This window comes from Vipera ursinii (genome assembly GCF_947247035.1).
Source record: "Vipera ursinii genome assembly, chromosome: Z".
Taxonomy (NCBI): Eukaryota; Metazoa; Chordata; class Lepidosauria; order Squamata; family Viperidae; genus Vipera; species Vipera ursinii.
This window is the reverse complement of record NC_139517.1, coordinates 98,310,012-98,454,190: the sequence shown is the minus strand read 5'-3', so window position 1 is coordinate 98,454,190 and position 144,179 is coordinate 98,310,012. Positions and strand designations below refer to the sequence as shown.

The window sequence follows — 144,179 nt, the reverse complement described above, 5'->3', positions numbered from 1 at the left end:
CCAGCTATCGGCAGAAGACAATGTCTGAAAAGAATGTTAAACTACTGAGAGTGACTTGGGAACCTACATTTGTCATGTTTTATATATGCCAACATGAAATTAACATTGGAACTGTTATTTTCTGAGGAACTGCAGCTTGTCCATTTTTTTAACTAGACACACAATTATTGTTCTAGGAGTACATGTTAATTAATATAGTGTAGTACTGTGAATCCTTGGTGATCTCTGAGTTTGGTTTTTTGCTTGTAGACATTTCAATACCATACAAGATATTCAGAGCACTCCACAGTCCTACATAACACTCTTTTCTATTGATGATGTTGTATTTGTATACTTTGTTGTTGTTAGTTGCGAAGTCATGTCCGACCCATCGCGACCCTATGGACAACGTTCCTCCAGGCCTTCCTGTCCTCTACCATCTTCTGGAGTCCATTTAAGCTCACGCCTACTGCTTCAGTAACTCCATCCAGCCACCTCATTCTCTGTCGTCCCCTTCTTCTCTTGCCCTCAATCTTTCCCAGCATTAGGCTCTTCTCCAGTGAGTCCTTCCTTCTCATTAGGTGGCCAAAGTATTTGAGTTTCAACTTCAGGATCTTAGTTTAGTTTAGTTTTAGTTTTATTTTATTTGTATACCACCCTTCTCCTGAAGGACTCAGGGCGGTGAACAGGGCATACATAAAAATACAGGATACAAAAATTAAAAAGAATTAAATAGTAGCCCAGCTAAAACAGTTGATAACAATATAAAAATCCCCATTAAAACCCCAACATATCCCCATCAGGCCAGGCCGGCTTGTTCAAAAAGATGGGTCTTCAGACCGCGTCGGAAGGAGCGAAGGTCAGGTGCCATCCGGAGCTCGACCGGCAGCTGATTCCATAAAGCCGGAGCGCCCACAGAGAAGGCCCTCCCCCTGGGGGCCACCAGCCGACATTCTCTGACCGGAGGCACCCTGGCCTTCTAAAGAGCAGTCATGATTAACTGCCATATGCCACAGCTTTAAAAGTAAAGTGCCATTCACATCAAACTCTTATTCTAGCAATTAGGTGAATACAGTCACTGTTTTTTTGTTTTGTTTTCTAATTTTTTAAACTTCCTGTTCTAGTTTAGATCCCTGAAATTCCTTGGAGTTCTCTCATTCAAGCCAGCTTAGCTATTTCAAAGTCAGTTTGCCTTCTGCTATGACACATCAGTACATATCATCCGGGAGAATCGGAAGAAGAATTTGAAAAAAAAGTCATTGAAACTAGAGAAGCATAAAAGTCCCAGTAAATAAATAAAAATAAAACAAGTAGGTGCTCTATTCTTTTCTTTTTAGAGGAAACACATGCCATAAAGCACAGTATTGTAATTGCCAGAGAACAGGAAGAAACATAAACTGCCCTTGAGTTCGTTCATTCATTCTGTCTGTCTGTCTGTCTGTCTGTCTGGCCAAGGGCATGGTCATCATAACTTTTTATTTTAAAACAGATTTTAAAATGGATTCTTTTATAATGAAAAGATGTGTTTAATAGGTTGGGCTTTGCACATTTTTAATCAATATATAAATATTGTATAAATCAAATCAAGTCAGATTTAGACTCTTATACCTTTTACCCATCTTTCGTATGCTAGTCTATGATCATATTTAAAAAAATGATTTGATGAGAAAATTTGTACAATCTGTGTGTGTGTTGAAGTGTAACTAGCAACTATCCATTTTCCAGTGATTCTATATTTAATTACTGCATTCCATATTGAATAATTCAGTCTTGAAGAAGACATTTAACTGTTTCTGGAAATATCTTATTCATCTTGAATTCTGTAAGAGTGAACTTGAAGTTATTTTAGTCAGCCTTACTGGTTTATTAAGCCATTTTATACAATCAATTTGATTCATTCCGTTTTTTCATTTCATTTTTTATGAAAATTTATATTATCAATTATGCATTCTACAAAACCAGTATAATGTACAGATATAAAACTTCACATCAACCAGGATTCTTAAATAACTATTGATATTGCCTTTTTCATTACAAAAAAATTCCCACTTTTATATCTTCATCTAGTAAAAGTTTTAAACAGAAAGGATAATCAAATAATAATTTTAACTTACTCTGTCTCCTTTTAATCCTGGTGTTCCACATTCTCCTCTGTCACCCTGAAAAAAATATTGTCTATTTCAATTATTTCATTCATTTGTGGATCTGAAATACAAATGCCAAATTGTCATGAAACTAATCATGATATACACACACACACATATACATACACACATACATATATATACTTATACATATACATATACATACAAACACACACATATGTATATATACACAGACATATATAGACACATGTATATGTTTGTGTGTGTATATATATACACATGTATACATAAGGTAAAGGTAAAGGTTCCCCTGCACATGCGTGCTAGTCGTTTCCAACTGTAGGGGAAGGTGCTCATCTCCGTTTCAAAGCCAAAGAGCCAGCACTTGTCCGAGGACGTCTCCGTGGTAATGTGGCCAGCATGACTAGACGCCAAAGGCGCACAGAACACTGTTACCTTCCCACCATAGTGGTCCCTATTTTTCTACTTGCATTTTTACGTGTTTTGAACTGCTATTCGAACTGTTCGAATAACAGGCACTCACTCAGCACTCAGGATTCGACTTGCCAAACTGCCAACCTTCTGATCGACAAGCTCAGTGTCCTAACCCACTGAGCCATCGCGTCCCTTTTATGGACACATACACACACACGTATATATACATATACGTGTGTGTGTGTGTGTGTGTGTGTCTGTGTGTGTGTCTGTGTCTGTGTCTGTGTGTGTTTATGTAAGACAGATATAAATAATTCAATTTAATCATTACAGGAAACTCAAGAGAAAAAAATATTTAGTCTGAATCTAAATCTTGATCCAGAAAGACAAATAATTATGCTGTCCATTTTGATTATCTTTAAAAATACACAAACTCATGTTTAATTTTAAGTACTGCATTTCTGAATATGTAATAACAGTGTGTATGAATTGTGAGAATAAGATTTTTTTAGCCAGTTTACCTTTTCCCCCTTATATCCAGGATTTCCCTGTTACAAAATAAAATTAAAAATTACTTTATTCATCAAGGATACTTTATTAGAAATTTCAATAATGTAATAATATAATAACTAGGTTGAGCATTTTGGAGAAAAAAATTGCCAAGCTTTAAAGGGAAGAAAATAAGATTTATACACTTTTACACATACAGCTTTTATATGTAAATATCCCTAATCATTTCAATTTACATTTATATGCAAGAAAATAAAAGAACACTCTTTATTGCCTGACTTAATAAGTGAGTGCTTCATTATCCTCCTTATACCTGACAGATGTGTTATATCAACTTTCTAGACGTGTCCTCTAGATGTGTAGATTTCCTGCATGTGAATTCTGAAAATATCAAACTGCATACTTTGGAGAGTATAATTGCATAATTTGTTCCTAATAGTGAGGACAATTAACCAATGGAAAAACTTGCCTTCAGAAATCGAGGGAGCTCCATCACTGGAGGTTTTTAAGAAGAGAGTGGACCGTCACTTTTCTGAGATGGTATAGATTCTCCTGCTTAAGCAGGGAGCTGGACTAGAAGACCTCCAAGGTCCCTTCCACCTGTATTCTATTCTTCTTCTGCTTACCTGGGATTCCTCTAGGCAAGTAAAAGAAATAGAATATCTCTTCTTTCAAAAACCACCTTGTGATACCAGAGCAATGAACTAATGACGTCAGATAACAAGCTGGCAGAGAAGATACTAATCAGAAACATCTTTTTCAAGAACTGACAGTTCATTACATCAATGGGCTTTTAGCTAAATGGTCATTGTAACAATCCATATACCTCTGAACCTTTTTCACCAGGTTCTCCTTTCTCAGCCTCGCCCTGAAAAGAAAGGTAGAAACTAATTAAAAATTGTCTTTGTATTTGGAAAAATTATTGCCTTGCATATGCAACATTTAACCAAGTATAGAATCTAAATTGATTATGATTTCATTTAAATATGTTGACCCAAGATCCAGACATGTGTACCAATCACTGCACAATGGAATGATAACAAGTACATCTTTCCCACACTCATGTTTATATTTTCTGACTAATGAGGAATCCTTCATTAAAAAAAATATGTTCTGAGCGTTCCCTTAAGAGCCATTTAGTTGGCCATACTGATCTTGTTTTCTTCTTAGAATGTCCAACTTTGAAGATGAATTTGATTCTAGCAAATATCAAGCAAGAATTGTCAAGGGACCAGATTTTTTTTTTTGAATTCAGAACAGTGGAACCCTAATTCTGATGTAAACCAAGACCCAATAAACATTGAATTGGCTCCTAATCATGGAAGAAGAAATATTTTAGGAAAATTGTAATAGTTGATGTATCCGATGAATAAAAAGCATCATAACACAGATTTGAAATAAACATCCAAAGAATTACATGGGATGTAGGACTGATGTGTAACTTCTCAACAAAAAATATGCATTTTTAAGAAATTTCATTTCGGATTTACCTTTTGCCCCTTAGGTCCTTGTTCACCTTTATCCCCTCTTCCTCCATGGCCACCCTTAAGAAACAAAGAAACTATATACATTATAAACTGAGTATATATTCAATGCAATTTAAAGTATGTCTGACTGTCAAAATGACCAGTGATTAAAGAAATCAACCAAAATTATGTAGAATAGACACATCATAGACACTTTTTTTAAGTGGTTGGATAACAATCACTAACATTTGTCCAACAAAATCTCAAGACAGATAATAGCTAAACAGGATGCCAAAGGTTAAAATCCAAGCACAGTTATAATGTTATGAAATAACTGCCTCTATAATCTTAAGATTTGCAGTTGAAGCTCTTTAGAATATGCTACTGCTTGTGGAGATCCATATATTAAACTTGTTGGGGAAATCTTCATCTTTGTTTATCACGAATTCACTCAGGAATTATGTTTACCTGTTGCTGTCTCACTGTCTTCAGAATGAGTGTCATGATCTTGAACTGTGCCTTTGGAATCATTTTGAGTGATGATTTATGGTGCAGAATGAATGAGCCAAAAAATGTTGGTTCTTTTCATTTGGGGGATGATGATGAAAAAAAAATGGGCTTCATTCTTTGTAGACAATTAAGACATTGATTAAACTTTTAAATCATGTCCTCCTGTTTGGACTGTGGCTCTTCACAAAGTATGCAAAACATGGTTTGGCCCTTAACCCAACAGAAGTTGCATACTCCTACTTTAAAGGTTGAAACCAATATAAACAGCGGTCTGAAAGCAACTGATAACTAGTTGACTACTAGAGTTGTTATTACCACTATTACTAATAAGCAATTATTAGTAATATTTGAAAACATTTAAAATTATTATACATATCACTATAATTTGGTTACAATGAAAAATGTGACTTATTCATTTGTACTAATAGCATGAAAGTTTTAGCTTTGTTTATTTACTATTAATTTTAATTGTTGCAGAATTTCTACTAAACTGTTCAAAGAAGACTACAGTTTGTCTGAACCAAAATCCAAAAACAAAATTTGGGTGTATGCTACAGAGTAAATAGGGCAGTAGTGTATCTCACCCCTTTCTCCCTTTTTCCTTTGCACAGTTTTTGCACCAGCTCAACCATACTTTTTACCTGTTTTTTCCTTTTCCTATGTCCCTTAAGATACTGCTGCCAAGGGCTAATATCCTGATTTTTCACAAAATAATCTCCAGAGTACCCATGTTCTAGTAAGTGTCCAGACTGAACACTCATGCTTAAATGTATACATAAATTACCCAAAACTGGCTCTTCTGTACAGTGTTTATATGTCAATCATGAGCTTAACAATGCCCATGTGTAATAGTAAAACTTTTGTTCGGAAGCTTTTCCTTCCTTTCCATTTAATTATATCTGATTCTCAGAGATTGCCTGGACAAATCCCTGCAGTCTTCTTGCCGATTTTTTTCAGAAGTGGCTTGTCATTGCCTTCTTCCTGAGGCTGAGAGAAAGTGACTGTCCAATGTCACCCAGTTGGCTTTGTGCCTAGGGCAAAATCAGAACTCACAATATCCCAGTTTGTAACCTGATGTCTTCACCACTCCACCAAACTAGCTCTCTTAAAAGTTTTACACAACTGAAATTTAAATCTATCTTCTGGAGAGATTTTATGTTTTCTTCTTTGTTGATTTTTCCTTTCTTACCTGTTTTCAAATATCAATATATTATCCTTAAAGCTTTTTGAGATTATAATTTACTCTCATGAACTATAAGTAGAAAAAACCTCACAGTTCTTACTATGGTATATACTTACAGGTGGTCCTGGGGATCCTTGCTCTCCTTTCTGACATTCACACCTCTTTCCACACTAGAAGTTTTAGGAGACATTGAAAAATAAATAAATTGGTATTGGAAATTAAGAAGACAATTTGAAATTATCAAATCTAAATTCACTTAGGAAACAATCCTGCACAAATAGGTTTACAGATATTACTTATATACTTTTATTCAAAACAATCTTTATTTATTTACTCAACATTATGGTAAACTCATAGCATGTGACGCTGGAGAGCATCCAGACAACACTTAAAGCAATGTCCAATTGTTAAAAATTTTTAAAAAATAAAGGCAAGACTGTGGGCAAAGAACATCTAGATACAATATAACCATCAGCCTCCTCATGGATGCCCAAGATTGCTGAAAGAACCACTTTTCAAGGCCTTCCAAAATACTAACAAAAATGGGGCTAACCTTGCCTTGGGAGAACAATGTTCCAAAGTTTGGGAGTCACAACAGAAAAGGCACACCATCTGGGCCCCATCAGATGAAATTCTTTAGGAGACAAGACTCACAATATGCTTCTCCTATACGACCCGATGGGACAAGATGTGACTGGCAAGAGGCAATCCTTCAAAAAGTCTGGCCATGTAGATTTTTAAAGCTTAAAGCCAGCATCTTGAATTGTACCTGGAAGCAGATCAACAGCCAGTGCAGGTCACAGAATAGAGATGTAGCCTGTGCCATCTTATGGGCACATAAAACTGTTCATGGAGCTGCATTTTGCACCCAGTTGAAGCTTTTGGATAGTCTTCAAGGGAAACCTCATGCATTATAGTAATCCACTCCATGTTAAAAACAAACTGTGGGAAGTAGTGTTGAAGAACCAGAAGAGCCAGAATCAACCATGATGCTATCATTGGAATAGTCCCAGGTGCTCCTGCCTATACATCTGGAGGTTGGAAGGAGAGGCTAAACCCCTCTTTAGCTTCAGATAATATGTAGTGCTAGGATTTAGGTAGATAAATTCTTGCTACAAATTATGATCAAGGTATTCTAACTAATCCATAATTTAATAATTTAATGTTATACTCTTGGATTAAACCCACGTTCTAGCTATATCATGGTTTAGTCATAGTTTGTTGTATAGGCTACATCTACCTGCATTTATTCAAGGAAGAAAGACATAAATCATAGTTAACAACCTTAATGGCTGGGTTTACATATTATACACAAAATGGTTTAACAGAGGACGTAAATTGACCTTTTTGTAGGTATCAGTAGAAGTCACAACAGTGTGATATGTGCAATGATGTCATATTTCACTTAAGTCTTCTTACTGATGCTCATCATGTCCTTTCAAATACAAACCCAGTATATCAACTATCTTGCAGCTGAAATCCTAGCTTCACTAAAGAAAAAGTGACTTGATTCTGCAGCTAACATATTATATTTAGTTTGCCTTTCAACCTATTGTACAAGCAGCAGGATCATAAACAAGAAACAGCTGTACATTCCTGAACTAGTGAATTATTCATAACACAGAAGTTATTTTTTTACTTTGTAGAGCTTTATTTGTGGGATTCAAGCTTCTGAGAACTGTTCATTTCTCCCACTCATGCATTCACTCTTTTGGTTCAAAGCTCAGATTACCACCTCAAAGAGAAATTTGCTTGAAAAATTTAGAAATGCTCAATTTCTTCAAAGATGCATTGCATCATGGTTTCAGTTGATCAACTCTTCTCAAATGAATAAAGATAATTTTAAACAGGAGGAAGGTGCTGGAAAATATATTTTTACTTGTATGATATTTCTAGATAGGAAAATGTACACATTATACCAAAATGGAAATCTACTGCATGTTCATAAAACTTTTCCAACTTACCCTCTCTTCAAATAAAGTGGCCTAAAAATTAGAAGAAATAATAGATTAGCTTAACATGTATTTCATTCATTGATTGCACTTTTGCCATGAGTATTTAAAATCAGATAAATAAGCTAATTGAAATATAATAAACATTAAGATAATAAAAGACAGTAAAAGACAAGATAAAGGAAAAAGGATAATAATAACAATAATTTATTCAACCTTTATACTGCCTGACTTTCAATTATACCGGGGAGCATTTTTTTCTAAATCATCCTATTTTCTTTTACCATCTCTGTTTCAATCACCAGCTCCTATTCCTTATTTTAGCTGCTCCTGCCATTCTAAGTTTCCATGCAGATAGAATCATGCACTCATTTATTTTAATTTATTTCAATTTACTTTAATTTATTTTAATTTATGGGAATGTTGTAGATGAATTTCATTACATTGAAACAGGAGTTTAGCAAACAGGAACCAAGATGCTATAAAGGACAGGTAATATATATGCACACAAGACCAACAAGTCCTAGGCTGCATTAAGAGAGTGACAGAATCAAGATCACAGGAAGTGTTAATACCACTGTTAATGCTTTGGTAAGACCATACTTGGAATATTGCCTAGGGGACTGGAAGCTAAAACTTACGAAGAACAGTTGCAGGAATTGGGTATGTCTAGTTTAATGAAAGGAAGGACTAGGGTTGATATGATAGCAGTGTTCCAATATCTCAGGGGCTGCCACAAAGAAGAGGAGGTCAACTTATTCTCCAAAGCACAAGGCAGGACAAGAAGCAATGGATGTAAACTAATCAGAGAACCAAACTAGAACTAAGGAGAAATTTCCTAATAGTAAGAACAATTAATCAAAGGAATGACTTGCCACCAATAGCTGTGGATATTCCAAAATTGGAAGTTTTAAAGAAGAAATTGGATAACCATTTGTCTGAAATGATATAGGGTTTTCTGCTTGAGCAGAAGGTTCAACTAGTACAGGGCTTTTCAACTGGTGGTACGCGTACCACCTGTGGTACATTAGCATGTGGTAAGTGGTAAGCGGCCCTGCCCAGCCAAGTGTAGTGGGGGAGGAAATGAGCCAGCGCAGCGCAGGACTTACTGCGAGAGAGTCCTCCAGAGCTGCAGAGTGGCTGGGGTGAGGCAAAGGCCCCAGGATTGGCACTTCCAGCTCACCCAGAAGAGAAAGGAGAAGGAGGGGGGCAGAGACAGGAGAGACTATAAAAGGAGGCAGTTTGGGCGGGAGAGGGAGAGGGAGAAAAAAGAAGCAGTCTTGGGAGGAGGCAGAGTCAGCTCTAGCTGCACCAAAGGGAAAGGAAGAGTTTGGGGGGGGCAGAGATCAAGCAGGCCGACCATGAGCTGATCTACAACTTCTGTGGCAGCCATCTGTGCTGGCAGCAACAAACAGGCAAGAAACACAGCAGGGGAGGGGTTGCCCTCCACAAGGAATGAAGAAAGGCAAGGAGGAAGGGAGACGGAGAGTGGAAGGATTCTTATGTGCTTTTGTGACTTTGAAGTTCTGGGATTTGTGTTCTTAAGGAGTATTTGGCAATTTCTATTTGGCTGATGGCTGATGTCTTGTGTTAGATTCTATTGCTCTGCTATTGTTAACTGTAAGTTTTGCTGCAAGAGATTTTGAAGTATTTTTCTCCTGAATGGATTTTGTCTGTAGCATTCCTATACTTATGAATGGAGCCATTTGGGGAGGCTACCTTAGCTGGCAGCCAGTACTTACTAATTTTTTTTTCTTCCTGCCAGCTCTTTAACTTTCCTTTCTAAAAGGTAAAGGTTCCCCTGCACATGTGTGTTAGTCATTTCCAACTCTAGGGGCCGGTGCTCATCTCCGTTTCAAAGCCGAAGAGCCAGTGCTTGTCCAAGGACGTCTCCGTGGTCATGTGGCCGGCATGACTAGACGCCAAAGGCGCACAGAACGCTGTTACCTTCCCACCGTAGTGGTCCCTATTTTTCTACTTGCATTTTTACATGCTTTCAAACTGCTAGGTTGGCAGAAGCTGGGACAAGTAACAGGCGCTTACTCTGTTACGCAGCACTTGGGATTCGACCCGCCAAACTGCCAACCTTCTGATCGACAAGCTAAGGGGAATGTGCCTTTTTAAGCTGGTTCACTCAGCAGTGTGTCTTTTCTATTTCTGGAGGCTTTTCCTTGTTTGATAAATAAATGGAAGAGAGAAAATATAGGGTGTGTGTGTGTCAAATTCTTCCTTCAGAAGGAGATGGGAATGAGAAAGGAGGCATGGAAGGAAGGAGGGAGGGAAGTCCCGCCTTAGCACTTGGCCACCAGCAGCCCTGCCATTGTCTTTGTTTGTCAAAAGGTTGCAAAAGGGGATCACATGACCCTGGGACACTGAGATCATCATAAATATGAATCAGTTGCCAAGCATCCAAATATAAATCACATGACCCTCAGTATGCTCCAATGGTCATAAGTGTGAAAAATGGTCGTAAGTCATTTCAGTGCAATTGCAACTTTGAACAGGGGTTTTTTTGGTCATCAAGTTTTTGACACCTTGCTAGATGGTACTCGAATATTGCCATATCCTAAAAGTGGTACAATCGGTGAAAAGGTTGAAAAGCCCTGAACTAGAAGACCTCCGAGGTCCTTTCTGTTATTCTGTTACTCCATTATTATGTCTGAATGCTAGTCTATTCAGGAAAAATTATCATTTAACAAATGATCTAATGCAAAAGTGGCTCTTTCACCAATTATAATGATACTGGTGCCGTATTAACTTCAAAGGCCTGATTAACATTTCTTTTCATGGCAACATAACAAACAAACAAAAGCTTGGAAAACATCTACAAGTTTTACACTGAGCTCATATTATCATACAGTATTTAAAGAGCCTTGGTGGAGCAGTGGGCTAATGCCTCCTTAAGTAACACCAGCTGCCTGCAATTAGTGCAGGTTCGCATCCCACCAGGCTCAAGGTTGACTCAGCCTTCCATCCTTCCGAGGTAGGTAAAATGAGGACCCAGATTGTTGGGGGCAATAAGCTGACTTTGTAATAATGCCGCTTGGGGGGGAGGGGTGAAAGCCCTAATAAGCAGGCATAGACATAGAATGAAGGCTATTGCTAAGCACATTGGTTTGTGCTTAAATTGTAAGCCGCCCTGAGTCTTCGGAGAAGGGCGGGATATAAATGGGATTAAAAAAAAATTGCAATGTATGAAGAAAAGTTGACTACAGCAAAAAATAGGCAGGTAACTATACTAAACAGTGGCACAGATTTATTTTATTCACTTAAAAAGATTTCAGCCTTACCAACAAAATCTCATGAATATTTGTTTAATAGAATGAACTGATGTGATTGTATAGTTACTATATAATTGATTTCATGTAATTTTATTTATTTATTTTTTACTTTGGACTTACTGTTTATTTTCTAATTTTGTTTTTATTTTTCTAATAGGATTTAAGAGTTCAAAATAAAGCACCATGTAAGTTTTATCTAAGGATCCCTGGGATTCAGATTCTTCCCACTTTTCTGCTGTCTAATTGACTGGGAATAGTGAGGAACAGTCCCTGTCATTTTTTTTAAAAGAGAAATAAGCAATCTGTTGAGGAAATAATGGAATAATGTATATAAGTACTATATGTAATGTAATGTAGGTTGTTACTTACTCATATATCTATTGCTTGAAATTCTTTCTATATCAGAAACATTTAATGATGCAGGAAACAATTTATAATAAGTGGTTAATAAGTGATTATACATGCAAACAAACTAAAACAAGTTAAGTCATATGTGCTGATCTTTTCAGGTCCTGATTCTGGGGGGGAAAAACCTTAAATGTTGAAAACTAAAATATTTTTTAAAATAGCAATAGCAATTCCTCCCCTCACAGAGCTGAATTGATGGGAAAGGCTGCACCTGGTTAAAAAATATCTTTTATTTTTTTCCAGTCTTTGATGTTTCTAGATATTCAAGGACAAGTACATCAACTGATGTCATTTTGTTATTTTTCATGACAGTTCTTGCTTTTTAAGTCTTGCTGGTAGATTGAGCAGCTTCTAATAGTCCCGAGTAATGCTATTATGAACTTTGATATGTCTAGTCCTTCTTTCTGATCTACTTGTATCCTGTTTGTTTTTTGTATTATGTTTATGCAAGATATTCTGAAGAACCTGCCATACAAAATTGCTCTCTCTCTGCTTGTTTATTCCATGAAGCAAGTACACTGCTATTGTATTTAATTTTATAATTTCTAATTTTATGATTAGATTTACAAATCACCATGTACACCATTATTTAATATATTAAATAAGACATCGTGACTGGGTTTCATAAGATGCTAATTCAGTGCTAAGTAAACCACACTGTGGCTTAGAATGTTACTCTAAGTGCTAAATATTAATGTAATTCAGTGGCTGGGTTCAACAATACACTAATCTCTATATCTGGGTTTTAAAAACATAATTGCTACATTTCCTAACTTTCCAAATAATACATTATATTATGCTTATGCTGATTATACTCTGGATCACAGAACTTCTCAGATAATGGATGGATTTGCTGAGTCACTACCTGACTACCTTAATTTAGCTTAGATTGTTATGTAAACCCAGACTGCATTAAAAACTGAACTCAGCACATGCTAGTATGTTTCTACCAAAGAATCAGCTTTTGGAAAATTTCAAGAAATTTGAAAGGGTGTATTAATGTGTATTTTGCTGAAAACATGTTAACTCCTGAACAGACTAAATTTTCACAGCATGTTAGACTAAAAAATGATTGGGTAGCGTGTGGATCAGTGGGTTTACACAATGAATGTGCTGCATTAAGCCGTAATGTGATTTGTCTGTGGTTATGAGTAAATCAGCTAATAAGGATTTATTCAATAAATCTTGGTTAAAAAATCCTAATTTGTGATGTGTGACAATATTCAGTGTTCCTTTAGCTTTTTAAAACATGCTGTAGAAAGTGAAAACCTCATTATCAGATGCGGTCAGTCTTGTAAGGTAATCCAGGCAAGAAGCACACCCAGAAGGACTAGCTCTACTTTATTATAAGTTTACAATAGAGGGGCAAGTGCCAGTTTGCCACCTTAAATATATTTGCAAACCAAAAAGAAATACCTGTTTGGCAGCTAGGAGTGTGGTGGCAAGTGTTGGAGCTGGCACTGCCTATGAAGACATTGGATGGCTTGACAAAAGTCTAAGTGGCAGCATATTCTTTCTAACAGTGGTGACATTTGATAGTGGTGAACTATTTTTCAAAAAAATGCCAATGGGCTGCATAAGCCTGCTAAATGGATCATATGTTGTATCGCCCTAGTTTAGACCATACCTATAGTTTGTATATGTCTTTGACGATGGGCCTGAAAGTGTGCCCAAAGCTGAATCAAAGAAAAATACTACCCACAACACTGCTCGCTCTATTTACAATACTCAACATTTGGGATATTTTTCTGCTGGCAGTTTAAAGCATGGGTGTCATAAAATATAACTATAATGTTGGTCTTCCATTCTGCCCATACTCTGAGACTGCCTTCTTTTTCATTCTGCTGAAGCATATTTTCTTCCTACTCTGACATTCCCTTGATCTTGAAATGTATCAAAGTTTGAGGTAGGTCAACTATTAAAGAAGTATCGACTGGAAGTTTCTCATGTCCACCAACAAGTAGACATTGGTAAGGTGTCATCATCAAGTTACTGCAGAATGTCTGATGGTTGTGACACTGCAAGGCTGGGTGGGGAGCGGAGAGGGGGGCAGGAGAGGGCTGGGAATGAGGGGCAGCAGATTAAAGACAGTTCTATAACTTTCATATAGAACTCTCTGAGGTCTAAACAAGCAAACAAGCATTTCAATAATGATTGGTGGTCATGTTAGAATAAGAAAGACAATAGATATGAGTTAGATTGTTATCCTGCCTTTCTAACAAAGAAAAATAATACTCAAAGTGGCTAACAAACAAGAATAAGTTAGAAAATTTTTAATAAAACAATTAAATAATGGTATTTTATTATGATTAGTTAAGTAATTGAATTCTTAAAGTTAAACCATTTAAACTAAGTAATTTAAACAATTAAAAACTAAATTAGAATAATATAATAATTTGCATGTGCAAAAGTTATAAAATAGTAAGTAATAACTCTCACCAGTAAAAAAAACTTAAATGCAAGGTTGAAAAGGTGCTGCTTAGGACTATTTCAGAAAATAGTCCATCCTTATATTTTACATTTTTTAAAACTGAGATTAATGTATAACTGCAATAGTTTGCATCATTTTCTCTTAATTTTGTCTTCCATATGAGTTACAATTTGAATTATTCTGGGACTCCTTGTCCACCACATCTATATCATGTTGGCAAATGCCATAGTATAAGTTTATTTGCCCAATCCTAAAATCATGTGCTCCCTATTTTGAGGCCTTGAAACTTCAACAATAATTAAAATGAATTAAACTTTAAAAATATAACTTACCAACTGGTTCCTTATTTTATCTGAAAGGCTGGGCTCATTCAAAATGAAAACAGATTTCCCTGGAGAATCACCAGCTATCAAATGCAGCTTCGTTTTATTGACATCATTAGACAAACCAATGGTAATGAAAGATATTCCAAGAGCTCTGGCCTTTTCTGATATGTCTTGAACGTTGGGATTTTTGGGATGATCAATACCATCTGTCATTAGCAAAACCACTTTGATGCTTGTTTTATGACCTTCTGCTTTGAGTAGCTGAGTTGCATTAGAAATAGCATAGTAGGAATAAGTGCCATGCCCAATGTAGCTCATTTCATTGACTTTTTGCTTAAAAATCTGCAAGTTTCTCCACGCTGAAAAAGGACAGTCAATTCTGACAGAACTACTGAACTGCATGATGGCCAGTCTGATGTCATACCTGTGGGCACGGGTGGGCTTCATGAGGAAGATTTTATCACTTAAGAGGATAGCAAACTCTTTCTGCTTATCAAATAATATACCCTTTGCACTTTCAGAACTATCCAGAACAAAGATGATGTCAATAAAACAGACAGAATCTAAAAAAGGACAAGATTAAAAATGACATATTGAGAAAAGTCATATACTAAAAAAAAGTAGGCAAGGCAGCATTGTGATCCATGTACAAAAGGAATGGGCTGATTTCATAATTTTGATTCCTCATTCCATGGACATCACTATCAAGGCAACCAAGGGGAAACTTCAAAGGATATTGATGTACAACAGGATTTTTATACCTCTATATTACCAATTGTTTTACATGTAAGAATGGACAACTTGTGAAACCAAAGAATTTCTACCCCAGGCCCTCAGCTAAAAGTGGTACAAATTGGAACAATAAAACATCAGTAAAATTGTCCATGGAGATTCTCAATCATCTAGGTCATGGTTGCCCCAAAGGAGCTTTTTTTCCAAAAGGCAACTCTTTTTTTCTTTGAAAACATTCTCCTTCTCATCCAATACGTTTCTTCAGTTCTAACTGACTGGAGGGGAGTAGAAGGATGTGTATACTTTGCAGTCATCCAGTCATTAGCACTCAGAGTTGTTGAGGCCACTTGGGGATTTATCTGTATCCTCAGAGTCACCTGAATCAGAGTGCAAATGAGTGTGGATCTTCTTAAGAACGAAGGAAGAAGATTCCACACCATTTGTATTCTGATTCAGAGTGTTAATCCCTTCAGATAGTTAGAACTGAAGAAGCTTCTTGGATGAGAAGTAAAATGTTTTCAAAGGGAAAAAAACCCAATAATGTCTAGTTGCCTTTTGAAAAAAGCATCTTTGGACATCAGTGAAATTCTTACCCTTCCATTATACATCAAATCTTCTAGGCCTAAACATGGTTTGCTATCTGAAGAATATTAAATAGCATGCCAATAAGATAATGTAGCTTCAGTCATGTAGAAGCTAATCAGTTATACTAACTGCACTGATGTAAAGAGTGAGGTTTATGTTTCAACTTCTTTCTCACATAACAGAATAACTGTGAGTAAATGCACAGAACAAGGGAGGTTTTACAACATAACATTCCTTTTTGCTTTGGTACAGGATACATCTCTTCTTAAGCATGAAACAAAATACAAATCACTCCTTGAAAAGTCTCATTAAGCATCACTCAATATCCTGGAGTGCTGAAAGGACCTTGGGAATAGCTTATCCCAATATTCCCTTGCTGAATGCAAAATCTGAAATATCAGATACATCATTCCTAACAATTCATGCCCAGTTTATATGTATACAGTATAATTCCTTCTGAAATAGTCTCACTGTTGAATATTCATCATTTTTAAGATGATTTGCTTAGAGCTGTTTCACAATTCTAGTTGTACAACTCTGATTTACAGAATTGCAGAACAGAATGGATATTTACACCACAAATTCAAAATGATAATGTCCTACACTAGAGAGAAAGAGCACCAAGGAGATAATAGTTGTACCATTTAAATATTTATCTCATAGGTAGCCTTCAATGAATATAAATAATTCAAAATTGTAGGCAGGGGGGACTTCTATTCTACAATTCTTTTATATTATTCCCTCCCCCCTTTATTAAGATGTTACTAGATCAACACCTCAATATAATCCAGTGGCAATGACAGTCATGTTTATCAAAAGATATGATTACTGAACCAGCTGAATATCTCTCAAACTATTCTGAAAATATGGTTGAGGGGCCTATATGTTTTTCAATGCATATTCCATGCATCATGTCTGCCATTAGAAAGAGATGCACATTCAAAAGAGAATAACAATGTCCTTTGTAATCCACTGAGAATAGATTACATATAGAATTCCATGAGATTTATGAAGATACAAAATGCTGGTAGAGAGATATACGGTATCACTCTCTCTTCAGAATCTTTTCATGCAACCTATAGCACTTCCTTTTTTATTTATAATGCTTATATCAAATTCTAGGAATTTACCCTGAAGATTGTCTTTTCTTGCTAGAGGACTTAACCTTTGTCCCTTCCTTCTGTTTTGTCCATATACTACATTGTTTGTTGCAATGGCCAAAACCAAAAGGTAAAGGACGGAGTGTTTTTTCCACATAGTGACTTGTATTCAAAATCCAATGACTGCTTACTGCTCCTGCTAATAAAAAAAAAAGCCATTAACTTTTCATCATGTTAATAAGCCCAAAATACTGACTTGTATGGAACATTGTTAAATGATTATAAACATCTACAACCTTGTAATTAAATTGCAGTATTTCATTATTTAAATTAAACTGTCTCATCTTCCTATTACTACTGGTATTAGGCCTGGAAAAAGCTGTATCTAAATTCTTTTTATTGACTTCATTTTAAAATCTATTTCATTTTTCTATTGTAAGCTTTCATAAAACATAAAAAACAAGGAAAAACTATTCTAAATAAATAAAGAGAAAATATTTATGCATTTTTTCCTTCAAGCTGATATACCAGATTTCTCAAATCATACATTTTGCAAGTTTCACAAATCTTGCTTATTTCTTATACTTTTTAAAGGATAGATATTTTATGCTTTTCTGTCTCAAGATAATGGGATAAACATGGCTTGCATTAGGTAATATAATTATAAAAATTAGCATCATCCTCTTTTTTAATTTAGTCAGTTAGCATCTTTCTTTTAGATGTGCAAAAGAATTGCTGAAATGACTCTTATTTCTGTTATTTATCTTGGGGAAAAAATCAGACCAGTTTTCTCTAAAAAAAAGATTGCTTGTGTAATTCTGTTCCAAAACTGCATTTTTAGCAGACAGTCATTTCAATCAGAATTCATGTGCAGCATTTAATTCTATTTAGAAAGAAAACTATTTTACATTCATTAGAAAATATCTACAATATAGAACCTAATACAAAGTAGATTTAAAAACTACTAATTTTGCAGGACTGCAGAAATTTATACAGCTTACTGTCTGCCTTCAATGGGGCTTACATGCAGAAAACTCAATATTGGTCTTAAATGCTTTACTCAGAGTATCTCTACTAAATTCAATATTAACTTGTGATACCAACATAACATTTTCAATCCTATGATTCACTGATAATGCCAAAATGAATTTTATATAATATTGTGAAACTGTATCCTCCAACAGAAAATAATGCATTATTTTTTACTGGTACTATACTTATATCGCTAATTTCAACAACTGTTAAAATTCAGTTGATCATTGATCATATCTTATTAAAATTAAAAATGTTATGCTTCGGATTTGCATTTATTTTGCTAAGATAAATTATTTTTATCATCACCATCATCATCACCATCATCATATCATCATCATCTTACCTTTCTTTAGAAAGCACTGAAGCTCAAACTGGAGAGTAAATAATTTTTAAATAAATATGATCTTGAAAATTCATTCTGGGGATAGGGGATTAGTTTTCTTTCCTAAACAATTGCGATGTTCTGGAATAACTAATTAATCCAGATGCAAATAATAGTACCTTGCATCTGGAACTTGATCCTTGACTCATGTTTCATTGCTCCAAGCTGAATGCAGAATGGTTAGGCATTTGGCCAGATCTTCAATCTGGGTGCACATACTAAAAATGTTAAAGGAGCAGCTTTTCTGAGAGTTTGCTTTACAAGTGGCTTGTTCATTATTATACAGTTTTTATTTTTTTATTTTTAACAGCAGTCGCAATATTTAATTACCCAAAATGGTGTATAAACCCAGCAAAAAAGAAAAGAGAAATAGAAGAAAGATGGAATTGAAAAACAAAAAAGCTATACATAGGAAGTTATCATAGCATCAGATGAAGTATTTATATAAATCATGGTAAGTTGCAATTTTATTACGGTATCAAGGCTTATTAAATAATCCAGTTAGCTAGATTCACATATTGTACTGAACATCAAATAAGTAAAACACATTATTCTTGCATCATATAAAATATATACCAATATCAATTAAAAATAAACTAAAATGGTACTGTAAATCATAAGACTCACAAAATAAAATTTGAAAAATAAAAATATTTTAGACCTTAAACCTTAAATTTCTCTTAAGGTGATCTGAGAGAAGGGCACATGCCACGGAAAACAGTCCTGTAGATTAGTGGTCTCCAAAGTGAGGTATTTGCCTTACTGTGTAGTCAAGACAATCCATGCAGATAGCAAGAAAATATTGAAATATTGTTCATTCAGCTTTATGTAATTATCTGTGAAAATAACTTAAGAGACAGGAAGAAAAAAAATTATAGCCTAGACCAGAGGTAGGCAACCTTGGCTCTTTTATGACTCGTGGACAGACCAGAGGTAGGCAACCTTGGCTCTTTTATGACTCGTGGACTTCAACTCTCAGAATTCCCAAGCCAGCCATAAAAGAGCCAAGGTTGCCTATCCCTGCCCTAGACAATGGTCAGACAAGAGATTTCTAGACTTACATAAGAATTCTGATCATGGTTCCTCCCTAATTCTCTTCACAGTAAAGGTGAGGAAGGGGAGAAGTACTTTCAGACTTGAACGATTCTGTTACTATAATAGAATGTTTTGGGCTTGTCTCAAAGGAATAACCAATTACCAATTCAAGTAGGAGACCCTATACCATTCCAGACAAAGAGTTGCCCACTCTCTTTTTTAAAGCCTTCAGTGATGAAGCACCCACAACTTCTGAAGGCAAGCCATTCCACTGGTTGTTTTCACTCTTAGAAAATTTCTCCTTAGTTCTAGATTGCTTCTCTCCTTTATTAGTTTACAACCATTGCTTCTTGTCTTCCCTTCTGATGCTTTGGAAAATAGGTTAATTCTCATCTTCTTTGTGGAACCCTCAAATATTGGAACACTTTTATCTTGTCACTCCTAGTCCTTTATAGTAGACCAATTCCTGCAACCATTCTTCATACGTTTTAGTCTCCAGCCCCCTAATCATCTTTGTTGCTCTTCTCTGCACTTTTTCAGAATCTCTGAATCTTTTTTATATAATGTTGATCAAAACTGGATACAGTATTCCAGTCTTACTAAGGCATTATAAAGCAGTACTAACAATTCATGTGATCTTGATTCTATCCCTCTGTTAATGCAGCCTAGGATTGCATTGGCTTTTTTGATGGCTGAAGCACACTGCTGGCTCATATTTAAATGATTGTTCACTAGGACTCCAAGATCCCTCTAGCAGTTAGTTATTGAGCCACATTTCAGCTAATCTGTATCTGTACATTTAATTTTCTTTCCTAAGTGTGAAACCTCATTTTTCTCTATGCTGAATTTCATTTTGTTATATAGGGTCCAGTGTTCAGGTCTGTTGAAAACACTCTGGATTTGATGACTCCACGGAATATCCTTGGAAGGACTATGTCTTATTGTTGGGGACAGAAATACTACCTAAGTATTCAGGTTTTGAAATATCAGCAACCATTTGCACCTTGTACTAATTCTTAAGTTTTCAACAGTTCTGTTTTTATTCTTTTTTTGTTCTGTTCTAAAGTAAGATTAAAAGGGACGTGGTGGCTCAGTGGGTTAGGACGCTGAGCTTGTCGATCAGAAGGTCGGCAGTTTGGTGGGTTGAATCCCAAGTGCCGCATAACAGAGTGAGCACCTGTTACTTGTCCCAGCTTCTGCCAACCTAGCAGTTCGAAAGCACGTAAAAATGCAAGTACAAAAAATAGGGACCACTACGGTGGGAAGGTAACAGCGCTCCGTGCGACTTTGGCATCTAGTCATGCTGACCACATGACCACAGAGACATCCTCGGACAAGTGCTGGCTCTTCGGCTTTGAAACGGAGATGAGCACTGGCCCCTAGAGTTGGAAATGACTAGCACGCATGTGTGGGGGAACCTTTACCTTTACCTTTAAAGTAAGATTATCCTTTTCCCCCCAAATCCCAAATATTTTTTTAAGAAAAAAAGACCCTTTTGGTAAATACTCTGGTTGTCTGGTTCCAGTTTTTGCTTTTAAGAAATAGAAAACAAAGTAAATTTAATCTTGATCTCGACATATCCTTTTTGATGGCTGGGTTCACTTTGTTGGAATTCCATTCATGGTTGTCTTTATGTCCCCCAGTTGCCATCCAGACCATTACATGAGTTCAATGTTTTAATTTGGCATGTCTTCAAAAAATTGTCATTATTTCATCTCCAGCCCACAAGTGAGCCAAGTTAAAGTTTTCAGCTATACCAATTTTAAAATACAGTTTTTATTTATTTAATTTGAGAGCTATTCCACATGGGGCTCAATTTCTATCTGTCCTGTTTGCCGTCGTTTGCTTCCTAGAGACTAAAATGGACGTTCTGAAACTTGAGCTGGCCATGGAGGTGGTGGCCCTTTCAGAGCTGTATGCAACAAAATTTCATTTTGATGTATGCTGATTGGTGTACATTCAAAGTGACAATAAAGGGGGAGATCCTTCTCTGTGGGCACCCCAGAACTATGGAATCAGATGAAGCATGCTAGATTGTGTCAACAACAAAAAATGCATAAGATAATAATTTTTATAATTTTTTTATAATTTATTAATATTTCTATACCGCCCTTCTCCCGAAGGACTCAGGGCGGTGAACAGGGCAAGAATAAAAAACACAGAATTACAAAAGTTAAAAAATGATTAAATACATGCCCACTAAGAAAAACAATTAATACATAATAAAACCCCAATAAAATACAGTAAAAACCCCACCAATCCCCCATCAGGCCAGGCCGGCTTGTTCGAACAAGTATGTTTTTAGCTCGTGGCAAAAGGAGCGAAGATCGGGCGCCGTCCGGAGCTCAACCGGTAACTGATTCCATAGTTCTGGGGTGCCCACAGAGAAGGATCTCCCCCTTTATTGTCACTTTGTCACAATGTGGGAGAGGAACTGGTACACCCAAGAAGCTCACTGTAAGCAATATTCATTGTGCTTTGCAGGAAGGTTTATCAGATTTCTTCAACAGCAACTCTAGCATTGGGACATGTTATATGAAGATAGCATTGAAAACCACTGTTCCTCTTCACGTACATTATCTTCAATTTATACATCTGAAGGAACAGGATAGGACATGTGGAGAGGCAAAGGCCACCAGCTATTTGCTCAACCCAGTACTTCCTGGCTGATTAAATTGTGCTGGAACCCACTGTTATGGTAAATGATGAAACAAGTAAGGGATCTGCTGTCATATGCCTAATGGAGATAATTATAAAATGAATAGAAAAAGCTTCCTGGGCCCAGATACTTTCCCTGGATGTCAAAAACTAAATGAAGAGAGTGAAATTTTCCTGGATATCCCAGCAGCTTTTGATACTACCAACTTCTGGCCTGGCTGGTGTTGAGGCATTATTTCATAGTAATTGCTGTACTTTGCTGAAAGTAATTGCTTTCTGTCAGGACACATTCAGAAGACAGTGTCAACAGACTGCTATCTGACATCTAGACCATTGACCTGCGATGTTCCACAAGTTTCCATCTAATCCTCTCTCTAAGCTTTATCCTATATTCCTATTTATAGCAGTAATAGAAATGAAATGACATAGCTATAAAGGTAAAGGTAAAGTTTCCCCTGCACACGCATGCTAGTCATTTCCAACTCTAGGGGCCGGTGCTCATCTCCGTTTCAAAGCCAAAGAGCCAGCGCTTGTCCGAGGACGTCTCCGTGGTCATGTGGCCGGCATGACTAGACGCCAAAGGCACATGGAACGCTGTTACCTTCCCACCGGAGTGGTCCCTATTTTTCTACTTGCATTTTTACGTGCTTTCGAACTGCTAGGTTGGCAGAAGCTGGGACGAGTAACAGGTGCTCACTCTGTTACGTGGCACTCAGGATTTGACCCGCCAAACTGCCGACCTTCTGATCGACAAGCTCAGCGTCCTAACCGAGCCACCACATCTCTTGACATAGCTATATATATATGCATATGTAGAGGATAAATAAAGGTTCCTAACAGGACATAATTGTCTATGTGGCATAATTTAATGAGTAATTTAACATGTAAACTATTAAACAATTTTGGGTCTGACTATTTGGGAAACTACTTCTCCTATTATTTTGACTTCTAAACCTGTTCACCTACAATTCTGTTACCAAGGGTTAAAATAGTAGAAAAAAACAAACATGCAAATCCAAACAAGACAACCATGCTGAACAAGAAAAATAGAACCAGGTCTACTATACCTTACCAGTGACCAAGATTATAGACTTGCCTGGTTATTTAAAATAATAGATGTTCATTTAAAGAGCCCCCCACTATTTAGTTTACCTATATGGTATTGGGAGCCTCCTGTGACTCTCAGGTTCTAAAATATATTCCTTAAAGTATGTCCCCCCCCCAATTTCCAATAAGCATTTTAACAGCAATAGGGCAATTTTTTTTATGTGTGCAGCCTTATAAACCAGATAGCCAAAGAGAAGCAAGACTTTGATTGGGGTGGTTGTATTGCCATTTTTATTTTTGACATTTGTCCCCATGCTCTCCTCCCCCAGCTACAACACATAATCATCATTTTTTTATTATAAACTGGTAAAAGGATGTAGCATTTTACAATTCCTTGGTTTGCCCACCTGGGCATTTTGAAGCTCAACTTCCATTTGTAAAAACCAGCTACATACTTTTCCTACTTTGGAAGGTGATGCAAGTCCCAAAGCCAGACTTCTGCAATGTCTCTTCATCTTAATACTGTATAATATGAAGTCCCTAGAGATCTGTGAGAAAACAATTATTTTTTCTAAAATTCAGAAAATGAATTTTAATAATTGTTTTGAGGCATCAAGCACTCAGTATCTTTGTAATAATTGGCCATGCAGTAAATTTGTAACTTTGTACTTTATTGACGTTTCTAAGGTATTATATTAGATCGTACCAGGACTGAATATGTGGATAGTGTCCTTAAATTTTCAACTATATGAATTGAGCTCCATCTTGTGGGTTTCAGTGGCAACTAATTTAATTCAGGAACTATTAAATAGCCACCGTGGTTTACAATAAAATTTAGTAATTCTTATAACTTTTCTTCCTATATTAGTATATAGAAAGAAATCGAAAAATTATTCCCAGATTTGATTTCCAACCTCAAAACAATGACTAAGATCCAAGTTTACTTCAATCTCATTTATTCAGTAACTGAGCACAGAACAGCAATTACCAAAATATTGTTAGTTACTAAATTATTCTGGACATGTTCAATAAATCCATAAATTTAATTTTTAATTACAGATCCAATTCCTTCTCAAAATATTATTTATAGAAATCCTGTTATGAACTAATATATGAAAGCTGTAGGTTGAATTTAAAAATACACAATTTTCTACAACTGCTTACCTGAGTCTCACACCAACAGGATCGTCTCACCCCATCTGTGAAGGCAAAGGAGGCATGCTGCAGACCCCATTGCTCGAGGAAATTGGCTGAAAAGGTCTGGGAAAAGAGTCTTTTCTACTATAGGTCCTGCTGTTCGGAACATCTTGCCCCTAGGGAGAGATCTGCTCCTACAGTCCTGGACTTCCAGAAAAGATTGAAGACCTGGTTCTGATGGTTTGGGACTGCAACGGGGAATATCACATTGGAGGTGTTGATGGACCAATAGAAGATCCCATCACACACCCCCACCCAGAATCCTGCTCCCTCCTTCACATCTTTAATTATAATTGTTTTTTATTTTAGGATTATATATTTTTAATAGTTTTATTTCTTTAAATGTTGTAATTCACCCAAAGTTCCTTTTAGCAGGATGGCCAGCAACCATATTTAATAAATTTTAAAAAACTAATTTTGTGAATGCTTAAACTAAAACAATGAGTTGGTTTTTATTCAGAAATGCAAATATAATTCTGTATGGAGGAAGGCATTATAAGAGGAAAGTCAAGTTATCTATGACAGCCAAAAACCAGGAGCACCTGTTCATACTATGTAACAAATTTGATTAGAAAGTATAAACTTGTGTGAATGGTGAAAAGAGAAGCTTCATCAACTAATTTATAGAATGGAATGTTGTAACTTTTGCTAATTTAATAAGAAAATCATCCTGTTCCTTTGCTGCTGCAGCAAGACTTCTAGGTAATAATGGCAGGAAAAAAAACCCCAACAAGATTTAAAGGCCACAGCGCAATGCTTACTTATGATTACAAAAGGTGGCAGCATAAAAAATTATTTTCAAATTGCACAAAAATAAAATTTTGTTTTAGCTACAGTAACTTAACAGAATAAGGAGAGAAGTATTATCAATTAAAGCCTTAAAGCAAGGGAGCCTTGTTTACTTTATATATTTTTCTCATTTTATATATCCATTAAAGATGAATAGGATTTAGACAAGCACATTTCAAGAATATCCAGGGAGGCGTGTAGTGTATGGGCAGATTTTGCACTTTATATCTGGAGTCCATTAACACTGAGTTTGCTAATTATCTAGGTTGTCAAAATGTGGAGGACCACTAATGTTTGTCCAGCTTTCTGTACCGCAGATATAAGTTTTGCCCTTCTAAAAGTTTTTTTCGACTTTCTGAAGTTTCCTGGTGGTCTCCTGTTCAGCAACTCAGCCAAATCCATCCAGGCTGCGTCACGACAGATGGACGCATAAACATAATTGGTGGCTTGCCCGTCAGCCGGCCCAGGCTTTCAGCGCTCTTCTTCCTCAGTGGCAGAAAGACACGCTGCTTAGCTCCGCCTGGAAAAAGTCTTCGAGTCAACTGCCAGTCAACCCGACCGGAGATGCCCACAAAGTGAGCCTAGCAACATTCGCAGAAAACCCGCAATTCGGAAGCCGGGGCCGCCAAAAACAATTCATGGGAAGTAGCATTCCTGATAAACTTTCATAAAACCACCCCCTTCCTTCTCGGAAGCATTTGCTCTTCATGCCGGAAGTAGAAACTTCTCTGAAGGCGGAAGTCCGAATTTTTGTGGAGGAGCTGCTTTCATGTTTTCAAAGGTGTTTTCCCACCACCACCACCATCTCGTCTTAATCTGCGTAATTCCGGCGGCCTCGGGGAGGTGGGAGTCGCGGAGCCCTGCCCTGCCAAGAAGTTTCTCTCCAATTTTCACTTCGCGGTGGCAGCAATCAGAGCCGCTGATTTTACTGAGGTCTGGAGCGCAGAGTGTTCAATAGATTGTCGCCGATCTCGAGTATCAGCAGATATTTTTCCCCCTTCAGACCTGATTTTAGGAAAAAATGCGGGCACGGAACTTAGAGCTCTCCGTCACGGTAATTAGACTTTTTAACATTACGATAGAATTTCGTGAGGCCGAGACTGCAGCGTACGTTAACATTACTAACTAAGGTCCTTGTAAGTCCTGTGGTGTTTTTTTTTCCGTAATGTTGCAATCGTTAATGATCACTGTGATGCTCGTAGTTCAGACGTTCAAATCTTATAGTAAACGTGGCTTGGTGGATAGTGGACCTTTTCTCTCAAATTTGTCACCTCTTTGCTTAATTGAATTCAGAGTACTTGGGAATTGCTAACTTGCTGCGTTTAATCTGCAAAAAAACAAACAAAAATAAACCCCAACAATGAAGGTAGTATGAAGTATGAGATAGTCTAGATATTGCTTAACTTCAATTCCCAGAAATGATTAAGAACTTTCATATATAATATTTATCTGGTTTAGAAAGTAAATGCTTCATACTGTGCTTTCTTGACTCTGTATATAAGAATCGATCCTACCTTTTGTACTGTATAATCCAGTAAGAAAAATCAACAAAGCAAGCAAAAGGATTATAGGTAGTCCTCAATTTACAATCATTTATTTGCAACTATTTGAAGTTACAGTGGCACTGAAAAAAGTGACTTATGATCGTTTTTCACACTTACGACCATTGCAGCATCCCCATGGTCATATGATCAAAATTCAGCCTCTTGGCAACTGACTCATATTTGACGGTTGCAGTGTCCTGGGGTCATGTGAGAAAGTTTGGGGTCAATTGTGGTCGCAAGACTGGAAAGAAGGTTTAACACAAAAAAAAAACCTATTGATTTATTTCATTAAATTCATTATAGTTACCACTCTTAACAAACTGGGTAGCTTACAAAATCTAATATAAGATAATTAAAAACATAGAGAAAGCAACTCAAGCTAAAAACATATATTAAAACACAGTATGGCAGCTGCCCTCTCTCCTCTTCCCCCAACAAATTAACCCCAGGCCTGGGACTAAAGTCAGATTTTAAATGCTTTTCAAAACCCTAGGTGCCACCTGAATTTCTGAATGAGGAATGGTATTGCTGAATTAGTAAACCATTTGAAATTTTTGGTTGTGTAATTGGGAACAAGAAACTTGAAGGTACTTTGCAGTGCTCATTTGGAATGATGTAAATGTAAATGATGTAAATTTGATAATATGACATTGATTATTATTTTTTCTTTTTACAAAAAGGGGTCCATATGAGTGAACTCAGCTCTAGTTTCCCAACAACGTTTTAAGCTGCCTGATTCAATTTGGAGGAACAGATATGAGTGGCTCCAAACCTGATATTCTGTGGGCTCCACACCATGTCGATAGATTTGTTTTATGTGACTCAGAACTCAGTCTTTATCGTATTGAATCTGCAGTAAGTTCAGAACTCAAAGCAGGATCACTGCGTTTATCTGAAGAAACTGCAGCTACTCTTTTGTCCATTAATTCAGAGACTCCATATTTAAAATGTGTGGCTTGGTATCCAAAATATGATCCTGAATGTCTACTGGCAGTTGGCCAAGCTAATGGTCGAGTTGTCTTGACTAGCCTTGGCCAAGACCACAATTCAAAATGTAAAGATTTGATAGGAAAAGAATTTGTTCCAAAGCATGCTCGACAGTGTAACACCTTGGCATGGAATCCATTAGACAGTAACTGGCTTGCTGCTGGCTTGGATAAACATCGAGCTGATTTTTCAGTATTGATCTGGGATATAAGTAGTAAATACACTCCAGAAATTTCAATTGCCACTGAGAAATTAAGGCTTTCAAGTGATATTGAATCAGGATTAGTTGTAACAAAATCACTGTATGAATTAGGTCAGAATGATGCTTGTCTTTCTCTTTGTTGGCTTCCACGAGATCAGAAACTTCTTTTAGCTGGAATGCACCGAAACCTGGCTATTTTTGACCTTAGAAACACAAGCCAAAAAATGTTTGTGAATACCAAGGCTGTTCAGGGTGTTACTGTTGATCCATACTTCCATGATCGTGTGGCTTCCTTCTATGAAGGGCAGGTTGCCATATGGGACCTTAGAAAATTTGAGAAACCTGTACTAACCCTGACAGAACAACCAAAACCATTAATAAAAGCAGCATGGTGTCCTACAAGAACTGGGTTATTAGCTACTTTAACCAGAGATAGTAACATCATCAAGCTGTACGATATGCAGCACACTCCCACACCTATAGGGGATGAAACGGAACCTACAATAATTGAAAGAAGTGTTCAGCCTTGCGAGCACTATATTGCTTCCTTTGCATGGCATCCATCAAGTCAAAATCGAATGGTCGTTGTGGCTTCTAACAGGACTATGTCAGATTTTACTGTGTTTGAAAGAATATCTCTGGCATGGAGTCCAGTTACTTCTTTAATGTGGGCTTGTGGAAGACATTTGTATGAATGCACAGAAGAAACTAGATCTTTTGAAAAAGACATAGCCACCAAAATGCGCCTCAGGGCTTTATCCAGATATGGCCTAGATACAGAACAGGTCTGGAGAAACCATATTCTTGCAGGAAATGAAGATCCACAACTGAAGTCACTTTGGTACACTCTGCACTATATCCTTAAAATAGTATTTGCCACACAGGATGACTGATTCCTTCCATTCCAGGGCCTTTTTGAAACATGGATTTGTGCAGAATATATTTGGGGTGGTCCCTTTTTTCAGATTAACATAAGGAGACATTTGGGCCCTGGCATTATGCATCATTATATAAAACAGTACTAATGGCTTTCAGAAAGCTATACCTTTGTTACTTAATGTGTCTAAAGAAATCTACATTTTTGTAGATTTAAGACTGAAAAGAAAGATAATCTCTGAGTTTCTTTATCAAACTTGATAACACATGTCTGTTATAACCACTTTCTGCTATTATATAGTTATTAGCTATTAGTTATTCAGAGGATTACACTAAGCGTATAAATAATTTTGGAGGGGGTGTTTGCACAATTCCTTGGATCAAAGAAACCAAATCAAAGTTGGTTTCTTTATGATACCACCTCTAATTCATTAGCAAATTAGGAAATATTAATTAATAAATACAATATTGTTTTTGCCTCACACATCATCTTATTAAGTTATTTCCTATACTGGAAAATACTTATGAAGCAATATGCTGATGATATGGATCAAAAATTCACAGGAAACAAAGGATCTTTGGTTTATGCAGGCATCAAATCTATAGTGAAAACTTCTATGGGTAAGTTCATTTTGCATATTTCATTATTTGATAACATATTAAATAATTTAAAAGTGAATGTCTTTTAAGCTTTCATGGTCTACCCAGTATTACAGATTCATCTATTGACAACTTCTTAAAGAAACTAATTTTTTTTCCATGGACCTGCATGGTGTGCCATTTGATTCATGGTAAAGTAACATTTGATTTAGAGAGGTGGCAGTAGGTGCAACATTATGCAGTCAACACTTTTCTCTTTGAAACCAATACATTGCATTGTCCTAGTTAATAGCATGATTGAATGCTAATAACAATGTTAAACAATAATAATGATAAAACAATGCTTAAGGATTGTTGCAATACCTATATTATAATGATACATTTAACATGATACATTCAGATATTAAGAAGTTGTGTTTATTGTGTCTAATGTCAATCCATAATTCCTTTTCAGGAACAACAGAGAACTTGAGGCACAGCCGAAGTGGATCTGATAGACATGCAGATATTATTCAGTATATGAGTGAGGAAAGATCACTGGCTTTGCAGCTTTGTGGATGGGTAAAGAAGGGGGCAGATCTGGATGTGGAACCCTTTCTGTGCTCTCTGGAGCAAGAAGGAGACTGGGAGCGAGCTGCTGCTGTAGCATTATTTAATTTGGACATCCGACGAGCAATACAGATAATGAACAAAGGAGCATCTTCTGGCAAAGGTGTGTTATGATGTACTACCACTTATACAGCATTTGTTCATGCTGAATATTATTTATATGTTTATCTGTTAATCAGACTGCTTTAAGCATTGTTAAATCCAAAGATACAAAAATACCTTTTTCTGATTCAAGGACTGCTTTATAGAATGACATATAAGAAAACTGGGACCTAGTTTATACTTATATTTGTAGAATATATGAAATTTCATTTGCTACCAAACTGTTTAGTCCCTTAGCTTGCACAAAAATCTGTGGGATTGTGGTTAATGACTTTTAATTTCTCCTGGTTATTCTTTAGATTCAAGCTTGTAGAAACAGTTGGACCATAACTTCGTCATTTAATTTAATTAATTTAATTTAATAATATTTCTATACCGCCCTTCTCCCAAAGGACTCAGGGCGGTGAACAGGGCAAGAATAAAAAATACAGGATTACAAAAGTTTAAAAATTGATTAAATACATGCCCATATACTAAAAATACATCTTAAAACCCCAATAAAATGACAGTAACAACCCCCCCAGCCCCCTCATCAGGCCAGGCCAGCTTGTTCAAAAAAGTATGTTTTTAGCTCGCGGCGAAAGGAGCGAAGATCGGGCGCCGTCCAGAGCTCAACCGGTAGCTGATTCCATAGCTCCGGGGCGCCCACAGAGAAGGATCTCCCCCTGGGGGCCACCAGTCGACATTCTCTGACCGGTGGCACCCTGAGGAGGCCCTCTCTGTGGGAACGCACAGGGCGGAGGGAAGTTGATGCCGGCAGCAGCATTTATCTAATGGTATATGAAAATTAGAATTCAAGTATCTTGAACAAGAGCTGTGTGGTGACCTAGTGGTGACCTAGTGGTGAAGATGCTCACCTCCCATTTCGAAGGTAGAGAGTTCAGTTCTAGGTAGCAGCAGATGTTTCTTTCCTAGGATGCAAAGAAAAAATATGCTGTGAACAAGAAAGGCATCCAGCTCAGCTCCTTCCAGTCATGGCCTTAGATAGTTCACTTGAGTTGATTGGTACCCAACTCAGTGGATTGGTTCAGAGTAATTTTACAGAATCAGCAGGGCCAAGTGTTGAGAAATTGTAAAATATACATATCTAAAAATTAATTGAATTCAAGTATTATTGCAAGTTTATTGAACCCTCAAAGAATGTGTAATAAAGAATGGATGTTTGCTTGTTTTTTCTTCCTGTTAGCATTGTAAGAAATATGAAGGTTCTTTAAGTCATGTTCTGTATCAGTTTTGGGTCCAAATAACTACATGTAATTATTACAATACAATTACAATACAACATTGGAAGAAACTATTATAATTAAGGATCTTAATGTTATTTCAAACTATATTCTTAAAACCTGGAATTTGTCACCTCCTTTGGCTCGGTTGAGTCTGGGTGTCAGGGACACACTGAGCTGATCAAGGTTACTTGTTAATGGTTGCAATGTGTATTACAAGGACAGACTGACTGTAATGGTCTGTGGGAGTTAAAGTCTTTGCCATTTTCTGCTGTGCAAGGTGTTTAAACTCAGTCACCTCTTCACACCTCCCACCATTCTATTTGGAAATCCCACTATACTGGGATATAACAAAAGGATAATTTTATATAAATGGAAAATTAACTTCCTGACTTTAAGGAATGGGTACAGTATATGAATGTGTTATTTATTTTTTTATCTCTTCCAACATTGAGGAAATGAAACCATATCTTGCAGTATAGTATATATTTAGTGATAAGCTGAAGGATTGAATTTTATATTGTTATCAATAGTTATTGCATGGGTCTTTTCCTTTTTTCAATTTATTATTTTTTATTTTTGTCATATTTATTACATTTGAATCATCATATGACACAGACTGCATATACTTGCAAATACAAGTACCCCTCGACTTAACGATCATAACTGACCCCAAATTTCTGTTGCTAAGAAAGGCAGTTAAGTAAGTTTTGCCCCATGTATATGTTCTTGCCATAGTTGTTATGTGAATCACTGCAAGAACACTGTTGTTAAGTGAATCTGGCTTCCCCATTGACTTTGTCAGAAGGTGCAAAAGATGATCACATGACCCCAAGACACTGCAACCGTCAAACATGAGTCAGTAGCCAAGCGTCTGAATTTTTATCATGTGACCATGGGGATGCTACAATGGTCATAAGTGTGAAAAACAGTTATAAGTCATTTTTTTCAGTGCCATTGTAACTTAGAACAATCACTAAATGAACTGTTGTAAGTCAAGGACACCTGTAAACCGAGAATTTTAAGTACCAAAAAATTAAGTTTGCCTTATCCATGCATGGGCTTGCCCATGTATATATACATGGAAATATATTTTAAAAGTACTATATTTCCCATATAGGCTCACATATAAGCCAATCTACAGATAAGCCAAACTTGATTTTTTTTTCCTCTTCCCCTATTTGGTATTGTAGGGATGGGGTTTCTTTTGTATTTCTCATTAAAAAAAATTAAAAAAAGATTGATGCATTTCAAAGAATGATACTTTATTTATATTTTGACCTGTTGCTTATTGCTTATTATGTTGCTGGTAATTCTGCTGCTGACTTTAGGTTGTATATATATATATATATATATTTTTGCAATGCAGGTGATCTAAATCTTAATGTGGTGGCTATGGCATTGTCAGGCTATACAGATGAAAAGAATTCCTTATGGAGAGAAATGTGCAGCACTCTTAGGTTGCAGCTGAACAATCCTTACTTATGCGCCATGTTTGCTTTTTTGACCAGTGAATCAGGGTGTTATGATGGGGTTTTGGTAAGCTTTTACCAAATTTTTAAAATTAAAAACTGTATCATTATTGAAATATGTAGCAAATAATTCATTTTTATGGATTATTCAGTGTCAGATTAGGAGTTTGATCTATCAATTAAAGTGGTATAAATTTTGAGCCTTTGAGACAAAGGCAAAAGATATTTATGATATAATGTATTGTGGCAACACAGTTGAAAGTAGGTTTTCTTTGCATTAATTGTCCTTGCTCTTATGCAAAATATTTTGAAAAATCCCTGACATTTATGAGAAGGTAATCAGAAATATGATTACTTGATCCAAAATATATACTAGTAATCAAGCAATTAGAAAATGAAGGATTAATCAAAATGTATCATGTTTTTAAGAATTTGATACTGTTTTTATATTTTATATGGGGGGTGTGGTGGCTCAGTGGTTGAGACGCTGGGTTGTCAGCTGGAAAGCCAGCAACCCAGGTTTGAGACCTGAGTGCCACACGATGGGGTGAGCTCCAATCCTCGGCCGAAGTCCTGCCAACCTAGCAGTTCAAAAGCATGCAAATGCGAGTACATAAATAGGTACTGCTTTGATGGGAATGTAACAGTGCTCCGTGATGTCATGTTGGCCACATGACTGTGGAAATGTTTTTGTGGATGGTGCTGGCTAAATGGCCTTGAAATGGAGATGAGCACCACCCCCTAGAGTTGGCAATGACTAATTTGCAGGGACTCCTTTACCATTTTTACCTTTATATTTTATATTTTCAAATTGCAATATATAGATGCTGTCCTACTTGTTACCTCATTTTCATGAAAAAATAAATCATTTTAGATTATGGTAAAAATATCTCTCTCTCTCTCTCTCTCTCTCTCTCTGTCTCTCTCTCTCTCTCTCGTGTGTGTGTCTCTCTGTGTGTGTGTGTATGTGTGTGGTTTTTTCAGAATGAAAGTAATGTAGCTGTACGAGACAGAGTGGCATTCGCTTGTAAATTCCTAACTGATATGCAGGTAAGGTGATCAGATGTGCTGCCATTTTTTTCTGTTTACTCCAAAGTTCTTTCTAGAAAATACACTATGTTGAAAAGAACAAATAATAACACACTACATCAAAATGATAAATATTTTGTGCTATTCTGGGCATCAGTGTGCCTATAGATCAATATTTCTCAACCTTGGAAACTTAAAGATATGCATACTTGAACTCCCAGATTTTCCCAGTCTAAGTTTGATTGGAAACAGATAGGGTTTGAATTTCACATTTCATTGCTGATAGTGACTACCCAGGCCCTTGGCGGTCTCTGAGCTTGGATGTTTCCTTGGAGACATTTCATTACTCAAAATAGCACTGCTAATATTATCTAGTTTGAGTGATGAAATGTCTGCCAGAAAGCAACCAAGCTCAGAGACCACCAAGCTAACCAAGCTACAAGTATTTTCCTTTATTGGTATAGTGAACACCCTGTGATATTCTGAGCACAGATAATCCTGTGATATTTTGAATTGGCTTCCTATTGACACAAACCTAGTGTTAAGCAACAGTATAGCATTTGCATTTTCTTTAATTGTTAAGAAAAGGTTCCTTAAGTGTTCTTTTCTATCAAAAGTAGAGACCTCAGCATCCAAAGCTGTGGTTTCTCCCAGCAATTTCTCATATATATTCTGCAGATAAGTCAAATTAATGAGGTGATAATATTTCAGAAATATTTTGAACTGAAAGACATTGAAAATATGGATAATTTATATTATATTTAATATTTTGTTCATATTAAGAAAAAATTGACACAATATATATTTAATACCATATAGAGGCGTGCCACATTTGTGTGGGTGGGAAATAGGTAATAACAGGTTAAAAACATAGAGAAAATCATAATTTCTTTTTAATAGCTAAACAGATTTGTTGAAAAACTAACAAATGAAATGAAAGAGGCTGGAAATCTTGAAGGAATCCTACTGACAGGACTCACGAGTGATGGAGTTGATCTGATGGAAAGTTATGTAGATAGAACAGGTGATGTTCAGACAGCAAGCTATTGTATGCTGCAGGTTTGTATCTTTTTTGAAAATAATTCAAGCTTCAACATTTGTGAAAATACTATGCCTTGCTTTACACATTTCTGTTTTTGCTTGCCTTTGAGGTAAATCATTTTTCATTCTATTGTTTCATTTTATGATCTGTGTGGTATCTTCAGTAAAATATTTTTGAATATTCATCTCCCTACTATTTCTAAATCACTTAGTTCAAGCTTGGGGACAGTATATAAAATAGGATTACTTTTGTGAAGACTAGCTAGGTTTTTTTTTACCTTTGTAAAAAAAATAACCCATAATTTTTAACTTCAACAGAAATGTTATATTTTTCTTGAATGCATTTTTGTTGTTGTTCATATTTACCTTTTTAGGGTTCTCCCTCTGAAGTGCTCAAAGATGAGCGAGTTCAATATTGGATTGAAAGTTACCGGAATCTGTTGGATGCATGGAGATTTTGGCATAAACGAGCTGAATTTGACATCCATCGAAGTAAGCTGGATCCCAGCTCAAAACCTTTAGCACAGGTAAGTATTCTTGACTATGTAGCAATTTAATTAATCTAGTATCTTTAAGGACCTTAATTAAAGTATGGCACTATCTTGCTTGCTACATTTTTCAAGCCTATTCACACAGAGCTAATCTTCCATTTATGTATGAGTTACAGTAAAACAGATACCTTTGTCAACATTATTTTGGAAATCATTTGCTTTTGTGTTTTGATGATATAAGGAGATGTGTTTTATTTTTTTCGGCTAGGTATTTGTAAGTTGCAACTTCTGTGGAAAATCAATCTCTTATAGCTGCTCAACTATACCACATCAAGGCCGAGGTTTCAGTCAGTATGGTGTAAGTGGATCACCAACCAAATCAAAAGTCACAAGTTGTCCTGGTTGCCGCAAACCTCTTCCTCGCTGTGCTCTTTGTCTGATAAATATGGGCACTCCAGTTTCCTGCTGTCCCGGTGTGTTTTCCTAGTTTGAAATTGTTCATTTGATTCAAAGATTTCTAGCTCTGAAAAACAATTGTTGTGAGTTCTTCAGCTGTTTTTCTTTGTACATAATTAATGAAATTCAGGACGCTTTTAGTATAAAATTTTTCAGCTATCTATTGAAAACTCATCTCTTCATTCAGGCTTACCAATATAACTATTGAAAGAATCGTCCTTTTCTTTTTAACCAGTATTTTGTTTTTTAAAATTAACTGCTGTTTTCATTATAAACTGCTTGAAAAATAGTTCAGTATAGGAAATGGTGTGCAGTGGAATATAAAAATATTACATTAATATTTGAATAACATTGTCTATAATATGCTGCTGTAACTGAGTTCAATTTTATTCCATTTTCTTTGCTGTGATATAACTTAAAACTGCTTATAGTAAAATGCAATTAAAAAGCCAGTATTTCTGGCAAGTACCAGGAGACTGACTCAGGAAAATAGTTAGCATTCATTAATTATCAAACATACTAAAATCAGACAACTCATGATCTGCTGGGTCCTTTTCATAGATGTTTCTTATCTAAACAGAGAAACAGAATCATCCGAGGGTGGGTAAAAAAGCAGTGGGATTGTGAACAATGTCTGACTTCTTATTGGTTTCCCTATTGAGTTCCCCCATGGGAAGCTGGCAGGAAGCAGAAATCTTCCTCCCTCTCCTGAAGTTCTGGCTGTCCCACCATCCCAATAATGATATAGATTGTAATCCGGGCACTTGGCAAATGCCTGGCACTTAGGTTAGTTGCAGTGACCCTTGGTGATCACATCATGACCATTTGGAACCTTCCCAGCTAGCTTCCCACAAGCAAAGACAATAGAGAAGTCAACAGAGAAGGTTGCCTGATGCACCTGTACCTTTTTCTACCCAAAAGTCCTATTCTGCAGCACCTACCCTTGGCACTCTTTCCCCCCCCCCGCCCCATTTCTTGTCTATCCCCTGCCTCTTCCTGTTTAACCTTTGTGGTTTTGAATTGTAATGGCAACTCGGAATGCCATCACTAAGCAATGTGGTTTAGGATATCATTCTTTACCACTGCATCACTTAGTGATGGAAATTCCAGTCCCCCAATTGCCCTCATAACTCAAGAACTGCTTGTATGTTCTGTTACATAAGCAAACGGGGGGGAAAAAACTTTATAACTGAAATCCAGGAATGCTGTTTTGCTTTATCTCAACTTGTTTGGCATGAGAGAATTGTCAATCCAAAGCTGTTTTAGTCATGCAGGGTTAATTCAAGAATTTCTTGGATTCCTTTCTTTGCAAATTCATCACACAAATATATATGAGGAAAACAACTATTTACTTCAGTTGCATAAAACAAGAGGCAAATGAAATGACAAATTTTATTTTTGAATTTTTTTCACAATGAAGGGCTTCCTGTCCTGTTTGTCTGGGATGAGATGTCATCAATAAGCAGATAATAGCCTGTTACACATGTCTACCAGAAGCTCACAGCAAGTTGTGGTAGAAGCCATGATGTAGGTTTCTCAATGGGGAAAAGCACACCCATATTCAACCTAAATAAGAAAAAATGTCTTGATTTGGAGGCCATTTGATTGCAGGATTGTACCATTTTTTCTTCTTGGTTTGTTTTACTACAGGGGTGTCAAACTGCTGGCCCGCGGGCTGGATGCATCATAGCGAAACCGCACCCGCCCCATTGCTGGCAATGGCAAAAAAAGTCACGATACGCTGCGACACGTCACGTGACGTTGCAAATTTGACATCCATGGTTTACTACAACTTGCTATGAATGGGGCTGCCCTTGAAGACAACCTGGAAAATTCAGCTGGTCCAAAATACAGTTACACTCATGCTCAAGGGATCAGTTACAACACAACAACAGCAATTATTACTGATCATTATCTATAAAGCCTTATATGGCTTGAGGCCTGGGTATTTTAGAAATACCCAGGAATGTTTATTTATACCACCCCTCTCCAAGGACTCGGGGCGGTGTACAGGGCAATTAAAATGCTAACAACACACAAGGTATAAAAATTAAAATAAGATTAAATCAATAGCCCTAAGTAATAAATACATTCTAATACATTTCCCAAAGATTTCTTCCCTTTGTATTTAAAATAACTAGGGAATGCTTGCTAAGAGCTTTAATTACCAGGAGGCACGGTGAGAAGAATTAGCAGGGATTCTTCTCTATAAGCATCTCCCCTTAGTTTGTCCCCTGACACAAGGATAGCCCCCATCATTATGGGCTTCTTAAGTAAGCATGTGTAGATTAATTATATTAGCTATACTATGTTCAATAAATTTAACTTACAATTTTAACATTGAAATAGTTTATTTTTAATTGAGATATCAACTTGTATTGCATTTTATATGTAACTTCTTTAAGTCATTTGGAGTCCTTATACTTTCAGAATACACACACACACACACACACACACACACACACACACACACTATACATATATACATACATAAGTAGATGGAAGTAAGAGTCTGATTTTCCCTTATTGCCTTTACAAAAGCCAAATGTGAGCTTATATTAAAATAGGTAATTTGAATTTGGGGTACTATGAAGGGGGAGGAAGCAACTTAGATAAAAGTGATCATACAACAAATACAAGAAACAGAACAGCAAAATCAGAAAAAAATGATATTTTAGTTTTGATTGAAATGGGTATCTATGGAACTTCTCAGTCATCCAGGTCATAGTTATCCCAAAGATGCTTTTTTATGAGGCAACTGAACTTTCTTGTTTTTCTTTGAAGATGTTTCGCTTCTCATCCAAGAAGCTTCTTCAGTTCTGACTGTATGATGAGGAATGGAAGGATTTATACTCCTTGCAGACAGCTGATCATTTGCATTCTTTTAGAGAGTTGTTGATGCCACCTGGAGGATTATCTGGGTCACCTGAGTATCACATATGGAACTGTTGAAAGGACTGTATTATAGACTGAAGATAGATGATGTCATATCCCTCCCCCTCTGTTGAGAGAGAGCTGTTCAATTTTGACATAGATGGCCTGTTTGACCTCTTTTTCAAACCAGCTCTCTCTGTCCAAAATGTGGATTTTGCTGACTTTGAAAGAGTGGCCTTTGTCTTTTAAATGCAGATGGATTGCTGAATCCTATCCTGGTGGGTTTGTTTTCCATGCATTTATGAAGTGGTTGTTTTGTTTCCGCAATGTACAGATCTTCACAAGACTCACTGCATTGTACTGCATATGCCACGTTGCTCAGTTTGTGTCTCGGTGTTTTATCCTTGGGGTGGACATGTTTCTGCCTTAGTGTATTTTTGGGTTTGAAATGTGCACCTATGTTGTGTTGGCTGAAGATCCTCCTGAGCTTTTCCCAATATTCCTGCAATGTATGGAATGACAATGTTGCTTTGTTTATTGTTTTCTTTTTTGTCTGTTATGGAGATTTTTCTGGGGATTTGATGAAGGCCCACTTGGGATAGCCACAAGTTCTGAGGGCTTCCTTGATGTATTTTAGTTCTTTTTCTTTCCCATCTTTGCTGGTAAGCAGACCTTGAGCTTGGTGGTGTAGAGTTCTGATAACTCCCATTTTGTGTTCCAGTGGGTGATGAGAATCAACATATAAATATTAATCTGTGTGTGTGGGTTTTCTGTAAATTTCAATGTTAAGGCTTCTGTCTTCCTTAATGTATATAGTCCAGGAAGGCTAGACTATTTTCCTTAACATCTTCACACGTGAATTTGATGTATCCGGCCACCAAGTTGATATGTTTGGTGAATGCTTCAATTTCCTGTGTTTTGATCTTGAACCAAATATCGTCCACATACCTATGCCAGTGAGTGGGTGGAATTCCCATGAAGGAGTTTAGGGTTTTGGTTTCTATGTCTTCCATGTAGAGATTGGCCACAACAGGGGAATGCAAGTGAACCCATGGCGCAGCCACATTTTTGTCTGTAGAAAACTTCAATGTGTTTAGAATAGATAGTGATAGGCAGAAGTCCAGCATGGCACATACCGTATTTTTCAGACCATAAGATGCACTTTTTTTCCCAAAAGTGGGGAGGAAAACGAGGGTGCGTCTTATGATCCGAAGGTGATCCGTATGGCCAGCCCCAACCTCTGCAAGTGGAGCACGAATCGGCACATGCTGAGAAACGCCGATCTCACGCTCCTGCAATCTGCCTTGCTCGGTTTCAGCTTCCCTTGCTACAAGAGAAAGCAGGCTGAAACGGAGTGAGGGAGATTGCCAGGAATGCAAATCGGCTGATCTCGCGCTGCTGCAATCTCCCTCGTTTCAGCCTGCTTTCTCTTGTAGCAAGAGAAGCTGAAACCGAGCGAGGGAGTTTGCAGGAGCGCGAGATTGGCTGATTCGCATTTCTGGCAATCTCCCTCGCTCCGTTTCAGCTTGCTTTCTGCAAGAGAAAGCCGGGCCGCAGGGCCGCCTCCACTGGTACTGCTCTAATGCAGAGAGGGAAGGACAAAGCGGGAAGGAAGGAAGGAAGGAAGGGAGGGAGGGAGGGAGGGAGGAAGGACAATGGGAGAGGGAGGGGGAGAGAGAAAGAGGGAGAGAGAGAGAAGGAGAAAGAAATAGGGAGGGAGAGAGGAGAAAGGGAGAGGGAAAGAGAGAAAGAAAGGGAGAGAGAAAGAAAGAGGGAGGGAAATAGAGGGAGAGAGAGAAGGAGAAATAGAGGGAAAGAGAAAAATAGAGAGGGAGAGAAAGGGAGAGAGAAGGAGAAAGAAAGGGAGGGAAATAGGGAGAGAGGGAGGGAGAGATAGAGGGAAAGAGAAAAATAGGGAGAGAAAGAGGGAGATGGAGAGAAAGGGAGAGAGGAGAGAGAAAGAAAGAGGGAGAGAGGGAGAGAAAGAGAAGGAGAGAGAGAAATTAAATTAGTAACATGATTGTTAAGTGAATCTGGTTTCCCCACTAACTGCTTCTCAGAAGGTTGCAAAAGGCGATCACATGACCCTGGAACAATGTGACCATCATAAATATGAATTGATTGCCAAGCATCCGAATGTAAATCACATGACCCTGGGGATGCTGCAACAGTCATAAGTGTGAAAAATGGTCATAAGTCACTTTTTTCAGTGCCGTTGTAACTTTGAACAGTCACTAAGTGAATCATTGTAAGTCAAGGACTACCTGTACTTTATCATTTTTTTTCCTTTTTTGGTGGGGGGTCAAGTTTTTGACACCTTGCTGGGCGACTGCTGGTACTCGGACATTGCCTTGTCCTAAAAGTGGTACAACGGATGAAAAGGTTGAAAAGCCCTGTTTTAGAATACCAGTACTATTTGGTTCAGAATTTTTTTTTTCTTGTTTGCCTGCTCTAAAAACTGGGTGCGTCTTATGGTCAGGTGCGTCTTATGGTCCGAAAAATACGGTATGTGGTCTGGGCTCAAGTTGGTTCTATCACCTAAGGTGCTGTTTTGCAGCAGTTGTTTCTTCACTACGATGACAGCTTCAATTGTTGGAATGCAAGTGAAGAGGGAAGTCACATAATAGGAAACCATGGTCTCATGCGGATCCATTTTTAATTTCCAAGCCTTGCTGGTGAAGTTGTGTGTATTGTTGATTTTCTTCAGTCTACAACATAGTCCTTTCAACAGTTCCAAGAAGGCTCCACACCCATTTGCACTACTCAGGTGACCCTGATGACATAGATCAAGGGTGTCAAACTGCCAGCCCACGGGCCAGATACATCATCCGGAAGCCGCGTTTACTCCATTGTCAGCAATGGCAAAACCGTCCCAATATGTTGTGCAACGTCACATGACATCACGAGTTGAACATGTCTGACATAGATAAACCTCCAGATGGCATCAATGACTCTCTAAAATGAAAATGACCAGCTGTCTGCAAGGAGTATAAATTCTTCTATTCCCCACCATCCTTCTTGGATGAGAAGTGAAACGTCTTCAAAGAAAAATGAGAAAGTGGTTGCCTCATGAAAAAGCATCTTTGGGATAACATTGCAATGGGCACTGTTAAAAATATAATTATCAGTTCTAAAGATTATTAGTCTGATTATTAAAACATGACTAAAATTTTCAACTATTTGTACCTTTTTTTTTTTTAAGTTTTCATAAAAATAATTGTCCTATGTGCTGATTTTTAACTTGTTCTTTTCTTTTTAGTGATTTAATAACAGCTTGTCTGCTGGAACAATATTCAGTAAGCAACTCTTGATTGCTACAAAAGCAAATTAACTGATTTTTTCCCCCATAAAGGAGGATCCAAGTCAGATGAAAAAGTGGACCTCAGCAAGGACAAGAAATTAGCTCAGTTCAACAACTGGTTTACTTGGTGTCACAACTGCAGGCATGGTGGTCATGCTGGACATATGCTTAGTTGGTTCAGGTAAGAAACTAAAAACAATACTAAGTGAAGCCAAGAATCCTTTTTAGCCTTATCGTGTAGCTATACCTTTAGCCAATATGTTTACACATCAACATATATCAGCATAACTCTAATTCTACGAAATAGGTAGATCTAAGAACTATATCAAGAGATAGTCAGATTTGCAAAAAATAGAGCACTTAATATAAGAAAAAAATGTGTACATTCAGTGAAAGATTTGAGATTTAAAAAACTCCACCTGTTTTTCTTTAGAAATCTAACAATTATAATTCTAAATACTACTTGCAGCTCAGTGCAAAGGTTCACAGAATAGATTATATATCCATAAGTATTGATATAGTTCTTTTAAAGAACTGACGTAATCTAGTCAGTATTTTTGTCTGAATTTTTATAATTGGACTAAATGGCCAATTTATCTTTTAATGCATTTTTAATATTTGTATGTTGCCAGCAAAACTTGTTCCTCTTCCATTACATTTTTAAGTACAGTCTGGCTATAACTGCAGACACTCTTTACAGTAATTACTGGCTCCACTATTAACAAATAACCCTCAGTACGTCCAATGTTAAGTATTTATTCCATTCTGTACTAGTAAGTCAAATTTAAGTATTTTTCTTCTTTAATTGTAATCTTTATTTCCATCTAGTTTCCTGTAATGTCCAACCTTTAAGGTTCCATCCTATTTTTTAAGAATTCAAAAAATAAAAGCATTTTCCCATAGGAAGGATTCTTATCATTAATTTCAAACTCTTTATTTCCTATCCATCTAGACCCTCTGTCCATTTGTAAATTTCCAAAATCAGTGTTCTAATCACCTTTTCGTTCTTTATTATAATAATAATAATAATAATTGAAGCTTTAACATACAGTGCTGAAAAAATTTAATCAATCCAAAGGCTCCTACTGGCTGAAAAGCAGTTAACCAGCAATTTCCAAAAGTAATTAGAAAACAGTTTATAAATTCAGTGCCCATAAAAGCACCAGCCATGGCTAGAGCTCTAAATCCCACTAGAGCAGGGGTCCTCAAGCTTGGCAACTTAAGACTTGTGGACCTCAATTCCCAGAATTCCTCAGCCAGCAAAGCTTTGGATTTGGGAACAATCCTAAATCCTTTTCTTGTCCAATGGGAAATTATACAGAGTTGGTCTAGTTGCAGGTAGGTCATTCTGCCGTAGTCACAGTCTCCGCTTTTAGCAAAACCATCTTCAGTTAACCATTCCTTCCCTGGAAGTCTAGAACATGTTTCTATAAAAAAGTATAGCTAACCTATGGCCCTAATTAAATATCCACCATCCTATTTATAGAGTTAACTTTTCAATATTGGGAGCTTAATTTTACACTTATTAGCAATTCATAAAAAAGAGCCTTGGTGGAGCAGTGGGCTAATGCCTCCTTAAGTAACACCAGCTGCCTGCAATTAGTGCAGGTTCGAGTCCCACCAGGCTCAAGGTTGACTCAGCCTTCCATCCTTCTGAGGTAGGAAAAATGAGGACCCAGATTGTTGGGGGCAATAAGCTGACTTTGTAATAATGCCGCTTGGGGGGGCGAAAGCCCTAATAAGCAGGCATATACATAGAATGAAGGCTATTGCTAAGCACATTGGTTTGTGCTTAAATTGTAAGCCGCCCTGAGTCTTCGGAGAAGGGCGGGATATAAATGGGATTAAAATTAAATAAATAAATAAAATAAATTATGTATATCTTCTTTTCTAAGCCCTTTCTACCATGTACCACAATACCATGTTCATATTTCTTATGAAAGATATATGCATAGGTATGTATTTATACTGTGTGAACAAAGCAGTTGTTCTTGAACTGTTGAACAAAATAATATTATTCTGCTTTTTCTTCTTATACAGAGATCATAATGAATGCCCTGTTTCTGCATGTTCCTGTAAGTGTATGCAGCTGGATACAACAGGAAATCTCATCCCAGCAGAGGTTGTTCAACCATAGAACAGAGCTTTTCTAAGAATTTTCACAACATCTCTCTAATACGTATTCTTCACAGTCCAAATACATACCTCAGAACAAGTTATTCATGACTTGATAATAATAGAAATATAAATCATTTTATCACATCAGCAATTTGTGCAGATGGCTTTTGATGTGCTTTGTATAACCAAGTTCTGCTAGACTGAGTTTTTCAAAGGTCGTGTGGGTTTTATTCAGTGGTTTGTTCAGAAGCTCCTCAGAAGCTTCATTGAAATGTGAAGGAAGACATGCTAACTGCACCTTGAGACAAAAGATGAAATACTGTTGAACACTTATCTTTCTATGAATTTTATAAACTTCTAGAAAACAGTTCACCATGAGGCAAATAAATGTTTTAGATGTATTTTACACCATTTCTATTAGTGTTTTTCTGAGAAAGTTTCTGTATTTTATTTGCTCACAGTATAGTATGGTTTAGCGACAATCCTATGACAATCTTGATTAGGTTTTATTTAGTTTGAATAAATAGATAATAAAACTGAATTTCAGGTTAATGTGAATTATAGTCATCTGAATATTGTTTTGAATGAGGACACTCATTTCTATCACAGAATTAAATGTAATAACAATCTGAAAAAGTAGCTTAAATCACTGATAATAGTAGGTGCCACTTGCCATTATTATACTAATCATTTTTTGCACCAAATCTTTCACTGCAAGTGTTTCTCCATTGATTAAAATCTGTTTAACATACAATAGAAGCTTTGTAAACATGTTACCAACAACAAAACAATAAATTGATTGGAATAGCAAGCTTATTCTTGCTGATAGAATGGATTTTTTTTTACCTCTTGTACATTTAGTGTTCCCGGATCAGGAAGTGATGGAAATTTATACTCCTGTATGAGTAGAAATTCATTTGGACAACATTTGGTATAGTCTGGTGTACTTACTAGTCTACATATTTTCTATCAATTACTAATACAACAAGCAGCTATTCAAAATTTCAGTAGATAACTAGAAGCTTCTCTACTTTCAGTGCAATTTAGTAACCGCTTTATATAACATTTGCCTAATTGTCAATTTTATATTTTGTATTGTGCAAGTTAGGATCTAAGAACCATGCAATATTTTAATTCACTTTTCTATTTCTTGAAAAAAATCTTTTTGTATGAAAAATGTTCTTCAGAAACCTAGATAATGGGCACAAATGAAAGAAATATAGAAAATATATTTCTCTCGCTTATGGAAATGGCTTCCATTTGTACTCAGGATCTGAGCAACATCTATATGCCTACTTGGTTTAAAGGGGAAAAAATCCTTAATGGATAAAATTATATTTATTTTTATGTATAGAGTTTTGTTGCATAATATGTAGATTTTCTCAGACCACTTCCAATCAAAATTTTGTTTGTTTTTAATTTTACTATATATTTTTGCAATAATAAACAATCAACTGGTTTTAATAATTATCTATTAAGCCATTAAGAGCAATTTAGAAACTATTTTTGTGTCCTTGTATTTGAAGTACTTATATTTGAGGTGCATGGATAGTAAATTGAATTTGAATTGAATTGAATTTATTAAATTTATATGCCGCCCTTCTCCCTAAGGACTCAGGGCGGCTCACAACAATAAAAAGTTAAAAAACATAAAATACAAAATTTAAAAAATAATTAAATCATAAATGTAATAAATACATAATAATTAACCCAATAAAATCTATTTTAAAACTATAGTCAGTCCAGGCTCGATTGTTGGAACAGCCATGTCTTCAGGTCACGGCGGAAGGACCTAAGGTCAGGGGCCGTCCGCAGCTCCGGAGGCAACTCAATCCAGAGGGTCGGCGCGCCCACAGAGAAGGCTCTCTCCCTGGGGGTCGCCAGCCAGCATTGCTTAGCCGACAGAACCCTGAGGAGGCCGACTCTGGGAGCGAACCGGGCGATGGGAGGTTGACAATGGCAGCAGGTACCCTGAGCCTAAGTCATGTAGGGCTTTAAAGGTAAATACCAGCACCTTGAATCACATCCGGAGGGCAACCGGAAGCCAATGCAACTCGCGCAGGAGCGGTGTAACATGGGAGTATCGAGAAACTCCCATAAGCATCTGTGCGGCCGCATTCTGCACTACCTGAAGCCTCCGGGTGCACTTCAAGGGCAGCCCCATGTAGAGAGCATTGCAGTAATCCAGGCAAGAAGTGACAAGGGCATGGGTGACCGTGTATAGGGCATCTTGGTCCAAAAAGGGGCGCAACTGGCACACCAGGCGAACCTGTGCGAAGGCCCCCCCCCCGGGGCCTTCAAGTTAAGCTGTGAATCCAGGAGGACACCCAAGTTGCAGGCCCATTCTGAGGGGGGCAATACCTCCCCCCCATCAAAAGAGATGGAACATGTTGGACAATACGAGATGCCAGTATCCACAGCCACTCAGTCTTGGAGCGGTTCAGCCTGAGCCTGTTCTTTCCCATCCAAACCCGCACCACCTCCAGGCACCAGGACATCACGTCAAGGGCATCACTGGGTTGGCTTGGGGTGGAGATGAACAACTGGGTATCTGCATATTGGTGATACCTCACCCCAAAGCCATGGATGATCTCACCCAGCTGCTTCATATAGATGTTAAACAGGAGGGGGAAGAGAACCGACTCCTGAGGCACCCCACAAGTGAGGGGCCTTGGGGTAGATCTCTGCCCCCCTGCCAATACAAACTGAGTGGCCCGAGAGGTAGGAGAACCACCATAGAACAGTGCCTCCCACTCCTAACTCCCCGAGCTGTCGCAACAGAATACCATGGTCAATGGTATCAAAAGCCGCTGAGAGGTCAAGTAGGACCAGGACAGAGGAACAACCCCTGTCCCGGGCCCGCCAGAGATCATCTACCAGTGCGACCAATGCCGTTTCCGTGCTGTAACCAGGCCTGAAACCAGACTGGTGCGGGTCCAGATAGTCCGCTTCATCCAGGATTGCGGGAGCTGACGCGCCACAACACTCTCAACAACCTTCGCTACAAAGTGAAGGTTGGAGACAGGACAATAGTTATTCAAGGAGGCCGGGTCCAGGGCAGGCTTCTTGAGAAGGGGCCTCACCACCGCCCTCTTTTAAGGCGGAGCGGAAGACACCCTCCATCAATGAAGCGTTGACAACTGCCTGGAGCCAGCCCCCTGTCACCTCCCCAGTGGCTGAAACTAGCCAGGAGGGACATGGGTCCAATAGACAAGTTGTAGCGCTCAGTCTACGCATAATCCTGTCCACATCACCCAAGGAAACAGGGTCAAACTCACCCCAAATGGTATAACCAAGACCTGTCCACTCCACCGGATTCCACACAGTCGGAGTCCAAACCAGTCCTGATCTGAGCAATTTTGTCCTGCAGATACTGTACAAATTCCTCAGCCCTACCCTGCAAGGGGTCATCCCTCGGTCGCTGATTAAGCAGTGAGTGGGTCACTAAACAGGGCGGCTGGGCGGTTATCTGCGGACGCAATGAGAGCGGAAAAGTAAACACGCTTTGCCACTTCCATCGCCACTATGTAAGACTTAAGATAAGTTCTTAGTTGTGTTCGGTCAGATTCAGATCTGCTGGACCTCCAACAGCTCTCTAGGCATCTTTTCTGGTGCTTCAACTCTCAGAGACCCTCAGTGAACCAGGGGGCCACCCAGGATCTGCGCTGGGTCAGAGGCTGCAAAGGCATAACTGGATCCAAGGCCCCAGCAGCCGCCCTCTCCCAGGCTTCTACTAGGGCCTCAGCAGAGTCGTGGGCAAGGAAAGCAGGAAATGTCCCAAGCTCCATCTGGAACCTCTCAGTGTCTATCAGGCGCCGGGGGCGGAACCGCCTGGTCGGTTCTGCCTCCCAGCGGCGGGGGGTGGCATACTGAAAGTCTAGCTGGAGAAGAAAATGATCGGACCGTGACGGGTTGGATGGTTAAATCCCCCCTACCCAGATCATTAAACCACTGTCCAGAGATAAAAACCAGGTCGAGTGTGTGCCCTCCATTATGCGTTGGGTCTTGAATTACTTGAGTCAGGTCAGTGGCTGTCATGGAAGCCATGAACTCCCGAGCCAACTCAGACGCCTCATCCACAGAAGGCAGATTGAAATTCCCCAGAAGTATAAGCCTGGGGAACTCAATCGCCAACCCGGGCAAGATGTCAAGGAGCTTGGGCAGGGCCGATGACACGCAGCTGGGAGACAGGTATGTAATCAATAGGCCCAACTGAACTCCAGGACCCCACTTCAAAAGGAGAGACTCACACCCGCCTATCTGAGGGACAGTGGCCACTCGTGGACAAAGACTCTCCCTAATAATAACCGCCACACCCCACCCCTGCCCTGGGCCCGCGGCTGATGAAGTACCTGGAAGCCCAGTGGGCATAGTTCTGAGAGGCCCCCCCTCTTGGCCCAACCAGGTCTCCGTGATGCAGGCCAGGTCCGCGTTCTCTTCCTCAATAAGATCATGTATGAGGGGAGCCTTGTTCACCACGAACCTGGCGTTGAAATAAACCAACCTGAGCCCAGGGTCCTGCAATCCTATGCCCCCGGGGGAGCAAGAAGAGCCATGAGGGCGGGAACAGGCAACCGCTTGAAGACAGTGGTGGCCCGTTCCCCAATTGCGATAAAGCCCTCTGCTCCCACACTCTCTGCCTCTCCCAATCACCGTCAAAATAGGAAGACCCTCCTCATTCAGAGCTGAGTCTGCCCCCAAACCCCTATTTCCCCCCGCAACCATCCAATGGTCTGGACTGCTGTCCGGATCGAACTCCCCCTAGTTCGTTCCGGATCCCTTGGGCCTTCCCCCTCCCGGATCCCCTTAAAATTTTAAATAAAAATCTTGCTAAAAATCCCTGCAAACTCCTCTTTGAAGCATGCCATCTCTCAGGGTCCCACAACCCGTCATCAAGAAAGTTCTTATGTAACACAGATGGACGCTCCTGTGAGAGGGGGGAATCTCGCAGAGAGTAAAGTTCTCCAAAGGTATACACTGGCATACAGAGGAAAACGGTAGCATCGGATAATGGAGGGTGCCAGCAGATGGTAATGCATAGTTCAGTCAGCCTGTGGCAGGTCACAATCGTGGTAGCAGTAATCAGCGGCAGCAACAGCAAAAGCCATAAGGTGGTGATGACAAAGTGGTGGTGGCAAATGATGACAAGTCCAAAAAAGGCAGCCCGATGACAATGGCGACGGACCCAAAACAACAGGATTCAGACAGGGCGACAAGGGCAGCTGCAACCTCTGCAGCAGCAAGGAAACAGCAGCAGCAGCAAACCCCATAGCCACAACCACAATGCCAACAGGTCCACCGCACTCACGGAGCTGAACTCACCAAGTGGCAGGGGGGGGAGAAACAACATCAAAGCCCCCTTCCCCCCTGCCACAAAGCTGGTCTCAAAAAAACAAACAAGCACGAGCAGAGTCCGAAAACCGGCACAAAATCACTCGGGCCAGCTCTGCTCAGCTCGAACAAGCAGGGAAACAGTTATTATTATTATTATTATTATTATTATTATTATTATTATTATTATTATTATTATTAAGATTTATATACCGCCCTTTCCCGAAGGACTCAGGGCGGTTTACAGGGCATTTAAAAAACAGTCAATACAAACGTTAAAACAAAATTAAAAGAGATTAAATAGAACCCTGAGTAAATTAAAACCCAGTTAAAATTAAAATTTAAAATATTCTCAGCCTGGGCCAAAGAGCTCGAAGAGCCAGGTCTTCAGGTCCCGGCGGAATGAACGGAGGTTGGGGGCAGTCCTAAACTCCGCAGGCAGCTGGTTCCACAGGGCAGGCGCACCCACTGATAAGGCCCTACCCCTGGGTGTTACCCGCCGGCAGTCTTTAACCGGCAGCACCCTGAGGAGACCCTCCCTGTGGGAGCGCACTGGACGAAGGGAACTTGATGCTGGCAGCAGGTGTTCCCTCAAATATCCCGGACCCTCGCCATTTAGGGCTTTATAAGTCATTACCAGCACCTTGAATCTCACCCGAGGGGCAACTGGAAGCCAATGCAGCTCGCGGAGTAGAGGTGTTACATGGGAGTATCGGGAGACCCCCATCACAACTCACGCGGCCGCATTCTGCACCAGTTGAAGCCTCCGGGTGGTCCTCAAGGGCAGCCCCATGTAGAGAGCGTTGCAGTAGTCTAAACAGGAGGTCACGAGCGCATGAGTGACTATGCGTAGGGCATCTCGGTCCAGGTAGGGTCGCAACTGGCGCACCAGGCGAACCTGGGCAAAAGCCCCCCTGGTCACAGCTCCTATATGGTCTTCAAAAGTGAGCTGCGAATCCAGGAGGACGCCCAAGTTGCGAGCCCTATCAACGGGGGGTAACACCTCACCCCCCATCGTTAGAGATGGAATAGTCTGGTTGACCCGAGATGCCGGTATGCACAGCCACTCAGTCTTGGCAGGATTGAGACGAAGCCTGTTTCTCCCCATCCAGACCCGGACCGCTTCCAGGCAACGGGACATCACGGCGAGGGCATCGCTGGGTTGGTTTGGGGTGGAGAAAAAAAGTTGGGTATCATCAGCATACTGATGATACCCCACCCCAAAACCACGAATGATCTCGCCCAGCAGCTTCATATAGATGTTGAACAGGAGGGGCGAGAGAACCGACCCCTGAGGAACTCCACAAACAGGAGTTCCAGTTGAGTTGGCCCCACCCAGCCGCCAGCGTCCTCTCACCGGTGAACTAGACAATCAACCTCTCTGGCTTCTCCTCCTCCATCCTCTGTCATTCCAGGCTGTATCCTGACGGGAGGGCACCAACGCTCCACCGGCAGCTCCACCGACCGAACAGGGGGCCAAACGATGGCAAAAAGCCCCATGGCAACCCAGCAGAGCCGAAAACCGCTCCGCACTAAGAGCTCAGAAGCCAGCGAGCAGCCATCTTAGACATGCGCAGGAGAAGCTAAAACTACTTCTACCCTTATGTAAACATGAACTGTTAATATTTTGGTTTTGTAAAGTAGGGAACAATGCATGTTATTTTTTATTTATATTTGATTTTCAATTTCCTATTAACTTCATGGCAGCCAGACTGGAATGCAGAAAGGCCAGATGTGGCCAGGGGTGATAAAATGCTCAAGTCTGGAGTAGCCCAAAGTCACCCCAATGGTTTTTCATGCCTAAAGCAAGACTAGAACTCGGCCTGCTATTTTCTAGGCTAACACCTCAACCACTACTCCAATCCATCTCAAAACTCAAAAGTGGGAAACATTTATTTATCTGATTTTGAAACCATACATCTCTGTCACAGTGGGATTCTAGGCAATGTTCAAATAAAATATTAAAACATAAAAACAGTATATAATGTTTAAAAAGGCAAGGATGGATTAAAAATCTATGTTTAAATTTAAAAGTTAATTAAACATATCTAATACTCTTCCTCCTATTATTTTCCCACAAAACCAACCGGTGAGGTGAGGTGAGCTGAGTCACAAGCACAAAATCATCCAGCTAGTTTTCACACCTAAAGCAGGACTAGAATTCAGTCTCCTGGTTTCTAGCACTCCCTTGCGCACCTTTCCTAAACTTCACCATAATTCCCTTACATTCTTATGCCTCTCCTTGGCAGCCACTTTCCTGCTACTGGCCTGATTGTGAGCCATCTGGGACTTGCAACTTTCTGCTGGCTTCCCCACTGACTTGGTTGTGGGAAGCCAGCAGGAATTTGCCTAGCCTAAGGACAATGGGGTTTAGTTAACAGTAACCAGGACTGCAGGAATTGCCACCACTAAGTGTTGAAGTTGCACTTTACAATCACATCACTTAGCAATGAACATTCGAGTCCAATTGCCATTGTAAGTTGAATACAACAGCAGCTTTATTTCAGTTGTTTTTTTATTTCCAAAAGAATATGCCCTTACTACAGAAAAGCTTTGCATTGATACTTTCTTTTTAATATTTACAAATTATATAGTTCAACCTTGTATTTAAAAAGTTTCAAATCTTCAACTTATGTTTCCTCTTCAAATTAGAGAAATTATCTTTCAGAAATAAACGTCACCTGGATCACTGATTAGTCTGTTGTTTTGCATTTTTGTCAAACCAAGCAATTGCATTTACCAATTATAGTAATATTTGTGGCTAATGGTCTTTGCTTTCTAAGAGAGCAACCATTTTCTGAATGCAGAGTGAAATGGTACCTACTATTCATAAAGCTTTTTAGTCTATCGATTCCATTGCAGACAGAATGGCTAAAAACCTCTTACATCAGATATGAACTGCTTCAAGTGTTGAGTGCTTAGAAACCAAACATATTTTAAGTAGAACTTTTTCAAGCATTCTGTGTTGTTTCACATGTGATTCCAAATTTGTCTTCTGTATTCTTACAGTATAGTGGGAGGATCAGTTGTGTTCCTGCTATTGATTTAGGCTGAATGGATGAATTGGAAATAAACTTGGACTAAAGCAATAGGCATTTATGGAGTACAGTGAGGGACTGCTATTCTAGATCTGTGATTAAAAGAGATCTACAGCTAGAAGGGCATTTTTTCAGAGGAAAGGAGAAAGGGACAGTATTAGAAAAAGCAAATTGATTAGCAGCAAAATCCCTATTCTAAAAGACAGTAGAGAACTGCAAAGTGGCTGAAGTAGCAGATGTCATACTAACTAAAACAAGCAGCTTCAACGTTTTCTGCACCACTGATGCAGGGAGCAAAATGTTCATAGGACCTGAATGAATCTTGGAAGTCTTCTAGTACAGCCTTAACCCAAGACAGGAATCATTATGCCATTCTGGACAAATGGTTGTCTAATCTTTGCTTGAAAACCACCAATAATGGAGCACCTATAACTCCAAGAGGAAGTGTTGCATTGATTAATCCTTCTGTCAGGAAATTCATCCTTAATTCCAGGTTGGATCTCCCTCTGATGAACTTCCACCCATTGCTTCTTGTTCTGCCCTCTGGTGCTACAGAGAATAAATTGACACCCTCTTCCCTGTGACAGTCTTTCAGATATTGGAAGATTGTAATCAGGTGTCTTCTAAGCCATCTCTTCATTAAGCTACAATACCTAGTTGTTACTTAAGTTTAATTCACCTCACATATTTCATCCAGTTATTGATGAACTGCATCTGATCTCACTTTGACTTACTGACCACTACTGATAAAAGAAACACAGTACTGTAAATTGCCAGCAATACAGAGTGGTGATAGAGTGTAGAATTAAGTGGAAATTTAATTCAAGAGATTTACTTTAAAAGAACAATATTAATATAAATAGAATGACTGGAATTAGTTACCTGACAGGATTTCCTCCTAAAGATATTTAATTTGAAAGAGATAGTTTTCCTTTCATAATGCTTTTAATAGCATATCTCCAAAGCAGAGAAAGGACACTTGAGCTGAATGAAGAAAGTAAGAATAAACAAATTATTCCCAACTTCTACACTGGGAGTTTTATTTTTTTAAATAATCTTTGATACATATTTTTAATCATATAGTTCAAGTCAGATTATTGGTAGCCTTCAGCACAAAATAATACTCTTCCTTGTAGAACATGGGTGCACCGTATTTTCCGGCGTATAAGACGACCCCCCCAACTTTTGAGATGATTTTTAAGATTTTTCGTCTTATACGCCAGAAAATCAGCGAGGAGCCCGGGAAGGCACGCCCTCCCCTCTCACTGTGGAGGAAGCAGGGCAGGCTGGCATCTGATGGAAGCTGGCAGGGCAGTCCTGCACACTCGCGCACTCCCCGGCTGCTCCTTAGCAACTGGGGAGTGCGCACGTGTGCAGGACTGCCCTGCCGGCTCCCGCCTGACGCTCTTCCCTCTTGAGGCAGCATCGTTCCCCGGCTCCTAAGGAGTCCTCGGGGATGCTGCCTCAAGAGGGAAGAGCGTCGGGCGGGAGCCAGCAGAACCCAAGAGTAAAATAACGGCCCTGCTAAGATCTCTATCTGTCTTGTGCACACATATTGGATATATATTAATGCTTTGATTATGATTTAGTTAGCATACATAACATTGGATCTTGCTGGCCAGACCGAAAATCCATTCAACCTATTTGTATTTCTCTTGGCGTTTACCATATGCCGAAAAGTTCCAAATTTAGTTATTTTTCTACTGCGATTCCAAATCTTGGAAGAAACGTTTTCCGGCTCTTGGCTGTGAAAGGAACAGAAGCTACCGCTTCCTGTGCTAACTTTCTAATACTGATTAGCTTTCCTGGAGAAGCAAACCTTCCATTCCAGCAAGATCACTACGGAGCGGGTTAGAAGACAAGACTCCAGCAACAGCTAGACTCCTTCCAAAGATCCGCCTAGATCCTGCCAACAATGTTATTTTCCGGGTACACCCAAATTCCCTTTTAGCACCGGGGAGGGAAGGGTGAGAAGAGATCATCGCTACTTTCTTCCTCCACTGTCTCCCTAACGCCTTCCCGCAGCTCCTCCCAATAATTCCCTTCCCCCAGGCTTGCCCTACAAGTACATAATGTCACGGGCAGCTGTAAATATCATGAATCATGGCTAGGTGAGCGAGAGATAGAAAATAAGACGAAAGCATCCCTTCCCTTCCCCCCCACCCGATCCACCTCGTCTCCAAAGCCGAGGAGCCGCCTTCCCTAACCAGAACGCGCAGCCACCTGTGGAATGCCTGGAGCAGCTCGCAACGGAAGAGAAGGAAGGCGCCACCTCTTTGGGCGTCACTGGGTCCTGATTTGTCCATCGGACACAGGAAATTGATCACTGCCTCTACTTCCATCGCTGTCCTGAAATCGAGTGTCGTACGAACAATCTCCCTTTAATTTGTTTATCCGAAGTGGAAATGAAAGCGGAGGGCCTGTTGGGACGTTGCATGAGATTCATTTGGACGGTGGAGCTCAGGCTCGAAACTGCAGGCAGTGACGCGTTGGGCGGGAGCCGGCAGGACCCGACGCTCTTCCCTCTTGAGGCAGCATCCCTGAGGACTCCTTAGGAGCCGGGGAGCGATGCTGCCTCAACAGGGAAGAGCGTCTGGCGGGAGCCGGCAGGGCAGTCCTGCACGCGTGCGCACTCCCTGGCTGCTAAGGAGCAGCCGGGGAGTGTGCGCGTGCGCAGGACTGCCCTGCCGGCTCCCGCCAGACGCTGATTTTCCGGCATATAAGACTACTGGGCGTATAAGACAACCCCCCAACTTTTGAGGTGATTTTCATGGGTTAAAAAGTCGTCTTATACGCCGGAAAATACGGTAACAGAAGGGAAAACCTTTTTCTGGATTGTCACTGTTCCAATGGCTGAAATATTTGAACTATTTTTGAGCTGTATTCCATTAGACCACAGGTAAATTATAACATTTTAGTTGGGCTATATTTTCTCCAGGGTGATATAAAACATATACTGTTTCAAATATTTTATTACTTTATCAAAATATAGAAATATGAAAATAAGGAAAAATAAAGAGAGGAAAAGGGAAAGAGGAAAAATGGGCAGGATAAGGGAGAAAGAAAAAAAAGTATTGACTTACAACTTTATTATTTGATTATTATTAATGGACAGTTAACTAAACCATGTTCAAAAGGGTATGAGACAAGGATACCCCTTATCTCATTTGCTCTTTATATTGGTCTTGGAAGTTTTGAATACTAGGGATATTAGGCAAGGAATATTAGGCAAGATGAAAAAATAACAGGCATAAATATAATAAATCAAGTTTATAAATTGAAAGCCTTTGCTGATGATTTAGTTACATTTTTGCCAGGCTCCAAAAGCAATATAGAATATTTGATGAAGAAACTAAATGAGTTTGGAGCTTTAGCTGGCTTTAAAATAAACAGAAAACAATGCTTATTAAGAATATGACCTCCCAGGGTTATGAAATATTGACTAAAAGGTTGGGTTTTAAGGTGGAGAAAAGTTAAAATACCTGGGGATTATACTGACAAATACAAATACTAAATTGTTTCAAAATAACTTGGTGCCTTTTTGGGATATTTAAAAAAATCTAATTAAATGTGATAAATTCTACCCATTATTGGGTAAATCTGTAATTAACATGAATGTCTTACTAATGATGCTTTTTCTGTTTCAGACTCTACCAATACTTATAACTGATATTCCATTTTAGCAAATGGACATATCTAAGTTTATATGGCAAAGAAAAAAAGAAAAAATTGGATATAAATTATTGCAAGATGCTAAGGAGCTTTGGATTTATGATTTGAAATTGTATTTTGATGCCTGTTGTTTGGTTTGGCTAAGAGTGGGTGATTCTCCAAAATAACAGGTTGCTTGAGCTGTAGGGCCATGAATTAAGATTTGGATGGCATAGATATTTATAGTATGGTAAGGCTAAAGTAAATATTGATTTCAAACATTGTTAGATGTGCCATCCTAAGACTTTGGAATATAAAGTAAGGTTCATTCCAGGAAGCCTTCTTCTTCTTATTATTATTATTGGATTTATATACTGCCCCTCTCCTGAAGGACTCGGGGCGGTGTACAGGGCAATTAAAACACAATATACAGCACATAATATACAAAAATTAAAATAAATTAAACCAAATAGCCCAAGCAATAAAACACGTTCTAAAATTTAAAATTTGGAATTTAAAATCTAAAACCCCAATCCCTCAGTCCAGGCCGGCAAGTTCAAATAACCAAGGCTTCAGGTCGCGGCGAAAAGAGCAAAGGTCGGGAGCCATCCGGAGCTCAACAGGAAGCTGGTTCCAGAGGGCAGGCGCGCCCACAGAGAATGCTCTCTCCCTGGGGGCTGCCAGTCGACATTCCCTGACCTACGGCACCCTGAGGAGTCCCTCTCTATGGGAGCGCACAGGACGATGGGAAGTTAACACCGGCAAAAGGTACTCCATGCCATTTAGGGCTTTATAAGTCATCACCAGCACCTCATTTTATCAAAATGAAATGGTGACGAGGCCAAATTGGTGGAATTATGGTCAAATAACATCTTTCAATTATGGTTACCCTATCATCAGATCTAAAGAGGAGTTATAATCAGAAGGTTTGCATATTTACAATAGAAATATGCAATTGGTTTGCATGTGTACAATAAAGATTTAAATTAGATTTAAAAAGCTATGGATGTAAATTTGTGAAAATTGGAAATCCTATTGTTTGAAACAATGAATATATTTTTGCTAAGGTGTATAAACTGTAATTAAAATTGGAGAAAGAGTATGTTAAGTATTACATGATTCAGCAGGCAATGGGAGAAAATGTCCCATCCTTGTCCAACTCCTGCAAACAAAGCAATTTGAAAGCATGCAAATATGAGATTAATAGATACCACTTCAGTGGAAAGGTAATAGCACTGCATTAAATTGTATTGGCCACATGACTGCGAAAACATCTTGTGGGAGTGCTGGCTAGTTGGCCTTGAAATGGAGATGAGCGACGTCCTTAGATTTGGTAAAGACTATTGGAGTAAATCTGCAGGGACTCCTTTACCCTTTACTTCTTTATGGATAAAGAATTTGGGGAAAAAATGGAACTTTAATGTTATATATGTTGACAGCAGTAAGAATACTTTATGCACAAAAATTGAAGGATACTTTTATTCCCACACTGAACCAATGGTTGCAAAATTTGATGGAATTAGTAGAGATGGCAAAATTGACTGCTTTAGTCAGAGAAAAGAACACAATTTTGTTTCTACTTAGAAACTGCATTTGGACTTTGTGTTTGAGGTGGAAAAAATGAAACTTTGATTTTGGGTTTTGCTGATTAGATAGGTTTGTTGTTATAGAAATAGCTAGTATATATTATTATATAAAAGTAAAAAGTTGGTTTTATGTTACTGCCTTATTCTGCTATTCCATAAAACATATATACAATCATACTGAGAAACAATACAAGATAATTTGAAACTCACACACTCTTTCTCATTTGGTTAGACATTTTAAGGGTCTAACCGATTTTTTTAAATTTGAATTATTTTATTTATAATTGTTAATTACAACATCTTTAAGTGAAACTTTTTTCTCCTTTAGCTTTTAATTCAACTGTTGTATACAGCAGTATTTTACCCACCCTCAAGTGAAATAAATTTAGAATGAATTCAAGCAAATAATATTTGCTTGAAGAACAAATGTTTAAAATTTATTAATGATGAAAATGACACTATCTCAAAACAGATTGTAACAGATTACACAAAAGCTTGTTGGCTAGACATAGAGTAAATCAAATCAGGTATCATTCCTCATTAACATATCAAAAATAGTTGAAGTATTTCAGGCTTTGATAAACATCATGTATACATTTCCATAATTATGTTATTCTTTTTGGACAGTTATTAATATGTAGAAGATAAGGAATTTTGTCATTCTTTCCAAGCCTGGCATACTCAAGGCAGGCTGAACCTTTATTGTAGTAAAAGTGTGATCAGCTCAATAAAACTTTTTTTAACTTGAGTATTTTTCACACACATAGATTTATCTCAAAATGTTTACATCCACTGAAGTCCACTGATAGGAAAACAAATATGAAATCCAAACATTTGCAACATATAGTAGATAAAAAAAATATTAGAAAATTCGATTTGTAGGAAAGTTGTTCCTCACTGATGTTCTTCATACTTTTGTTCAATAAACATTATAAAAGGATCTCAAATACCAAGATAAACATCAGTCATACATCAGTACTGAAAGGGTAGTACTCAGGAAACTCATGGATAACTTTTACAGCCTCACTGTACATTGAAAGATCTGAAAGAAATTGTACAGAAAATGAAAATAGAATGTATTGTTGTATAGGAAAATACAGGTGTTCTAATGATGCAATATTAATCATATTTTTCATCTACTTTAAAAGAAAAGCGAATTACAACCTTAATCCAGATGCAAAATATTTCAAGGAATTGCTTTTAATATGATTGAATCCATGGATAAATTAAACTGCATATCCAAGAGTTTTTACATATATTTTATTTATTTATTTATTTATTTATTTATTTATTTATTTATTTATTTATTTATTTATTTTATTGGATTTGTATACCGCCCTATTCCCGTAGGACTCAGGGCGGTTTACAGGGCAGTTAAAACCATGAATACAAAAAATTAAAAACAATTAAAACAATTAAATTAAATTTAAGCCCCAAGAGTAAATCTAAAACCCAGTTAAATTAACAACTCCACAGTCTGGACCAAACAGATCGAAGAGCCATGTTTTCAGGTCCCGGCAAAATGAGTGAAGGTCGGGGGCAGTCCTAAGTTCTGTGGGTAGTTGGTTCCATAGGGCAGGCGCACCCACAGAGAACGCCCTTCCCCTGGGAATAGCCCGCCAGCATTCATTAACCGGCGGTACCCTGAGAAGGCCCTCCCTGTGGGGGCGCACAGGACGATGGGAAGATGATGCAGCAGGTGTTCCCTTAGATAGTCCGGACCCAAGCCATTTAGGGCTTTATAGGTCATTACCAGCACCTTGAATCTCACCCAGAGGGCAACCGGAAGCCAATGCAGCTCACGGAGAAGAGGTGTTACACGGGAGTATCGGGAAGCTCCCATCAAAACTCGCGCGGCTGAATTCTGCACCAGTTGAAGCCTTCGGGTGGTCCTCAAGGACAGCCCCATGTAGAGGGCATTGCAGTAGTCTAACCAGGAGGTCACGAGCGCATGAGTGACTGTACGTAGAGCATCTCGGTCCAGATAGGGACGCAACTGGCGCACCAGGCGAATCTGGGCAAAAGCCCCCCTGGTCACGGCTCCTATATGATCTTCCAAACTGAGCCGTGAATCCAGGAGGACTCCCAAGTTGCGAGCCCTATCAACCGGGGGTAATAGCTCATCCCCTATTGTTAATGATGGAGAAGGCTGGTCAGCCCGAGATGCCGGTATGAACAGCCACTCAGTCTTGTCAGGATTGAGACGAAGCCTGTTTCTCCCCATCCAAACCCGGACCGCCTCCAGGCAACGGGACATCACAGTGAGGGCATCACTGGGTTGGGTCAGGGTGGAAAGAAAAAGTTGGGTATCATCAGCGTACTGGTGATTCCCCACCCCAAAACCACGAATGAGCTCACCCAGCGGCTTCATGTAGATGTTGAACAGGAGGGGAGAGAGAACCGACCCGAGGGACTCCACAAATGAGAGATCTCGGGGTGGACCTCTGCCCTCCTGTCAACACCGACTGCGAGCGGCCCAGGAGGTAGGAGGAGAACCACCGTAAAACGGTGCCTCCCACTCCCAGTCCCCTGAGACGCCGCAGTAGGATACCATGGTCGATGGTATCAAAAGCCGCTGAAAGGTCTAATAGGACTAGGACAGAGGAACAACCCCTGTCCCGAGCCCGCCAGAGATCATTCACCAGTGCGACCAATGCCGTCTCTGTGCTATGCCCAGGTCTGAAACCCGATTGGTACGGGTCGAGATAATCAGTTTCCTACAGGTACAGAAGAAGCTGATGCGCTACCACACTCTCAACAACCTTCGCCAAAAAGCAAAGGTTGGAGACAGGACGATAGTTATTCAAAATCACCGAGTCCAGGGTGGGCTTCTTGAGGAGTGGCCTCACCACTGCTTCTTTCAAGGCAGAAGGATATATAAATATATCCATAATAAATTTCTATATAGACGAAAAACTGTAACTGAAAAATCTAGGCTAAGCATCAGTAGGATCCTGCTCAGCTGGATATATGGTTTTATTTATTTTTCAAATTAAGAAATTTTGAGAACTGGTTTGCTTCTGCAAAGTTATCATGAATATTTCTGTATTCGCATGCTTAGGCATGGAAACAAAAACTATTATGCTGAAACAGAGGCTCCATGTGGATTTAAATTCTGATGTAATGAAATTGTATATATTACAGAAGAATTAGCAAGAGACTTTAAGGAATTAGAAGCTTATTAAAGACTAAGAAAAAGCCACAACGAAATACAAAAATAATTTGCTTACCAAACATGTTTTTATCTTCTTTGAATTGCATATATGATGAACACATGATATTCAATTGATTTGTAACTCTTCCTACTACTTCAATAACGCCAGAGATCTCTTCTTCAAGCTAGCAAAGTAGATGAGAGTTAGCATCTCCAAAAATCAGGAATTTTAATTTATTTATTTATTTTATCACATTTATATACCGCCCTTTCCCGAAGGACTCAGGGCGGTTTACAGGGTGATTAAAAAACAGGGTGTGCATTACGGAGACTTGGTTGGGCTCGGAGGGAGGGGTTCCTCTGACCGAGTTATGCCCTCCATTTATGCCCTCCAGTTATGCTAATCATTTCAATGAAATTTGGGGAAAACTAAAATGAAATCTTTACCCTATTTTCATGGTTAAAATTCATCAATAAAACTTTCTAGTAACCATTAAGCAATGTTTTAACAAAAAGGTTTAGGTTGTATTAAAGATTTTAAGAGGCCATAGTAGAATAGAAAAGATCTCGCTCAGTATTTTCTGCTCATAGAAATAATTTCTATTTCCTCACATTGTAACTTAAAATTAATTTTTTAAGAGCATTTGGCTTAGTCAATGCTTGTTTCTCCTCTCTTATTGTCATTTAAATTACAACACCTGAAACTGTGCTTTGCTTCTGTTAGAATAAAATGTAATTGAGTCCTATATCAGTTAGTATGGATGACAAGAAAGAGGCATATAGCATCCCAACAAAATCATATCAGGAGAAATGATAGTGCTAGGAGAATGGGACACAAACAGACATCAATACATGTTTTAAGAAGATCCTTGTTGATATTACAGCAACATTAGAATGATAGGAGTTTCAGGATAACCTTTTCATAACTTGATATTGGTGCATAACAACGTGATATTGTCATTGAAATGAAAACTTCCAAGCCAATAAAAATGACAACTTGTAATAAATTACAAGGCCCTTTAATGCATATTCATACTTACAGGTGTATTTAGCTCAATTGCTGCATTTTTTCCTTCTCCATCCGATAGAAAGAAGAATTTCCCAGATGGATGGATCTACCAAACAATAATTAATAGTAATATTTTAATACAAGATAAGATCCACACAAGGAAAAAGGTTAACGCTGTGTCAGAATCAGAAGTCTAATAGCACCTTTCCTTTTTATATGCAAGTAGTCCTTGAGTTACAATAATAGAGCCAAACCAATTTAGCTGTAACTTATGATGGTTGTAAAATCCAGACATGGATTTTTTTGGTGGCAGTTACTAACTGAATCATTGCAGTTGTTAAGCAAACTAATGTAATCCTTCACTATAGGTGCAGTTTTGCCCCAAACTGGAAGGAAACGCCGGTTTTCAGCAAAACTGTTGTAAAATGCAGTCAGAGGACCATGGGACACTGCAAACAGCCATAAATGCAGACCTGTTACCAAATATCTGAAGTGTGGTCACATGATTGCTGGGTGGGGCTGACTCCTTATGGGAACTTTGAACAGTATGCAACTGGTCATAAAGTTGAGGACTATCTGTATGTATAATTTTACTGAAAATGATTAAACGTAAGAATAAGACAAACTAAAAAAAGGAAAAGGAGACAAAGGGAAAAATAAGAGAAAGAAACAGAGGTGCTAAAAATAGTTTCCAATCTTTTTTTATAACAGTTATAAATATAATTATAATGTAACCTCTCTAAAGCTACATCATAATGATATTGAAACCTGCCAGGGGCAAAATATTAGGATCACACATGAAATTATAATTAAACTGATTTATTACTACTCGTGCCTGTGAACAGGAATCTTAAATAAGTGTAATATTATTTTGATGCTAAATAAAGATCAACAGAATTCAAGAGGGGTTGGACTTTTGAGGCTATGCAGAGATTCTAGGCTAATTCTTCTTTTGACTCCACCTTCAAGTTTTGCCACTCATGTTACAAAACCATGTTACTTTTCTTTTTTATACAAAAAGTCCATAAGGGATTTCTAGGCCCCAATAAACATAGCTTTGCCTTTTCTCTAACTTTTAAATTTTGTTTGGCCATTTTGTGCCGTGTGTGTTCTTTTTATTTGTAATATGTTCTGTTTAACACTTGCAATAACATTAATGTGTGTGTGTGTTTATGTGAATGCACACAAACACACACACACACACACACACACACACGTTGGGTTATTTCAGGGAGCACAGTCATCTTCACCAACCATTCCTCTATGGCAGGGGTGTCAAACTCAATTTCATTGAGGGCCGCATCAACGTTGAGGTTGCCCTCAAGGGGCCGGGTGGGCATGGCCTACTGGGTGGGCGTGGCTAGAGTGTGTATGGCCTACTGGGTGGGCGTGGCCAGCTCTACATTGTTCGCATCAAGGGTGCCTATGGGGGCCTGGGCAGGAGTGGGACAGATCTGAGGGTCTCTGGCAGAAGGAGGGTCTCTGGGCCAGGGCCAAGGCAGTGGGGGCCGTTCCCTCACTGTTTCCAGGATGGTTTCGCGGGCCACATGAAACCACTTCGGGGGCCGAATCCGGCCCCCGGGCCTTGTGTTTGACATGTCTGCTCTATGGTAATGCCAAATCTTTCCATCTTTGTGTGTACAACAATCTTTCTACAGCTATCATGTAAACATATTCATGTTTCATGACTTTTTTCTAACTGATTATCCATCAATCCCAAGAGGAAAAGTTGGTACCTTTCCAACTAACAAATTTTGTCAAAAGACAAACTTTCTTAAACTGCAGTTCACTTCACCACATGCACAGAGTGCATATAATGAATGAAAAGGCTTGTGCTTCTTAATAAATCTATTAATCAAAAGAAATGGTACCGGCCTTCCTTTGATTTCAAGGTTGATACTGAATTATGATCTACCGTATTTGTAGTAATTGAAAGACTCTACTCAAGTAAATTTTACTCATTCTACCACTATAAAAATTATCACAGAATTACTGGAAGTTCATATGTTTTAGCAATAAAAATGTATTCAACAGCATTTTAGAAATAACTTCCAGCTTTAAAAAAAATACTACTATATTTCTTACCTAGCCTATTACAGTTCATCTGATTAACAGAGCCTTGGTGGAGCAGTGGGGTAATGCCTCCTTAAGTAACACCAGCTGCCTGCAATTAGTGCAGGTTCGCATCCCACCAGGCTCACGGTTGACTCAGCCTTCCATCCTTCTGAGGTAGGTAAAATGAGGACCCAGATTGTTGGGGGCAATAAGCTGAATTTGTAATAACGCCGCTTGGGGGGGGGTGAAAGCCCTAATAAGCAGGCATATACATAGAATGAAGGCTATTGCTAAGCACATTGATTTGTGCTTAGACTGTAAGCCGCCCTGAGTCTTCGGAGAAGGGCGGGATATAAATGGGATTTAAAAAAAAGCCTGAGATTCTGTTACTGTATACTTGCTCAACTAGAGCAGGGTGAGTTTAATGTGATGTACGAATACCAAGAATAAGACAAATGATCCAGTCAATTAACTCCTGTAATCTAAACAGATCCAGATTAAACAGTTTAAACTAGCTGCATTTAGTTGTGTTATGGCAGGGGTTCCCAACCAGAGTTGTGAGATGATATTCCAGGGGGGTGAACACCTGGGTTTAGAAGTTTCAAAATTATAGTGTATGTGCATAATTCGTTATTTTGAACTTTTGTAAGGGGTGCAAGAATATATCAGAAGCGTTCTAGAGGTGCGGGTTATAGAAAAGGTTGGGAGCTGTTGTGTTATGGGAACATCTAACCCTAGAAAGATGAGTGATACTCCATATCAGTTCCCTAAGAAAAAATGCTGGAAAAATGGCTAAAAATAAACTCTTCCCAACACTGTAAACCGCCCTGAGTCCTACGGGAATAGGGCAGTATATAAATTTAATAAAATAAAAATAAATAAATAAATTAAACCCACTAATGAAAGAACTGTGTGATGAAGTACTTTTAGAGGTTGAAATACCAAAAACGTGCATAGAAGCCATCTTTACTTTAATACATAAAGACGATTCAGACTTGACGCAGATGAAGAATTATAGACCAATATCTCTATTAAATGTGGACTATAAAATTTTTACTTCAATAAGATTAAAGAAATTCTTTAATTTATACATACAGACCAAAATGGATTTTTACCTAAGGGACAAATAAAAAATAACGTAAGAATGATCTTATTTTGGAATATTATGACATGTATCCAGGGAAGCAGATGGCGCTAATATTCCTAGATGCACAGAAGGCTTTTTGATAACGTAAATTGGCAATTTATGGTTCAACAATTAAATAAAATGGATTTTGGGAGAAAACTTTATAAATATAATTAAAACAATTTATCATAGACAAACAGCTAAAATAATCGTAAATGAAGATTTTGCAGAAAACTTTATTATCAAAAAAGGCACAAGACAAGGATGTCCATTATCCCACTATTTATATTAATATTGAAAGTACTGAATAAAAATATTAGACAAGCCTCAGAAATTAAAGGGTTGGAGATAAAAGATGAAAAATATAAATTACAAGCATTCGCAGATGATTTGGTCTTTGTATTAGCCTCAAGCTTATGAAAAAGATAGAAGAATTTGGAGAAGTGGCAGGACTGAAAATTAATAGAGAAAAGACCAAAGTGATAACTAAAAACCTTACAGATAAACAAACAGAAAAAAACAGACCTTCAAATAGTTAAGAAAGTAAAATACTTGGGGATATATTTAACAGCAAGATGTGCAACAATAAAAGAAGATAACTACGAAAAATTACTAAAACACATAAAATTAGACTTGGAAAAATCTACAAGTTTCAATGTTAGGGAGAATAGCAACAGTGAAGATGAATATTTTACTAAAACTACTCTTTTTATTTCAAACAATACCTATAAAACCGGGGAAAATCTTTTTTGATGAATTAAATACATTGATTTTGAAATTCATATGGCAAGGAAAAAAAGCTAGAATTAGATTGAAAATGCTACAAGAAGCGAAAGAAAATTGAGGATTTGGGCTGCCAGATTGGACCTTAAATTATCAAGCATCTGTATTAACTTGGTTAAAAGAATGGATAACAAGAGTTATCCATAGACATAAAAGACATAAAAGATTACTATACCTAGAGGGGCATGACCTATAATTCGGATGGCATGCTTTCTGGCTCAGGAATTCTGGGAGTTGAAGTCCACGAGTCATAAACGAGCCAAGGTTGCTCTTGAAATAAAGTGCTGGCATCTACCTGCCATTTCCCAGATCAACAAAGGTTTAACTTAATGGCGCTAATATCAAAGACAACTATTTCCTAACTAATACCTTTTCAAGGCGTCCCACGAAACAGACAAGCTTTCCAACGTATTGCGACAGTTGACTTGCGTTGACACGAACGCGGGGACCCTCTAATATATCGGCCATTTCAGAACGAAATCCTCAGCTTTTTGCCTTGGCGGGAAACTTGACTTCCGCTCTCGTGCTAGAGCGCGAGCGTATCGCCACAGCAATTCCTTCCCCCCTCCAATACAGTTCCAGAGCTACAACCCCCCCCGCTAGACACGTGATTTGCAGGCGACAAGGAATGTCGGCAAAAGAGTAATGCGCAGACGCAAGGCGTCAACGTGCAATGAAGGCTTATTCCAGGTTGCGTCCTTAGTGAACCGGAAGTGAAGATTGTTGTGGGAAGGTGTCTGGAAGAGGTGGGTGTTTGATGGAGCAGAATAGGATTGATATTATAGTTGGATTGCGCTGTGCTGAGAGGGGAAGCTGGAAAAATGAAACTCGCCGGACACTAATTGCGTGATATTCTCAATTATTATATAGGGAATGATACGTTAATTTGGTGGTTAATTTGGTGATTTTGACGTTTAAAGTATTTTGACGGGCGAAGGGTTCAGATGTGCTCATGAGCTGTTTCGGAATTCATGAAGCAATTCTGACATTTTATCTGCATGATTAGCGAGAATATCCGTCATGCACAAGCTTGATTTAGAAATCTCTTCAGACGTATTCGTTTGTGTGTGTGTATGCAGTTTTCTTAACAATATTTTCAGTTTTGCTACTGCCTCTTACTAGGAGTGAGAATCCTTTCCAGTTTGTGCCTTAACCCGTACATCAAATTAGTTCCTTCAGTCTTATTTAGAGTATACAGCTATTTATGACAACCGTTGTGTTGGCAACGGTTAAGCTTGTTGCTATAGCTACAAGCTGTGTCTCATTTGCAGCTTACAGTGGTGCTAGAACACCTTGGCAACTCGTATAAATTCATCCAATCCTACAAAATTTGGTTTAATTTTGTGCCTAGGTAGCCCCAAATATAAGCACACCATTCTTTCTGTTCCTGGAAAGTGCTTTTATTTTAATTGGGGTTTTATTTGTACAGGGATAAATTTAATCTTTTTTAAACTTGGTTTTTAACTTTTGTATTTTTGGCTTTTAATTACCCTGAGTCCTCCGGGAAAGGGCGGTATATAAATGTAATAAAATAAATAAATAAATAAATAAATAAATAAATAAATTTTCTGTCACAGCTATTGTACAAAATGTTTTTTAAAATGCATTATATTATTTCTTTTGGAAGGAGCTAGGCTATAAGCACGTGACTTGTTTTGGATAAGGAGGAATATATGATTAGCTCTTGAGTGTTATGGGAAATGTAACAACTATCTTTAAGATAGGGGAAATTAGATGGCAATTGTTTACTGGGAGACACTAGTATTGTGAAAAGGCCTGTTTTGTAGGTGACCAAATGGGAGACCTTGCTTATAATAATTGGGTTAAAGAGACAGCATGGGAATCCTTACTATTGTACCATTCTTCTAGCTGCATGGTGGCTCACTAAAAAACTTGATCTTACTGCAGATATGATTGGGGACTAGTCTGAACTGCTACAGAGTATTTTCAATCTCCTCTCTCTGAAATTAGAAGTAGTTTAGGACAGGGGTCTTCAATACCTAGGCCATGTCCCACTACTGGGCCTTGAGCCATTTGGAACCAGGCTGCAAAAGTGGTAGGCAAGCATGCACGCATGTGCACATCCCCACTTGCATGAGCAGCAGGTGAGAAGGCATGCACATACTCCATTTGTATGAATGGCAGACATGCATGCCAGCTGCTCACGCAAATGGAGCTGCGTGCATACCCACCACTCACATAGACCCATCCCCTATCCTGGCCAGTCTGCAAAGCCAGAAAGGTTGGGGAACTGTGGTTTAGCAGTTCATGGCTGTCATGCAAGCATGGGTTTGAACTAGATCATGACTGGTCCAACTTGACTGCCATCTTTAGATCCAGTGTTCATCTCAGAGAAGAAGTGTGGTCATTTTGGTTACATGGAATTTTTCCATCACTATCATGGAGAAATCACTTTTTTGTGACAATATTGATTGGAGTTACCAGTCTATCAGTAAGATTGCTTGCTGAAATTTGTGGTGGATTTAGCAGGCTTCTTGGCAGCCCTTCAGAAATGCTTCACTCTCAAGTTAGTTTTGTTAGGTGTGTCTGGAATGTGGAAACAACCAAGATTAACAATATCACTTCCAAGTAGCCTCTTCCCATCTGCTAGTCCCATGTAGTTTCAGAAATGAAGCAGCAATAAAAATGGCAAAATAATTCACTTATTTATAAAACCTTGTGAATAAAATGAATTACTAAATTACTAAGAAAGTATGTGTGTTAAAGGACAGATAAATAAGAACTTTTTTGTAGTCGGTTACCATACAGCTGCCCTTGAAGACCATTTGGAAACTTCAAATGATGTAACATACATGTATTAACATGTATTGCCCTGTTCACTGCCCTGAGTCCTTCGGGAGAAGGGCGGTATACAAATATAATAAAATAAAATAAATAAATAAATACTGCATGGATAATAAATGGTGGCATTTACACACCACATGTAACTACAGTACTCCATGAACTGCACTGGCTGCCAGAATGTTTCTGAATGCAATTCAAGGTGCTGGTTTCACCTTTAAAGTCCTACATGGCTCAGTACCAGGTTGCCTGAAGGACCGTCTTTTTTGCAAGAGTTTCTACCTGGTAAATCCAATCCAACAGGGCATGCTTCAGCCAAAGAGTGTTAACTGCTGGGAACTAGAAGAATGGCTTTTTCTGCCTTATAGAATATTCTCCCCTCAAAGATTAGAATGGCCCCAATCCTGTGGGCTTTACGCAAAGCTTTAAAAATGTGGTTAGATATCAATCTGCGGCTCAGGATGGGTTAAAGCCCTGTTACTTAGCTTTATTATTGGTTGATTGATTATAATGGCTGCTGTTTGTATTTGTTTATTTTGTGGATGTTTATTTTAATTTATTTTTGAAATTGCTGCCCCCGCCCCCCAAAGGCCACTTGGTGAGTTGGGCAGCTATAGAGATTGAATGAAAGAACAAACAAACAGATAGTAACAGAGTTGTTTAGTGAATTTGGCTTCCCCATTGACTTTGCTTGTCAGAAGGACACAAAAGGTGATCACATGACCTTGGGACACTGCAGCCAACATAAATATGAACCAGTTGCCAAGCATCTGAATTTTAATCACATGATCATGTGGATGCTGTAACAGTTATAAGTGTGAAAAATGATCATAAGTCACTTTTTCAGTGTTATTGTAACTTCAAATGGTCACTAAAGGAATGGTTATAAGTCAAGGACTACCTATATTTAAAGTATAAAACTTAATTTAAATTATTGTTAATCTGCTACTGATGTTTGGCATTTGAGTATCTTTCAGAAAACCCTTTTTTAAATTATTGAATATTTTACTATCGACTGTTTTTCCATCCAGTAGTCTGGTTCTTCTAAGAACAATCCAAATTTAAGTTAGAATAGTTGCATAAAGGAGTACCTCCAGCTCTTATTGTTAAATTTAGGGAGCTGGAATTCTGCTTTATTGTGCAAAATGCTAATGCTTGGGAATTGACCATTCCTGCTTCAACATACAAAACCAATGCTTTCCAAAATTTATTTTGATAATTCTGAAAATGTGAATTTGTTTTCCTTAAGCAAAAAATGTTCCATCTCTTTACTTTTTGTTCTTAGATTTACATTGCAAAGAGATGTTCAATTTATTCAGAAAAGGCCAGGATAGCAAAAAGATAGTGGTGACTGACAAAGAAGCAGATGGATTTGTTTTTCTGGGTAAGTGTCTTTAATCACATGGAAATCATTTATTTTTTAAAATTATTTTCTAGATACTGTATGCTATAAGGTGCTGACTGAAAAGTACCGTATATACTTGAGTATAAGCCGAATTTTTCAGCCCACTTTTTGGGCTGAAAAATTCCACTTCGGCTTATACTCCAGTCAACAAAAAAACTTACTGAGGACTTGTGCGCGGCCGAGGCTTTGGAGCTTCCGGGATCGCGCTCACCTCTCCCAAGCCACCGCCGTCCGGAGACCTGCCGAAGTTTGGGGAGGTTTGGGGAGGTGCGCGCGCACCTCCCCAAAAGTCCCCAAACGAAGCCGGGTCTCCGTTCCTCTGCGCCCTGCCTGCCTGCTTCTTTCCACAGCGGAAAGAAGCAGGGAGGCAGGGGGCGGAGGAACGGAGACCCGGCGACGTTTGGGGAGGTTTGGGCGCCTCTCCAAATATCCCCAAACGTCGCCGGGTCTCCGTTCCTCTGTGCCCTGCCTGCCTGCTTCTTTCCACAGCGGAAAGAAGCAGGGAGGCAGGGGGCGGAGGAACGGAGACCCGGCGACGTTTGGGGAGGTTTGGGCGCCTCTCCAAATATCCCCAAACGTCGCCGGGTCTCCGTTCCTCTGTGCCCTGCCTGCCTGCTTCTTTCCACAGCGGAAAGAAGCAGGGAGGCAGGGGGCGGAGGAACGGAGACCCGGCGACGTTTGGGGAGGTTTGGGCGCCTCTCCAAATATCCCCAAACGTCGCCGGGTCTCCGTTCCTCCGCCCCCTGCCTCCCTGCTTCTTTCCGCTGTGGAAAGAAGCAGGCAGGCAGGGCACAGAGGAACGGAGACCCGGCGACGTTTGGGGATATTTGGAGAGGCGCCCAAACCTCCCCAAACGTCGCCGGGTCTCCGTTCCTCCGCCCCCTGCCTGCCTGCTTCTTTCCGCTGTGGAACGAAGCAGCCTGAACGAAGCGGAGGCTTGCAGAACGGCGGATCGGCTTATACTCAAGTCACCAACTTTTTCCAGTTTTTGGGGGTGAAATTGGGGGTCTCGGCTTATACTCGAGTCGGCTTATACTCAAGTATATACGGTACATACAATGTAGTGTTTGAATAAGTACAGATTGTTACTAATCCAGTCAATATTTTTAATAAATTATTATTTTGGGAATAAGAACATAAATGAATAGCTTATAGCTGTTGCAATTATTTGGCCTTCCTTCTTTGGTATAGGTTCTTTGCATGTGTAACAACTATCTCAATAAACAAATAATATAGTTTGTGATTTATTTCCTTTGGTTATAACAGTCTAAAAATAAGTCAGTTTCATATTATGGTTGCTTTTAGTTCTAAAGCAGGGTTTATTTAGCTATTGTAAAATAATTCCAATACAAAACTGAATACAAAACTTACTGAACAGTCACCACTTGCAGGGGCTGCAAACACAATTATATATTTCTATTTGTTGATACACTTGATTTTGCTTTGATTGTTGTCTTAAAACATTAAAAAATGTAATGAATTCAGTAATAAAGGAGATTAAAAAGTAACCCATAGTTTTATATCTCAATTGAATCATGTACTTTAGAAAAGAAGCAATTGTGAGAAAAACAATTGTGGGGGAAACAAAAAAGCAAAGATGATTGGAGAGTTTTTGCTTTTCAGTAGCTAACTGTTCCTCTGTTGTTTCTATTGCTGATGTTCCCATTGCACTATTTCTCTGTGGGAATACTAGTCTTTTTCAAAAGTAGTCTTCAATGTATGACTTTGTCAAATAGCAAATAAGATTCTCAGAATTCTTTCCCATGAGATTTTATATGCTGCGTCATATCTCAAATCCTTTGTGGTTTTTTCTTTAGAGAATGAGAATGGAAACTATTCCAATCATGTGCCTGTGGGAGTTAGGTAGTACTACTGCTTACTATATGTTGTTTTCAGTAAGAGTTGCCCACTGCCAAGGCATGCATGCTCAGGGGTATGCGCTCATGTGCTTCCCAGTGGGTATACAATATAGTTGATGTTTCTGGAAAAGAAAGTTGCCAGAACAATTAATTTGCTAGGAACACAGAAAAACAACATTACTTCATATGGGAAAACGAAGTACAGCACATGAAATTTTAGCCTTTTTCTTTTCTTTTTTTTATTGAAAAGTTTTAAAATACAGTTTTCCTTTAAAAAACCCCCCTTCCCCCTCCCTGCTCCCCCCCCCCACCTCCCCCCAGCCTTTTTCATTGCCTGTGGTCTGTTGAATTCTAGTTTTATATATATTTTGTGTTAACTAGTTAGGTAACATAACTCACATTCAGATCCTTGTGACTACATATAGACAAATCCTATTCTGATGTTTTCATTTATCCACCTTATGTTTATCTTCTACTCACTTCAGATTTGCTAGGCACAGGATAATTGTGGTTCATATTATTTGCCCAAATATGTGAGCTTTTTGCCTTAAGAGAGCAGTCAACAGTCAGTATTAATCCTATGTAGTTTATAGGAAATAGTTTGTGATTCTGTTCTGCAAGATTTCCTTCCTAAACACTGACAGACCACTACTCTAATATTTGGACTGATGTAATCTGAATTTAAAATAGAATATTCTTGTATTCAAGCATGTTGCCATCAAAGTCATAACAAACAGATGTGCAGTAGTTTACAGATAAGGTTATGACTTTTCAAAAGGGAAGTGGAAAAAAATTACATGCATTCTTAGTTACTGCCTTTTCAGTAGCAAAATTGCAACATAACTATACTCGTTACTTTTACCAAATATGTGTTATTTGTGAGGTGTTCTTTTACTTCAGGGGCTCCCAACCTTTTCTATAGCCCGCACCCCTAGAATACCTCTGATATATTCTTGCCCCCTTTACAAAAGTTAAAAATAACAGCAATGAATTATGCATATATGCTATAATTTTGAAAACCCAAGTTTTTGCACTCCATGGAATATCGTCTCGGACCCCCTGTTTTACTTTGATGCAACTTCCCACCTGATAACTTCCTCTATAAAAGCCATTTCATGATTTTGGTTTACAGATTACTTTTATGTAATAGCTACTTTCAGAAGTGAGAAATTTTTGGCTTTTTTGTTGTTGTCTATTTTGTGAATAATAGGGTTAAAAGTTCCACATGTCTAATTTCAGTACTTTGAATTCAATGAGCAAGAACTATGAGGAGATCAGAAAAACAACCCTCTCCAGTGTCATTGATTTCTAGTCGCATAAGGAGATAATTGCTATCTGTTCATTCAGTGTGGAGTCAAGTAATCCTCTTGGGTACTTGTTTTACACAAAAACAAAGTGCAGTATGCTTTTGAATCATTAGGTGGCATATTTCTTCATGTTCTCATGCTCCTTGACTAAATTGAATGCAGCATTATTACCAGCCTGTTCTTTTACCTAAAATCATATTTCAATATTTTAAATGTGTTTACAAAATTAATGGAATGAAATTTGTAGTCAGTTTAGTAAGTCTGAAATAATAGAAATCTCAAGACATGTTTCATCATTTATTCCAAAGCATGATTACTGATGTGTCATTGGAAAACAAAATACTTAAAAGAAGTGAATTTGTATATTTTTAAAGAGACAATAAAGGAGTGCAGGAATAGGAATTAGTATAAGTTTCATTTTGTATTAAAATTGTAAGAAGTACAGTATATTTTGGCTAACTTCACAAATGCCATCATATTTTGGCTGAATGAACTTGGTAGGTATTTTCCAATGCAGATTAATAGAATTTAGATAATAAAGGACTAATACTTTGTGGTGTAAGGGATGTTTTTCTTAACAATAGAATCTTCTATGTACTGCTTTCTCTGGACTTTGTATAGTGTCATGTCTGAGTGTTCCCACTGGTATCTACAAACACAAATGTTTGTCTTCTAGCAATTTTATTTATAGATACAGTTATATAGTTCTGTAGTGGGTGTAACCTTTAAAAATAGTATCTGCTACATTTGGATAAAATAGAGTAGCTGCTAACCTATATAGAGAGAATATTTTAATTTGCCATGAGACCTATGTAAATGTATAAAGTTGCACTACTGTTTAATCTACCACATATATCTTTATCTAGTTAGCCTTTAAAATGTGTTTAAATATCTTCATATGAAATTATAACAACATTCCAAATAGTCCAAGACCCTGTAAATGGATCTGTTATTTAGAGAGTTATTTTGCAATCTCTTGTCTTTCCTCATGTTTCACACTAGGTATCAATTTTCTCTTAAAAATATGTACTTATGGTCAGGTCATTTCTGCAGATAATCCTTGGGTTACAATCACTCATTCAGCAACCATTCAAAGTTACAATAGTACTGAATGAACGGAACTTATGACCAGTTGTTGAAGTTGCAGCCATTGCAGCATCCCGCAGCCATTGCAGCATCCCACAGCCATATGATCACCATTCGCAACCTTTCCTGCCAGCTTTCAACAAGCAAATTCAATCGGGAAGCCGGCAGGAGGTCACAAATCACTCCCACTCCCACTGCATTTTTGCCCATCTGTCTGTCCTTTGTAGCTCCTCCCCATAACTCCTCCTACCATCCTGTGCTCTGTAGCACCCACCTGCTGGCCTGCTTGCATGGGACTCCTCTTGCCATCTTGTAGTCACATGAAGTCTTTGCTTAACACCTATGCAGTTCTGGAGTTACAACAACAACCAGGACTTCCAGTATTGTCATTGCTAAGCAATGCCATCATGTGACATTATGCTATACAACTGCATCACTTAGCAACAGAAATTCTGGTCCCAGTTGCCTTTTTTACCTCAGGGCTACTTGTACAACTTTCCCTTCTGTGAAATTTTTAAATTTATTGTAATATATACAGTATTATATTTGCCAAAGACTGGTGAACAAATATATATATTATGGGAAGATCCGTTCCTTCTCAGCAGTTGTGCTAAGCCGGAGGTCTATGACTGAGCTCTGTATTACCCAGAGCATTCTTCTTATCACACATCTTCCCTAGGATCTGCGAGTGCTAACAAATGACTTTTAGTAATACTATCCATTAGTACACTGTTGTCTCTTTCAGTCTTAGCAAGAGAATTGTATAAATACTGCAGAATAAATAGGCTAAAGTTTGAAATACCAGCAAATGAAGGTAAAATGTTTGTGCCAAGAAAAGGGAAACAGTGATTCGCAGAGATGGCTGAACACAGGAAAACGAGGAAACAGTAGTTTCAAAGTCAAAAGAAACAAGCACAAGTTTAAAGAAAGGTTAGTAGAAATGTGTTGCTGAGCTGTGGAATCATTTCCAAAGTTATGATTTCAAATAAAGCGCTGCCCTGGGACCAATAATAATCTTTATGTGATAATTGTGCTGAAACTTATTTAAGAGGTATAAAAAGTCAGACCAACTTTTTAAATTTTATTTTTTAATTCAGGAATAGTTATCTAAATTCTACTGAAAATGCCCCAGTTCAAACATAATTGTAATTGTATGCTATACATAAACTAAGGCTGTATGCTTTTCTTCTGTTCTATTTTGTAAAGAAAATTAAAAACTTGGTAATTTAAACAAAGCACATTTTCCAGTAATATCTAAATTTAGGTAATGTTGCTCATTTAGGTAATGTTGCTCATTGATTTTATTTATTTATTTATTTATTTTATTGCATTTATATACCGCCCTTTCCCTGAGGACTCAGGGCGGTTTACAGGGAGTTAAAAATCAACCATACAAAAGTTAAAAAACCAATTTAAAAAAGATTAAACCAACCCTGTACAATTAAAAACCCCAATTAAAATAAATTTCTCCTCAGCCTGGGCCCGAGAGCTCAAACAGCCAGGTCTTCAGGCCCCGGCGGAATGATCAGAGGTGCCAGATTGAGCAACCTCTTAATGTTGTCTATTACATCTTTTTCTAGCTTACCAAGGAGTAGGTTGTGGTCTACTTTATCAAATGCCTTACTGAAATCTAATTATACTACATCCATAGCATTTTGGTGGTCTACTAGTTTAGTCACTTTACCGAAGAATGAAATAAGATTGGCTTGGCATGATCTGTTTTTAACAAACCTGTGCTGGCTACTAGTTGTGATTTTGTTTGTTTCTAGTTGTTTGCAGATCTGTTTTTTGATTATCTTTTCTAGGATCTTTCCAGATATTGATGTTAGACTGATTGGTCTGTAGTTTACTGGGTATGTTTTTTCTTGAAGATGGGAACCACATCAGCCCTTTTCCAATCCTCGGGTACTTTCCTGGTGGCTCCAGGATTTATGAAAGATGTGGTGCTATGGTTCTGAGATCTGCCAGCTCCTTCAGAACTCTGGGATGTAATCTGTCGGGTCCCGGTGACTTATATTCGTCAAGGTCGGATAGGTGTTCTCTGACCATTTTTTTGCTTATTTTAATTTTTGTTTCTAGCTTGTCTTTTGCAGTGGTTTTTTTAGTATGGTGGGCTTTAGTTTCTTTTTGTGTGAAGACTGATGCAAAGTATGAGTTAAGCAGCTTTGCTTTCTCCCTGATGCCTGTTATTTCCTTGCATCTTTTCGCTTTAGTGGACCTACAATTTCCTTGACTTTTTTCTTGTTGTTAATATGTTGGAAGAAACTTTTTTTTATTATCCATGATTTCTGTTGCAAGTCTTTGTTCATTCTGAACCTTTGCTTTCCTGACTTCATCTTTGCATGTTCTGATAATCGGCCTTAGCTATTTCCCTGTCTTTCCTTTTTTTGTATTTGTCCTTTTTGTCTTTCCGTTTGTCAGAGAGAAATTTGTGCAACTATGTTGGTTTGTTCTTGAATTTCTTGTTTTTCTTTTTCAGTGGTATTGTGCTGGTCTGGGCTTTTATGATCGCATTTTTCAGAGTTTCCCATGCTTCTTGGGTTGTTTTCCCCTTTAGTATTTTCATCCATGGGATCTTTCCTAAGTTCTCTCTGAGTTTGTTAAAGTCAGTTCTTTTGAAGTTTAGGACACTGGTTGGGTTGTTTTCTATTGCTAGTGTTTGCATTATATTAAATTCCACTATGACATGGTCACTTTCACCCAAGATTCCGGCAACTTCAACTCCCTCTATCACTTCTTCTCTACTAGTAAGAATTAAGTCCAGTATAACTTTACGTCTAGTTCCCTCCTCCTTTTGGGTGACAAAGTTGTTGGCTAGGTTGGTTGGGAATCTCTTTGATCTCCCACTTGCTGCAGAGTTTGTCTCCCAGTAGATATCTGGAGAGTTGAAGTCTCCCATTACTACTATGGGAGACTACATCCTATATACATTTGTTAACTGGTTGACAAACAGTTCATCTATTTCTTTTGGTTGGGTGGGTGGCCTGTAATATACATCTATGCAATCTCACTTTTTTTTCTCTTTTATATTGACCCATATACATTCTGGAGATATTTTATCTTGGATCATGTGCATTTCTGTAGATATGTAGTGTTCTCTTACATATAGTGCAACTCCCCCTCCTCTTTTTGTAGACCTGTTTCTTTTGAACAATTTGTATTCATCCATCAGTCCATTCCATTCAGGGGTTTCGTCCCACCAGGTTTCTGTAATGCCAATTATGTCATACCCTCCCTCGTGTACTGTTGCTTCTAGTTCACCCTGTTTGTTCCCCAAGCTTTGAGCATTTGTAGCATTTAAGACTTTTATGCCTGTCCATGGGTATGTTTTCTGCATCTCCTGATTGTTTTTTAAGTTTTTCTTTTTTTCTCATTGCTGCCTACTTCATTGTTTATTTGTTTTCTTGGGATTTATGATTGGTTTTAGGTTCTAGAAATTCTAAAGATTGGTCATCCTTCCCCCTCAATTTTAGTTTAAAGCCCTCCTGATGAGTTGGGCCAGTCTTTTTCTGAGTGCATTTTTGCCTGTTTTCGTGAGGTGCAGCCCATCCCTTGCCAAGAGCCCTTCACATAGGAAATGCAGTCCATGATCCAGGAAACCAAAGTTTTCTTTGCCACACCAAGCCTTTAGCCAATGGTTTATTTCTAAAAAATTTTTTCCCTTCAATGGGTGTTGGCCTTTCGTTGGGAGTATTGATGAGAACACTACTTGTGTTCCTAGCTTCTTAACTTAATTGCCTAGTTGTTTGTAATCTCTCACTATTGTACTCATGTTCTTAGTTGTGTCATTCATCCCAATGTGGAGGAGGAGGAAAGGTTAGTAATCTGTAGGCCTAATTATTTTGGTTAGATTCTCAGCCACATCTTTGTTTTTTGTTCCAGGGAGACAACATACCTCTCTGGATTGTATTCCAGTCTGCAGATGGATGATTATGTTCATTTGAGGATAGAATCTCCTATTACCAACACTCGCCTTCCTTTTTGGTGGGGGGACTGCAGTCTGGGGTGCTTTACTGTTTATCTCAGGTGTGTTTGTTGATGTGACTTTTTAAGGGATATTTGAAGTGACTTTTTAAGGGATATTTGAAGTTTTTTCTTTGCTAGGTGTCTGTTTCTTTGCATAGTGTCACCCCAAGTGACATTGGGATGACACTATGTCCACTTTCTATATCTACAGAAATAGTGCTGTTTCGCTCAAAATTGTGAATTTTGCTGAAACTATTCGGTTGTCATATCGCTTTATTTTCTCTTTATTTCAACTCTTCAACTGCAACTGCAATATTCGTTTTCCCAGTCATAGCTTGTTGTAGGCTCTGATTTGTTTTATTATTTAGGCTTCCTTGCCTCAAATTCTTCAAATTACTTAAATCCAATAGAAATTTATTTTTAACTTCTTAATTGCTTTATTCTTTCCAATTTTCAAGCCCAATTCTTGCAGTAACATAAACTGCTGCATACATTAGCTAGTTTGTTTGAGCTAATGTTTCTGTTGGAATAGTCTGGACAGCTGCATTAAGATTCTTCAATAATTTAGCCAAACTTCTCTTACTAACTTGATTCAGTTTTGGGAATCAAATTCTCTCCATGTTTACTATCTGAGTCTTAATCTTCTCAGGTAATTTGGCTCTATCTGTTGGTTTTTCAAGATCTAATCCAGCTCTTCCTTTTTGTTCCTCATCCGCTTCTTTGATTTTCTTCCTTTATCCAGTACTTGTGGTTCCCTGTCTAAGTTATCTCTGTTATCAGTTACACTTGAGCACTGATCTTGCACTGTTCTGCCTGCAATCTCTTGTAATTCTGTATTAGTGAAGAGCTTGTGCTTCAAAATAACACATCTCTGGTCCATAAGTCTTTGTTTATTGAGTTCCATATCCAGGTGATTCTCCTTCCAAATCTTGAACATGCACATTTGAAATCCCCGTTTTGTTGGTTCAGATTGATAATAAGCTTTCATAATTGAGTAATTTTCTTTCTTTGTCCAGATTTTTCATTTTTTTGTTCGCCCTCCAGTTGCCTGTCAACTCTATGTGCTAGTTGCCTAGCAGAGGGAGCTGAGCCCTGTGGCATATTTTTTTCTGAACATCCAGGAACCATATTATTCAATATGAATCTTGTTGATCTGGGCGATACTCTAGAATTCACTTGATGTGTTTACCATAGTTAAAAGGATTTGGAGCAAGTTTAGTGTGGCTCTTCAACAGAATATCATTATTATTATTATTATTATTATTATTATTATTATTATTATTATTAAACTTTTATTCATAAAACATGAAACTCGGTCAAACACTCGGTCAAACACTCAAATTGACTGGCACTAATGGTTGACACGTGTTGCTGCCAGCATCCTAGGTATCAGCCAGGTATCTCCTTAAAATGTAAGATGTTCCGAGTAGCACAGTTTTTTGTAGCTTTGCTGGACTTATTGCAGGAAGCTGCAGTTTCTTGATGTATTTTGCAAAGATTTTGGATGTAGTTCCCAGTGTCCCGATGACAGTGGGTATCACTGTTACACGTTTCATCCATAATTGCATAGTTTCAATGGCCAGGTTGCGGTATTTTGTTGTTGTTGTTGTTATTGATCATCGCACAGTCAGCCAGATGTTCAGACTGGATTTGGCATTTTTTTTTTTATTGAAAAGTTTTACAATACAATTTTCCATTAAAAACCCCCATCCCCCCCGACCCTCCCCTCCCCAGCTCCCCCCTCCCTCTTCCCTCCCTTGCCTCCCCCCTTCCCCCCTCCCTCTTCCCTCCCCGTACCTCCCCCCCACCCTCCTCCCCCCCCTGGACTTCCCAGAGCTAAATACAAGGTATATATATATAAAAACAATCATAAGCAACCATATACTAACAACCATAAATTCTAAAATCCATCACCCTCTAACTTGTATAAGAACAAACAAAACTTAACATTATTAAATATATATAAAAAAGAAAATTGGAAAAGAAAAGAAAAAACACGAAAGAAGACTTATTCAAATGCTAGATAAAACTTCTTAACCCTATACTTATTCTGGATAAACTCAATCCACTTTCTCCATTCCATAATATAACGTTCTTGCGAGTGATCTTTCAAATAAGCCGATATCTTCGCCATCTCTGCCAGGTCGGAAACCTTTAAAGTCCATTCTTCTATGGTCGGCAGCTCCTCTTTCTTCCAATATTGTCCTATCAAAAGTCTTGCTGCCGTAATTAAATTCAGCATCAACTTAGAGTCCACCACTGTAGCATCAACAATTATTCCCAACAAAAAAAATTGCGGACAAAACTTTATCCTTCTTTTAAAAATCTTCTGTATATTCCACCAGATTTTAATCCAAAAGGCCTTAACCTTTTTACATGTCCACCATATGTGAAAATATGTTGCATCTTCAGCCCCGCACCTCCAACACTTAGGCTGATAATTCGGGTACATACTTGCAAGTTTTTTAGGATCTAAATGCCATCTATAAAACATCTTATAAAAATTCTCTCTTAAGTTTTGAGCTTGAGTAAATTTCACATTCCTCACCCAAATCTTCTCCCACATATCCATAGTAATAACTTCCTGGATATTTTGGGCCCATTTTATCATACAGTCCTTAACAAGCTCTGTTTCTGAATCAATCTCAATCAGTGCAAGATATATCCGTTTAATGTGTGCAGGTCCCTGATGTCTAATTTGCTTTATCAAATTTTCATCAATCGTTGCAAATCCAATTTTCTGGTCTTCTTTCCACCTGGCCCGTAGCTGAGTATATTGAAACCATGTTTGTACAACCTTCTCTTCTCGCAAGAAGCTATATGATTTCAAACACCAAACATTCCTTTCTAAACTTAAAATTTCCTTGTAGGTAGTCTCATCGTGTTTGAAACCAGCATGTATATTTTCTATTGCGTGTTTTGGAATTGCCCACAATGGTATCTTACAACTTAGCTTATGTCTATACTTCTTCCAAACTCTCAGCAATGCCTGTCTTAGAATATGCGTCCTAAACACGGTACCTACCTTCTTATCATACAACAAATATGCATGCCAGCCAAACAACAAATCATGGCCCTCAAGATTTAATAACCTCGATTGCGTCAAGTTAATCCAATCACTTATTCCTACTAATGCAGCAGCTTCATAATATAATTTAAAATTAGGCAATTTAAGGCCACCTCTCTCACGAATATCCTGCATAATCTTAAGTTTAACTCGTGGCTTTTTCCCTGCCCACACAAATTTATTGATACCACGCTGCCATTCCTCCAAGTTAGAATCTTTCTTAAGAATCGGTATCATTTGAAATAAAAATAAAAATTTGGGCAGGACATTCATTTTCACTGCTGCAATCCGTCCCAACAAAGTCAATTGCAATTTTTGCCAACTCTCCAATTCTTTTTGAATTTTCCCCCACAATTTTTCGTAATTATTTTTATATAACTTTGTATTCGAGGGCGACAAAATTACCCCCAAATATTTAACCCTTTTAACAATCTCAAATCCAGTTAATCCTTCCAAGAAGGCCTTCTGTGAAACTGTCATGTTTCTAGCCAAAATTTTAGTTTTCTGTACATTTACTTTAAATCCAGAAACCTTCCCATATTGTGTTATTATCTCTATCAGGTCCACAACAGAATTCTCTGGCTGGGTCACTGTAACAACCAGATCATCTGCAAATGCTCTCAATCTATAATCTTGATCTCCAACTTGTATCCCCTTAATTTTTTCCGAATTCCGAATCTTGTTCAATAATATCTCTAAAGTTAATACAAATAGCAAGGGCGATAACGGACATCCTTGCCTTGTACCCTTCTCAATATTACATACTGCCGTCAAGCTATTGTTAACTATGATTCGGGCAGTTTGCTTTTGATATAATGCCCTAATCGGCTGCAAGAAATTTTCCCCAAAATCCATTTTATCTAACATTCTCAACAGAAATTGCCAATTCAATTGATCAAAAGCCTTTTCAGCATCTAAAAAGATTAGCGCTGCAGAGATCTGGTTGTGTCTTTCCAAAAACTCTAACACATCAACTATATGTCTAACATTATTTTTCATTTGCCTACCACTAATAAACCCCGTTTGATCCCCATGAATCACCTGTTGCAGAACCCTCATCAGTCTATTAGCCAAAACCTTAGCAAATATCTTATAATCTGTATTTAAAAGCGAAATCGGTCTGTAATTTTTAACTTGAGTAGCATCCTGATCTTCCTTCGGAATCAATGAGATAAAAGCTGTTCTCCAAGACGGTGGCACCTTTCCCCCCCTCTGGATTGTCTGGAACAGTTCCTTTAACGGAGATGGATTTGGCATTTTTGTCTACCTATCAAGTCCTTACCAAGGACTGGGATAGGCAGATGTGGATGTTCAATGGTATTACAGATATCGTCGCAGGATGGAAGCATTTCCTAGTAAGGCCGCCTTTTGCAATTGACTAATGGTGAATTTGTCAATGCCAATGGTGCTCCAGTTGTTTTGGGATTGAACCCAAGGCACCTATTACTATTGGTACTACCCTTGCTTGCCTTTGCCACAGTCTTTCTATTTCTGTTTGTAGGTCTTTGTATTTTGTTATCTTCTCCAGTTCTTTCTTGTCTATTCTGCTGTCTCCAGGCATTGCCATGTCCACTATCCAGACTTTTTTGTCTTTCTTATTGACAGTTGTTAGGTCTGGGGTGTTATGTTGCAGGTGCTTGTATGTTTGAATTCTGAAGTCCCAGAGTAGTTTAACTTTATCATTTTCTATGACTTTCTCTATTTTATGATCCCACCAGTTCTTGCTTACAGGCAAATGATATTTCTTGCAGATCTTCCAATGCATCATTGTTGCTACTTTGTCATGCCGCTACTTGTACTCAGTCTGTGCAATCTTCTTGCAGCAGCTTACCAGGTGGTCCACTATTTCTTCAGCTTCTTTTCATAGGTGGCACTCATTGCTGTCTTCTCAATTTTGACTTTGTATGCATTTGTCCTTAAGGGTTGGTCTTCTGCAGCCAGAATTAGTCAGTAAGCCTTCCTGATATACTAATTTTAGTGCATCTTCATCATTGTCCTTCAGATATTCTTCCACAAAGCCATTTCTTCTTCTTCAGCCATCTGTTGTACTTGCAGCCATCTATTTGCCTTGGTAGATAGAGTCTGTCAATGTCACTGTGTGGATGAAGGACATGCTTCATTGTCATTATTTTTCTGGTCTTCCTATCCATTGCTTTTAGTTCTGCTTGAGTCCAGTCCACTATTCCAGCTGTGTATCTAATGACTGGAATTGCCCAGGTGTTGATTGCCTTCACGGTATTTCTTCCATTGAATTTGGACTTTAAGATCTTCACTCTCTTGATGTATTCACCTCTAATCTTTTTCTTGACTTCAGTGTGCTTGATATTGTCAGCTTGAAAGATACCCAAGTATTTGTAGTAATCATCATCATCATCATCATCATCATCATTATTATTATTATTATTATTATTATTATTATTATTATTATTATTATTATTATTTTACTGGGAAACAATGGCTTTCTTCACCTTAATTCGGGCTATACCAGTGGTGGAGAACCTATGGCACCCATGCCACTGGTGGCACTCAGAGCCCTTTCTGTGGGCATGTGCACCATCGCCCCAGAGGCATGTGGGGCAGGGCTGTTCTCCTTCCCCTCTCACTATCACCAGTAGTGATAGTCATTAAGCAAGATGGCCTTGCTTAGCCTTCCACCCCTGCTGTCCCTGATATGGACGTTAAACGACAGTGCTGGTTGTTAAGTGGAGCATGTGTGTCTTGGGTGGGGAATGCTTAGCTCAGAGCCTCAGACCAGAGTCTGGCCCTCCCAAGGCTTTCTGCACCCCATGAGACACCCAATGTTCTGCTTCCCACCCATCAGGATATCCACAGTTCTTGCGCTTTTTCCTCCACAGGATTTCCCCAGGCCTTTCCTCGCCGGTGGGTCCCCCAGGCCTTGGACCTACTTTTTACTCATCAGGACTGACATCCTCCTCTTCACTTACCTTTTGAAGAGCTTCAGAGCTCAAGAGATAAGGGTTGGGATGTAGTGTAGGCCTCTCCATTTCTGGGCCACATGGCACGATCCCTGAAGCAGCAGCTGTTTTCCAATCAGCCACTTTGAATTGAATATGGAAAATGGTGACCAATTCCAGGGGGCGCTGTGCAGTCCATTAACAGAGCTCCTTTCTTTACTTCACTCATGTGAGCTCTGTAACATTCCACAGTATTTCAATGCTGTGGAATGCTGCAGAGCTCACATTAGTGAAATAAAGGAAGCCTTTCCATTGCTGGGCTGCAAGCCACAATCCCACAAGCGGCTTTCATTTTCCATATAAGTACTTCCAGGATTGCACCATGCGGCCCAGCAACAAAGCGGTTTGTGATTGTGCAAAGTAATCCTGAAAGTTTCTGCTCAGAAAATGACAGCTGCTTGGAGGGATCATAGTGCAGTTCCAACAATGGAACACCTTGCTTTATTTTGCTAGCATGATCTCTGCAGTGTTCCACCACTTCCAGGATCATGTCATGTAGCCCAGTAATGAAGGTGCCTGCCTTTCTTCACTAACCTAACCACCTGAGCTTCAAGGTCTACAAAAAGTAAGTCAGAAGCAGGGTATAGGATCTGCATGGTGGGAGGCCCAAGGCCTGTAGGGCAGGGGTGTCAAACTCCATTTTATTGAGGGCCACATCAGCATTGTGGTTGCCCTCAGGGGGCCAGGTGGGTGTGGCCTGGGTGGGCGTGGCTAGAGTACGTATGGCCTACTGGGTGGGCGTGGCCAGCTCTACAGTGTTCGCATCAAGGGTGCCTATGGGGGCCTGGGCAGGAGTGGGACAGATCTGAGGGTCTCTGGCAGAAGGAGGGTCTCTGGGCCAGGGCCAAGGCAGTGGGGGCCGTTCCCTCACTGTTTCCAGGATGGCTTCGCGGGCCGCATGAAACCACTTCGCGGGCCGGATCTGGCCCCCGGACCTTGTGTTTGACATGTCTGCTGTAGGGGATGGGTTGGGAGATAGATGGAGGAGCTCTACAGCTTTCCTGCAGTTGATTGTAAGAACAAACTTCCATGAGGGTCTTCCCGGTCTGTAACTTTGGGATTGGGTTGTAAGTAACTTTTGGGGGTCCCACCACAGCTTTGAACAGTCACTAAGCTAGGACTACCTGTAGCTTACTTTTTAATATATTTCTTGGCTTTCTGCAATAATTTAAAATAACCATATTGCTGAAAATTCCTATAACAATTTTATTGATCTGAGTCTGTAAATAAACTCAATTCTTATAACATTTTATCCATATTTGAAATAATAACAAATGCCTGTCAGAACCAATAATGGTATAATTAATTGTATATTTTTAATCAAATATTTAGTTAACTTCCAATCTAAATGGAAGTTACCTTCCAATCTAAAATAAAGTTTGTGTAAAAAACTGCTTCATTCCATTTTTTTTATTGAAAAGTTTTAACATACATTTTATCTTTAACAGTCCCCCCTCCCCTATCCCTCCCTCCCTACCCCTCTCCCCCTCCCCCCCACCCCTCCCCACTTCCCAGAGCTAAGTACAAGGTATAAAAACAAAAAAAAACAATCATTAACATCCATATGCTAACAACCATAGACTCTAAAATCTATCACTCTCTGGCTCATATAGGATAATTACAAACACTATTAATATTAAGTATATATAGGAAAAAAAAGAAAAAAGAAAAAGGAAAGGAAGACTTATTCAAATGCTACATGAAACCTTTTAGTCCTATATTTGTTCTGGATATACTCAATCCATTTTCTCCACTCCATAATATAACGTTCTTGCGAGTGATCTTTCAAATAAGCCGAAATTTTTGCCATCTCTGCCAGGTCAGAAACCTTTAAAGTCCATTCTTCTATAGTCGGCAGTTCCTCCTTCTTCCAATACTGACCTATTAAGAGTCTTGCTGCCGTAATTAAATTCAACATCAACTTAGTGTCCACAACCGTAGCATCTGTAATTATTCCCAACAAAAAAAGTTGCGGACAAAACTTTATCCTTTGCTTGAAAATCTTCTGTATATTCCACCAAATTTTTATCCAAAAGGCCTTAACCTTTTTACAAGTCCACCATATGTGAAAATATGTTGCATCTTCATCGCCACACCTCCAGCATTTGGGCTGATAGTTTGGATACATACTTGCAAGCTTTTTAGGATCTAGATGCCATCTATAAAACATTTTATAAAAGTTCTCTCTTAAGTTTTGAGCTTGTGTAAATTTTACATTCCTCACCCAAATCTTTTCCCACGTGTCTATTGTAATAACTTCTTGGATGTTTTGAGCCCATTTTATCATACAATCTTTAACAAGTTCTGTTTCTGAGTCAATCTCTATCAATGCAAGATATATCCGTTTAATATGTGCTGGACCCTGATTTCTAATTTGCTTTATCAGATTTTCATCAGTCATTGTAAAACCAGTTTTCTGGTCTTCTTTCCACCTGGCCCGTAGCTGAATATATTGAAACCAAGTTTGAACAATCTTCTCATCTTGCAAGAGGCTATATGGTTTCAGACACCAGACATTTCTTTCCAAACTTAAAATCTCCTTATACGTAGTCACATCATGTTTAAAACCAACATTTATATTTTCTATTGCGTGTTTTGGAATTGCCCACAATGGTATCTTACAGTCTAACTTATGCCTATACTTCTTCCAAACTCTCAACAATGCCTGTCTTAAAATATGTACTCTAAACACATTATCAACCTTCTTATCATACAACAAATATGCATGCCAGCCAAACAACAAGTCGTGGCCCTCAAGATTTAATAATCTCTCTTGTGTCAAATTAATCCAGTCACTTATTCCTGCTAACGCAGCAGCTTCATAATATAATTTAAGATTGGGCATTTTAAGACCACCTCTTTCACGAGTATCCTGCATAATCTTAAGTTTGACTCGTGGCCTTTTCCCTGCCCAAACAAATTTATTGATACCTCGCTGCCATTCCTCCAGATTAGAATCTTTCTTAAGAACCGGTATCATTTGAAATAAGAATAAAAATTTAGGCAGGACATTCATTTTCACTGCTGCGATTCGCCCCAACAAAGACAATTGCAATTTTTCCCAACTCTCCATTTCTTTTTGAATTTTTCCCCATAATTTTTCATAGTTATTTTTATATAACTTTGTATTAGAGGGCGACAGAAGCACCCCCAAATATTTGATCCTTTTAACAATCTCAAATCCAGTTAACCCTTCTAAAAGGGCCTTTTGCGATACTGTCATGTTTTTAGCCAGAATTTTAGTTTTTTGTACATTAACTTTAAATCCAGAAACCTTCCCATATTGCATTATTATCTCCATCAGGTCCACAACAGAGTTCTCCGGCTGGGTCACTGTAACAACCAGATCGTCTGCGAACACTCTCAATCTATAATCCTGATCTCTAATTTGTATACCCTTAATTCTTTCCGAGTTCCGTATTTTTACCAATAATATCTCCAATGTTAACACAAATAACAAAGGCGATAACGGGCACCCTTGCCTTGTACCCTTCTCAATATTACATGCTTCTGTCAAGCTATTATTAACTATTATTCGGGCTGTTTGTTTTTGATATAATGCCCTAATTGGTTGCAAAAATTTATCCCCAAAATTCATTTTATCTAAAACTTTCATCAAAAATTGCCAATTCAATTGATCAAAGGCTTTTTCAGCATCTAAAAAAATTAGCGCCGCAGGGATCTGGTTATTCCTTTCCAAAAATTCTAACACATCAACTATATGCCTCACGTTATTTTTCATTTGCCTACCACTAATAAACCCAGTTTGGTCCCCATGAATCACCTGTTGCAGAACCCTCATCAATCTATTAACCAACACCTTAGCAAATATCTTGTAATCTGTATTTAAAAGTGATATCGGTCTATAGTTTTTTACTTGAGTAACATCTTGGTCTTCCTTCGGAATCAAAGAGATAAAAGCAGTTCTCCAAGACGGAGGCACCTTTCCCCCTCTCTGAATTATCTAGAACAATTCCTTTAACGGTTTTATCAACTCTAATTGTAAATTTTTGTAGTAAGCCGCAGTCAAACCATCCATACCTGGTGCTTTATCCACCTTCAACTCCTTAATTGCTGTGAGAATTTCTTCTTCTGTAATCAGTTGATTAATCTCCTCTTTTTGTGCTTGCGTAAGAACCGGGATGCTAGCATTCTCCAAATATACATCAATGTCTTTTTCATTAATCTTCTCCTTAGCATATAATTTAGAATAAAAATCCACAAAGGCTTCCTTAATAAGATCCTGTTGAAACACAACCTTTCCCTTATGCTCAATTTTGTCTATATTAGAAGCCCTTTGCTTTTTCCTTAATCTGTAAGCTAGCCATCTACCTGGCTTATTAGCATTGCAAAAAGTATTATGCCTGGCAAACCGCAAATTGGTTGCCACCTGGTCAGCCATTAATTTATCAAATTGTCCTCTTAATAGCTTAATAACCTCCTTAGTCTTCACATCCAATGGGTTCAAAATCAAGGCCTTCTCTTTTTCCTTAATTTCATTCTCCAATTCTTTCCTTCTTGCTTCCAAAGTACGTCTGTGTTTGTTATTCATATATATCAACACCCCTCTCATATAGGCCTTGCTAGCATCCCAAACCATGTCCATAGAAGTATCCTTATTCATATTAATTTCAAAAAAATCCTTCATCCACTGTTTACATTCTTCCACATTTTTCTGATTTCTAAACAAGTTCTCATTTATGCGCCACGAGCGCCTCTCTCTATTGTCCTTATTGATCTCTAACCATACTGGACTATGGTCAGAAATAGCTCTTGCACAGATCTTTACCTTCTTAATCCTAGAAAAAAAGTCATTAGTCAACAAAATGAAGTCAATCCTGGAAAAAGATTGATGTCTATCAGAAAAAAAAGTATAATCCTTTTCATGCAGGTGTGTGTCACGCCAAATATCTCGCAGTTCCAGATCATCCTTCATTTCAAAAAAAGATTTAGGCAATCTGGCATGACACGGAACACGCTTAAACAAACCAGCCTTATCCATCTGTACATCCAAAACACCATTCCAGTCCCCCATAAAAATAAACGATTTGTAATCCAACTGAGTAAGTTTTGTATGAAGTAAACTAAAAAAGTCAGCTTGTTGTTGATTAGGAGCATACAATCCAACTAAAAGCGTTTTTTTGCCTTCTAGCAACAAATCTATCATGACGTATCTTCCATACTTATCTGCTTCAATTAAGTCCGCTGTTAAAGCACTTTTAACATAAACAACCACTCCGTTTTTCTTATTCATTGCGGAGGCAACAAATTGCGTGCCCAACCTTGAGTTCGATAAATACTTTTGGTCCATAACCCTAATATGCGTTTCTTGCAAGCATATAACATCAATCTTGAATTGTTTTAAATATTGAAAAACTTTCTTTCTCTTCTGTGGTGAATTTAGTCCATTAACGTTCCAGGTTAGAAATTTAGTCGCCATGTGTGTCATCCCGAAGCTGTTGGAGCACATCTTTAATAGCCCTTCTATCTCCTTTGGGCCGCGCTCCTCCCACTGCTTCGCTATAAGTGCGCTTTAAAGGTTCCATAAACTTCTGCTGGTCTTGTTCTTTTATTAGTTTTGCTCGTTTTAAAGCAGCACGTGTCACCCTCTGCTCTCCATCTTCAACCGACGAGGCTGTAATTTTATCCCCTCCAGCACCATTCTCCTCTGTCTGTCCATCTTCGGTCTCCTGAGATTTCCCTTCTCCAAATCCCTTTGCAGCTTCCAGAAGTGATAGTGGGGTTGCTTTTAAAACATTATTGTAGAAAGCTTCATTCCATTTTTGTCTCACTGTAATCTTTGTATGCTTTTCTATTTTACTGCTGTTTTAAGATGAAAAATTAACATTTAGAAAACTGCATATAATCAAATGATAAGATTTATCTAATTATTTAGATAAAATAAAATTGATCGGAAAGTCAGAAATGAAATACAAATGTTTATTAAGAAATATAGAAGACCTTGACAGCTAATTCATCCTGAACAGGAACATGGTATTCCCCTTTTGATGTTCACATTAAGATCAAGCTTTATATTATTTGTTTTGAAGATATGACAGATGAAATAAAGTGAAAAACAACTATAAATTTATATCTTAGAAACCTGTCTGTCTAATTCTTGTTATGAAAGTACTTTAATGTATAAAATAATGTTGGGTTCTTTTCAGTGGTACAGTGTAACATTTTGCTTTTCTAATTTAGTTTGGCCTTAGGAACATTAATATCAAAAGGCCCTTTGGAAGTGACATTGACAAGGAAGGAATTATATCTTACTTTAAAATGGTCACCTGCTTCATAGTTGTTATGTCTAAAACTATACTGACAGTTCTGGCTGTTACTCAGTTGCTGAAAAGTGATGCATCTTTGACATTACACAGGTTCCTTGTAATAGTACAGATAGCTGGTAATGTTACTAAGGCAGCTTAAACTCACTGGTATCAGTTATATTAAGTTCTTATCCTTATCTGTTATTACCGTTTGTGCTCTTTCTGGCAATTGTTTCTTTTTCATGGATTATTTATTTTCTCTCCTGGTGTGACTGTTTTCAGTATCTTATTCATTGAGTTGCCACATAAATCCGATTACTAGCAAGATCCGATCTCAAGTTTATTAATCATTAACTGATCACACTCAGACCAATAAAAATATTATAAGAATTTCCAGCAATTTGGTTATTTTAAATTATTGCAGAAAGCCAGGAAGGAATTTTGTGTCTTTCTGAAAGATTTAGATGTAAAAATATATTGTTTGATGTGTTTTTTTCAACTGTTGAATGTTTATATGTGCATTTTATTGATTTTGATTTAAGCTGCATAGTAAGTGCAACAGTTGAATTGTTTTTGCCTTTTGAGTATTGCTGGCAAATTACCATATTTTACAGACCATAAGACGCACTTTCCCCCCCAAAAGTGGGGGGGAAACGAGGGTGCGTCTTATGGTCCAAAGGTGATCCGTATGGCCAGCCCCAACCTCTGCAAGTGGAAAACAAGGGAGATTGCCAGGAGCGTGAATCGGCACGTGCTGAGAAACGCCAATCTCGCGCTCCTGCAATCTCCCTCACTCAGTTTCAGCTTCCCTTGCTACAAGAGAAAGCAGGGTGAAACGGAGCAAGGGAGATTGCCAGGAACGCGAATTGGCCGATCTCGCGCTGCTGCAATCTTCCTTGCTCCGTTTCAGCCTGCTTTCTCTTGTAGCAAGGGAAGCTGAAACCGAACAAGGGAGATCGCAGGAGTGCGAGATCGGCCAATTCGTGTTCCTGTCAATAACCCTCGCTCCGTTTCAGTTTGCTTTCTGCAAGAGAAAGCCAGGCCGCAGGGCCGCCTCCACGGGTACTGCTCTAACGCGGAGAGGAAAGGACAAAGAGGGAGGAAAGGAAGGAAGGAAAAAAGGAAGGGACAATGGGAGAGGGAGGGAGAGAAATAGAGAGAGAGGGGGAGAATAGGAGAAAGAAATAGGGAGGGAGAGAGGGGGAGAGAGAAGGAGAAAGAAATAGGGAGGGAGAGAAAGAGGGAGAGAGAGAAGGAGAAAGAAAGGGAGAGAAATAGAGGGAGAGGGAAAGAGAAGGAGGGAAATAGAGGGAGAGAGAGAAAGGGAGAAAGAGGGAAAGAGAAAAATAGAGAGGGAGAGAAAGAGGGAGAGAGAGAGAAGGAGAAAGAAAGGGAGGGAAATGGAGAGAGAGAAAGAGGGAGAAATAGAGGGAAAGAAAAATAGGGAGAGAAAGAGGGAAAGGGAGAAAGGAGAGAGAAAGAAAGAGGGAGGGGGAGAGAGAAAGAGAAGGAGAGAGAGAAATTAAATTAGTAACATGATTGTTAAGTGAATCTGGTTTCCCCACTAACTTTGCTTGTCAGAAGGTTGCAAAAGGCGATCACATGACCCTGGAACAATGTGACCATCATAAGTATGAATCGATTGCCAAGCATCCGAATGTAAATCACATGACCCTGGGGATGCTGCAACGGTCATAAGTGTGAAAAATGGTCATGTCACTTTTTTCAGTGCTGTCGTAACTTTGAACAGTCACTAAGTGAATCATTGTAAGTCAAGGACTACCTGTATCATTTTTTCCCTTTTTTGGGGGGGGTCAGGTTTTTGACACCTTGCTGGGCCACTGGTGGTACTCGGACATTGCCTTGTCCTAAAAGTGGTACAATGGATGAAAAGGTTGAAAAGCCCTGTTTTAGTATACCGGTACTATTTGGTTCAGAATATTTTTTTTCTTGTTTTCCTGCTCTAAAAACTGGGTGCGTCTTATGGTCAGGTACGTCTTATGGTCCAAAAAATACGGTACTATATGCAGCAGTTTACATCCTGTTTATATGTAAGGAAGAGATAAATACAAACCAGTAAGCAGTAAGTTTTTGTTATGTTTATGGGTTCTGTTGAAATGAATCAATGTGAACTGTTCTTTTCTAGGTACTGTAGCTATCTATATGCAGGGCTACAGAAATGTTTTCTTAAATTATGGCTTCTATGGTTGCTAAAATAATTTACTTAAAACTTTTTTTTAAATAATCCCTTTGACAAACTTTTTCTGTATTTGGATATAGGTAGTTAATAAGTGTTACCAGCCAACCTAATTATGAGATTTAGGATGAAAAGATTTATTCCAAACTCCAATTATTCTTTCAAGTGTTCTCAGTAGAATCTCAGAACATTTTAAATATTCAAATTTCCTTTTAAACATAGCCACATGTTTTCTAATTCATGCATAACCAATACCCAATGGGAATTTGTGTTTGGTCCTCTTAGATTCATTGAGCTTTAAAGCCCTCAGGGAGTTAACTTAGTTAACGTTTTAAATGTAAACTTGTACTGAAATATTTTACAAAATCAGTTACATATCCACTCCAACCTCCTTCCTATTTTACAGAATCTCTTCCCCAAGTCCCTCCTTTACTTATTCTCATATTTATGTTAACATCCAGCTCCGGGTTGAAACAGAATTGACAATAGGCTAAAATGTTAAAAAGCATTATGAAATTAATGCTACAAAACAACAAAATATTAGAATAAATTATAGAACAAGAGTCAGTGAAGGCTTCTAACTGCAGAAACTAATATTTTGCTGCTGAATCCAAAAGTGATGAGAAAACACTCTAATCTATGATTCTGCTGTAATTAATTCAAAGCTATGTACAGTACACAAAAAAGCTCCTTTCCCACATTCTTTCCAAATGTTTTTTTTCAAATGTTGATGGGATAAAACTTAGATTTGAAAACAATATTATAGACCAAAATCTGGATGTTTCAGGAGATTGCACTAAATAACCAAACCTAAACCATTTAATGCTTAAAAATGATAATCATAATTTGAATTGGTTCAGAAATAAACAGGAAGTAAGGGTATGCTTGAAATGAAAGTAAGATGTGCTTTCAGCCTGAAAAAAGAACCACCCAACTTGAAATGTTTTGTTGAAATGCATCAACTTTTCTATTTCAGTGAATAACACTCAAAGTTTTCAATCAGGGGAAAAATGGGAATTTGGGAAAATCCTCTTCGTTTTCAGCCTGGGCTCAGAAGAGTTTGTAGGCAGGAAATCTGCTAATAGCCAACTAATGTGAAGGGGAGAAAAAAAATCTCTGAAGGGTTAATTCCATCACCCCCATCCCCAAAAAATACTGTAAAATATTTTGAAAACATTTTACATCCCTGTACAACATTCTTATTTCCATTTAAAAGTAAGTTGATTTAGATTAGAAAAGACATCCCATCTTCTTTCAACAGACAAAACTTTTAGATCTTAACTTTTGAAGTGCTGAGGTAGCAGGAGAAGAAAGCTAATCTCTGAATATTTTTCAATTAGTATTTCTCTCAAACTGAAAGACAAGCATTAATTGTTAATGTTTGATGTTAGGGTTTTAAAATTCATAAATAAAATACATTTATTTATTTGATTTCTAAAGCGACCTATCTCAGCAAGTGACTCTGGAAGGCATATATCATAAAATAATAAAGATAATTAAAACAATTAAAGCAGTAAAAATAAATATATAGGGCATGAAGTAAAACTTATTATGGATGTTAATACAGCGAGGAAATGAAAGTCTTAACAATCTTGGGGTTCCAGGTGAAGATAGGCAACCAAGTCTTTACACCCTTACAAAATATCCCAGATGGCAGGAACTATGGCAAAGAATACACATCTCCTGGTTCCTGCTTACTGACATTTCTTGGCTGATGGGACCTGCGGCATGCGGCATTATCTAGACCCGCACCAATCGGGTTTCAGGCCCGGGTACAGCACGGAGACAGCATTGGTCGCTCTGGTGAATGATCTCTGGAGGGCCCGGGACAGGGGACATTCCTCTGTCCTAGTCCTATTAGATCTCTCAGCGGCGTTCGATACCATCGACCATGGTATCCTGCTGCGGCGTCTCAGGGGATTGGGAGTGGGAGGCACAGTTTTTCAGTGGTTCTCCTCCTATCTCCTGGGACGTTCGCAGTTGGTGTTGGCAGGGGGGCAGAGGTCGACCTCGAGGCCTCTCGCTTGTGGAGTTCCTCAGGGGTCGGTCCTCTCACCTCTCCTGTTCAACATCTACATGAAACCGCTGGGTGAGATCATTCGTGGTTTTGGAGTTGGGTATCATCAGTACGCTGATGATACCCAGCTTTTTATTTTGACCCCAAACCACCCCAGTGATGCCCTCGACGTGATGTCCCGTTGCCTGGAAGCGGTTCGGGTCTGGATGGGGAGGAACAGACTTCAACTCAACCCCAACAAGACTGAGTGGCTGTGCATACCGGCATCCCGGGATATTCAGAATATTCCATCTCTTTCTATGGGGGGTGAGCTATTACCCCCCGTAGATAGGGCTCGCAACTTGGGAGTCCTCCTAGATTCACGGCTTACTTTGGAAGATCACATAGTGGCTGTGACTAGGGGGGCCTTTGCCCAGGTTCGCCTGGTGCGCCAGTTGTGGCCCTATCTAGACTGGGATGCCCTGCGTACGGTCACTCATGCGCTCGTGACCTCTCGTTTAGACTACTGCAACGCTCTCTACATGGGGCTGCCCTTGAAGACCACTCGGAGGCTCCAACTGGTACAGAATGCAGCCGCGAGAGTTGTGTTGGGAGTCTCCCGATACTCCCATGTTACACCTCTGCTCCGTGAGCTGCATTGGCTCCCAGTTGTCTTCCGGGTGAGGTTCAAGGTGCTGGTATTGACCTACAAAGCCCTACATGGCATGGGTCCGGAATACCTTGGGGAGCACCTGTGGCCGGCATCAACTTCCCTCCGCCCAGTACGCTCCCACAGAGAGGGCCTCCTCAGGGTGCCACCGGTCAAAGAATGCCGACTGGTGGCCCCCAGGGGGAGGGCGTTCTCTGTGGTTGCGCCGGATTTATGGAACCGTCTTCCGGTTGAGCTCCGGATGGCGCCCGACCTGCGCTCCTTCCGGCGCGATCTAAAGACGTATCTCTTCGAACAAGCTGGCCTGGCCTGATGGGATGGGGTTGGGTTTTTATTATTTTTAATGTGTTTTAATCTATTGTAAGAGTTGTGGGCATTTGTTTAATCTCTTTTAATTTTTGTATTTTGTCTTTTAACATGTATTGCCCTGTTCACCGCCCTGAGTCCTTCGGGAGAAGGGCGGTATACAAATAAAATTAATAATAATAATAAAAATGCTCAACTTGCCTGCCTGGTAAAAACAACTGGAGAAAATGGACCCTTGGGTAAACAGGCTCCAAGCCCTGAAAGGCTTTAAAGGTGAAAATCAGCATCTTGAATTATACCCAGAAACATACTGGCAACCAATGCCTTTCACAAAGCAGTGATATTACGTGTGTCAGATACCCAACACTCTTTACTACCTGTGCAGATGCATTCTGTGCCATTTGAAGCTTCTGAATGCACTTCAAGGACATGCAGAATGTGTTGCAGTAGTCCAGACAAAAAGTCACAAGTGCATGAGTTATGTGGTTAAAGCTTCCTGATCCAGGAATGGGTGCAACTTATCCTTTGTATCACTTTTCTATGGGCAGTTCCACCTTACAACAAAAACAAAATATATGGTTGCAGCATTGTGCAAAATACCCTGTTCTGGGCAGATCACATGTGAAACACCATTAACCATCAAACAACCACAGTCTATTAGTCTTTGCATTTGCACCTTTAAACAGCATTAACAATGTATTTTTGTAAAGATATCTTTGCATTACTAATTGTTAAAATAAATAACAGCATGACACACATAAGCTGTGGCTGCAACCCACATACTGACAGTAACAGTAATTTCTCCACAGTAAAGTTTTCCGTAGTTTAGCAAGTAGGCTAGAAGACATACAGCTGTGAAGTCTTCAGTCAAACCATATACATTGCTGCTGCTTTCCTTTCATGTTTTATCACCCGTTCATTCTAAACCAGTTGTACTGTAGCAGGAAAGTGTCATGTTGTACAGGCTGACCTAGAAAAAGTTTGCAGAAAAAAGCCTTTTTTTTTAAAGGCAGATCAGAGTTCCTTTCAAAAATGTAGCTATAAAAAAGAGGAAGTCCTATCATCTTTGAACAAAATACGTGAAATAAGAGTTGAAAGTGAATAAAATATTCTTTAGAAGTTGAGTAGTGGAAATTATCTATTATAGCTAGATATACAACATATATATGTAATAAATATGTAATATTTGCAAGTTCTCTTCCATATTAATTAAATTTGGAGATTATAATTTCAAAGCTATCCTTGAAGCAGTATTACAGATGTATATTATTATCATATCCTTCTATTGAAAATACTCTACATTACCTGATTCCTCTGTTCCATGTGAAATTGTAGTAATTGTTATAATGGAGAAATTTTCTTGAAAAGCCTGCAGCCTAGAAATGAATTAGTTAATATAACACACTAAGCCATAATATGGCTTCTTTGATTTTGACTTTGTTGTTGTTGTTAGTTGCGAAGTCGTGTCCGACCCATCGTGACCCCATGGACAACGTTCCTCCAGGCCTTCCTGTCCTCTACCATCTTCTGGAATCCATTTAAGCTTACGCCTACTGCTTCAGTGACTCCATCCAGCCACCTTGTTATCTGTTGTCCCTTTCTTCTATTGCCCTCAATCTTTCCCAGCATTAGGCTCTTCTCCAGTGAGTCCTTCCTTCTCATTAGGTGGCCAAAATATTTGAGTTTCAACTTTAGGATCTGCCCTTCTAAAGAGCAGTCAGGGTTGATCTCTAGGACTGACCAGTTTGATCGCCTTGCATTCCAGGGGACTTGCAGGAGTCTTCTCCAGCACCATAGTTCAAAGCCCTCAATTCTTTGACACTCAGCCTTTCTTATGGTCCAGCTTTCACAGCCATACATTGCAACTGGGAAAACCATAGCCTTGACTGTATGCACTTTTGTTAGCAGGGTGATGTCTCTGCTTTTTAGTATGCTGTCTATATTTGCCATAGCTTTCCTCCCCAGGAGCAAGCGTCTTTTAATTTCTTGGCTACAGTCCCCATCTGCGGTGATGTTGGAGCCCAGGAAAATAAAATCTGTCACTACCTTTATTTCTTCCCCATCTATTTGCCAGGAATTGAGAGGGCCGGATGCCATGATCTTGGTTTTCTTAATGTTGAGTTTCAAGCCAACTTTTACACTCTCCTTCTTCACCCGCAACAAGAGGCTCTTTAGTTCCGCTTCACTTTCTGCCGTTAGAATTGTATCATCTGCATATTGTTGATATTTCTCCCAGCAATCTTAATTCCAACTTTTGATTCATCTAGCCCTGCCTTTGTCATGATGTGCTCTGCATATAAGTTAAATAGGCAGCCTTGCCGGACTCCTTTCCCAATTTTGAACCAATCAGTGGTTCCGTGTCCAGTTCTCATTGTTGCTTCTTGACCCACATATAGGTTTCTCAAGAGACAAATAACATGGTCTGGTACTCCCATCTCTTTAAGAACTTGCCACAGTTTGTTGTGATCCACACAATCAAATGCTTTAACATAGTCAATGAAGCAGAAGTAGATGTTTTTCTGGAACTACCTAGCTTTCTTCATGATCCAGCATATGTTAGCAATTTGATCTCTACTTCCTCTGCCTCTTCGAAATCCTGCCTGTACTTCTGGAAGTTCTCGATCCACATACTGCTGGAGTCTAGCTTGTAGGATTTTAAGCATAACTTTACTAGCATGTGAAATGAGTGCAATGGTGCAATAGTTTGAACATTCTTTGGCATTGCCTTTCTTTGGAATTGGAATGTAAACTGACCTTTTCCAATCCTGTGGCTACTGTTGAGTTTTCCAAATTTGCTGGCAAATTGAGTGTAGCACTTTTACTGCATCGTCTTTTAAGATTTTAAATAGCTCAGCTGGAATATTGTCACCTCCAGTAGCTTTGTTGTTGCTCATATTTCCTAAGGCCCATTTCACTTCACATTCTAGGATGTCTGGCTCGAGGTCAGTGACCACCCCATTGTGGTTATCAGGGATGCTAAGCTCGTTCTTGTATAGTTTTTCTGTGTAATTTTGCCACCTCTTCTTAATCTCTTCTGCCTCTGTTAGGTCCCTGTCATTTTGGTCCTTTATCATGCCCATCTTTGCATGAAACGTTGCCTTCATATCTCCAATTTTCTTGAAGAGATTTCTGGTCCTCCCTCTTCTATTGTTTTCTTCTATTTCTTTGCACTGTTCAATTAAGAGGGCATTCTTATCTCTTCTAGCTATTCTCTGGAATTCTGCATTCAATTTTATTTATTTTATTTATTTTTATTACATTTATATCCCGCCCTTCTCCGAAGACTCAGGGCGGCTTACAAGCTTAGCAGTATTGGGTGTATCTTTCTCTTACTCCCTTGCCTTTCGCTTCCCTTCTTTCCTCAGCTATTTGCAAAGCTTCCTCAGACAGCCATTTTGCTTTCTTGCATTTCTTTTTCTTTGGGATAGTTTTAGTTGCTACCTGTTGTACAATGTTGCGAACCTCCGTCCATAGTTCTTCAGGCACTCTGTCTATCAGATCTAATTCCTTAAATTTATTTGTCACCTCTACTGTATATTCATCAGGGATATGATTTAGTTCATACCTGAATGGCCTAGTATTTCCCCCTACTTTTTTCAATTTAAGCCTAAATTTTGCAACGAGAAGCTCATAATCTAAGCCACAGTCAGCTCCTGGTCTTGTTTTTATTGACTGTATAGAGCTTCTCCATCTTTGGCTGCAGAGCACATAGCCAATCTGATTTCTGTGTTGACCATCTAGTGATGTCCATGTGCAGAGCCGTCTCTTGGGTTGTTGGAAAAGAGTGTTTGCTATGATCATCGTATACTCTTGACAAAATTCTATCAGTCTGTGCCCTGCTTCATTTTGTACTCCAAGGCCAAACTTGCCTGTTATTCCAGTTATCTTTTGGCTTCCTACTTGAACATTCCAATCCCCCATATTGATAAGGACGTCATTTTTTGTTGATGATTCTATAAGGTGCTGTAGGGCTTCATAGAACCAGTCAATTTCATCCTCTTCAGCACTGGTGGTTGGGGCATAGACTTGGACTACTTGATATTGAATGGTTTGCCTTGGATTTGCACTGAGATCATTCTGGCATTTTGGGGATTGTTCCCAGTATTGCTTTTCCTACTCTTTTATTGACTATGAAGGCTACTCCATTTCTTATGAGGGATTCTTGCCCACAGTAGTATACCTGATAGTTATCTGAATTAAATTCACCCATTCTTGTCCATTTTAGCTCGCTGATTCCTAAGATGTCAATGTTCAGTCTTGTCATTTCTTGTTTGACCACGTCCAGCTTGCCTTGATTCATGGATCTTACATTCCCTGTTCCTATGGAGAAAAAATATTTACAGCCTCGGACTTTCCTTTCACCACATCCACAGCTGAGCGTCCTTTCCACTTTGGCCCAGTCGCTTCACTCTTTCTGGCGCTACTAGCACTAGCCCTCTGCTCTTCCCCAGTACCATATTGGACACTTTCCGACCTTCCAGCATCATATCTTTTTTCCTTTTGATACTGTCCATGGGGTTTTCATGGCAAAGATACTGGAATGAATTGCCATTTCCTTCTCCAGTGGATCACATTTCAGAACTCTCTGCTATGACCTCTATGTCTTGGGTGGCCCTGCATGGCATAGCTCATAGTTTCATTGGGTTACGCAAGCCCGTTCATCACGACAAGGCAGTAATGCATGAAGGGGTGATTTTGACTTAGCATGATCTATTAATTTAGCCATGGTTTATGTTAAGATAATGTAAGGAATCTATGATTTAGTTTGATGTAAATCCATGTTACTATTTCTATTATGTATTGTATTCATGACTGATGATGATGATAATATTATATTCTTATTAGAGACCAAATGTTCAGAGCCAGTTTAATCTAATGGTTAAGACACCAGCTAGAAACTATGAATTCTAGTCCCATCTGACACATAAAAGTCAGTAGGTGACTTTGGGCCAGCCACTGTCTCTCAGCCTGACTCTTGTCCAAGGGATGTTGTTGTGGGGAAAATAGGAGGAAGAAGGAATATTCGGTATGTTTGCTGCCAAAGTTATAAAATAATAAAGATGAAATATAAACACAAACATTGTTCAGAGTCCATTAATTTGTGAGAAAGAAAAAGCTTTATATTTGATCATATATGAATGTATGAGGTACTTAATATTGTCATTCTGGCAGAGGGCAATCAGCTATTTCATTTGGTCTCCTTTATGCGTTCAGTAAGGATTCTTACCTAGCCAAACTGTGTCTGCAAGATTTCAGCCAAGCCTTAGCTTAGGAAATGAGTTTATATGTAAAATCAGCAAATTTATGATTTTATGATTACTGCTAAGCCCTGGTTGAGGAGAACCTGATATATGTAAGTGTATTTAGGTGAAAAACCAAAGAAATATTGGTCAGAATAATTTGCACATGGACCTTATCTTCTATATATAACAAGGCCCAGAAGTATTAAAATTTTCATGTCTTTGCTCATCTTATGTAATATTTTAAATATGATCTAAAGCTTATTTATATGAACTATTATATCAATAGACAAATTCACACAACTACAGTATGCTTGGCTGTGAAAGATATTTCCACTGATAGTCATTTCCTTCTACAGGTATTTATTTACATGTACTGGGTCCCCACATGTAAAGATTCTGTATATAGAGAAACAATATGTAAACCCAAAATGCCGTTCCTTTTCCGTTATAGGTAGATAAAAATGGCTGAGTGATTAGAAACACCAAACTTTTCAACTGGAAGATTGACAGCCAGGAGTAGCTCCTGCCCACCTAACAGTTTGAAACATGAAAATGCAAGTGGATAAACAAGTACCAATTTGGTTGGAAGGTAACAACATTCTCAGCATATAGTCATGCTAGTCACATGACCATGGAAACAGATAACACTGGCTCCTTCAGCTAAGAAATGGTGATGAGCACCACCCCACAGAGTTGGACATGACTGGACAGGAAACCTTTGCCTTTACCTTTAGAAAATACTTGCTAAGGCTATGTGCAAAGTTACTCTATATTTTCGAACATGTTGCAAATCTTGCTAAAATGTGGTTTATTTAATTGTGGTTTATTGATATTAATACTATTTGCTGGATTGATGAAAACTAATTATAAACAACTGTTTACAAACCACAGTGCCTGAGTTAGTTTAGTCAAACCAAGCTTAAGTGATTTTCAACATTCCATATCTAAAATCTCACTCTTAAAAAATCTAGTCCCTCCAAAATAGAAACTAGAAACCTGCCTTTTCCAAGAAGGACACTGCATATTTAGAAGCATTCTGTTGTTATATTCATCAGTTACATTTTATAAAGCATTGAAATAATGTTGATAATGCTATTATACCTGTGTTTCCCTTATGGCAGCGACACCAACAGCCCTGTCCAGTAGGAGCCTATTTACTGCTGCCAGCCCACTTCTTCTGCAGCCGCTCACGCGTGTCACCCCTAGCCTCTGTTTTGCCAGCAGAGGGCTTTAAGAAAAGCCTCTGCAGCTGAGAACAGAGCCTCAGGTTGACACACACGTTGCCCTCCGGTCTCCATTTTGCCAGCAGAGGCCTTCAGTAAATAAGAGCACCTTTTCCTAAGGTCACTGCTGGTGAAATGGAGGTTGGGAGTGATGCACAGAAGTGGGCCGGTGGCGGACATGTGGGTTTGTGCTGGACAGAGCTGTGGGTGCTGCTGCCATGAGGTGAGGCAGGTGTCGGGGCAAGGGTGGCCTGGTTGCAGGGGCTGAAATAAGTGGGTGCATGGGGCAGCTCCACTCCTTCGCCATTTGCTTTGCCTCACCTCATGGTGATGGCACCAGCTGCACAGGCTTTTAACTTATTTTGGGGGTGGCTACCTATAGTTTGAGGGACAGTTTGGTGTACAGGTACTCTTTGATTTAACTGATCACTTCGTGACTAGTCAAAGTTATAATGGACACACCCCCCCCAAGCTACTTACAATCTGATTTCAAAGTTAGGGCTGTGACATTGCCCCCACAGTCATTAGTTCTTCTGACCAACCACAGCAACTCTGTGGCAGCCCCCATCACCTATCTTCCTCCCATTCCCCCTCACTGGCTCCCCACAGGCAAAATCTGGGGTAAACATTGCGATGGTAGGGAAAGTGAGAAGGAAGCCACTGGTAGAATGGCTTGTTTGCCATGTGTGGGAAAAGGCTCGGATTCTACAATGGCTGTGACCTGTCTGCTTCCTGCCTTCTCTTTCTACCTATCCCAGGGCAAGGCTGGGCTGGGAAGGCTGGAGCTTATAATTTCTGAGCAGGCTATGGCATCTTTCACAACCCTCCTAGGTTTGCTTTGTATCAATATACTCTGCCCAATTTGTTTGAGGTCTGCACCAAGCCTCACCTACCCCAAGGCACCCCTGTGTTGAGACTTCATTTGTTAACTGTAAGTTTAGGACTACCTCTATTGGTTAAGAGTTGATTATCATTTTCAATGGTCTTTGCCAGTTTCTGGATTTGGCAAAACAGAATGCCCATTGGATAAAATGGATTGATTTAATGACCATAGCATTTGCTTAATCAAGGCATTTGCTTAACAACCTCCACAAAAAGGGTCACAAAATCAGTCACATGGTGATCTGCTTAACAACTACAACATCTAACGACTATAATTCCAGGCTCAAATGCATTATAAAATGAGGATTACCTGCATTTTTTATATTTTATATTGTTGCATTTTTGTTTGAAATCACCCAGGGTTCAGTTGGATTATGAATTCCATAAATATATAACTAGATCTGAAGCAATATATGTCACTTATGGAAAGACCGAAAAATATATGGTATATCCTTCAAATAAGAAAGAGCTGACTAGTACAAAATGTTATTTTATTTTGGCTCTTAAATTCTAATCTCTCAGAGACTATTCCACTCCTGGAAGTACTGTACAAAGACATTCAGTTCTCTTTACATAAATGTATTTGTTGAAGAATGCTTTTCTTCCTACTTATCTCTGTTCTTCTATTTTCCACAGGCTCTTCTGATTTGGGGGGCAATTTTCATCTCGCCTAAATTACTTATGCAGAAAAGAGTGATATGCATTGTATTTGATTGAAGTTAGTATATTTTGTAAATTTGGCAAGTAATTGTAACAAAATCTAGAAAGAGTTACTCTTAATTTCCTCAGTATTTTTCCATGCATGCATAATTCTTGAACCTACTGTAGAGCAATTAGTCACTAATAACCATTGTATCAGAGTTTATGCTGCTATTTGCTTATATTCTAATAGCTTGCTGGATTTACAGTTTGAGCTCAATATCCCTTTTTCCATGTATGTTCTTTCTTTGATATAGAATTTGTGAATATATATAAACAGGGAACATCTGTTCATATTCTGATTCATTTTTAAAATAATAATAAACACATACCATTTGTACTTTTTATTTCCAAAGGATCTATGGTCATATCCTCAAACAGTATTTCTATACTATTTTATCAACCCAAGGAGACTGTTTTAAAAAATATTTTGGAGTGACGTGAACTTTGCTATTTAAAGAAAAATGCTTTTTTAAAAAAAACCTCGCAAAGTATATCCAAGATTTGAATGTGCTTAATGAAATTTTCTGAGTCCCAGCCAGTGTTTCTGTAGAGAGATTGGTTTTATTTTCTCAGTCTGATTAAGGATGAAATACGGGGGAACCTTTACCTTTACCTTTTTATATGATGATGAGGAGACTAAAATATTTAAACGTGATGCCACAAAAATCATAACTAATCAGAATAATAATTATAATTGTTATGTTAGAACAATAAAGAAAATGTTAGGAAGTTTTTATATGATAAATCTTCCATGAATGAGTTTCATAGTATTAATAGTAAGCAGGTATCTTACTATAAGTGTAATAATATATAAAAAGTAAAAAAAAAATTCTCAGTTTTTTCCCTTATGACTAAGAGTGACTGGCCTAAATTTACCCAGCTGGCTTCATGTCTAAGAAGGGACTAGAACTCACAATCTCCTCATTTCTAGCGTTAACTACTACATCAAACTGGCTGTTTATTAGAACAAGGGTATCCTATCAATTGATTATGTTCATGGTGGCAAATAAGATTTTATCCCTAGTGGTAGGCAGGGCTTTTTTTCTCATAGAACGCCCAGAACGGAGTTTCGGCACCTTTTTTGGATGGAACCTTGTAGGATAGGCAAGGTGGGTTGTATGACATGTGAGTTCTGGCACCTTTTCCTTTTACAAAAAAAGCACTGGTGGTAGGTAAAAAAGGACAAAGAGCCTTTGGGTCTTCTAGGCCAAATCCAACATCATAATCACTACAGCACAGTGGCTTTCATTCCAAGCATAATGGTCTTCAATTTTTGGGTTGTATATTACTGTTACACCTTTAGGAGAATTAGCATTTTTTCAATCAGTCATGTTAGCTAAGTACTCTAATTTATTAGAGATTTTTAATTTGTCTTTTATGGATTCAATGGATGAAGTTAAAATTTTATCTTAATTACTGTGGCGTTGGGACATATATACTGGTACATAGTATTTTTATTTTATTATTTCATTTTGACCGTGTTCTAAATTTTACAAAAGATCAATATTTTGCTATCTGTATGTATGCAGTCTATGGCTAAAACTGTGAGCTGTAAATAATCAAAACATAGCATTTTCCGGATGGATGGATGTCAAGATAGAGATATATGGTTTTGAGAATTGAAAGCAGTTTAGTTTGTTCATAACACAGAACCTATCCACAGAGAACAATTTATAGTCTGTGCCATTCTTCACAGCTGAATGGAGAAGAGATGCCTGTTCATTGAAAAAGAGCAGCTGCACCCTATTTAGCTACTCACATTAACATTTTGTTTTTTTAATCAAGACCTTCACAGTTCTCAGTTACAGTTTTCCATGACAGCCATGGGCACTTGTGAGGCAGCTGTTTGGAATATAAACAGACTTAGATTTTTTTAAAAAATAAAATAAAATAAGGGTTAAATTTACAACAGGTTGGAAAAATTACAACCTGATATCATTATGATATAAGAAATACAGATTTTACCAAATCTTTTTCAAATATTCCATTTTTCTCAAGGGATTGGATAAAGTTATATTGGTAGACAGTCAAACAAAAAATGGTGTAGCTATCATATTTATTAGCAGTCTTAAAATTGATGGAGTATGAATGTTGTGGTAGTAAAGGATATTTTATTTCTTGATATTTAACATAAATTCTTTCATATTGCCCTTTTGAAGTCCTATTAATTTATTCTGAAATATTTCATAATTATTTTGCAAAATTCTGCAAGTTTCAGTACCTTATACAGTATGTATGGCCAATAATAATGAAATTTAAGATTTTCACTTGTATTTAAAAAAACCCTCTTACTTTTTTGCAGAATTGGAAGATATTATAAGCATGTATATTGGAATTCAAATGAAGTAATTTGACATTTTTTAAAATCCAAAACACAGATACTATATTTTTTTATGTACACATCAAAGCTGTTTTAGACTAGATCAGTTTAAATTTTTATTTATTTATTTTTGCTACAGTAGATCACGTTATGGACTCTTTTATAGGTCCTTTTGCAATTTCAAATCATACTGATTCTAGTTTTGGAAATTATTATGAATTAGCTAATTATTACGAATTAGATGGTACATTAATATTTTCTGTCATTAGAATCCAAGGATAAGAGAATTTCTTTTTCTGGTTAAGTAGATTATTTCTTTTTTAAAAAATCTAAAAACTAAGACTTTAATTTTATGGGACTTGTTTAAGCATTTATTAGGAGATTCATTTTTTCTTTTGCTTCAGCAAAAAAGAGGCTTAGAGATCCCAACTTTATACAGTTGGTTAAGTATTTACTGTTGTTTTATGCTGGAAACCTCACAGATGAATCATATCAAGCACTAACAACAGCAAAGTTTAAATTGGGGCTGTTATATTCAGAACAATTTTGATATTCTCTGAAATATACTAGGCAGAAATACTGGAAATCGGAGAGAAAACTGGCATGCTCTGGGCACTTTGTTTTAAAACAGAAACAATGAATTTTTTTTACATGGAATCCAGATTAATGATGGACAATTATTTATTGAAGGAGAATCTATTGATTTACAGTTTTATTATTTTTACCAGTAGTCCTCAATTGATAACTAATTGGGACCAGAATTTCCATTGCTAAGTGATAGGATCATATATTACACTTACAGCATCATGTGAATGCATTGTTTAATGAGGACAATCCCAGCATACCTTGTTGACATTGTTAAGTGAATTCCTTTCCTGGGGTTTCACCCCAATCCAAGCAATTCCAGGCTTGGACCCTCCCAATTCTGACCCTTGGAAAGGTAAGGGACTGCCTCCAACTCCTCTCACCTGCTGTCCTCCCACCTTTGCACTTTTGGCCACCCTTCACCTTGCCTTGGGGGATAGCAAGCAGCTGCAGAACTATGTGGCTCTGCAGCTGCTTGCCATCCTACAGCTCAGGAACTTCTTGGTGTGCTATAACTCTGGGGCTGCAAGATGTCTCTCAGTTACAGTCAGAAGCCTTGGGCACTCTGGATCTCTTTGCCATGGTTTCATAGTACAAATCCATCAAACCCCAAGAAGCCCCTATATCGCAATACAAATGTCTCAGCTGCCCAAGAATCCCTAACAGCAGAGTGCAAAGCTGCAGGGGGAAAAAGTCATAAAATTGGGTATAGTCAAATGATATCTCACTTAATTGTAGTACTTAACAATGAATTTTCATGCCCATATTTTGATTGTAAGTTGTAAGACTTTGGGGTAAGATTAATTTTATTTACATAAATATTAATGGAGATTACTACATGTTTCCAAGGAGACTCCAGTGTTAATTTCATTAGATATATCATGAAGATAAATAAATTAATGACAAAATATTTATAGCAGAAGAACCTAAAAGATCTTAGGCCAAATTTTGATTACTTTATGAGGATGCCAAAAATTAGAAGAAATTTAGTCATATCTTTTCCAGCTAGCAAATTTTATTAAAACGCATAAGCTTTAATAATATTTTATATCGTGAAGGCTTTCCCGCCAGTATCAATCCCGTGATAATGTATTTTCAGGCTAACAGGCCATGGTTTAATTATTTGGTATCCTGATAGTGCTAAAGGTATCAGCCACAAAACATCCAGGTAGCAGATAATTAGACAATAGCCTATTAGTCTGGAAGCTCATCATAATTTAATAACATTTGTTAGCCAGAAAAGATGCTACTAGACTCTTCCTGATTTTTGGCTATCATATCTAGACTAATATGTCTTTGACAATTGCAGTCAAGCAGATTTAATCAACTATATCATTGAGCTTTTATTTTAACATCTGTATTTTTTCTTATAAGAGACGACTTATATTCCAGTCAAGCCTTAACCATGAAAGATATCTGGGGGACTTTGGCCCAGTCACTTTCTCAGGCCAACCACCTCACCTCAGGATTGTTGCTGTGGGCAAAATAGTAGGAGAAAGGAATGTAAGATGTGTTCACCACCTTGAGTTGTTTATAAAAAATAAAGGTGGAATATAAATTCAATAAATAAATACTGTGATAATTTTCCTCTGTTGGAAAGCAAACATGTAACACCTTTGAAATCATGGCAGCTATTGGGGTCTAGGAATATTGAACTAGGATCTTCCTTTTTTGTGTTTAGTTATTAATAGGTAAGCAGTTATGATTTGATTGTGAAGCACACGAGAGGTTGATATTATGGTATGATGTCCCTAATTTAGCCTAAGCATTACAACAAAATGTTTTTTTTGAAAATAGTGGTGCTAACAAGAGTTTAGTGTATAAATTAATATTTTGACAATTTTAAAGATTTTTGGAGATTGTATTTTCAAATACACTTGGCAATATATAAAATTGAAACATATATTAACGAACTAATGTAGACCATATTCTTTAGTAGTCACTGAGTGCAATTTTAGTTTCCTTAAGAGATCCTTCACTGAACAGATCAAACCAATTTTATATGGTATTAAAAAGTGAAATAAAAGTTACCATCGTACTACTACTTTTTTGTGAAACAAAGAAATAAAAAAATATTAAAGTTCTTTGGGATTTTTCATAGAATGTTTAAAAAAGGCAGACATTAAACTTTTTATATTGGCCATGTAAGACATTTGAAATTTCTTTAACATACCTAATTTGATCTTATTCTGTTAGAGCCATTTTTTGTTTCAAATTAATATATTTATTTGAAGAAATATTTTTTTATATTTCATGTTTCTTAACTACCCATCTCTCTCAAATACATTTAAGAATCCCTATATAATGTTGATTTAAATTTCTAAAATATTGATTTTTCATCTTGTGAAGACCCTTGCCTTATTAAGTTTGGGGTACAGCTTAACACTTAAATAGTAAGAAAATAAATTTCTAATTAAAGAAATGGATCCAGGATGCGATGTTGTTTTTAGTCTTTTAAAAGTCTCTGTGCTGTAAAAATGAAATGCCAAATCATATTACCATATCATCAAAATTTAACAACAAGCTTACAATGAAATTAATTTCATATTGATTTATGTGGGTATTTTGTTTTTGTTCATATTTTAGTTTAGTTATTTTAGCTACTCTATTTAGTTACTTTGTCTGCTATACAGTTATTATTCAATGAATGCATTGAATAACTAGCAAAAATTAAAATTAAAGCAAATTTTATTATTGAAGTATTTTTTAAAAAATATAATAGTCTTACATATTAACTTAAGTAGTCAGCATATTGAGCATTCTGGAACATTAAGCCCTGCCCATCCCCATTAAACCCAATACAAATCCAAAAGCATATTCTGATTGGTCTAAACAAGTGACATGATTTAAGCCTCGCCCACCTATGACATCATTGAAAATCCCCCAAAACACAAAACTCCCACCACACTCTAACCAGCAGCCCCCCCAGAGGAGAGTCGCCCCTGGGCACAGCCTGCATGGAGCAGCGTAGCCAAGCACATGGCAGCTGGGCAGCAGGGACAAGTCTCCACTCTTGCACACCATTGTGCGCAGATGATGCTACAGGGTGCAGGTAGAAGGCATGGCGACCATGGTGCTGCAGGACCGCTTGGGTGATCTGTGGTGGGCCATGGAGGTGGTGGGTAGCCCTGCGGGTGGGGTGGGGGGGAGTGGACAGGGTGGATTTTGGGCACTCGGTCTCTAAAAGGTTCGCCATCACTGCTCTAGCTCCAACCACACTAGACTCATCCACACTCTAACCTACTAAGCCCCTACCACACATTAACATTTTTGTCTTTTTTATAAAAACATGTCCACAGTAAATAAATATCCACTTCCAGCCTTAAAACAAATAATGAGAGATAATAATATCAGAGGCACAACAACTATAAACATATCTTGAAACTTCTTGCTGAAAGAGGGCTTCTTCCTACTGAGGGCCTCACAAAAGGATAAAAGATTGTGAAAGAGATTGATCCAAAATACGAGTACCTTAAATCAGCCTGTCATAATCCAAGGAAGGTGTTAAAGACATAGAAAGCAGGGTTGTAACAAGTATCCCTCAAACATGCACTAAGATGCTCATGGAAGAGTTTAACAAACAGTGACAGAAAACTGTATAAGGTTAAGTATGAAATAACATTCATTCTGAAAAATTGAATACACCATAAAAAAATCTTATGCCTAAATAAAATGGACAATAAGACTCTTTATGAGTTATGTTTTATTGCAAAACAGTGAGCATTTGACGTACTTCTACGGACTCAAAAAGGCTGAGCTGATAATTCTACTCAGTGAGCCAGTTCCAGACATACAGGGCGTACCTCCAACACCAGTTCCAGATATATAGGTTGTACCTCCAACATCAGCTGCTCCTAAAAATCTTTGAAACAAGGCCAAACCACCATCAGCAAATGTGCTAATTGGATTATTAACCATGTACCCGATGAACCAAAGAAAGTTGTAAATGAAAAACTCAAAGCACTCAAAACACAAATCCATTGTGTTTTCACCAAACCACAAGTCAGATAAAGCAGGACTGCGATCAAAGGATTTACAAAGCAATATGTTATTGATGGAGTCAAATCTATTCTGTTTCTAAGATGGGCGAGAAATGAACTTGTAAATCTGCTGGCTAATAATCGAGGGATAAAATATAACGTGGTCCTTCGTTGTGGGATGTTGTACACTGATATGAATAATGGGCAGGTTATCAGCATCGATGCTCTGTTTTGTTCAAAGATTCAAACTGTATTAGAGGCAACCAACATCAATGAAATGTATAGCAAAGATGTCAACAAGATCATAGTCAATGGCACTGTGCCAGATGCAGGGTAGTAACTGGAGGTTCAATGCCATGCAAAGGTTGGCGATAAACAGGCCATTAAGGGGTAGGTAGTACATTCTGCTTCCACTGGTTTTGGCGAGTAAAAAGGCAATTGCAAGAGATAAGATAACCTTTATTGTTATTTTTTTTACTGTGGGCACAACAGCAAACATCAAAAATGAAATTTAGTTGCCCGCTCTCAAAGTGAAACATACATGATACACACTTAACCATACTATAAACAACATAGTATTATATTACATAACAATGTAATACTACATTACATAACAAATAAATATTAAATACTGTCCATCTTGAATATATAACGGAAGGAGGAAGCTTGAGAGTTCACAAGGTTAATGCTGTATGGTGTTGTGATTCAGTGTCAGCCTATGATACCGCCAGCTGAGTCTGATGATTCTGAAGAGGAGGAGGAGGAGGGGTTTGGAGAGCCTTTGGTATCAGAGGGAGGCTCTGATGCACTGCAGGACTCTCAGCCTGGCCCCTCCCATCATGTTCCTCATCAGACTCAGCCGTGTGAGCACAAGGTATTGGACGTAGATGATTCACAGCTGGATCTATTCAGGGACACTAGGAGCAGGAGGCAATCCAGCAGAGTAGAACAGAGAAAGGCAATGAGGCAACTCAGTGAGAGGAGGAGAAGGCAATGAGAAGCCACACCTTGGGACTGCTGATAAAAGGGGAAGGTGTGGGAGGTGCTGGTTGCTGAAGGCAACCGTTTGAAGATCTTCTGCTAGAGTCCTGGTCTGTTAGTCCTGTTTAACTCTTGTTTGAACTTTTGGTTTAACTCTTGTTTGAAGTTTTAATTTCTTTGTAAATAAATTTGGTTGGGTTTTTCCAGCCTGTTGACTATAAAAAGGGGTTGTCCCTGACATTCAAACAGGGCTGGTCGTAGGCTGGAACAGAACATATGGAATGAAACTATGGCTGAATCTGGATGTTCTGCTACGGATACCATGAAGCCTCCTCCCAGAAGGTAACAAGGAAAACAGGCCGTGAAGAGGATGTGTAGTATCCCAGATAATCGCTCAAGCAACGCTTCTGTGCTATGTCCTGGATGGAGGGGAGGGAATGCCAATGATCTTTTGGCCATCCTCACCACTCTCTGAACCGCCTTCCAGTCTGAAACAGTGATGCTTCCAAACCAGACTGTGATGCTTTATGACAGGATGCTCTCGATCGTCCCCCTGTAGAAAATGGTCAGGACAGGGGAATGAAGATGTGCTTTTCTCATGTGACGCAGAAAATGCAGGCACTGCTGTGCAGATACTTTGTTTCTCACTGTTGAGCCACCAAGCCAGCCTACTCGTTAGCTGCACACCCAGGAATTTAATGCTGGTAACCATCTCCACAGGTGAATCATTAATGCACAGAGAAGTGTGGCTGTGCCTGCCTTTTCTAAAAACGACAATGATCTCTGTGGTTTTTCCAGTATTTAAAATTAGGCTGTTTTCCTTATACCAATTCACCAACCCCTCAACCTCCTTGCGGTAAGCTTCCACCTTGTCATCATGAATAAGGCCCACTACTGTTGTATCGTCTGCGAATTTCACAATATGGTTGGTGGCAAACCTAGCACAACAGTCATGGGTCAACAGGGTAAACAGCAGCGGACTTAGGACGCAGCCCTGAGAACCTGTGCTCAAGAAAATAGTATTAGAGGTATTTGTTCCAACTCACACATCCTGGGGGCCTGTTGGTAAGAAAATCCAGAATCCAGTTGCACAAAGGAGTGTTTAAGCCTAAAAGGCCCAGTTTGTCTACTAGATGCTGGGGAATGATTGTGTTAAACGCCGAACTGAAGTTGACAAACAACAAACACACATATTTCTTTCCTCTTAAGTGCTTCAAGCTCAGATGGAGAACAGAAGAAATAGCATCCTCTGTAGAGCGATTTGGTCAGTAGGCAAACTGAAGTGGGTCAAATACTGGCAGGAGGCTGGATACAGTAATGTCCTTTATCAGCTTCTCAAAGCATTTCATAATGGTGGATGCCAGTGCAACTGGGCGGTAATCATTGAGACCTGTAATTGTGGACTTTTTTGGCACTGGCAAGATGATGGCCGTCTTAAAGCATGATGGGACCACTGCCTGCTGCAATGAGAGATTGAAAATATCTGTGAGAACACAAGCCAGCTCATCTGCGCATTTCCTAAGGACACGTCCAGGGATGTTATCTGGGCCTGCTGCTTTCCGAATGTCAACATGAAAAACGAAGACAAATGTTTCCAATGGTGCGTGATGTGAACGTTGAATCCAGTAGATTATAATCCTAACAGAGTGACATATGAATTGTGGAAACAAGCCAAGAACCTCGATTGGAGCGGTATCAAATTCCCAGTTGCTGTCAGTAAAAATGTTTTCAAAAAGTTCGAATGAAACAACTTCAGCATTAATATCTTTGGATATAATAGTGATAAAAGTGATAAAGTTGTTAACGTATTGCTTATTTTCAAAGACAACAAAAGGCTTTATTGCTGGATTAAAAAACTTAACAGACTGATGGCAAAGGAAAACTCAGTCAATTCAATGCACTATTGCATGTAATGTTTGATCGGTTACCATTCAATAAGAGTCCCTTTAAAAAACACAATGAATATTGTAGTATATTAAGTATCCTATCTGGAACAACATCCCATGTTTCATTACAAGGTTTTTCCCTTTTATTTTTTCAATATTAAAATATATTAACATAATGAGATATTCTTTTTTCTAGAATTACTCTTTGCAAATAAATATTTTGCTTACCTATACTTGCTGTAGCAATTATATAAATCACAGTGTGCTGCAGCTGCCAAAAAAGCCAACACAGTGATAGGCTGCATTAACAGAGGGATAGAATCAAGATCAAGTGAAGTACTAATACCACTTTACAATGCTTTGGTAAGGCCACACCTGGAATACTGCATTCAGTTTTGGTCACCACGATGTAAAAAAGATGTCGAGACTCTAGAAAGGGTACAGAGAAGAGCAACAAAGATGATTAGGGGGCTGGAGGCTAAAACATATAGGTAACGGTTGCTGGAATTGGGTATGTGTAGTTTAATGAAGAGAAGGGTGAGGGGTGACATGATAGGAGTGTTCCAATATCTCAGGGGCTACCACAAAGAAGAGGGAGTCAAGCTATTCTCCAAAGCACCTGAAAGCAGGACAAGAAGCAACGGATGGAAACTAGTCAAGGAGAGAAGCAACCTAGAACTAAGGAGAAACTTCCTGACAGTTAGAACAACTAACCAGTGGAACAACCTGCCTCCAGAAGTGGTGAATGCTCCAACACTGGAGGTTTTTAAGAAGAGACTGGACAGCCATTTGCCTGAAATGGTATAAGGTTTCCTGCCTGAGCAGGGGGTTGGACTAGATGACCTCCAAGGTCCCTTCCAACTTTTTTATTATTATTATTATTATTATTATTATTATTATTATTATTATTATTATTATTATTATTATTATTATTATTATTATTATTATTATTATTTGTCCTCCTTGGGATGCTTTTTCCTATACAAGGCGCAATATCCAGCTAACTCACACATCTCTGTTAGAGGGAGAGATAAATATTGGGTCTTTCTCCTGTTTACTTATTAGAATGACATTTTTTGATAAACAAGGTATTTCACAATGTAGCTTTTTAGCATCAAGTGCTAATTTCAAAGTATCTGCATTTTTCAGATATGTTAACTGCTGGGCTGCTGCAGCATTCTAGTCTAGACACTCGTAAAGGTAAAGGTTCCCCCGCACATGCGTGCTAGTCGTTTCCAACTCTAGGGGCTGGTTTCAAAGCCGAAGAGCCAGCGCTTGTCCGAGGACGTCTCCGTGGTCATGTGGCCGGCATGACTAGACGCCAAAGGCGCACGGAACACTGTTATCTTCCCAGCGTAGTGGTCCCTATTTTTCTACTTGCATTTTTATGTGCTTTCAAACTGCTAGATTGGCAGAAGCTGGGACGACTAACAGGCACTCACTCTGTTACGTGGCACTCGGAATTCGACCCGCCAAACTGCCAACCTTCTGATCGACAAGCTCAGCGTCCTAACCCACTGAGCCACCGCGTCCTTTTCTAGAGACTCATAGTTTTCAAAAGCCTTTACCCTTTAGAAAGTTTCTAAAAATCTACTAGTAAAGCATTCTGTATAAGTACTTATGAAGGCCTTTAGCTTATGGGCAAATTGCTGTTGAGTTGGCAATAAAGTATAATTGTAACAAAATGAATACATTTGCAACTGAACAATGAAGAAAACTGAAAAATAAGGGGATATTGATGAGCATGGGAACTAGTTATATGCCTTAAGTTCCTGCCAAATTATGTCAGTGCAGTGTCTTTTAAAATTGATAAAAGATCTGATAATTGAGATTAGAATTTGTCAGACTTTGAAATATGAAATAACTGCCAAGTGAGATGGGCAACATATACTGTAAAATAAATAAGTTAAATAAGTGTCTGTAAGTAAGTCTTGTCTCCAGCAATCTTGTATATCCTTTGTATTTTCTGACAATAAGAATTTACATTGCCAACAAAAAATAAGGTTAAATTATATGTCCCATTTCACATAAAGAGTCTTATTAGCCAAGAGACATGAGTTGGCAATACACCTAGAATGCTGTATGGCAGAACTCTCTAGAAATCTAGCACTGAAGTGGGATGGTTAAGATTTCCTCCAATAAAGTGAAGCTTAAAGTAGGAGCTATTTCTATGGAATTCATAAAATCAAAACAGTATTTGTCTTACTACTTTAATTACATGAAACAGGATGGTCTAATAACAGGTGATTGAAAATATTCAAGTTTCAAAGTTTGAAAATTGTTTTGTGGGAGAAAAGTGGCTCATTTCATAAATCTATAGACTAGTTCTTTCAATCAAATATGTAAAAAAGAGGTGCATTCTCTCACTATAGATTATATTTTCCCACAACTTGTTGGTCACTCAAGTATTTCCATTGCCCAATGCTGACAGTGGATTTAGATCTTATTACACAGGTAGATTTTGCTTCCAAATGTTCCCTATGAGGATTTCTAATATTTATAAGTTGCTTCAATGGTCTGTTTCCCAACAGCATTTGAAAGATATTTCAATATTCGTGGATGATATTTTTGATTATAGCATTATTGAAGATGAACAAGGGCAGAAACTATGTTCCAGAAAATTAGTCATAAAAATTGAGCAAAAGCAATTATATAGTATATTTCACATACTTTGGATACATACTTCACATAGTTTGGAGTTCAGAATCAAAATAGAAACATAATCATTCTTTTTTTTTAAAAAAAAAGTATAATCTTCTTGATTTAAATAGTATTTAAACAGTGCATATAAATAGTATTTTATGTTTATTTTTAAAGCCTTCCTATTGTCCATAAATGCCTTATATTACATATATTGCACAGTAGCAATAAATAATAAAGCAAAGTAGAAACAACTGTAGCCTGAACATATACAGCTTTATAAATTTTCTGTGAAAATGTGTTCAATTTTAATATTTGCTATCATATGCAATATAAGGGACGCGGTGGCTCAGTGGGTTAGGACGCTGAGCTTGTCGATCAGAAGGTCGGCAGTTTGGTGGGTCAAATCCCGAGTGCCGCGTAACAGAGTGAGCGCCTGTTACTCGTCCCAGCTTCTGCCAACCTAGCAGTTCGAATGCATGTAAAAAAAAATACAAGTAGAAAAATAGGGACCACTACGGTGGGAAGGTAACAGCATTCCGTGCGCCTTTGGCGTCTAGTCATGCTGGCCACATGACCACGGAGACGTCCTCGGACAAGCGCTGGCTCTTCGGCTTTGAAACGGAGATGAGCACCGGCCCCTAGAGTTGGAAACAACTAGCACGCATGTGCGGGGGAACCTTTACCTTTTATCATATGCAATACTGTAGTGACATAGTATTTTTATTAAGACTGGAAGACAAAGTTCTAGAATCTACTAAATCAAGCAACTCCAGTTGCTTTGTAGAAACTGAGAATACCCCCCATTTTTTTCCAGGAATTTTTTTTAGAAATATATGGACATCTCTGGTCCTAAGAGGAGGTTAGAGAAGATATGAGGTAATATTTTAGATGTTTTTGCTTTCCTCTGGGCTGTATTGAGAGAACTGATGCCCATTGATGGCATTTTATTCTATATCTGTGAATAATCTCTCTTGTAGGGAGGAATTTAGAAGCTTCCCACTTAATGTGATCAGCAATGAGATAAAATGACCAGGCAAATATATTGTTGGCTGAACATGACCAGCCACCTATTCAGTTAATCAAATATTAAAAACTGGACTTGCAATATTCCTGCAAACTGAATTGCCAAAACTGAACACTGTAAGTCAGAAGAAATGTGATACATTTTACCCTCAAAGCATCTAATACATGGGTCCCCAACCTGTGGGCTGCAGCGCCTGCTAGCCAATGGGCCGCAGAACAGGGTGGCCAGTGCGCGCACATGTGTGTGAATGCTTACCCCACTTGTGCTAGTGTCGCTGATGCTACGCAAATGGGGTACTGCGTGGTGAAAACGGGGTGCTGTGTGGTGAAAATGTGTGCATGGTGAAAATGGGGTGGTGCTAGTGCCCGCATGGCAAAATTGGGGGGGTGCTGAGTGCCATGCGGGTGCTAGCACTGTCCTGTTTGCGTCGCACATCCTCATGGTCCTGTTTGTGTGTGCACACATGTACGCATGTAAAATGCTTCCTCCTCCCTTTCCCTCCGGTCTGCCAACCAAGAAAGATTGGAGACCTCTGATCTAGTAAATACAGGTAGTCTCCGCTTAGTGACTGTTTGAAATGACAGTGGATCTCAAAAAAGTTACAACTTGGATTCAAAGATCCAATGCTGCTTCTTCCTTGCCTGTGGTCATGTGATCACAGTTTGAGCATTTGGCAACCAGCCCACATTTATGACCATTTACAGTGTTACACAATCACAATTTATGATGTTTTTTGCTGGAAAACTCTCCCATTGTGAACAATGATTGCTAGAAAAAAATGTCATAAAATTGGGTTGGTCATGTAATTACTAGTTTAATAACTGCCATGACTTACAGTCATGGCCGAAATTGTTTGCACCCCAGAAATTTTTCCAGAAAATCAAGTATTTCTCACAGAAAAGTATTGCAGGAACACATGTTTTGCTATACACAGGTTTATTCCCTTTGTGTGTATTGGAACACAACAAAAAAGGGAGGAAAAAAAGCAAATTGGACATAATGCAAACAAAACTCCAAAAATGGGCTGGACAAAATTATTGGCACCCTTAACTTAATATTTGGTTGCACACCCTTTGGAAAAAATAACTGAAATCAGTCGCTTCCTATAGCCATCAATAAGCTTCTTACACCTCTCACCCAGAATTTTGGACCACTCTTCCTTTGCAAATGCTCCAGGTCTCACTTATTGGAAGGGCACCTTTTCCCAACAGCAATTTTAAGATCTCTCCACAGGTGTTCAATGGGATTCAGATCTGGACTCATTGCTGGCCACTTCAGAACTCTCCGGCGCTTTCTTGCCATCCATTTCTGGGTGCTTTTTGACATATGTTTGGGGTCATTGTCCTGCTGGAAGACCCAAGATCTCGGACGCAAACTCAGCTTTCTGACACTGGGCTCTACATTGCAACCCAAAATCCTTTGGTAATCCTCAGATTTCATGATGCCTTGCACACATTCAAGGCACCCAGTGCCAGAGGCAGCAAAACAATCCCAAAACATCATTGAACCTCCACCATATTTCACTGTAGGTACTGTGTTCTTTTCTTTGTAGGCCTCATTTTGTTTTCGTTAAACAGTAGAATGATGTGGTTTACCAAAAAGCTCTATCTTGGTCTCATCTGTCCACAAGACGTTTTCCCAGAAGGATTTTGGCTTACTCAAGTACATTTTGACAAACTGTAATCTTGCTTTTTTATGTCTCTGTGTCAGCAGTGGGGTCCTCCTGGGTCTCCTGCCATAGCGTTTCATTTCATTTAAATGTCGATGGATAGTTTGCGCTGACACTGATGCTCCCTGACCCTGCAGGACAGCTTGCGTTCCTTTGGAACTTGTTTGGGGCTGCTTATCCACCATCCAGACTATCCTGCGTTGCAACCTTTCATCAATTTTTCTCTTCCGTCCACTACCAGGGAGATTAGCTACAGTGCCATGGGTTGCAAACTTCTTGATAATGTTGCGCACTGTGGACAAAGGCAAATCTAGATCTCTGGAGATGGACTTGTAACCTTGAGATTGTTGATATTTGTCCACAATTTTGGTTCTCAAAATCCTCAGACAGTTCTCTTTCTGTTGTCCATGCTTCGTGTGGCACACACAGATACACAATGCAAAGACTAAGTGAACTTCTCTCCTTTTTATCTGCTTTCAGGTGTGATTTTTATATTGCCCACACCTTTTACTTGCCCCAGGTGAGTTTAAAGGAGCATCACATGCTTGAAACAATCTTATTTATCCACAATTTTGAAAGGGTGCCAATAATTTTGTCCAGCCCATTTTTGGAGTTTTGTTTGACATTATGTCCAATTTGCTTTTTCCCCCTCCCTTTTTTGTTCTGTTCCAATACACACAAAGGGAATAAACCTGTGTATAGCAAAACATGTGTTCCTGCAATACTTTTCTGTGAGAAATACTTGATTTTCTGGAAAATTTTCTGGGGTGCCAACAATTTCGGCCATTACTGTATTATCAAAATTCTGGACTCAATTACAGTTCTAAGTTGAGGACTACCTGTAAAGACTATTATGTTTTTTTTAAATGGATAGATTGCCACTTCAATAGGCAACAAGTTGAGTGAAAAAAAAGAGAATTTTTGTAAGCTGCAGCTGTTCTCTCTTCCTGTTTGTATGAACAATAGATATTGGGAGCTAGAGATTCTTGGAGCAAGAATACCAATTACATCAATACGTAATAGGTCTCAGCTCTAAAGTTGAGAATCACAAGGTAAAATGTCCAGGCCTAAAAGAAATGCAGGACGTAGCAAGACTATTTCTGGCACAAAAATGGCAGCAGTAGTGCTGCTGCTTCTTTTCCATAGCAATCTATTTCATTTGTTTGCTTGCATGTATGTGATAGAGGTTGAGAGATTTTTAATCTCTTCAGAAATACATTCCTTATTATGAAATGTAAAATTGCTTCATCTATCCTGTCAGGACATTTTCATTATTTTGGAACAGTTTGATTCATTTAGTTAACTGTTGTGATCTTCCATTGAGCCATTGAAGAATATTACTGTGTTTTTTGAATAATATGTTTGGTCTTTAAAAATTTTGTTTTTAAGAAAATAAGGAAACATTTTTATGATTATTATGATAAATATGTGTATAGGTATTATATATAAGCTTGTAAGAGATAAACGTTTGGTGGAACTGGGTTATCTTTCATTACTTAAGCTATGTTTTTTTGAGAACATCCCAGTGACGAAGAGTTACTGGGAGGATATGGAAGAAAAGGTTTACAAATTAATGTGTAAAGAAAATTGTATTCATGAGTGATACTGAATGTATATATTTCTTGCATTGTATCTCCTAGGCACTACCATTAATGAAGAAAGAAATAACTCAGAAAATAAACCTCCACTATCTGTGATGGGAACTCAGTTTGATCATACTTCACAGGTCAGAAATCCCTCATCTGCTGTTTTGAAAAATATGTGATTGAATTAGGGCTAACCGGTCTGGGTTGCAAAATTTCAGACAGACATAAACATGGCAGCAAAGAGGCACTGAAAAATTATTTGCTTCCATTTACCTGGATAGGTAGATAGATAGATAGATAGATAGATAGATAGATAGATAGATATTTACAGATAACTGATTACAAAGATTGCTGAATAACAACATTTGCTTTTTTACTTACCATGTTTCCCTGAAAATAAGACCCAGAATTTTTTTTGCCTCCAAAAGAGGCACTGTGTCTTATTTTTTGGGTGTGTGTGTGTCTTTTCCTCTCACTTCTGTCCCCGACAGCCCCACCCACCCAACCCACTTCTTCTGCAGCTGAAAATGGAGCTTGGGCCTGCATTTCGCAGTTGGGCCTTTTCAGAAGGGCTCTGGACACAATAAACAAGCAATGGATTCAATCTATAGTTTGTATCTTGGCTGCATGGGCCTTGCAGAACCGAGCTATGGATTCAATCCATAGCTTGATTCTCAGCTACAGTGGCCTTCCAGAAAGGCCTGACTGCAAAATGCAGGCCTGAGGGCACTGCAGAAGAAATGGGCTGGCGAGCAAGTCCTGGCTGCAATGGTAAGCAGATGTGGGGTGCATGGAGTATCTCCACACCCCCATCTCCACCCTAGCTTTATTTTTAGGCGTGTGCCTTGCCACAAAACTAGGGCTATTTTTGGGGTAGGGCTTATATTAGGTCCACCCCCAAAAATCAAGCTAGGGCTTATTTTCAGGGTAGATCTTACTTTTGGGGAAACAAGGTAGTTAAGGTTTTAAATATATTTTAAATATATTTCTTTCATAAACCACTCAGAATTAGAGAATCAACAACTCAAGCCAATATCTGGCAATAAACCAGGGTGCTTCCTGTAATATGAAGTGTTGTGCTGCTATTGTATGACTGTATTAAGTAATGTTATTGATGGTGTTGTATTTATCTTAAAATTGTGCATGAATTGCTATCAGTATCATTTATAGTGCTCTAAAATCTTACTACCACTGGTAACATTTACTATGTAAAATCATATTTATAGATAATGTATTTATTCTGCATATTAAAATTTGTTGCAGTATAAAGCCCAGAACTGTTATATGCAAGCAGTTCAATTACTGCTAGATTAAAGGACTTTAAGGACTTCAAAATTTAATGTGAATGGAAAGGGAAAGAAGATACTGATATATTAATTATTCAGTGTTGTTATGATTGGTTAAGTGTACTGATATCAAGACAAATGTAATGGCAAGATTCATAGTAGTAATTTATCTGATTAATACATCCAATCTGTTAAGGTAAGGCAGTATGTTTAATTATCACTTACCTTGATATTTTCACTGCAGTAACTTCTAAATATACTAATTGCTAACTGGAAATAACCAGGTTATTTGTAACCTGTTTCCAATTATCTCTGCTCATGCTATGAGTTCTGGCAGAGTGGACATGCTTAAGATCCCTTCTGTAAAGCAATGTCACCTAGCAGCAGATATGCCTCTTCTCTTGTAGCACTTGTTCTGTAGAACAACAACCCACCTGAGACTCAGATGGCCTGACCCTGTTGCTCTTTAAGGCCCCCAAAACCTGGTTCTTTTCCTGGACATTGGACCAGAACATCAGATGAGTCTATCCAAAAATAAAAGTTCTTCAATAAAATATGCAATAGTTGGCCTCTGTTATTGTTTTTCTTCTTAGGGTGTTTGATATGTTTTCTTTTTATAGTGCCTTCGTTTTTATGATTCTAACCAAGTAAAGCCTAGAGTCATTTTTGTGAAAAGTGATTTATGTAAATATAAAATAAATACATAAATCAGGATTAGAACTCTAAATCTTCTGATTTCTAGTGAAGTGATGTTTATTTTTATTTATTTATTTATTTTATTTTATTATATTTATATACCGCCCTTTCCCGAAGGACTCAGGGTGGTTTACAGGGTGATTAAAACAAAAAATACAAAAGTTAAAAACAGTTAAAAAAAATTATATCCGTCCCTGAACAAATAAAACCCCAGTTAAAATTAAAATTAAAATTAAAATTCTCAGCCTGGGCCAGAGAGCTCGAAGAGCCAGGTCTTCAGGTCCCGGCGGAATGAACGGAGGTCGGGGGCAGTCCTAAGCTCCACTGGCAGCTGGTTCCAAAGTGCAGGCGCACCCACTGAGAAAGCCCTATCCCTGGGTGTTGTCCGCCGGCAACCTCTTACCGGCGGTACCCTGAGGAGACCCTCCCTGTGGGAGCGCACTGGACGAAGGGAGCTTGATGCCGGCAGCAAGTGTTCCCTCAGATAACCCGGACCCAAGCCATTTAGGGCTTTATAGGTCATCACCAGCACCTTGAATCTCACCCAGAGGGCAACCGGGAGCCAATGCAGCTCGTGGAGTAGAGGTGTTATATGGGAGTATCGGCAAACCCCCATCACAACTCGCGCGGCCGCATTCTGCACCAGCTGAAGCCTCCGAGTGGTCATCAAGGGCAGCCCCATGTAGAGAGCGTTGCAGTAGTCTAAACGGGAGGTCACGAGCGCATGAGTGACTGTGCGTAGGGCATCTCGGTCCAGATAGGGTCACAACTGGTGCACCAGGCGAACCTGGGCAAAAGCCCCCCTGGTCACAGCTCCTATATGGTCTTCAAAATTGAGTCGTGAATCCAGGAGGACGCCCAAGTTGCGAGCCCTATCAACGGGGGGTAACACCTCACCCCCCATCGTTAGAGGTGGAATAGTCTGGTTAGCCCGAGATGCCGATATGCACAGCCACTCAGTCTTGGGATTGAGACGAAGCCTGTTTCTCCCCATCCAGACCTGGACCGCCTCCAGGCAATGGGACATCACGGCGAGAGCATCGCTGGGTTGGTTCGGGGTGGAAAGAAAAAGTTGGGTATCATCAGCGTACTGATGATACCCCACCCCAAAACCACGAATGATCTCACCCAGCGGCTTCATATAGATGTTGAACACTACATGTTAACCACTCCATCATACTAGTTGTAACTTCTGGTTGTAGAATTATGTAGGCATAAATATAATAGATATTGGATAGTGAGCTTTTGTTATTTAAACAGATTAAATTTAATAAAGTGGATATAAATTATTTGTGATTGACATGAGCTTATTACCAATTCAAAATATGTAAACATTCAGATCAAAATATTATTTTATGGTCGAATCCCAAGTGCCGCGTAACAGAGTGAGAGCCTGTTACTCGTCCCAGCTTCTGCCAACCTAGCAGTTCAAAAGCATGTAAAAATGCAAGTAGAAAAATAGAGACCACTACGGTGGGAAGGTAACAGCGTTCCATGCGCCTTTGGCGTCTACTCATGCCGGCCACATGACCATGGAGACGTCCTCGGACAAGGGCTGGCTCTTCGGCTTTGAAACGGAGATGAGCACCAGCCCCTAGAGTTGGAAACGACTAGCACGCATGTGCGGGGGAACCTTTACCTTTACCTTTTTATATGTTAGTGAGGAAACAGAGGGAACAGATATAAAAAAACAATGCCTGAATAATATTTTTCAGTCAATAGAGTACAAGAATATTTATAGACACAAATGCATAGACATAGAGGGTATTCTTCTGTTTATTAGGACAACAGGCATATTAGACCTTCTCAGAAATTGTGAGATTAGGGTTCCAGCTATATGATAAACTGTTGATCACACATTAAATATTTTACAAAAGAAGACTATTTGCTTAGATAAAATTATCAGAGATACTATTCTTAATTTATATAAGTATTAAACAACTGTAAAATGTTTTTAAAATTAAGAGTGGTCCCATATCATTAGAATCAAATTTGACTCAAAGGATATTCACTTTTTTATGATAAATTTAACATTTTATCTAATATAGATAATATGCCCACATTGATTGGGTCAAACATATTATCAAGTAGTTAATAAGTCTTTGACAAAATGTACCTGCTTGCCTGGTCCTGCAGTTCCTCTTTGAGAACACTTTGTATATGCCTAGAAAAGTATTTATGTTATTTGTTAACTGATTATGAAAAGAACCACTATCATGATTAAACTGAATTCATTCATATTTTAATTGTTTCCTGCCGTGTAATAATAGTAATTTCTTTAAATGAAGGAACAATCTTGCCATCTCCATATTTTTTTTATTATTACATTTATATCCCGCCCTTCTCCGAAGACTCAGGGCGGCTTACAAGCTTAGCAGTAGCCTTCATTCTATGTATATTCCTGCTTGTTAGGGCTTTCACACACACCACAGCGGCATTATTACAAAGTCAGCTTAATTGCCCCCAACAATCTGGGTCCTCATTTTACCTACCTCAGAAGGATGGAAGGCTGAGTCAACCTTGAACCTGGTGGGACGTGAACCTGCACTAATTGCAGGCAGCTGGTGTTACTTAAGGAGGCATTAGCCCACTGCTCCACCAAGGCTCTTTCATTCAATCTAACTCTCACAAATTTCTTATCCTCTTATTTCAACCAACTTATTCTTATTATTCCTCTCTTTCAACTTCCTATTTTCTCTCTCCCTAACTTCAGACATTAGTGCTCACACTCTCCAGTCTTCTCCAATCCTGTTGAATTGCCATGACCAGTTTCTAATTGCTAATTGAAACTGAAAAATAAGCTACTCATTATTCTACTCTATTTCATTCCACTCACCAAAATGTCCATTATTCACAGAACGCTACTATACGTTCCCTGAACCAAAAAAAAAATATCCCCAGAGAAATTTCAGCCTCAGAAATCTGTTACTAGCTTTAAAAACTGCCATTTGGAAAGACCTTTATAAAAGTGCTTTAATGCCAGCATAGAATTGAATCATATTTTACCAGGAATCTTTAGATATTCTGTATTTTTAAATCAGAATCTCCTTAAAATGATGGTTCTCTGTAGACGATGTTATAAAAAAATATAACTACCGAATCACTTTAAATAAATTTGTTTTTTAACTGATATATTTAATTTAATTTAATTTATTAATATTTCTATACCGCCCTTCTCCCGAAGGACTCAGGGCGGTGTACAGGGCAAGAATAAAACACAGAAATTTACAAAAACTAAAAGATAATTAAATACATGCCCGATTAAAAATACAGTTGATACATGGTAAAAACCCCAATAATAATAGTAAAAAACCCCACCAATCCCCCCTCAGGCCAGGCCGGCTTGCTCGAACAAGTATGTTTTCAGATCGCGGAGAAAGGAGCGCAGATCGGGCGCCGTCCGGAGCTCAACCGGTAACTGGTTCCATAGCTCCGGGGCGCCCACAGAGAAGGATCTCCCCCTGGGGGCCACCAGCCGACATTCTCTGACCGGTGGCACCCTGAGGAGGCCCTCTCTGTGGGACCGCACAGGGCGGAGGGAAGTAGACGCCGGCAGCAGGTGTTCCCTAAGGTACTCCGGACCCCTGCCATGTAGGGCTTTAAACACCATTACTAGCACCTTGAATCTCACCCGGAAGACAACTGGCAACCAATGCAGCTCACGGAGCAGAGGTGTAACATGGGAGTATCGGGAGACTCCCAACACAACTCTCGCGGCTGCATTCTGTACCAGTTGGAGCCTCCGGGTGGTCCTCAAGGGAAGCCCCATGTAGAGAGCGTTGCAGTAGTCTAGACGAGAGGTCACGAGCGCGTGAGTGACCGTGCATAAATCATCCCGGCTTAGATAGGGCCGCAACTGGCGCACCAGGCGAACCTGGGCGAAAGCCCCCCTAGTCACAGCCACCATGTGATCTTCCAAGGTGAGCCGTGAATCTAGGAGGACTCCCAAGTTGCGAGCCCTATCTACGGGGGGTAATAATTCACCCCCCATAGAAAGAGATGGAATATCCGAATAGACCCGGGATGAAGGTATGCAAAGCCACTCGGTCTTGTCGGGGTTGAGCTGAAGTCTGTTCCTCCCCATCCAGACCCGAACCCCCTCCAGGCAATGGGACATCACGTTGAGGGCATCACTGGGGTGGTTTGGGGTCGAAAGAAAAAGCTGGGTATCATGGCAAAACGGAAGACCAGCCGCAGGAGATGATGATCGGTCCATGACAGGGGCATAATAATTGGAGAGCCCCCACCAAGATCATCTAACCACCGACCAGATAAGAAAACTAGGTCAAGGATGTGGCCTCCCTCATGAGTCAGTCCTGAAATTATTTGCGTCAGGTCCATGGCCGTCATGGAAGCCATGAACTCCCGAGCCAACTCAGATGATCCTCCCAGAGATGGTAGATTGAAGTCCCCCAAAACTATAAGTTTCGGGAACTCAACCACCAACCCAGAGAGGACATCCAGAAGCTCAGGCAGGGCTGCTGCTGCGTGACTAGGCGAAAGGTACACCAGCAGCAAGCCCAACTGCGTACCAGGGCCGCATCTCAAAAAGAGAGACTCACATCCGACTATCTGCGGAACGGTGGCCTCCCGCGGAACTAAGGTCTCCCTCATAACAACAGCCACTCCCCCACCCCTACCCTGAGCCCGAGGCCGGTGTAGCACCCGGAAACCTGGTGGGCAAAGATCAGCCAGAGGAATACCGCCCTCTGGGCCAACCAAGTCTCCGTGATGCAAGCCAGGTCCGCCTGCTCACCCTCGACCAAGTCACGGACGAGAGGAGCTTTATTAACGACAGACCTGGCATTCAAGTACACCAGCCGGAGCTCAGGAGGCTGCACATCCTCACTCCCGGGACCTCGGGGTAGAACAAGAGGGTCGGAACGCCTCACCGCTTGCAAGCAGCGGAGAGGCCTTCCCTGAGGTCGATACGGCCCTCTGTTCCGGCACCTGCTGCCATTCCCTAATGTCGTGGGAATGGGCAATCCCACGACTTGCCCTGGAGCCCCGGGGGCGACCGACCCCCGCTCCTCCCCTCCGCGATCAATCCCGGCCCTGGCCTGAACAGTGGTTGCTGTTTCTTTTTCCAGCTATACTGTTGTCTGATGTTTTTCCTCAATATTCATAGAAGGTGCTCAGTCTTGAAGTGAATTGGATATTAGTATTTAATATTTGCTCTACATAGGGCCTAATCATAGCATGTTTATGAACATTCTTACATCCAATTGTAAATGTTCTATAAAAAACTAAATATTTGTATCATTTCAAAGTTTACTTTAAAAGAGAATATAAAAGTTAATGGAAGATATAATTACCAATTATTAAATATGATATTATGTATTACTACTAACAAGTAAATGTTATAGACCTTTCAATGCCATTTGTCAAAAAATATGAACATGAAGCATAATCCATTCATGTCCTGTTTGTGGTCTTCTCATAAGTATCTGGTTAGCCATTGTGAAACAAAGTTGTAGACAAGAGAATCCGGGAAATGTTTCAATGCAGAATATTTTTGTTCTTTCTCTCATTTTCTTAGGCAAATTCAGAAAACCAGTCAAAGTTGACTGAAGCAGACACTGAACAGGAGGCAAAGAAAAGTCAGAATATGGAAAACAGTTCTGTGTTGGAATTTCCAAATGATGTACCTTTTGCTCTTGCACCACATATTTTGGCAATGCAGGATACCTGTAATGATTTCTCAAGACAACTGATCTCCTGTCATGTTAATGACAATTTAGCACGATTTTGGTATGATTTTACACTTGAAAATTCAGTATTATGTGAATCTTAAAGATGGGTTACTTAATATAAAAATTTACCAAAATCACTTGTAATAAAATATGCTGGTATTGTCTGTCATGTAAATTGGTTATTTGTATCTACCACTAGTCTAACAGAACATTATCATTTTCCATCATGTCACGTTTCTTACATGACAATATAAGAACAGCTAAGCCAAACATTATAAGTCAATTACAATAAATAGGCTATAATCTAAACTCAACGAAAATAATCATATAAACTTCCAGATAGCTTAGTACTTGCTTGATCACAGAAAAATGAATTAAATGTTATATCACATTGTAATTTACAAATAATCAACTTATACTATATTAATAAATTAGTTAATTTTATTACAGCATGTTTCATTGGGAAATTCACAACAAAATTTTAAAATCTAAATTTACACATTGTTAGTGCAGAATGAATTGATATCAAATATCTGAGGTTGACTTTGGAGTTTCATATTTCTTGGTACTGTAGTTTTTGGTTGGCTGTATTCTAGATTTCTATGTTCAGTTTTTCTATTGCAAGTTTTTGTTGCAACAGTATAGCTGAGCTATGTGAATATATTGTACATTATGTCAGTCTGCCTGTCTGTGTACATACGATGGGTGCATAGGTATATATGCAGATGAGTACAAAATATACATGAGCATGTTTATAAATGTATTTACAACAGTAAAATAAACATGGATATTTAAAATATATCACTATAGCTTTTCATGAAATAGTGTATGCTACCCTTCTCTATCTTCATCTCCTTCTGTTACCTTATTTTGTCCATTGCTTTCATACAGTGAAGAACAATATACAAGATGTAAAAAGATGATATTGTGTAAAATATAATTATGTTTTTAAACCAATTAAATCTTAAACAGAACCATGTTGTCCAGTCTTTCTCTTGTATGATAAAGAAGCTAAGAATGCAAACATTTCTTCAAGCTAGCCTTTAATATTGGGTATATAGTATTCTTTCCAAGAAGACATAGAATCTTTTCTGCAGTAATCCAGGCTTGATATGCCCAATATTCTTCACTGATAGATTCAATTTTTTGGAATATAATTTAAAACCACATTGAAATCGTAAATCCTTTCCCTAAATCATATTTACAAGGCTAAGAATTTTCTATCTCTATGGGATGTGTCTAAATCATACATATCACCAAATTTGTTGTATTTCTGATATAAAAAAGTAGGTGACTCTTTTTAAATATTTATTGAGTCTAAAAAGACATTTTTACAAATTACTCTCCTTACATTTATAAGAAACATATTCCGTCGTGATCTGAAGACACTCTTATTTGAACAAGCCGGCCTGGCCTGATGGGGGATGGGTTGGGTTTTTATTGTCATTTTTAATATATGTATTTACTGTCTTTAGTTGGGCATATGTTTAATTTTTTTTAACTTTTGTATTTTTGTATTTTTTTATTGAAAAGTTTTACAATACATTTTATCTTTAACAATCCCTCCCCCCCTCCCTCCACCCACCCCTACCTAACCCTCCCTATCCCTCCCCCCCTTCCCCCCTCCCCCCCGACTTCCCAGAGCTAAATACAAGGTATAAAAACAAAGAACAATCATAAACAACCATATGCTAACAACAATAAACTATTAAGTCTATCGCACTCTAGCTCATATGAAATGACTACAAGCCATACTAATATACATAAAAAAAGAAAAAAACTTATTCAAATGCTAAATGAAACTTTTTAGTCCCATATTTGTTCTGGATATAATCAATCCACTTTTTCCACTCCATAATATAACGTTGCGAATGATCTTTCAAATAAGCCGAAATCTTTGCCATTTCGGCCAGGTTAGAAACTTTTAAAGTCCATTCTTCTATGGTCGGGAGTTCCTCCTTCTTCCAATATTGACCTATTAAGAGTCTTGCTGCTGTAATTAAATTCAACATCAACTTAATGTCCACAACAGTAGCATCTGTAATTATGCCCAATAAGAACAATTGCGGGCAAAACTTTATCCTTTGCTTGAAGATCTTCTGCATATTCCACCAAATTTTTATCCAAAAAGCCTTAACCTTTTTACAGGTCCACCATATATGAAAATACGTTGCATCTTCGCCATCACATCTCCAACATTTAGGTTGATAGTTCGAATACATACTTGCAAGTTTTTTAGGATCTAAATGCCACCTATAAAACATTTTATAAAAGTTCTCTCTTAAATTTTGGGCTTGCGTAAATTTTACATTCCTCACCCAGATCGTCTCCCAAGTGTCCATTGTAATAACTTTGATATGTGCTGGACCCTGGTTTCTAATTTGCTTTACCAAATTTTCATCAGTCATTGAAAAACCAATTTTCTGATCTTCTTTCCATCTGGCCCGTAATTGACCATATTGAAACCAAGTTTGAACAATCTTCTCATCTCGCAAAAGATTATTCGGCTTCAAGCACCAGACGTTCCTCTCCAAACTTAAGATCTCCTTGTACGTAGTCACATCATGTTTGAAGGGACTCCACAGAGAGGGACTCCTCAGGGTGCCACCAGTCAGAGAATGTAGATTGGTGGCCCCCAGGGGGAGATCTTTCTCTGTGGGCGCCCCGGAGCTATGGAACCAGTTACCGGTTGAGCTCCGGACGGCGCCCGATCTTCGCTCCTTTTGCCGCGATCTGAAAACATACCTGTTCGAACAAGCCGGCCTGGCCTGAGGGGGGATTGGTGGGGTTTTTATTATCATTTTATTGGGGTTTTATTAATGTACTTATTGTTTTTTATGGGCATGTATTTAATTACTTTTTAATTTTTGTAGCTTTGTGTTTTATTCTTGCCCTGTACACCGCCCTGAGTCCTTCGGGAGAAGGGCGGTATAGAAATATTAATAAATTAAATTAAATTAAATTTATGTTTTCTATTGCATTGTATTTTTGTATTTTTTATATATCTGCCCTGTTCACCGCCCTGAGTCCTTCAGGAGAAGGGTGGTATATAAATAAAATTATTATTATTATTATTATTATTATTATTATTATTATTATTATTATTATTATTATTATTATTATTATTATTAATATTATGAAAGATCTAAGATTATTACCTTGATAGAATTGGAAACTCCAGTTCTGTATTCTAAATTAATTACCAATATTTATTTTTGTAAAAAATTTCAATTATTAATCCGTTAAGGAATTTTTGATAAATTAAAAAACATAATTATGCAAGAGAATAAATTACCGCAAGCATGTACATCAGACATGTCAAACACAAGGCCCGGGGGCTGGATCTGGCCCGTGAAGTGGTTTCATGAGGCCCACAAAACCATCCTGGAAACAATGGGGGAACGGCCCCCGCTACCTTGGCCCCGGCCCTGGCCAGCCAGGAGCCAATGTACAATTTTGTGGTGGCCATCTATGCTGAAGCGCATTCAGTCTTAGCTCCACAAGGCCATCTGGAAACAACGAGGGACTGGCCCCTGCCATGTTGGCCCTGCCCCCTGGACACACGCTGGGAAGGTGTCACCCTTTGTGAGGAATGAAGTAATGCACCATTTCCTGGAAGCGGCCAGCAAATGGCCCTTGCCTACTTCACATATCTGGCTTGGACTCTGGGGGAGGGGTTTTGGTAGGCAGCGGGGTGCTCTCACAGTGCCGAGAGGCTGAGCTGGGCGGTGTGAATCCAAAAAGAAGCGCGATGCTGCCCAGCCTCCAGCCTGCCCGCTTTTGGCAGGCAGTGGGACGCTCTCCTCACAGCGCCAAGAGCTGAGCCGGGTGGCACAAATCTTATGAGAAGTGCATGCTGCCTAGCCCCAGCCTGCCTGGTTTCAGCAGGCAGCAAGGTGCAAAGCCAGCTCAGCTGGGGGCTGGGCAGCATCACGCTTCTCTTCAGATTTGCACTGCCTGGCTCAGCCTCTCGGTACTGTGAGCAGAGCGCCCCTCTGCCTGCCAAAACTGGACAGGCTGGGGGCTGTGTGGCATTGCACTTCTTTTCGGATTTGCGCTGCCTGGCTTAGCCTCTCGGCACTGTGAGCAGAGCGCCTCACCTGCTGAAACCATGCAGGCTAGGCAGCATTGCGCAGATAACGCTGACTCTCCCGCTGCTCATGGTGTCCCCTCCCCCAGAGCCCTCCAAGTCAGATATGTGAAGTAGGCGAGGGCCATGTGCTGGCCACTTCCAGGCGATGGTGCATTTCTTCATTCCTACGAAGGGTGACACCTCCCCAGCTGCATTTCTTGCCTGTTTTTCTCCCTCCCTCATCTCAAATATTTTCCCACCACTCTGTTCTAAGGAAGGAAGGAAGGAAGGAAGGAAGGAAGGAAGGAAGGAAGGAAGGAAGGAAGGAAGGAAGAAAAGAGAGAGAGAGAGAAAGAAAGAAAAAAAGAAAAAGAAAGAAAGAAAGAAAGAAAGAAAGAAAGAAAGAAAGAAAGAAAGAAAGAAAGAAAGAAAGAAAGAAAGAAAGAAAGAAAGGGAGAGTCTGAGGGAAGTCCTGCCTTAGTCCTGCCTTGCTGCCATTTCACCATCCCCTTGCTCCCTCCTCCTGGGGGTCTCCCATCCTATTGCTAAGGAAGCTTTGGATACAAAGCTGGGTCTCCTCCCATGGAAAGGGAATGGGCCTCCCTCTGATTTTGCCCTTGTACCCATCATAAGCAACCTGGCTAAGGAGAGCAAGCACAGCAGCAGCAGCCTTGAGGAGGAGGTAAGTGCAGCTGGGCACCTCCTTGAGGAAGTGGGGCTGGGCTTGGTGCCATGGGTGCTTGAGGGCCAGGCTGAGCATTTGACCTCTTCTGCCTAGGGCTCCAGGTACCATCCAGCCCACCCCGCATGGCCTGAGAGGAAGAGTGAGGCTGCTCCAGTGGACCATGCCTTGGCACTTGCCCTGGTCCCATCTCCTTCTGCCAGAGACCCTCAGATCTGTCCCACTCCTGCCCAGGCCCCCAAAGCACCCTTGATGCAGATGACATAGAGCTGGCTATGTTCACCCAATAGGCCACACCCACTCCAGTCATGCTCACACAGGAAGCCACGCCCTCCCTGGCCACACCCACCTGGCCTTCCGAGGGCAACCACAATGCTGATGCAGCCCTCAATGAAATTGAGTTTGACAACCCTGATGTACATTATAGCTGCACATTAAAAATCTCCATTTCATTGAAAAAAATGTGTTGTATCAAAATTTGCTAATCATACATGCTTCCTAATGATTTCAATAATATGGTCATAATATTATGGTTGCCCTGTCACCTTTTGTGCCCTAAATAAGCATACGACCAATAAAAAGTACCATGGAGTATAGCAGTGATGCTAATTAATGGTTTCTAAATTATGCAGTTCAAATGAAGGGTTATCTATAGAGTGTACAAATAATGAAAAGTTATGAATGTAAAAATATTTTAAAGGTGCTTAACAGAAGCATGAAATAAGATGAAATCTATATATTACAAAATATGTTTGATCAGCATAACCTGTTTGAGAATTCTTATATGAGTTTATTGACTTGATTTCTCCAAAAGAGGCCCGATATTTTGTATTTTCTCTGGTATGAGAAAGGAAGAAAGTGATGGCCAAGGAGAGGGAGAAAAGAAAGAATGGCTAAGAGAAAATGTTCAGTCAAACATTGTCAAAATTAAAATATTATAATTATTAAGCTATAAATGAATTTTCAAAGACCCTGTGACTTAGAAAAAGCAATTAACTCCCCAGCAAGCCCAACCTTTATATACTATCTTTATCATTTCTCCTTTCCTGGGATCCAGTAGATGGAAAATATATAGCTTTTTAAATTCTATGTATAAAAATAGTTGCAATATCTAAAGAAAATCCTGCAAAATATTTGCAATTATTTACTAAATTTACAATCATTTTTCTAATTAAATCTGATTTTAAAAGATTGCTTGACTTTTGCAGCTCGCATCTTTTTTTTATTTCATGAATCAAGTAAATCTTTTATAAAACTTCATAAAATAGAAATGTAATTATTTTATAAAAGCCAGATAACATATGCCTGTGGATTCAACAAAACTCTTTTTATGTACATAGTTAATGATATTGGGGGTTTGCCTGGTAATGACTTGAAACTGGGCTTTCTCAGACATTACTGTGTTTCCCCGAAATAAGACCCTGTCTTATTATTTTATTTTATTTTTTTTGTCTCCAAGAGAGGCACCAAGTCTTATTTTCCGGGGGTGTCTTTTCCACTGTCTCACCTCGCAGTGATGGCACTAACAGCCCTGGTCATCCGGACCAATTCTACGGTCAAAGAAAATGCCTCTACAGCTGAGAATGGGGTTCCAGATTGATGCATGAGGCGCTCCCTGGCCTGCATTTCGCTGTCAGAGGCCTTCGAGAAAGGCCTCTGCAGCCAAGAACTGAGCTATGGCTTGAATCTGTAGCTCATTTCTGATGGTGAAATGCAGGTCAGGTGGGTGCCACACAAGTGGGCCAGCGAGGCGAGGCAGGTGTCGATTCATGGGAGCCCTGGCTGCAACAATAAGCAGGTGTGGGGCATATGGAGCAGCTCCACCCCCCACTCCCACCCTAGCTTGATTTTTAGGCGTGCACCTTGCCCCAAAACTAGGGCTTATTTTTGGGATAGGGGTTATATTAGCCCCCCCCCCCCCAAAAATCAAGCTAGGGCCTATTTTGGGGGTAGGTTTTACTTTCAGGAAAACACGGTACCTGTAGTTTGTGCCTGATACTCTAAATAGTTTTAGCCTTTATGAAAGCCTCAAAAATCTGTTTCATAATTCTAATAATTGCTAATAGTATTAAATTGTTTTTAATATGAGCATTGTGTATATTTTGTTTAAATGCATTTAAATTATTTCATTTCTACTGAGTCATTTTGAAATGTTAGTATAGAAATAAAAGAAAACTATAACAATAAGATTCATATATATTTTTTCTTTGTTGTTTTTTCATTTTTTGTTAAAGCATTTTCTGTATGTTTTTTCACTTTCTCTATATTTGTATATACATGTGTATATCCCCATCTCTATCATTTTCTGTTTGCTTTTTGTTATTATTAATTATGATAAACAATATTTTAGGACTATTAATATAGTATTAATAATAATAGCAATAGAAATAATAAATAGCAGGTCTATTTATAAATTTGTTCTCAAGGTAAAACAATATTTAACATAAACCAAGGCTGTACTGTTTTAGTTAAAGTAAAAACAATTTTGTTTTCAGTTTTTTTATCTATTTTAATGTTATAACTGTGCAACTCAATTTGTTTGTAATTGCTGTTCAAAACAGTTTAGAAATCTGCAGAAATCTGCCAGCTAATAATTTGATATCCTTAGTGGAAATTATGTATATCTTTCTTTTCATCATTCGTATGCAGTGCTTTTTTTGTAAAAGAAAAAGGTGCCGGAACTCACACATGTCATACAACCCGCCTTGCCTACCCTACAAGGTTCCATCCAAAAAAGGTGCCGGAACTCCGTTCTGAGCGTTCTATGAGAAAAAAAGGCCTGTTCGTATGGCAGATAAGAAGGCATTGTAAACAGACCAGTTATCCATACTTGGAAACAGGGTGAAAGAATGTAGACCTGGCCCTGGGATGGGAAAGGAATGAGCAAACTAATATGAAGAAACATTTAAATTTAATACTGAGAGAAAAAAAAGTATAAGATATTTTTTTTAAAAAAACCTCTTCCTTGCTTTTATTTAATATTGGGTAGAAAACTCTTGACAGACTTTCAAGATTCTGTTATTCCACTGGGAAAAAAAAAGTATTGCTAAAATCCATGCTATGCCACTTTCTAGGGCTGGCCTTATCTATTTTCAAGGCTGGCACTGGAGAATGATAAATTATTTCTGTATGGTTGTTTCTGATTTCTGGTTTGTAAAAGGGAAGATAAATATATGACTTGAGAATCATTTAGCATATATACTATATAGAAGCATATAGCATAAAAACCCTCATATTCTGATTATATGTAAACCCAGTGGCATAGCGTGGGGGGTGCAGGGGGGCCCGGCCGCACCGGGCGCAACATCTGGGGGGGGGCGTGCTCGCACTGAGCTGCTCAGGGAGCCCCAAGGGCTGCACAGAGTTGGCTTGGCTCCGCTCTCGAGCTGCTCTTTCTTGCAAAGCGAAATGAGTCCGGCAGGTGAGATGGGTGGCCACATAAACTGAATAAAATAAATAGAAGCGGCCAACTCTCCGCCCAGGCTCAGGCCAACCACAAGCGCCCCGCAGGCGCCCTGGCAGGTTTGGCCGAGCGAAGACGGACCCGCTGGCCGGCCGGCCTAGCTTCGTGCGCATGCGTGGCTTTATTTAGCGGGGCTCACGTGTGAGCTTGAATGCAGCGGCTCTTGCAGGTCGGAGCCCCGCCCAGCCGCCCTCGAGAGGGACCCGGAAGCATCCTGCATGCGCGCGACTCTTCTTGGAAAGTCTACGCCGCTGCGGGGCGCGTCTTTTCAGCAGTGCCGTGACGTCACCCCCCGCCCCTCTATTTCCGCTTCCGGTTGCCTTGCCCCGGGTGCTGACAACCCACGCTACGCCACTGTGTAAACCATGACATTCTAAAGCAGTGTTTCTCAACCTTGTTAGCCTGAAGATGTGTGGACTTCAATTCCTAGAATTCCCATCAGCCATGCAGGGGAATATCAACATATCTTCAAGCAGCCAAGTTGGAGAAATAACATGTATGATTTGCTCTTCAAATAATATTAAAGGCTCAGATATCAATCTAATTCTGGGCAATAACTGCAGCACAATGCTGAGCCCCCAAGCCTGGGATAAAATAAGTTCTGGAGATAAAAATCTAAGATAAAGGATTGTCTGAGGTCACTCAGTACATAACACATAAATCACAAGATTGAAAATTTATTTGCATTAATATGCAAAATAGGCATATTAGGAAAAAGGCAAAATCTTGTTGAAGAACATTTGCCAATTTAAATATGTGTCCTCTCACTAAAAGCAATAAAATTTGGCATGTAAATATATGTATATCTTTTCCACTTAATTATGATGCTCTACTAAGATACCTTTGGTTCCTTTGAAAAGCTATTTATTGTAAGAGTCTCATAGTGAAGCAATATTAATACGTCATTCTCAAATTGTGTGGGAATGGCATAGTAATTTCATATTGCTACCTATAATTTGCATTTAAGATTTTAGATATGACTTTTTTCGTTAAAATGGTCTTATTCTTTTATTATAATTTTTAGTTTAGTTAGTTTAGTTTAGTTTTATTGAATTTTTATACCGCCCTTCTCCCGAAGGACTCAGGGCAGTGAACAGGGCATATAATAAAAATACAAAAGTACAAAAGTTAAAAGAGAATTAAATTAATGCCCAAAATAAAACAATAAGAATATACAAATAATTAAAACACTAAATTGACTCCCCATCAGGCCAGGCCAGCTTGTTCGAATAAGTGGGTCTTTAACCCGCGCCGGAAGGAGCGGAGATCCGGTGCCATCCGGAGCTCAACCGGCAGTTGATTCCACAGAGCCGGGGCGCCCACAGAGAAGGCCCTCCCCCTGGGGGCCACCAGCCGGCATTCTCTGACCGGAGGCACCCTGAGGAGGCCCTCTCTGTGGGAACGCACAGGGCGGAGGGGTGTTGACACCGGCAGCAGGTGGTCCCCGAGGTATTCCGGACCCATGCCATGTAAGGACTTAAAAACCATCACTAAGACCTTGAACCTCACCCGGAAGACAACATCAATTTTCAGAAAATATATTTTGTGTTATGAATATAATTAGTTTTGTTAATATAGTTAATGCAACATCATAAGTGTGAACGAAGTTATACATCACTTATTTCAGTGCCATTATAACTTTGAGTGGTCAATAAATGAACTGTTGTAAGTCGAGAACTACCTGTATAAAGTTTATGTCTTTAGCTATGTATAATTAGACTTTATAGCCAAGTTTAAAATATTTAATAAATTCAGAACCCTTATAACATTTAAACCTGGAAATATGTGCCCCCTCTTCATCAACTCTTAAATAATAAGATTGATATACAGAAACTAAAGCTCCTGAACAATACTTGAGACTAGCTTCACAAATTAAGATCAGGATTGACCTTTGGTACATGTCTGTGTCTGCATGTAAATAGCTGGATTGACACTAATGAAGATATAAGTGTATACCTGGGTCTGAAAGATTTGAATATTACTTGTTAACCCCTTATCTAGGGTAGAAGTTTGTTTTGGGATGTTTTGCACCTCATTTGCCATTGTATCTTGATAAAACTGGGCGAAAAACTGGGGGACACAAGAAACAGAATGCAGTACAGTACCTTTTTAGTGTTCACTGAATAAATATTACATGTTTTACACCTCCTTCAACAGTTCATCTGCAAGAACCTCAAAAGCCTAGACTGCGTGACTCGCCATGCAGTCAGGTTTCTGCAGCTGCCAGCAGTACTGTCTCAGGGATGGAACAGATTTGCTAGGGAAGAGTACAACTAACAAGATAGAAAACCTAAAGATGAAAGGGAGAGTTCTAGAATGTGAGATGTACTAGATAAAGAAGTATAAGAAATGGAAATTCCACCTTCCCTCTCTGTGTCTTTGGACAAGACAGAGGAGGACTGGAAACCTGTAACAAGAGGAGATCTTGTCTGCTCTAAATGAAGAAGAAATAGAAACTGAAAGAGCAATACTCATAACCTGTCAGGCTTTCTGCCAGCTGATCATACAAAAATAAGAAGGTGCAAGAATATATTTCAAAGGGTACAAGAATCAGATAAATAAACGTATTGTTGAATAACTATGAAGCCATTGCTATATATCATATGTGAGCCCTATTAGAATGAAATCAAGGTTCAAAATTATATATCTCTTTTTCCATGCAACTGATGCAGTTGGGCTAGATGCCCTTCTCTTTTGAACAAGAGGATATTTATTTATTGCTGCCCAACTCCATAGCAACTCTGGGGTTTTCATCTGTCTCTTTTGTTTTGGTAATGGACATATCTGATGTCAGATTGGCTTGTTGTTTTAAATAGAATTAGCTCTCACATAACCAGAAAGAGGGAGGAGCAGAATAATTTAATAATTCCAGGAAGAAAGTAATAATTTAATAACTCAGAGGGAGAAGGGAAGGAGAAAATAGGGAAGGAGATAATACAAAGGCTGAACTGATAAAATGGGAACTAACAGTTTCCGTGTTAGAGAGAAATGTTACCTAAATATATGAACTGCTACCAAGCAAAATGCTAAGTATTTGTATTACTGCAATATGAAATCCTGTTTTGAGTTTGCTGTTTCACTATCGTTCTCTCTGCTGCATAGTTCTGGAGCTATGTGAATTGAAACTGATTTCTGGGTGCAATTCAAGTTGCTGACTGAAACATTTGATATTCTATGTGGCTCCAGACTTGGTTATCTTAAGTGCTACCTTCTGTATCCATTTGCCTGCTTGATCAGATTGAAAAGATTCAACACCTCACCAAGTGTCTTTCAAGTGCTGCCTCATGCTGTGGAACCTCTTTACTACGGAGATCCAGACATTCCTTCAGGATTTCAGGACAGCAGTTACGAAATCTGGTCCTTAAGGAAGGCATGTGCTGGATGTATTTTTCTATTAATCCTCTATGATGCCATTGAGGTTTTTATGGGTTTATTTTTATTGAAGGGTTTTTTTTAATGATGATTGTCAGACATTCATGGGCTTTGTAGTATCATATAGATTTAGTAATTAAAAAATTTGGAAAGGCAGAAGGAAAAGGTGCTACCTACGGGAGCACCTTCTGCCAATGTCAACACCCCACCGCCCTGTGCGCTCCCACAGAGAGGGCCTCCTCAGGGTGCCACCGCTCAAGGAATGTCGGCTGGTGGCCCCCAGGGGGAGGGCATTCTCAGTGGGTGCGCCAGCCCTCTGGAACTGCTTACCAACTGAAATCCGGATGGCCCCCGACCTCCGCACCTTCCGGCGCGACTTAAAGACTTACCTATTCCAGCAGTCCGGCCTGGCCTGATAGCTCTAATTGGGGTCCCAGTTTGTTTTGATTATTGTTTTTCAGTACTGTTTCATTATGTTTGCCTACCTTACTCTGTACACCGCCCCGAGTCCCTCGGGAGAAGGGCGGTTTATAAAAACAAATAAATAAAAGGTTGAGAGCTTAAATTCTGGATGATGGCTCCACACTTTTGAAGCATTGTTCTATGAAGAGATGAATCAGAACACGTTTTCAGGCTGCATAGATATGATTACATTTGGCAGAAACCAAACACTGCATTCCACAATTAGAATTTATACCAGCTGACAAGCATGGAAATAGTACTGTCATGAACTATAGATGTTTGTTGATTCAATCCATGAATTCTATTTGTATCAAATTTTACAGAAAAAATAAATTACAGGATTTATCATCACCTAAGACTGAAGCACAAATAGATTGTTTAGCAATACAGTGATTGTGAACATATAAACAAATGCATGATAGATGAGAGAAAAAAATTCTGTTCTTTGAAATGGCCAAGTCAAAGTCTAGACCTAAAGGCCACAAAAATGTTATGGCAGCATCTGAAACAAGCAGCTATTGGGAAATTGTCTTGGAAGACTTGGGCCAAAATTTCTACAAACAGAGCATCCACCAATTCCAGTACAGAAAACATTTGGCTACAATTATTGCAGTAGGGATGGTGCAATCAATTGCTGAATTCTATTCTTCATATTAGCTAATAATGTAAGGCTATTTTATTATATAAATGAAAAAAACACCAAACCTTGATATTATTTGTTCACTCTAACACCTTTATGTAATAGGAGGACTCATATGAAACTGATAATATTCAGCAGTGAAGATATACAAGCATTTAACAATCTGAAAGGAGGCAAAAATTTCTTCATAGATCTCTATATGTTGGACACAGCTACAAAAAGCAGAATTTCTTGGCCTGGTTTATTACTTTGTCTTCTGAATACATTTACCGTATACTTCTCCCTACCAGATTTAGAGAAATAAGACCCTCTGAGACCTTTAAATTGATGGAGTGTGCTCAGAAGGTATAACCTCTTTATCTTATGAAGAGATTCATCTTTTATTTGTTAACACTGGCTAACTTTCCATGAGATACCAAAGAACAGTGTCTCTGAGAAGAAACAATCTAATCCTCTTGCTAGTTCCCCTTTTAGAAATTAATCTCAAATGCTTCACCATCTATTAAGCTTTTTATAGAACTTTTTTGTTTCATTTCTGATTTTGAAAGTTAAACGAAGTTATTCTTGTTTGTACTTGAATGGAAGATCACTAGAAAAGCTAAAGTTTTCAGGCTAAATTGAAGAATTGGAAAAAAAAATTTTCCCACATTGTTGTCTTTAAAATTACATATTGTCACCAGGATTCAGACTTGAAGAAGACTTTACTTGTATTTGGTTATAGCAGAAGGTATTCAAAAAAATCAATTGTTTCAGCAGTTGATCTTGTTTTTTCAATTAATATTGCCATTTCATTTACAATTGCTCTGCAAGTAAGTAAATATAGTTTGATTTACTGGAAGCTGGACTATCTGAATCATTCTTTGAGAGAAATGTTTTGTGTTAGAACATTGTCAATATTTTCTAATTTGAATCCTTATACCTCTATTTCTCATAGTTGCATGATATGAGAACACATTTTCTATTATTTCATTCAATCATGTCCAATTCTCTGTGACTATCTAGACAATCCGTACAGTATTCTCTACAAGGTTTCTCAGAAGTAGTTTGCCTTTGCCTCCTTCCTAGGGCTCAGAGAAAATCACTGGCCCAAGGTCACTCAGCTACCTTCGTGTCCAAGGCAGGACTAGAACTCATGATTGGGTTTCTAGTCTGATGCCTTAACCACTGCATCAAACTGTTTCTGATGAGAATTTATACACTATGTGATAAAAAACAATGAAGTTTGCATCAATGCCTTTTGTTTAGCATAATCAACTTTTTAAAATAAGTGTCAAATGTACAAATTGAGTGTGAGTTTTAAAAATGGAAAAGAGTTTGTCTTTAATTTTTGCACTGTTGCCAAAATGTTACTTACCAGATGTGTTTTGTTCTGTTGGATAGTTTTGATACTCTCTTAAATCGAGTGGCAAAGCCACCTCCCACTCAAAACAAGAAGTAGCTCAAACCATCCTGACAGATGTCTTCATTTCATGGTTGCTTGCATTTGCTTGGGCTAATTAGTATGTGCATAAAAAATACACATTATTGGCAGTTACGTCCAGTTCAAATACTGTACTCCATTATAGAAATGAAAGTAAATCTGAGTTTATCTGAATTTAGAGTATGCAGTGCAATACTTCAGAGTGTGAAAAAAAAGAGAGGGGATAGGTTTAAATTTGCTCTTCTCCTAATTTAATATTTCCTGAAAGATTTAAAGGAAAAAATGGTGAAAGCACAATTATTTATCTTTCATGTTTGTTTGGCATTATCACATAGACCAGGGGTGTCAAACTCAATTTCATTGAGGGCCGCATCAGCATTGCAGTTGCCCTCAGGGGGCCGGGAGGGTAAGGCCAGGGTGGGCATGGCCTACTGGGTGGGCATGGCTACAGTGTGTATGGCCTACTGGGTGGGCGTGGCCAGCTCTACATTGTTCGCATCAAGGGTGCCTATGGGGGCCTGGGCAGGAGTGGGACAGATCTGAGGGTCTCTGGCAGAAGGAGGGTCTCTGGGCCAGGGCCAAGGCAGTGGGGGCCGTTCCCTCACTGTTTCCAGGATGGCTTCGCGGGCCACATGAAACCACTTCGCGGGCCAGATCTGGCCCCCGGGCCTTGTGTTTGACATGTCTGACATAGACTATATGAACTCTTTCCTTTGCAGAAAGTTTCACAAATTGATGATTGGAAATCACTTCTTTCATGAAAATATTTATATGATGAAAAAATGTCCCAATTAAATTAAATTAAATTAAATTAAATTAAATTACACAGTTAAAGAAATCTGCAGTCATTATAAAAAACAAAACAAAATAAAACAAAACTGAATGCCAATGGGATAGAAACTAGAAAAAAATTCTAAAACACCCATTAGAATTATTTTTGTATGTGTAAGTGTATAGTACAGTTATGAAAAGGAAGTGGGTGGTTTAATGACAAATACATGGTTAGAGTTTTGCTCTGTTTTCAATGCTCATAAATAGCTTTTCATGTTTTTTGCTTGCATGTGTTTTTTTCCAGTTTCAGTTCCATGTATTCTTGATTTTGTCCCATGGTATTTAAAAATATTAGTAAGCAACAGAAATTTGCCATCCATGGAGCTAAATAGGAACCTCAGGTAGAAGAGTTAATGATAAGCTCCATGCTTTTTCTTATGGGAACAACTCAGTCAAGAAGACAGCAAGATTACATGTTGGTCTGGATTATTTTTCCCAACAGATCTGTATGAGAAAAAAACTGAAATATTTGGCAATCCTTAGCATTTTTATTTTGAAGTGATTATAACTTAAATGGCCAAGCTATGATAGACATAGAGTACATATACTTATATATTACTGTATAGCATAGACAAGATTGGAAGATATTTATCTACCTTGTAATACTAAAAGTTAAAGTCATTCAATTAAATTGGTGAGCAAAGGATTCAAAACAGGCGAAGTAAATTCTTCACACTACCATCAGTTCATGATAAAAATTGGCAATATAACACCAAGGTATAGCAAATCTTTGATATTCTTATGGAATATCTTTGCAAGATCCAGCAACCTTGTGAAATTTCTAACTGACTTTCATTAGAATGTTGTTATGTACTTGATTTATGAATTTTTTTATTACCACCAGATACAATGATGGCTAATAGTTTAGATGGGTTTAGGCAAATTAATAAAGATTATGAACATCTCTGTAATTATGTTGTCTCCAGGATCATAAATAGGATATCCCAGAATATTAGGTGGGGCAATAACTGCTAATGAGATTCTTTAAAGGTATCTGACTGGTGATTGTAAACTGGAATGTAGAATTAGATCGGTCTTTGTCCGATTACAGTAGAACAAATGAAACATATAGAACCTATAGTGGTTTGCCATGATTCTTAACAAGTTATTTCTATTAGAAGCTGCTGGTTAG

At 38.8% G+C, this 144,179-nt stretch overlaps 4 protein-coding genes across 5 annotated transcripts in view; 2 read left to right on the top strand and 2 right to left on the bottom strand.

Moving 5' to 3' along the window:
• The window catches only part of COL28A1 (collagen type XXVIII alpha 1 chain), a gene marked incomplete at its 5' end in the record, with an annotated part of 87,822 nt that extends 70,662 nt beyond the window's left edge, over nucleotides 1-17,160 (bottom strand). Inside the window, 8 exons of the mRNA XM_083377211.1 lie at nucleotides 2,094-2,138; nucleotides 3,041-3,067; nucleotides 3,856-3,897; nucleotides 4,520-4,573; nucleotides 6,305-6,358; nucleotides 8,153-8,173; nucleotides 14,593-15,149; nucleotides 17,034-17,160. Coding sequence (XP_083233337.1) covers nucleotides 2,094-2,138; nucleotides 3,041-3,067; nucleotides 3,856-3,897; nucleotides 4,520-4,573; nucleotides 6,305-6,358; nucleotides 8,153-8,173; nucleotides 14,593-15,149; nucleotides 17,034-17,160 — 927 coding nt within the window. The remainder of the gene's footprint in view (nucleotides 1-2,093; nucleotides 2,139-3,040; nucleotides 3,068-3,855; nucleotides 3,898-4,519; nucleotides 4,574-6,304; nucleotides 6,359-8,152; nucleotides 8,174-14,592; nucleotides 15,150-17,033) is intronic.
• Nucleotides 17,161-25,910: 8,750 nt separating this feature from the next.
• Nucleotides 25,911-45,780, top strand: MIOS (meiosis regulator for oocyte development). Its single transcript, XM_083376357.1, has 11 exons — nucleotides 25,911-26,200; nucleotides 27,371-28,734; nucleotides 29,278-29,376; nucleotides 29,810-30,067; nucleotides 32,659-32,828; nucleotides 33,746-33,811; nucleotides 34,691-34,849; nucleotides 35,206-35,358; nucleotides 35,591-35,795; nucleotides 42,005-42,134; nucleotides 43,994-45,780. The coding sequence occupies exons 2-11, from the start codon at nucleotides 27,447-27,449 to the stop codon at nucleotides 44,088-44,090; spliced, it is 2,625 nt and encodes an 874-aa protein (XP_083232483.1). The 5' UTR covers nucleotides 25,911-26,200; nucleotides 27,371-27,446; the 3' UTR covers nucleotides 44,091-45,780.
• An 11,183-nt stretch (nucleotides 45,781-56,963) lies between these two features.
• Nucleotides 56,964-66,402, bottom strand: RPA3 (replication protein A3). Its single transcript, XM_083376366.1, has 4 exons — nucleotides 66,174-66,402; nucleotides 61,872-61,946; nucleotides 60,908-61,016; nucleotides 56,964-58,719 (listed from the first exon to the last, which is right to left on the bottom strand). Exons 1-4 carry the CDS (start codon nucleotides 66,270-66,272, stop codon nucleotides 58,643-58,645), a joined length of 360 nt encoding a protein of 119 aa, XP_083232492.1. The 5' UTR covers nucleotides 66,273-66,402; the 3' UTR covers nucleotides 56,964-58,642.
• Nucleotides 66,403-66,465: 63 nt separating this feature from the next.
• On the top strand, nucleotides 66,466-129,062 carry UMAD1 (UBAP1-MVB12-associated (UMA) domain containing 1). Of its 2 annotated transcripts, none has more exons than XM_083376363.1 (4): nucleotides 66,466-66,550; nucleotides 69,892-69,990; nucleotides 120,485-120,570; nucleotides 127,952-129,062. In XM_083376363.1, exons 2-4 carry the CDS (start codon nucleotides 69,909-69,911, stop codon nucleotides 128,204-128,206), a joined length of 423 nt encoding a protein of 140 aa, XP_083232489.1. In that variant the 5' UTR covers nucleotides 66,466-66,550; nucleotides 69,892-69,908; the 3' UTR covers nucleotides 128,207-129,062. The 2 variants fall into 2 exon arrangements, with proteins under 2 accessions (XP_083232489.1, XP_083232490.1); XM_083376364.1 differs by lacking the exon at nucleotides 66,466-66,550 and adding an exon at nucleotides 66,626-66,875.
• Nucleotides 129,063-144,179: the final 15,117 nt, after the last annotated feature.

Bases quoted from the DNA above. Each gene is read 5' to 3' on its own strand.
- MIOS (XM_083376357.1), top strand. From the start codon at position 27,447: ATGAGTGGCTCCAAACCTGATATTCTGTGGGCTCCACACCATGTCGAT. The intron at 35,359-35,590 runs GTAAGTATTCTT...TTTTTCGGCTAG, and splicing joins GCTCAAAACCTTTAGCACAG to GTATTTGTAAGTTGCAACTT. The intron at 42,135-43,993 runs GTAAGAAACTAA...CTTCTTATACAG, and splicing joins CATATGCTTAGTTGGTTCAG to AGATCATAATGAATGCCCTG.
- RPA3 (XM_083376366.1), bottom strand. From the start codon at position 66,272: ATGGCCGATATATTAGAGGGTCCCCGCGTTCGTGTCAACGCAAGTCAA. The intron at 61,947-66,173 runs GTATTAGTTAGG...ATTGTTTGGTAG, and splicing joins TCGTGGGACGCCTTGAAAAG to ATCCATCCATCTGGGAAATT. The intron at 58,720-60,907 runs GTAAGCAAATTA...AATTTCTTTCAG, and splicing joins AGAAGATAAAAACATGTTTG to ATCTTTCAATGTACAGTGAG.
- UMAD1 (XM_083376363.1), top strand. From the start codon at position 69,909: ATGTTCAATTTATTCAGAAAAGGCCAGGATAGCAAAAAGATAGTGGTG. The intron at 69,991-120,484 runs GTAAGTGTCTTT...TGTATCTCCTAG, and splicing joins AGATGGATTTGTTTTTCTGG to GCACTACCATTAATGAAGAA. The intron at 120,571-127,951 runs GTCAGAAATCCC...TCATTTTCTTAG, and splicing joins AGTTTGATCATACTTCACAG to GCAAATTCAGAAAACCAGTC.